The 144,179-nt window shown below is 36.2% G+C and overlaps 9 protein-coding genes and 1 long non-coding RNA gene across 10 annotated transcripts in view; 6 read left to right on the plus strand and 4 right to left on the minus strand.

Moving 5' to 3' along the window:
- Positions 1-1,974: 1,974 nt before the first annotated feature.
- Positions 1,975-2,608, plus strand: LOC107188134. The gene is made up of 3 exons (XM_015576385.1): positions 1,975-2,026; positions 2,113-2,247; positions 2,315-2,608. Exons 1-3 carry the CDS (start codon positions 1,975-1,977, stop codon positions 2,593-2,595), a joined length of 468 nt encoding a protein of 155 aa, XP_015431871.1. The 3' UTR covers positions 2,596-2,608.
- A 1,309-nt stretch (positions 2,609-3,917) lies between these two features.
- LOC107188139 (protein lethal(2)essential for life-like) lies at positions 3,918-4,747 on the minus strand. Its single transcript, XM_015576390.1, has one exon. It carries the CDS (start codon positions 4,534-4,536, stop codon positions 4,000-4,002), a length of 537 nt encoding a protein of 178 aa, XP_015431876.1. The 5' UTR covers positions 4,537-4,747; the 3' UTR covers positions 3,918-3,999.
- Positions 4,748-5,769: 1,022 nt separating this feature from the next.
- Positions 5,770-6,723, plus strand: LOC107188137 (protein lethal(2)essential for life-like). The gene has a single exon (XM_015576388.1). It carries the CDS (start codon positions 5,869-5,871, stop codon positions 6,460-6,462), a length of 594 nt encoding a protein of 197 aa, XP_015431874.1. The 5' UTR covers positions 5,770-5,868; the 3' UTR covers positions 6,463-6,723.
- A 1,189-nt stretch (positions 6,724-7,912) lies between these two features.
- LOC107188138 (protein lethal(2)essential for life-like) lies at positions 7,913-8,908 on the minus strand. Its single transcript, XM_015576389.1, has 2 exons — positions 8,512-8,908; positions 7,913-8,326 (listed from the first exon to the last, which is right to left on the minus strand). Exons 1-2 carry the CDS (start codon positions 8,834-8,836, stop codon positions 8,085-8,087), a joined length of 567 nt encoding a protein of 188 aa, XP_015431875.1. The 5' UTR covers positions 8,837-8,908; the 3' UTR covers positions 7,913-8,084.
- Positions 8,909-13,411: 4,503 nt separating this feature from the next.
- On the plus strand, positions 13,412-14,047 carry LOC107188085 (protein lethal(2)essential for life-like). The gene is given in 1 exon segment (XM_015576329.1): positions 13,412-14,047. A coding segment is annotated over 1 exon segment (636 nt).
- A 1,631-nt stretch (positions 14,048-15,678) lies between these two features.
- On the plus strand, positions 15,679-18,874 carry LOC107188086 (protein lethal(2)essential for life-like). The gene is made up of 2 exons (XM_015576331.1): positions 15,679-16,151; positions 18,727-18,874. Exons 1-2 carry the CDS (start codon positions 15,679-15,681, stop codon positions 18,872-18,874), a joined length of 621 nt encoding a protein of 206 aa, XP_015431817.1.
- Positions 18,814-19,642, plus strand: LOC107188089 (protein lethal(2)essential for life-like). Its single transcript, XM_015576334.1, has one exon. The coding sequence runs from the start codon at positions 18,916-18,918 to the stop codon at positions 19,525-19,527; it is 612 nt and encodes a 203-aa protein (XP_015431820.1). The 5' UTR covers positions 18,814-18,915; the 3' UTR covers positions 19,528-19,642.
- A 1,344-nt stretch (positions 19,643-20,986) lies between these two features.
- Positions 20,987-71,059, minus strand: LOC107188087 (thyroid receptor-interacting protein 11-like). The gene is made up of 11 exons (XM_015576332.1): positions 70,983-71,059; positions 30,960-31,127; positions 29,195-29,302; positions 28,221-28,644; positions 25,051-27,879; positions 24,649-24,752; positions 24,460-24,559; positions 21,790-21,871; positions 21,494-21,683; positions 21,309-21,404; positions 20,987-21,233 (listed from the first exon to the last, which is right to left on the minus strand). Exons 3-11 carry the CDS (start codon positions 29,225-29,227, stop codon positions 21,081-21,083), a joined length of 4,011 nt encoding a protein of 1,336 aa, XP_015431818.1. The 5' UTR covers positions 29,228-29,302; positions 30,960-31,127; positions 70,983-71,059; the 3' UTR covers positions 20,987-21,080.
- Positions 71,060-88,232: 17,173 nt separating this feature from the next.
- Positions 88,233-92,619, minus strand: LOC107188140. Its single transcript, XR_001516218.1, has 3 exons — positions 92,519-92,619; positions 92,221-92,300; positions 88,233-88,307 (listed from the first exon to the last, which is right to left on the minus strand). It is a non-coding gene; the product is annotated as an uncharacterized LOC107188140 (long non-coding RNA).
- Positions 92,620-109,912: 17,293 nt separating this feature from the next.
- Positions 109,913-144,179, plus strand: part of LOC107188101 (band 4.1-like protein 4) — a 91,990-nt gene continuing 57,723 nt past the window's right edge. The window contains exon 1 of the mRNA XM_015576348.1: positions 109,913-110,026. Coding sequence (XP_015431834.1) covers positions 109,913-110,026 — 114 coding nt within the window. The remainder of the gene's footprint in view (positions 110,027-144,179) is intronic.

Below are 144,179 nucleotides of genomic sequence, written 5' to 3' on the forward strand. Positions count from 1 at the left end.
TTTTTACTTGTTTAGCGCCCTATTGTGGCTGCTATTTTTTACTTGTTTAGCGCCCTATTGTGGCTGCTATTTTTTACTTGTTTAGCGCCCTATTGTGGCTGCTATTTTTTACTTGTTTAGCGCCCTATTGTGGCTGCTGTTTTTCTATTTTTGTTGTTATTGTACTGAATTATTATTATTAATTATTGTGCACCAAGTGTTTACATTGAAAATACTGTCGATTAGAATATTTATGTTACTAAACAAAATGTTCTATTTTTAATAATTCTATAAATGTTCGTTACAATTTGTAATACACATTAAAAAATCTATGCATCGACAATGATGATAGATTTGATTAATTATTGACACGTAAAAATTAAAATAAATTTGTAATTAGAGTCCTTAGAAGTGACTATTCGTTGTTAGAGTTGGTGATATATCAATTCTTGAATCGTTATACGTAATTTGCAAAAGCCATTGATATCAAAATAGTGTACATTTGTGTAAATTTTTGGAATGCTGCGAAAATCAAAGTTTTCTCGGGACTGTTGCTGAATGTGATACTAATGAAAAGCTTGCAACTGAAAAAATATGCAAATGCAATTCGATCCTTCATATTGATAGCAAATTTTCAACTAGAGTCGCTCTCAAATTGCTGATACTATCTCTGTACGAAAACAATTTAAATTTCGATACAATAAAATACGATTGTTTCTTGATTTGTACTTTGACACACGGAAAGGTATAGTCATCAGTTAGTCGATAAAAGTTAATTGTATAAAAAGTTAGTGTGTTTATATTCTCCAAAATTTATTCTTGTTTGATTTTTGCACAGAGACGTATTGAATTTTAAATTCAGTCGTTTAACAATTTTTTTAGTTAATTCATTTTTTTATGTTTTGTATACACGATAGAAATGTCTGACACTTTCTTATCCTTTATCTCTACTAACCCCTTCTTTTTCAGCTTTTAATCCAAGGGATCACTTTTTGTTTCAAGTTATTTGCAGAAATTTTGTAGACTGAATCTCTGTTTGCCAGAATGAAGAGTCAACAATCTCAAGAAATTTGATATTATGTTTCTAATCGTTTTAGTTTCTGTTTCAGGAATCCTCGTGGGACCAAATTTTAAATTATTGAATTGAAATGTTGATAAAAACGTATTGTTATATTCTTCTATTCTTATTGTACGTTATATATGTATGTTCTCTTCAATTTCTGTTTCAGAAAGAATCCTAGGATCGAATTAATGCTCGCTAAATTATTCTCAATTATTAACTGTCCACTGATATGATATCATTCACTGAGTTTCTCTTTCAGGAATCATTCTAGAATTAATCTACAAGTTTATCTGAATGAATTATTTATAATCTGTAAAACGTTTTGTTATGATCCTCCCAGTTTCTCATCACCCGAGGATTGTCATGGAGCCGAACGGGTTTAAAAAATAACTGCGTTATTTGAACAATAGTTTCCATGAGAATGGCCAGGTTATCAGTCAGGGGGAAGCAATGCAATTTTTTTCCGTCCAGGGGGGGGGGGGCAACTGCCCCTCCTGGCTACGTCCATGTTAGTTTTAGTTTCTGCGTTGTGTTTAGTTTAAGTTGTTGAGTGTGGCTATATTTCTGTTCAAATTTTCAACTTGTCGAGGGATACGTTGGAGCGAAGAGCGTTCCTAGTGATCAATTAACGGACTCTCAATTATTGGGCTTCTACTGTAATTCACGAATTCACCGTTCTCATAACGTAGAGGACAGCAAAAAATCTCTGACTGTTTGCACGATCGGTATTTTAGAACATGAGACACAAAGTCCCATAAGATGATAAGTCTATTTTCTATCTCGTCTGTGGTATTAGTCTCGCGTCATCCATGTAGCACGAGAAGTGTTTTTAATTGTGTTATTGCATTTTCAAATTACTGTCATCATAATATACTTATCAGGTTAATTTATCATTAAGTATATTTAAATTTAGCATCTTTTGATAAGTGAAAATGTATAAATCAGTTTTTGTTGTTTTCTTCTTAAGTTTATTTATTAACAAAGGTATAACAACAAATTAAGTTACCATTAGTTATGTACAGGGTGTGGTTAATGTCAGTTTTTCTTTATAACACGTTTAATATTTACAGGAGACAGTTTATACTGTTACAGATGTAACAGTAATCATCCTGGGTGTGGCACACCTTTAAATTGGTTATGGTATTGGGGAGAAACTTGTCCAGAATATGATGATAAATGTGTAAAAATTATTGAAAGAAAAGGAGGTATGCAGTATATTGTATGTACATGTTATGTATATTTACCTTAATTTAATTGTTTTGCACATTTCAGCTGAAACAATTATAACACGGGAATGTTTGAGCTCTGTTCGTAGCTTTAGAACAGATATTCCAGCTGATCGGTATGAAGGTTGTCGACCTGCTGCTAAAGATTTTAACTTAGGACATTATGTAAACAATTCCATTCATCAATTAGATATTCATCGAGATTACTATGATGAAGTAACATGGTGTTTTTGTTACTTCGATCATAGATGTAACAGTGCTACTACAGTTACTGTTTCAACAATATTAATGCTTGTAGGTATTGCAGTACAACAATTTACTACCTAAAATTTTTAAACATCACACGAACTCCAAAATATTTGTGTATGTTTGTGCAGATCTTTTCTTTATTGAATTAATTGTTGAAAATTAAATTCAAATCAAATTTTTTTATTCTACTACTGTTTGTAATAATTAATACAGTTGTATATAGTGTAAATAAGTCCTTCAGGCACAAACCATCTTACTGCACAAAATCAGAAATTAGTATAGAATATGAATAACACTCTCACACATAATAATCTTTTTGTGTGATAGAAATGTTGTAGTAATAATAGTCCACAAAAATAGTATTTAAGTTCCAAAAATAATACTATGGAAATTGGATAAGAACAAGGAATTTATACATAACCATAGTACAATAAGGATAAGACATAATTATGACTTATACTTAACATTCATTCCGTCCGAAAATACCTATTGTAATGACGATACAAGAAAGATTGTATTTTTTATATGAGAAAATAATGTAATTTTGTTAGGATGTTTTCACTTACTAAATGTCAATGTAGTTAAGTGTTTGTAAGAGGGTGAATGAAAATAGTGTTGTTAGACTTTATAATGACAAGATAAAGGAATAATTATAATTACAAAATGAATTGTTTGCGATCTAATGTACATTTAATTTTGGCAATTACTTTTTTAATCACCCTCTACTATTTTACTTGTACAATCTACGGACACAAATAATTGTCACTGATTTAGCGTATCGAACTGCCGTCCATTGTTAAAAAAACCAAATTGTTTTAAAATTTATATTAAGTATTAAACATTAATTTTTATATTTTTTATCATATATTTGTAATCTTTAATAGTCACATTAAACTTTTTATAAATATACCATACTCTTTTTTCAGTATATCTGAAAGTTACATAGGTTGTTTTTTAAAATTGTACTAAATGAATTTTCCTTAAAGTCATATTTATTAAACTTATATTTCTTGTGACCTGATGACTAAACAATAAAAGTTAAAGAATCCTATGTCTGTTGTCTTAAAGTAATTATATTTTGTACTTTAGGAAGAAGGGTGGCAAATAATTATTTATAATAATACAAAGACAGTATCTTTTGTTACAAAACTGGGTATTACAAATTCATCTTAAATAGTACAATGTTTAATAAACATAAAGTCATACTTTTACAATTTTAACTGAACTTCATGATATACATCATCTTTGAAAATATGTTGTAACAGTATTTTTATACTTCATTCTAGAGGAACCATGAGGACTTAAATAAAAATAAATTATATTTTCAATAGAAAGTAAATGATTAAAGATTCTTTACAATAATTATATGTTGAATGGAGGATGAAGTGTTGACTATGAAGTCAGAAGACATCTTATCGTTACAATACTATTTCAATCAGTCTCTTCTTAAGCTGCTTTCACAGTTTTCTCTGGACTCCTTTGTTATATCTGATTCTTCTGAGGTGAAGCTTCCTTCTGCTTTTCTATAGAATCTATATCATTTCTTAACGCAGGTTTTCCTGTAGATTCAATCTGTATGATCCTTTCATTTTTTGATTTTGGATCTGTTTCCTTTCTTGGTGCTATAATGGTCAAAACTCCATGCCTCGAGATCCAGCCATGTTCATCTTGCTTTTCCTCGTGCTTTCCCTCAACAATTACATTCTTTCCAGACACTTTAACAGTCACTTCTTCTGGAGCAAACTGTTGAACATCCAAAGTTACCTGAAATTTGTTCTTATCAGATTGCACCGTAGATGATCCACGTGATTTACGATCAATACTCTTTTCATAAGGCTGGTATCTGTAAAGACCACGACGGCGAGGTCTCAGAACTAACATTTCAGAATCATAGGGGACCAATGCGGAAATTGGCAAGTCTTCAGGACCCAAAGGCAGTCCAAAATCTTGGGCGAAAAGACGATGAGGCTTTTCCAGATCTTCCCACCAACTGGAGAACAACGTCGGGATCAGAGACATTATGTCTTTCTTCTTTATTTAAGTTCCGGTAACAAAATACGAAGTTTCAGTTAAGGTACATAGGTTTTGGTAATGGTTCCTTTCTTCTATTTTCTTAAAACGGTTATCCCCTCTTTTTGTCTCTTCAAATGCTCTATCTGTCTTAATTTCTTCAAAACACAGACACAAATTTGTGTCTTTTGAATCCGTTCGCAATGACCGTCAACGACTGTTTCAGACTGTTCATACGAATGTATTCGTTATGCCCCTTATATAATGAGGGCACTAGTGGTCTAGCAATATGGAGAATTTTCCGGAAGCCGTACGTTCCAGAAAGTAAATAAAGACTGAATTTACACTCAGTGCGTTAGCGTTAGATTACAAATGTTTAATGAAAAAAAATTATCAACTATTACTCTGTTGTATCAATAATCAAAATCGCACTAATATTCAAGAACATGAAGAAGCAGGTAGACACGTCATTTCGAATTTTCGCGCACTTTGTACACAGTATGTATGTATATACATGGAAATTTTGCATAAAATTCAATTCACTTGATTTTTTTCCCTGTAAGAACCGTAAATTACGCAAAAGAAAGTATTTTTCATTACGAAATAAGTACACAATTGTCCTTTGCTGAAACTTTTTTAAAAGACATTACATATTATAATATATAATGTTTAACATGAAGTATATTTCTAATCATTTATTTTAATTGCAGTTTTTGCTTTCTTGTTTAAACCAACACTAATACTTTGGTATTTTTTATTTTACTTTGTAATGAATGAATATTTGTTTTTATGTGTTAATTTTAAGAAACTGTTTAAATTCAATGTTACAAAATTTTAATATAACAACGATAATAATATTAACAACAATAGGCGGTTCATTGTATTCGTCTCAACAAACACTATCATAATATAAATAAAACAAATACAGGGTTCCATTTAAAAAAATTAACTTGACTTTGATATCTCCCCCACTATTACACTTATAGAAAAATTATTTATACCACGTAATGTCCCCCTTTGTACCAAACAACTTTTGTACGAACATTTTTTTGATAACTTTAATCCTTCGTGAGATATTCCACCGTTTCCAGTTAAACGAAACACCCTATATATGTATACTTACGTATAGAGAACGTACTCGATTGTCGCACGTTCGCGAAATCTCGAGAAACGACGCGACCTGCGCGAGCGCATACATAAAAGCAGCCGGAGCGCTGACGTTCGCCAGTGTTTACGTAGCAACCAAACTGCGAAGTTCACGAGCAAACTTTCGGTGCCTCGTCAAACGAGATCTTTATACTTATCTTTTGCTGTATCGTTATCAAATCGAATAACTGCAAAATGTCTGCGATACCGTTGCTGTTCTCCGACTGGTGGGAGGATTTGGACCACCCGCACCGTCTTCTGGACCAAAACTTCGGTTTGGGCCTCTATCCTGATCAATTGCTAATGCAATGTCCGTTGCGTCTACCAAGCCGAAGGGGCGGTTCCTACGTCAGACCATGGACCGAGTTAGTTCGTTCTGGGGAGGAGGCGGCAGGTTCCTCGACCGTCGAGGCGGACAAGGACAAGTTCCAGGTGGTGCTCGACGTACAGCAATTCGAGCCGAACGAGATCGACGTTAAAGTCGTCGACAGATTCGTCGTCGTTACGGCGAAACACGAAGAGAAACGGGACGAACATGGCTGGGTATCCCGACAGTTCATGAGAAAGTACCTGATTCCTGAGCAATGTGATATCGACCAAGTCTCGTCCAAGCTGTCTTTGGACGGTCTACTTACTATCAACGCACCGAGGAAGGCTCAGCCGAAAGCGGAGAACGAGAGGGTAATCAAGATCACGTTCACCGGCAAACCGGCGATCCAGGGCAGAGCACAACAAACGAAGCAGGAGAAGCAACAGGGCGAGAAGGAGAATAAGGAAGAGAAGAAGTGAAGATATTTCCTCGCCAATATCTGCCAGTATATTAATATTCCTAATGGTTCCTTCATATTCCTATTCGTTATAGTCGTTATTCATCGTTATCTACGATTAAATTCGTATTATAGCATTTTCTCATTGTCACAAAATCCATGCATTTCAATATTAAAGTAAAACATACATATTGTTTATCATAAATATCGTATTTTCGTTTGAAATATTTGTTGGAATAAAATCTGTGTTCCAATATATTATGTGTACCTACTCATTATATGTTATAGTGAGATTATATTTTTTGTTTCTTGTAATTTTTTTACGTGATTAATAAAATTAAGAGTATTCTAATTTTGTCCAAATTTTATTATTTGTGCGCCCTACCCAAAAAACATTCACGGATAACACTAGTTCTTAAGTAGTATATGTACATACAAGAGTTGCAATTATAATTTTAGTTATGATTTTGTTATGGTACAAATTGTCAAATGTTATTTTTTATTGTTAGTATCCCAATTGTGCTATTTATTTTTTTTTATGTTTCAAGTATATCCGATTTAACGTATGTATGTAGGTATTTAGTTTTACGTTGGAAATAAAAAAACTATTCTTTGTATCGTAGTTATGTTATGTAACTGATGGTTGCACGTACAACAAAATTGCTTCATTTTGTAATTAGAGTCGGAAGATAATTGTATTTGTAGCGTTGGATTGTCAAATAGTATCCGTAATTGCTTATTACTTGGCAAAGTCATTACTGTACACCTATCGTGAACAGTTATTTGTAATTCACAGAAATCTACGATCTACCGTGTACAACTGTATAGGTTATATGCGAATCTTAACCTTTAGAAATGTAAAATATCCATGTTTTCACCAATTATTACTTAACAATAATGTAATCAATTATAACATGTTGTGTTTACGATCGTATAACGAATACAATATAATATTTATATCAATCGTTTACCACCATATTAATGTGTCATTTCTATGTAATACAAAATTTAATATGTAAGATAGTTCAATAATTAATAACTTCATCTTCTTAAAGGGGTATCTACTGTAGCCGGTCAAAAAAATCGATTTTCTTTTCCTGGCATTTTCTCATAGTTTGGGGTCTTGAAAATCTGTTCCAGAAGCAGTTTAGGGAAATTCATAAAACAATTTGTTTCGTGGTGGTCTACTTTCATGGGTTGTAGAGCCTTCTTTATTTCATATTTTCAACCAAATAACATTTTTATTTATAGCTTAAGGTATAATAAATATACAAGAGAAAGGTTCAGCATAAAAATCTTTAAGTTTTTAAAAAAATTCCTGAAGAAACTTAAAAAAAAATCGCATGTCACAGTAGAAAACCTCCCTTAAGGGACTACGAAGATGCGATTGAAAACAATTTTGTATCGGTGAGAAAGTAGTATAATTTTCAAAAAAGGGTGTTCGCAATAGTAATAAAAAAGTATTTTCATAATCCATTGTACTTCCGTTTTATTCGTACGAATTTATCACGGAGTTCCGCTTCCTTGAAAGTACAAAACGACGTACATATAAATACAACTCATACATAGTGCGAGGAACGTAAAGGTACCTTACAAAATATGTACTAGACACGTACAAATATACATAGAAAAACAGGGAACTTTTTACTGAGATTGTTTTGCTTTCTGGGTTTCTTCTGCTGGTTTACCAGTGTGCTCTATTTTAATCGTTTTTTCTTGCTTGGCTTCAAGTGTTTCTGGCCGTCTCGGTGCCGTTATGGTTAGAATACCATCCGAAGACAAAACACTCGATGCTTTTTCGGGATCACATTGATCCGGTACTAAATACTTTCTAATAAAATGCCTAGAGATTACTCCGTGATCATCTTCCTTTTCTTCGTGTTTTCCTGCGGATACGAAAACAATTCGTTCATCGGATGTGAAAATATTGGCACTCGGAGAACACATTTTATCAACATTCAATGACAATAAATTTAAAGATGGTTAAAATGAATTATGGTAAATTGTTTTTGATTCTTGTTCGAAACAAGATCAACAGAAGACAAACAGAAATCGAAAACAGGTTACTCACCCTCAACAACAATGAAATTGTCGACAACTTTTACATTTACTTCTTCTGGTTTGAATTGTTGTATATCAAGGACAACGCGGAACTTGTCCTTGTCATCTTTGATGATCGACCATCCACTTTCTTCCTCTTCTTCGAATCGATCCCACCATGGTCGGTAATAATTGTATGGCAGAAATCTGGACGGTGATCTATCGAAAAATGATGGGGGAAAATCTTGCGGATTTAATCCTTTACCAAACCGTTGATCGAGTAATCGATGTGAACGTTCCAACGTCTCCCACCAATGGGAGAACAATTTTGGAATTACTGTCATTCTCGACCTCATTGTTCAAGTGATTTGTTGTCCCACACACGTATGTTAACACAACGCGGCTACGGTGTTGATAGGTTGTCTGTCGTTTCTATACTGACGACGCACGCTTGCAACGCAGTTGTACTTATACTGTCTGTTATATATGTATATATATGTATATATATACGGCATTGTGTTCAGTCTGCCTGCGGTTGATGGGGCGCAGTCGAGTTTTCTCGTGAAGATTCTCGAATCGTCTTCGAGATTTTTCTTGAAATTTCGTCTAAGTTCAGATTAACCGTATATTTTAAAGTCTATTATTGTATGGATATAAAGGTTGTAATTGCTGTGCATCATTTTTCTATAGTAACTTAGTGTATTTTATCGCGATGTCTAGTGACATTAGACTTTTAAATTGGATATGATATGACATTGCATATTTTACTTCAAATACATTTAGAGAAGTAACAATAATGTAAATGTAAATACATATTCTATTTAAATTAGCGAATATTGCATTATATGATCTTATTTTCATAAATTATTATATCCATGTAGTTTTCTGTTGGAAAATATTTTGATTAAGTTGTATCGACCGATAGTTAAAAGACCGATAGTTAAATCTAGTTTTTCTTATATTCTCTTGTCATTTCAATTTTCAATAGGAATTAAATGTTCAGAGTGGATATACTAACTGTATTCTAATTTTCCAATCAAAAACATATTTTTTTATTATTTGATTGGAACATACAACTATGTATACGTAAATATAAGTTACACCTTTAATCGCGATATTTTGGTCACATCAGTGATAAATTTACCTGGATGTTTTTTGTAGCACATTACTGTATATTTCAAAACGTTCATTGTACATTCGTGTTGTCTTGTAGCACGTTTGTATGTACCTGAAAACATATTTTATACCGTTACAACTGAAAATATACGTTCAATGCTGTTGCGCCATTCGTATCGACCGATGAAGGTTACGAGAACGAAGATTACGCGTAGTCTCCAAAATGAGACTCTCGTTCAATCCCTAGTGTTCTTTCTGTCATTAACAAAAACTTTGACATTCAACCCACAATAGGATATCTCATAAAGTTTTCTGTTCAGCAAAACATACGGTACAACTTAAGACCATCAATTGTGCGAAACATTATCTTCAATAGTAACACTTTTATTTGCTTGACTCGTTGAATTCTTCAATTATCCATTTATATATCATATTTAATTATTAGGTTTCATATTTTCTTCTTAGAATTAATTAAGAAGGTAAACAATTCCCAGAAACACGATTTAGTACGTATGTATATTACAGTTAATTAACGAGCCCGAATGCAAACAAAGGCAATTAAGATTTATCTTCTCGGTTAGATACAAATATGTATGTATTTGGTACCTTGAAAAGTCGATTATTATTTTATGCGTAGTATTTCGAAGCAAAAGTGCGTATTAACTCAAATATCAGCCACGTAGGCAAGAAATGAATAAATGGTAAGGATCAAGTGGTCGGCTGATATTGAGAATGTATTTTACCAAAGAGTATTTTATTAACAAAAATTAACAAAGACAAAATTAGAAAAACTATTTCGAAAACATTTTTTCGTACGAGACTTCTTTTTCAAGATAACCAATTATCAAAATTCAGACTGACGTTGAGTTGTAGAATCAGAATGCACTGAACCAGACGCGTTGGCCAAATCCCATTCAATTGCACGCGTATCCAGCAGATTTTCAAATTCGATTTTCTCGAAAACGAAGCATCGTAGGAAAAAATGTTATTCTACATTTTCGACTTATTTATCTATGTAGAATCACATTCTTTCGGGTTGTACCACCATTTCGACAAGACCCTGTATATTAAAAGGAAAGGTACAGTTAGTCACAAAAGTATTCGGCCACGTCAGGCATTAACTGAATTTTGCGTGGAATTGTAACTAGGTATGCAAAGTAAAACCTATTTTTAATGAACATTTATTGTAGACTACACCAATACGTATTCATTAAAATTAGGGTAGTTATGCAGTTTCGCGGCTTTTCTCAATTTTAGCTATAAATATTTCGGAAACTAATCCTAATCGGTGTTAACATATACAGGAAAAAGGCGTTCAAAATATTGAGTTCTATGACTATAAGTTGAAGGAAACGGGACACCCTGTATATATAACTGATAGAAAACTCAACATGAATAAAATAAAAGGTATACAATACACACGTACGTATAGCACGGCGAATTGTTGAATCTAAATACATTCTGATTACGTCGTAGCTGTGTACGAACCCCACGGACTCAGGATAAAAAGGTTACCGCAAGGTTACGACGTATTTCGGCGTTAATCGATCTTTCTCTGCCATGGCTTTGTCTGCTTTATTCTACGACGCAGCATCCCAGCCGAGGGTAGTTGTTTCACGTGTTACGCTAAACCTTTCCAGATAGCACATAACGCCTAATGACGCCTTAAAGACGGCTTCTAGGCGTTATAGACATAAAATAGCTGTAAAATGGACGTCTTCGAGGCGTCATGTGTTATCTGGGTTAATTGTTGCATTACGAAAAATTTGGAATAGTAAGTCAAAAGTAAATTTTGTAAGTAGACTGAATAGAGATATTGGTATACACATCGTAAGAGATAAGCTTCGTATTATCCACGCGATTATCATTGAAAAAATATTCGCCTACGATATGCGAGAAAAAAAAAAGTGATCATGAGTTACAGTTGACTTCGGAGCGTATAATAGTCTTATGAATCTGTTTTGTTGCACTATAGGTACATACTATTATTTTGTTTACGTGTTTACGTGACGCGTTATAAAAACTACAATTAAAAGTGTTATTCTTATACTAAGCAGTGTTTTTTCACATTTAAAAATATTTATTTTATCTGGAAGATGTAAAAATAGTTTATACCCAATTATGTATTTCGGGATTTCCATTATTGTCTTACGACAGACATTTTATTTAAAAGAGAAAATTTTATTAATCAGATTTGATAAAATTACTTAAATGTATCACAACTTTATTCATTTACGTTTCTGTTATGAACGAGGTTTTATCTTATGTAAAGTGTCATCTGTTTTGGAGCGATCAACGCGGAACTAAAAATAACACGTCGATATATTAAATGCTGTATTTAACGGGCAATACTTTTTATACACCAGCAATAAAGTGTAAAAAATTTCGGTTAAGTTGATGCGACATGTGTAAATATGTATATTACCTAATCTAAATGTGAAATGACTAAATAAGACACAATTGCGAAACGAAGGATTGATTTGCTCTGTTCTGAAAAATATCTAGAATTTTCGTATCTTTCCAAGAGAGAATTTTGATAAAATATTTCGATTGATCGTTGCAGGAAACCGAAAGTACTTACTTGAGTGTTGTAACAGATAATTCTTTTAAACTTGTTATAAGATGCTATAGAATATGGAATACTTGTAATTTTTCAATAAAATATTATGTATGTATGTTGTACATGAGATTTAAAATAGTACGAAATTTTGACGAAAGAATGATTAAATTTTAGTATATCAGGTTCTCCCTTTAATTTTTACTCTTTATACACTTTTAAAATGTAAATATGAAACAATAGCTCAATCAAGCTATTAACGGAGAAAAATAAGATAGAAATAATTATATTTATAATTACATATTTTTCACGTTAATTTCACAATGTTCATAACAATATCGTTTAATAATACTATTCTAGCAATTTTAGAAATCCCGGGAAAACAAATCGCTCTTTTTAAAAAACTTGTAGAGGAAAATTCAATTTGAAAATTATTGTAACATTCAACGAAGCGATTAAAATATTTATTTATGTATCTTATTATAGAGATCGAAGTAATGGTAACGGTAGAATTATCTCGAAACATCAGTTTTCGGTGACAGAAATTCTGTTGCATCATTTCTGAACGTTTCTTAAACATTCATTGAAGCGCATTCAGTAAGAATATGGAATTTGTATAATAATAAAGTTACAAAAATACAGAATATCAAAACAATGTTTGAAAAAAGATGTTAATCTCACGACGATTGGATAAACAAGAGTAAATAATGAAATTACAATTAACCCATCTAAGAAACAAAAACATATAAAAATCTGACTAAAATCTACATAAATAGGAAGGTACATATATTTTGTCGTCGATACGCAACGGAGAAAATTCTAGAAATGTACGTTCCGCACGCATCGATAACCTGACGTGTCGCAAACGGGGGCAACCGTGAGAAGGTAAACACGTACCGGGACTCGCAATCGGTCTGAAATAATTTCCATATACACCGCGAACAAAATAACGAACGTTTAATTACGCGCATTCAATTGGTTATCAATCATTAAAACGACGGATGACATTTATCATCCGTAGCCCTGGAAACTATTCGAAACTTCAGAATACAACGAACGTACCACCACACACAAACCTGCCCCATATAAATAGTAGACGTCGAAGACGAAAAAACACCAGTTGCATTTCAGACATCGGAGGCATCGAACAACAAAGTTGTACGATTCGACCGTGTGTGTATCGCATCCGAACACGCGAATAAACGTAATACACGAGTACTGAACGAAGTGTTTACCATCGAAACCGGATCATCGACCAATGATGTCGCTGTTACCGTTACTGTTCTCCGCATGGTGGGCGGAATTGGACCGACCCCACCGTTTGATGGATCAAAATTTCGGACTGGGTCTGACTCCTGAACAACTGTTACTTCCCAGCATCGTGGATACATCCTTCCCGTTCAGTAATCGAGGGGCGCTTGATTTCTATTATAGAACGATGAATGACTTGATGCGCCGCGGCGAAAGTGGTACCTAGACTATAACCGCGGACAAGGACATGTTCAAGGTTATCCTGGACGTGCAACAGTTTCAACCGGACGAGATCAATGTGAAACTCGTGGATCGCTTCGTCATTGTGGAGGCGAAACACGAGGAGAAGAGGGATGTACACGGTCTGATCTCGAGACAGTTCGTGACGAAGTATTTGTTACCCGAACAAGTGGACGAGAACCAGCTGTCGTCGAACATTTCCTCCGATGGTATTCTGACGATCATGGCACCGGTGAAGACAAAAAAGGAAGAACCGAACGAGCGAACTGTTAAGATCGAAATGACTGGTAAACCTGCTATTCGTGACACTGTGGGTACAACGACAACGATCACTGCAGGTATGCCCGAAAAAATTACGAACCCTGTACAAACGACACAGGAGCAGAAGAAACCCGAGGAATAAGACCTTGATAGTTTGTTCCTATGTACTGACACATGGACGGTTACGTTTGAATTAATTGTATAGATTTTTTTTCCGTATTTAATGTGCCATTTTGAACGTTGTGTGTGAAGATATTGTATAAGTTAGTGTTCTATTTTGTACTGTTGAATAAAAAAATTTGTGTTACATAAATTAAGTACCAATTTTTTTACCTCGTTTTACCTACTTTCTTTTGCGTAATCGAGAAATATGTAAAGATAAAATGCTTAAAATAGATTCCCCCCGAAGTTTAATGGGAAACGAATATGATAGAAAAAATGGTAAAACTAACGATTTCGTTTTTTTTAACTGGGAAAACAGGAACGCTGTATTTTTACTGAGAAATACTTAAATATTACACATATATTCAAAGTATTTTAAGAATTTTACAGAAAGATATATTTTTTATTAGCAGATTTTTCTTAGAAAATTTTTTTTAGAAAATATTACTGCGGTTACATTTCCTATAAATACTACAATCATATATAATTTACAGTTAATTGATTCATTTAGTCGTATGTTTTGGTTCAATATCCTAATTACATACACATCGACAGAGAAGTACAGGCAAGAGCCATAGACAATAATAAAAAATAAAAAAATGTCTATGGCAAGAGAGAGAGTTACCATAGAAACTGTTCGTGACGCAAACGCAGCACATGTATACTACGAAATGGAAATCAATAAGGGTACTGAAATTTGTATTTCATTGATTGGATGTTGCTTCGATATTGATAAATACTGAAAAAGGAAATGGAGATTTTATTAAAAATGGGCTATAATGTAGTTCACGTGGAATTAGGGGAGTTCTCGAGTTTCGAATTTGTTTAAGATATGCAGGTCTTTCAATATTGCGATTTTTGCCCATTTTCGTAAGAATGGATTGTACTTATGAATTTATATCTCGGAAACTATTTATCGTATTCGGTTGATTTTGAACTTTTTTGTTTTAATCGAGAAGGATCAGCCTTCCTGAATAAATTTTGTTCAGGTCGAAAACTCATTTCTGCAATACTGAAAATTATAAACAAATTTTTATTTTGCAAATTTTGGCTCGAGGTCGCGATTTTAAAAATCCGACAAAAATACTACCGTATTCGTTGAAATGTTTTCCATAAAATAAGCCTATCGGTACGGTGGTACGGTTTTTGTTCCTCCATCTGTGTTCGAGAATTGTTTAGTATACGTTTAATTAAAGATTCTTATAGGCGTCAAAGTATAACCTCTTTTTTTGTTCATATACGTTAAGACGTTTATTTCCCAGTTGAGAATATAGTCCGAATGAAATGTATTTTAATTGAAATGGATATCCATGAATCTGTGTGTATATTAACTACAATAAATCAATATACAGCAGACTTCCGATCATCCGGCCTCGCTTTAACTAGTCTTCGCTTTAATCGGCCATATTTTTGTGGACATGAAAAATATAGATATCGCATTAATAAACAAAATTAAATTAAGAAGTAGAAAAAGATTACCGATTTTTTTTCTGTAAAAAAATAATATATCAAATATTTTTTATATGTATGCATGTGTAAGTATATAGTAAACATTATAGATATACGTTAATTTTTCTTCAATAACTACCTAGAAATGATAAGTGATACAAAATGTGTGATGAAAATTTGGATCGACCCCACAGTCTCTGGGACCAACATTTTGGTACTTCCATAGATCCGGATGATGTTCTGTCCGATCTGGACTCGATTTCGACAGACCTGATTATGTATCGGCCGATTGTGCGGAACAAGCGACGGTATCATCCATTTTGGAAAAGCGTAGTTAGGAAAGGACGTGGTGCGTCCACGGTGCACGCCAACAAGAACAAATTAGAAGTCACCTTAGACGTGTCGCAACTCGCGCCGGAAGAGATTAACGTTAAAGTGGTGGACAAAAATGTTATTGTTGAAGCGAAGCACGACGAGAAAGAGGACGAATACGGTTGGGTGTCCAGACAATTCGTCAGGAAATACATCGTGCCGTCGCAATGCGATATCAGTCGAGTTGAATCACGTTTGTCCAGCGATGATATCTTGACTATCTCGGCAGCCAGAAAGGAACCGTTGAACACCGAAGTATGTATGTATGTATAATAAAAATAAGTAAATGAAAAAGTAGTGAAAATACAATACACGGGGAATCCAGCTTTAACTAATAGCGAAGAGCAAGTCAATGGTACGCCGGAACCCCAAAAAGATCAACAACCACAACGTGGACAGCAACATCAGCGTGCAAGAAAAGGAACTAAGAGCACATAAATTATTTGTTACATCCTTATCCGTTTCATTCTGTACTATCATATCTCATTCTTTATGTACTTTTATATTGTAAACATACTTCACGATATCACTAGTATTATGTACAAATGCTGTAAATTTTGCACTATTGTTGTTCTTTAAAAAATAAATTTTTACACGTTAAATAGAGTTAAAAACTAAATTAGAATTAAAATTTAAATATGGTTTATTTATTAATCTATCCCTATTCCAATTCTTCACACTCGGTTCTTCTGCTATTTAATTTTTAGTAATAATTAATATACAAAACGGTTAAAACATAGTTACGTGTGATTTATGAAAACAGATTATAAAACGATTTTTTTTACTAGTTTGTTAGCTATATTTTGTTACATTTCATTAATAAAGTGTTACCAATTCCTGTTACTGTCCTGTACTAGGTCATTTCCTGTTACTGTGTATATTTGTAGAAATATATTCGGTAATTATGCAGTTTAGTGGTTTTTGTCAATTTTAGCTATTTCGAAAACAAAAAATCAAGCGGGGGCGGTCGAAAATGTAATGTAGTTTTGTCATCTTTGCTTAAAAAAGCGTGGCAAATTATTCGGAATCGTACACTCAACACCGATTTCAATGACCTTTGGATATGCTATAGAACTCTTTCTTGTACATGTTGGTACTGATTGGGCTTAGTATCCGAGATATTTATAGCTAATACTGGGAAAAGTTGCTAAACTGCATAATTACCATGTATTCTTCTTAGGGAAAGAAGTTATTTTTGTCATAGCATAATTTATCCTGTTTGAGAATACGCCAAATTGTGATTCATAAGAAATGTCTAGAAGTCTCGAGAGTGTATCGACCTGTATGATAAACAGACGGTGTGGACTGCAGCCAAGACGTGCATGCTAACAGTTTAGGAAGCACCTAGAATGTCCTAGAACTAGAACGATCGATTTTAGACTGTTGCCTTTCTATGTGTAACAGGTTTAATTTCAACTCCAGTAGTTCTGCTTTAAGGAATAGTAAATCCATACTGATCATTGTCTACGTGACAAGTAGGTTAGTGAAAGGAAGGTGAAGGTCGATGACAACCGACTGTGCATTTAACAAATTTAATTGAGAAGTTACATGTGTAGGAACAAGATTAATAGCTTAAATTAAAAAATAGAATTTTTTATGCAGTTATTAACACATAAGAAGTACTAGTCCTGTTATTTGAAAGTGTAATGAATTGTCTAGCAGACAATAAGATGTGCTGAAGATCATGTACACTTCTACGCTAGACATTACACAGATATTTATATTAAAATCATACACGTATCTAGAGATTTTGTATTATGCAATCTCTGAAATTGATTATGTAAATTTTTAAATTTTATTTTTAGTACTATTAAATCATTTTATATTGTACCAAGTCCAGAAAGTTCTCGAATATTCGACTAATGCAAAATATTATCTTTAAATGATTCATCATTTCAATTATTTGCCGATTATTTTGCCACTTGTGTATTGCAAAATATGACCCGTGTATCGATGTATGTATTATGTATTACCATAAAAAGTAGTTTCTTTCTATAAGTTAACACTTGTACTTTACATACATCGCTTTTGTTAAGTTGCATAGTCGGTGTCTCGCTAACATGAGGTCATAAAAACAGTCATACGTGAATGTATACATGTTTTGATTGCCGAAACAGCGAATCCTCAACTGCGCGTCTGAATTTGATCAAATGTTTCATTTACGTTTCAATAAAGATATATAACGAAATATAATATTTTTGAAAAAAATTACAGGACACTTCAAAAAACAATAAATGTTCCAGTTGTTCTTTAAATGATGTATTTTTATAATGAGAACCGTTGATAATTCAAATTATTAGAAAAAATTCCAACTGGTTAAGTTAATTTAAAGACGATCACGTCACATCTTTTAAATTTTCAAACTAAAATTTCAAAAATTAATTATTTTCGAAATTTCATAGTTACACTTCGTATGCAAGTACGTACATAACGTGATACACGTACAATACATTTTCGGCGAATAATACGATTTTTGACATGTGATTTGTGAAAGACGTAAGTAGTGAAGTATCTAGAATCTAGATAGTATATTTTCAATAGGAACAACGATGTATGGGTCAGATTAGATATACATCACAGCAAATAACAATAGTAATAATTTTATGCACCATGTATTCGTACATCGCACGGTGTGTTACAGTTGCGTAGTATGTACAACGTTCTGTTTATTTACCATATGTATAATTTATATAAACAATCATTATTATATGAACAATCCTTTATTAAACCAGAAATATACGTTTATGTTAAGAGCATTTTCAAATGATTTGTCTACCTAAATATATTCTCTGTGAGTAATAAGACGCAGAACATTCCCGAAAATGTATTGACATTCAGAATGTTCTGGATCCCACCACCGACTACCAGTAGCGCTCCTATAAATACGAGGGTTGCAGATGCGCAACAACAGTCTACTGAGAGCAAGCGACCAAGAAACATCGAAGTAAAGAGTGTTAAGAGCAAGTACCAGAATCACAAGTACTAAATACATTGTTTACGAGAACAGTAACAAGTGATTGAGTGAAAATGTCTCTGATACCTATGTTGTTCTCCAACTGGTGGGAGGATTTGGATCATCCGCACCGACTCTTCGATCAGAACTTCGGTCGGGGCTTGCATCCTGAACAATTATTGAGCCCAAGTCGTATCGAACAATATGAACATCTTTGGCCCCCTATTATGGACAGAAGAGTGACGGCAAGAGACCCTTCACTTCTGTACTACAGACCTTGGCGTAAACTTCTGCATAAAGAAGGAGGTACATCCACCGTCCAGGCGGATAAGAATAAATTTCACGTGGTCTTGGACATTCCGCAGTTTAAGCCGGAGGAAATTAACGTTAAAGTCGTTGACAAATGCGTAATTGTCGAGGGCAAACACGAAGAGAAAAAGGACGAACACGGATGGATTTCACGCCAGTTCACCAGGAAATATCTGATACCTGAGCAATGTGACATCGAGCAAGTATCATCTAGTCTATCTTCCGATGGTGTACTCAGTATCACCGCACCTAGGAAGCATCAACCAAAGGTCCAGGCTGAGAGAACGATTACCATCGAACACACCGGTAAGCCGGCAATAAAAAAGGCCCCGGAGGAGCAGAAAGAAAAAGAAGAAGAGAAGAAAGAAGAAAAGTAAACCATTGTTCTTGAACATTATCAATTGTAATTGATAATACTTTGTGTTCCTATTTCACACTGTTTTAAATTTTGTCATTTTTCTATGAGTATTTTTTAAATAAATGTTTAAAAACATAAAACTTCATTGTATTCTTTCCTTTCAATTAGATATATATATAGTATTAGAATAATTTGGAAAATAGTTTGATTTTTCGAAGTACTGGAAGATACATTGCAACTTTTTTTTACGTAATAATTTTTTAAATTGTGATATTTTGAGTTTTATTGTACACTAAATTTTGTTTGAAACATTAAAAATTATGACGGTCAGTATTCGTAATATGTGTACAGTACAGTAAAAATGCAGTAATAAAAGGATACTAGTGGTACAACCGGGTAGGGATTGATTTAGTTTGTGAAGAAATTAATTTGAACTGTAAGTAAACAGAAACGGAATGCAATGAATAAACGTGCCAGCGAAGTCTTAATTCAATTGCACGCGCATCCAGCAGATTTTCAAAGTCGATTTCCTCGAAAACGAAATCTGAAATAAAGTTTTTAATGTGTATCTTCGATTTATTTTTTCATGTAGAATCACCTCCTATCTCGTTGTACCACCAATTAAATGACACCCTGTATACTATACATTTAAATGGAAATACTTATAGTGATGTATGATATATCCTTGGTCCATCTTCTCCGAAGTTAACATTATAAAATCATAGTTTAATGTAAAGATGCAATGCCTTGTTTGAAAATAGTTAAAATCTATAGACTAAATGAATAAAATTGGAATTTCTATGGAAAATTATAATCAATTCAAAAAAAATCATTACATATTTATTGCTAGTCCACCACATCATGCTTACTTTTAGTACATTGTTTTATATACATTTGATGCAATATTGAAATAAAACTTTTATCTTGCAGAGTATTATAACATTTAACACTATAAGAATATAAATACAATTTTCATGTAACGCATATAAATTTTTAAATTATACTTATTATATTTCTGATACTGTTTTAACTTGTTCTGCAGTTAGAAAGAATATATTGTAATATATCGCACGAAATATAGATGAAAAGATTTAATACTGTAAATATGTTATTTACTATTTCATTCGTTGTATATCTGATTAGATTTCTCATGTTAACATTTTTGATAAAACAGTGCTGTTATGAACTATTTTTCAAATTGACAACAATTTCCTTTCAAGACTGCTACGGATTACTATTTTACAACATATTTACGGTAATTTATATTAATTATTGTCAGCAAGAAAAACTGAATTTCTGAACAATCATTAAAAGTTCCATTATGAGCACCATAACATATTAAAATAAAATATTCATTCATTGAGATTTACATACACAAGGGTATTAAGAAGTTGAGTTTAAGGCTACATATTGTGTAGTAATTAGTCGAGTAATTACAAATAAATCTCCAGTGTTCTAATTCTTTCGTTTGTCCTTGAATGAAATTCAGTAAATAAATGTAATTTTTTAAACATTGCTTCCAACTGTAGTCTAAAAATTTACAAAGCATATAATATACTGAAAGTTTTAATATCAGCTGTCCTTCAGCACTTCTTTTAAGATAGAACCTGTATTTCTAGCTGGAACGAAGTCTGGGAATGTTGGAAGATTTACATTAGATAGCAACAAAGTGGATTGTGTTGATGATGTCGAATGCTGTCTACTATGACCAGGTCTTGGCAATGACTGTAAAAAGAAATGCAATATAATTTTGAAATCGGATGGCTTATATGTAACATATGTATAAATATATATTCATACCGATGTTTGTATAGGTAGTGCAGGTAACTGTGGCTTAGGTTTTGATTCACTTTCTAAAAATCTCACAAATGCAGCCGATAAGGATGCTTCTTGATCCTGAAAAACAAACGTATATACATTAATAATAGTTTACTAGATTTTAAAATTGTGAGGTACTCAAATATTTATTAACAAGTAAAAGTTACCTTGTTAGGAACATTAGAACCACTACTTAAACGCGAAAACCAAGTATTATGAGTGGCTGCGGTATTCAAACGAGCTCTATCTTTCTCCACTTCATCGAAATCCAAAATTGTTGAAAATACTCTAAGTACCGAAGACTTGTCTGCTGCTGATGATGTTAGGTAACCCAATAGAAGGTTTTTAATGAGAGTTCTGAAAATAGTTGTTTTTTATATTAATGATAATGCATATACGATTTAAATTTTTGTTTATGATAAAAGCTACATTATAATTGAATCATAAAAACTAATTTACTAACTTATCAACTTTTCCCTCTCCACTTTGTTTTGCTTCTTCTATTCTTTGATCTGCAGTATTTACAAGATTCGTCAATCGGTCCACTATAAATATATAGTAAAAAAACATGAAGAAAATAATAACAAATATAAAGAATAATAAATAATGTATAACGGTAAGCTTTTTGAGATTATAAATTTAGCAATGTGCCTGAAAACATAGTTTTTAAATATTAATTATTCACTGTTCAAGGAATATTTTAGTATGTTGGATGATTCTTTTCTATACATGTGCATTCCAGCGTTGTAAGGTTCGCAGATTTGTAGGCTGAAAAGACATGAGCGTAAGTATAACACAAGTACTGGTTCTTTGAATATCACACCAGTACCTGATGTAATACTCACACCCGTGTCTTAATTGCTCATGCTGCATTCTTCATTCATCATGCCGTACTAGCAAACTAACTTTCACACATGCCACTAGAAGTAAGAAAGCTATATTAATATTGTAATAAGTACTTTAGTATGTTACAATATAATAATATAATTAGTGTGTTACAATAATATAAAATACTGCACTAAAATTCAATAGTTCTCTTATTATGATTGTAATAAGTTCATTACATCTGAAATTAAAAATTTATTTTATAAATTAATATAATTTTATTTCGAATGATTACAGCGAGTATAAAATGTGAAATGCATAACTCAGGAAAGTAATGTTTCTTAAATTTGATGGTAGACTGTTACAAAAATGAAATAAATGAGGGATTAGTGAATATATTACGTAAAATAGAATTAGATAAAGATAAAAATATGCATTATTAATCGGAAAATGAAATTTTTTTTATGAAATGCTTTCATCTTTGTAGGGTAATGGTAACGGGTGGGAAACCCCACGAGGTAATATGAGCTTTTACAATTTACACGCTCACAGTTACCGCATGAGATTACCCACTCCAACGCTACCAAATTATATGTGTGATTTTATAGATATTATTTTCTTATATCATGTGTAACGTCTTATCTTAGTTTACGTTGTATTAAATATTTTGATTTATCAGTGAAATATTTATAAACCCTTAGTATTTACATTATTCTGATATGTATGATAAATATTATGTAAATATATAGTTCACTTATATCTCATTTTTACAAACTTATAGGTCAAATGATTGCAAATACAATCAACATGATTGTACAATTGAGTGACAGGTGATTATACATATATGTAAGTTCACAACTTAAGCATATGATTTCATAATATTACAATCTCATGGTAACTAGTATTATTTTGAAGGATTAAGTGCTGAGGTCATGATATTATCTGACGCATCATTCTTACATTGTATGTGCATTAATAATACAATTTCATATATGCAGAATCAATGTGCAAAAGTGTAAAAATAACATAGAAATACTTAATAGCACATATAAATAAAATGTTACTAGATATTAAATTGGAAAGTGGTTTTACATAGATACAGAGTAATATACAATTAAATTTGTTTATCCCTAATTTTTTATGAGTGATCAGGAATGTTTATTCAGAAAATATGGGAGGAGATAGTACCAGCACCAGTGGCAATGCATGAGCCAACGAAGATGTGATTTAGTGTGCTAAGGCGACGGTCCAGTTCGTAGCCGGATACCAGCAAGAATCCTGGGTTATTCTCAAAATCCCAGAATTACCAGCTGATATTTGACTACGTCACCGGAGTTTCTATGTGTTTGCTTTTGCAGATTAGTCACAGATCACACTCAAACCAATAATTATAGAGTGGGTTTCAACCATTTTACCAGTGCAGAAATTATAATTAGAGTGTGTGATGTTTTGCAAGTTGAACTATAGCAAGCTGTAAGAGCATCAGATTCTTCTGCACAATTTTATTGTATGTGTATTCTTAGTAAATATCATTACGAATGTATGTTACATGTACATTTTTTTCATTATTTATGGCATAATACCAGTACTGTTGCAGTGCCCGTGTGAATATACGTACAAGTCAATGGTCATAAAATATATTGTTTTCAATTCAGGTCATATATAATATGCGTTATATTGCACCAGAAAACTTAATTTTATGTATCTCTAAATAATGTCCATAAAAAATCTTTTTTACGAGAATAATCCACTTCTAAATACAATTTACGAAAAACATATTTCATGTATTTTCAAATATAAAAATATAGCTGATAAATTAATACAATACACTAAAATAAAATAAGGACTTATTCTCAGTATAATAGGATTTCATACCTAATATCACCAACGAAATTACGCAGTCAAGTTCAATAAATAAGCAATATTAAGCATTGTTCTAGTCAGAAAGATAAGTTATTTTAAATACTTTAATTTAATTTTACAAAATAATTTAATTTTACACAAAAACACCGAATATATGTAACCACACCAAATAAGCACATATACATATTATTTACTTACGTTTAGCAACAGTTCTCGCATTTGATTTTTGTCTTACGTATTTAAAAACAGACTAAGTAAATCCTCTGTGACAGTTCCAGCGAATGTTTAAGCGCTAACTTATTTGCAATTATATTAAAATCCCATGACACTGTTTTTGGCCAATAAGGTTTAATTGTGAAAAAATGTTAACCATGCGAGATGTAAAAGGGGCACGATGCAGGCAGAAAAAAACGTAAAATTATATAATAATTATAAATTTGGATACCTTCTTCATTCAGTTGATCAATACGTTCTGTTTTTTTATCGAGCTGCTCGCTTAATCTGGATGCTGCTTGTAAGCACTCTTTAGCTTCAGCTAATTGCTCCTGTTAATAGGTATTAAAAATGACACTGAATTAATAATTCGACAAATATATTTTGCTCTGTGATAAGTATATAATTATTATATAGATACCTTAAGATTGGCAACGTCGTTGGTTAATTCTTTTTGTTTCTTATATGATTCGTTTAACTTAGCTTGAAGTCTCTCCGTTGCTGATCTAATATCTTTCTCTTTATCTAAAATAACAGACATGTGTCACTAATTTCATTTAAAATTTCTATTGTTTTATTATTCTATTTTTGTTCATTTATATATTATTTTATTTATCATTAATTGTTCTAATCTTATCTAAGTCCATAAGCCAGGAATTATAATATTCCTATTATAAACATCAGTTTGAGATTGTTTCAATATATTCAATAAGGAGGAAAACAAGTGTTTCAATTGCTTCATTCGTCGACAAATTTTGTCGATAGTCAGTTACTACAACAATTATTCCTACAAACGTTAATATTATAAATGTTGAATGTATACCTCGTTGAAACTGTTCTAAGACGATTTGCAAGTTAGTTAGAGATGCAGCCTGCGATAGAATTTTGTCTTCAGCACTAAACAGTTTGTTCTGTATATCATCCCTTTGTTGAACGATCAGGGCCATTTGTTGTTGCAACGTCTCCACTTGTTGATTCGCCCGGATACTAGCGGACGTGTACGCGGTCGAACTGTTCTTCATTTTTTCTTCAGCTTGCTGTAACATTGCTTCCAATTCCTTTCGTGCCTCTTCAACGATCAAAGCTTCTTCTGTGTAACTGGATTCAACTTCAACTAAATGCGTCCGTAAACGTTCCAATTCTCTTGCAGCGTTTGCCTCCTTGTTCTGACTTTCGTTAAGTTGATGCTGCATCATCCTGTTGTTTGATTGTTCCTGAATCAACGCTGCCTCCAACGCGTTGCATTTCTCATTAAGAATCGCAGTTTCTGCCAACAGTTTGGAATGTTCCACGATACCGCAGGTTTCGTTGCTGTTCGATTCCTCGACGTTCTTCAGACGTTGCTGGACCACCTGCAATTCGTTCTTTGTCCACAACAGTTCCGCGTCCTTCTCCGACAATATAGATAAATTGGTCGTCTGTTCTGCTATCAAGCTTTGAATTTGCGTGACTTTCTCGTTCAAGAGATGGGTCAACCTCTGAATTTCTGCGTGATACTGCAGACTTTCATTGTGTTTTATGGTAACATGCTTTACAAGCTCGTCTCTTTCGTTCTTCATAGTTGCAAATTCGTTCGACATCTCTGCATTGTTTTCGGCAAGATCAACCGATGCTTTCAGACTATTAATCTCTTCATCTTTTTCTTTGATCAGATGAGATAAGCTTTCTATTGTTTGCTTCCCCATGTCGGCGGATTCTGTGTTACTCTCGACGGTAATTTGTAACTTTTTCTGTGCTTCAATTATTTCAGTCTTCAATCTGTCGTTATCATTTTTCAGAATCTCGTTCTCATTTATATGATTAGACAATTCTCGTGTTTGCATCTGCAAAGTTACCACTTCTTGTTCCAATTGTTTACACTTATCCCGGATGGTTTGATTTAAAGTTCTTAAACTGTTGTTTTCTTCCATCAGTTTAGAGCAATTTCCTTGCAAGCTTATTAATTCCATCTCTTTTAAACGTAATGCTTCCATGTCGATTATTAATTTGTTGTACTCATTTTGCACGGAACTGAGGTTTTCGATAGTTGATCTGGACAGTTCCAATTCGTTCTTTAGTTCTGCTTGTTTTCTTATTTCATTCTGGAGGTTTGTATTTTCCAATTGAAGCTCTTCGACTTTCATACTCAGACAAGAGAATTCATTCTCTATTCTCATGTATCTTTCTTCAGACTCTCGTAATCGTTCGGTAATTTCACTCAATTGTTTCTCTTTGGTCGCAACTCCATCCTTCAATTCGGCCTGTTCTTGCTCGAGCAATGTTTTCTCCGTGTTTACCAAGTCTAGTTTATCGTTCGATTCGTCCTGAATAGCAGCCAATTGTTCCAAGAGGGAACTTTTCTCCTTCATGAAGTTCTCGTTCTCCTGATTCAATTTCGCTATGTGACTTTCCTTCAGATTTATTTGACTGAACGCATCGTCCAGTTCTTTCCTCATATTCCGGATATCATACTCTAAATCGTCCCTCTCGCTGGTGGCTTTGCTGAGCTGCTCTTCGAGATTATTCAACACGTCGTCGTTCTCTTTCTCCAAAGCGATTTCTCGCCACTTCGATATCTCCGTTTCCAGTTCATTGTACTTGTGCAACAGCTCCTCGTTCTCGTTTTCTACTACGTTTTTGGCTTCTCGCAGAAGCGTCAGATTGCTCTCCAACTGTTTCGTATTAAACGTCGACGTCTTTAGTTCTTGTTTCACGTTCTGCAGTTCGAGCTTCAGCTCCTCGATAAATTCGATATTCTCGTCCAAGCCTTTACACTTTTCCAACGACATTCTGAGCTGTTCTTGCGTCTCCCTGTCCGTGTTTTCCAGCGTGTCGATCTTCTTCCGTAGCTCGTCGTTCTCGTCCAGAGTGGCGTGCAGCCTGCGATTCAGACTCTCCGTCCCGCTGTCGGTCTCTTCGATACACTCCGGGATGTCCTCTAATTTCGTTACTTTTTTACTCCTGGCTCCTAAATATCCTTGATTATTCTCCAATCGTGCGCTCTCGTTCAAACCGGCTCCGCCTAATTTCGCGTTTTCCTTTCGCAGCGCCGCGTTCTCCGTCTGAAGATGTTTCACCTCCTCGTTCAACGACTCCGTTTCCGATTCCAGCGAGGCGACACGTTCCTCGCTCGCCTCCGGTATGGACGGTAAATTCAATTTTAAATCCTGAATGTCTAGCAACAGCGAGTCGATGTGCGTTTGCATATCGTCGCACTCGATTTGTAAATTGTTCTTCACTTCTTCGGCCTCTTTTAGCTCCCGATTCATCTCCGCCACCTTCTTTTCCAACACATCCTTCTTCCATTTCGCGTCGACGTATTGCCTCGCGACAGTCTCGAATAACGACGCTCCTTGTTCCGGTTCTACAGGACAGTTCTTTAGAATATCGTTCAATTTGACGGTCAGCTCGTCGATCGTGTTTTCGGGGGTTTCTTTCTCGTCAATTTTCGAATCATCTGTTTGAACGACGCTATCTACATTCCCTGAGTGGACAGTTTGGGAGGAATGGGATGCTGTTTCGATTTCGACGCGCGCAGTGGACTTCGTTAGCGTACTTTCCAAGTGGGCAACCTTATCCTGGGCCTGGTTATAGTCTACGTAGAGTTGTTCGTAAGCGTTTTGAAGGCGCTGATGCTTTTTCTCGATTTCTTCCTTCAGGGACAACAGTTTCTCTAGGACACAAACACGTTTCACGTTACATATTTATACTACCGTATCAGTTTTAAACAATCTTTTTTTCAATGTTATACTATCTTTATCAGTGGTTCTGTTAGGTTGAATAAATTTTAATCAATTTATCGAACGTTTTCCGATGTCTCTATCGTCATTGTAAGATTGCAATATACTATAAATGGATAAACTTCTGATAAGTAATATTTTTTCGTTGTGAAACTACAAAAAAAATACAAATGCAGCGTTACTTGTTGAATTTTCTTGAGACGTTTAAAAAATAAAGAAACATTTTAGTACATTATAAAATGTGAAAATGGTTCGATGAACCGATCACACTTACGAATCGATTCCTCGTGTTGCTGATCCAATTCTTCGACGTTCGTAGACAGTCTTTTGTTTTCTTCCTTAAGATCCTCGATCTTTTTGTACAATTCCGACTCTTTGTTACTCGAGGCCTCGATAATGCCGTCGTGACGTTTCTCGTGTTCCGAATTCACATCGAAGCCAGACTTCACCGCGACAGGCTCGTGGGCAACAGTGTCCTCCGGTCTTTTGAACTTTTCATCGAAGTCCAACTTCTCTTGTCTGTCGGTCTCGCTGTTATGCCTTTCGTTCTCGGTTTCCAGCGCTCTCAACGCAGCCCGTACTAAATCCAGCTTCTCCAGTGAGTTCAATTTCGACAAAACCGTACGGAAATCGTTGACCAATGCCGTTTCGTCCGGTGTGTTCCATATACGTCTTGTGTTCCTCTCGGCTTCTCGAGACTAATCGAACAAATTAAACGATTACAATTTCTCATGAATACAATTTCAATGAGAAGCTTATATCCAAAACCACCTTAATATTAATTAGCATACATCATATATGCATAGGATTTTAAAGATACAGGAAGTATTACTTAAGAACCCTGACACGCTTTGTATCCGTTTGCATAAGAGGGACTAATATGATGTACAAACATAGATTCCTGTTCAGACATAAGACGAAATAACTGAAATAATAAGCGTTAGGTTTTTTTTTTCGTTTTGGCAATAAGTAGGAACGAGATGGACAGAAATGAGAGTTGTATTTTTAAGTAGCTGAAAATGAGAGTAGCTCTTCCAAGTAGAACCGAACAGTGATCAAGAAATTTCCAACGTTTGTACACAAATGTCTTTTTGTTTGAAGACTTCAATGTATTTGCTGTATTTATTTAACTTTCGGGATTTGAATATATGCAGTCTGTAACAGTTTTTTAGCCTCTCAATATAAAAGTATTTGTAAATATTTTTGTTTCCCTTCGTTTTAATTAAATATCTTTTTTCGCTGCCTTACCTTTTCTTCCATTTGTATTATACGATTCACCATATCTTGCTTGGCTCGCAGAAATTCAGCTTTCTGATGTCCGTCAGTCAGCTCATCCTTTAAGGCGGCATTGTTCACCTACGTACAATAAGACCGTGAAAATTTTGTTCCATCAGAAAGCATACGAAATTCTATAGTTCGTTCGTATCCTTCCACGGCTTCGAAGGATAATAATTGCAAGTCGATCGAACTGCATGCGTGCACGTTTTGCATCGTCCAATGGGATGGCAGTGATACAATATTGATTAATGATAACGCGTAATGACATATGTCATCACGTGCATGTATGCGTGAAACGGCCGGCGGCGCACGGTTAAAATTAAACGCAATTATATCAAAACAATTACAACCGTAATTATGTCTTTTATGTTCAGTGGGACATAGGAGTCAACGTGATTATTAAGTACGCACGGGACAAAAAAGAAAGAAACCGTTGCGTAAAGTGGTAAGCAATCTCGTAACTTTTATCATTTATTTAGTAATGTGATCAGAGGGGGATTGTCCCTGCAAAAGAATACATAGTTACACGATAAACAAGCGTATGGTTTCGCTGCGTGATTATTATTGTGTAGTAAGCTGTTAGAGTTGGCCAACGAAGTGACTTAAAAAAAAAAAAAATGGCATTGTAAGGGATAGCATACGTCACCGGTTCTCCATAAAGTGGATAATCTTCTAAGTAAAGAAAAGTTTGTTAAAAGCAGATAGGTAGAATATCCTGTAATTGGTATTATAATCCAAAATAGGGTGGTCCTACGTGAAACAGTACAACGAAAATGTTGGATAGCAATTTTCAATTTTGTAACGTAAGGTCTTGGTTCGCGAAAGGATCAGGTTTGACAATTCGTTGTACGATGCTTTTCAATATGCATGGAATAGTGTCTGAATATTATTCGATATTTCCACTTATAAGAAACACTGATTATGGTTGCGGTATGGAGGTATTGTGTGTATTCCATCGACCTTATTACCTTGTAATTATCACATCAGATAAAATTATTGTAGAATATAAATAATACCGTATCACAGATAGTGATTGCAAGTGTTGCTACAAATAGAAATAATCGGTAATAGACAGACACGTGAGATAAATCACGTTCAAATGTTTATGTAGATATAAATGTTGTTATACAGTTTTTTTATTTATGTTCGCATCTGAATTGACTTGCCTTTTAATTGTTTGTATGTCACAAATATTACAATATAGATACATAATACAGTAATGTCTCAATGAGTGCGACGAATATCGGGTGCGCTTCGGAGCATTCGTGGCAAGGCGAAAAGGTTTTCAGCCCCTTATAAATCTGCTTCTTGCACGTAGCCGAGCCTCTGATTAATTTTTGTTTACTCCGTTTTAATTGGTTCCAGAAGGGGAGACCCCCAGTGATGGGAACAACGTGGTTGCTGGTGTCGTATTCATCGAGGAATCACTGTACATAGTATGCGTACATCGATAGCACCAATGTTTTCTATGACGTTCGATTACGTTGCCATTTTCTCTTTCTCGTATTTTAACCAATTTTATTTTGACTGCCATTTCGAGTTTATAATTATTAAAATTACAATTTTCTTTGTCTTTAAAGAGAGGGTTACTTTTATGTTCATTACAATTATCTAATATCAATATAATTTTTTGATGGCATTGATTTTTTTTAGATGATATATTACTTTAGATATTTACGAGCAATTTTCACGTTACACTTATGGAGTGTAAACAAAACAAAACGTAATACAGTACCTTCTGAACGCATTTCAATTCGGTTTCTAAGTCACGTATCCTCACGGTGGCTTGTGCCAACTGTTCTTGCAGCTGACGCGCGTGATTCTGATTTTTCGAATTACGATTCTTCGTGGACACTGAATCCCAGAAAAATACTTCGTCGTCGTCATCCTGATTGCTGCCATTCTGTAACAAAAAGTAGTCACAATGTGTAGTGTTTCGATAAAAAGGAACCTGTTACTTTTTAACATAAAAAGGTCAACAAATAACAATTGTCCTTATACTGACGGTGTGTATTGTATAAATACATAAACGCGTATGTAGTTATCCATGAAAGTAAAAATACATTGGGCGTAACAATGACTCCATACTTTTCGAGGATGGGATCTATCGTACATATTTAGGGAATAGAATCCTGGGATCCTGTGATCCTGACTGTTTTTTGGTTTCCAAAAATCCCGAGATTTTATGTAGATAACTAATCCCAGGGATTTCAGGATTTAAAAAAAAAGGGAATTACTTTATAAACGACTCAAAAATATAAAAATAAAAAGAACATATACACATAAACATTTCACAATAATAAGGACAATAATAATGATCTTATTATTTAATTATCATTAAAGGAATTACACAAGTTACATTCGAATTAACATTACTATTCGCATGATCATTTTTATTATTATTGTCCTTATTATTATGAATCGACTATGTTTTTTTATTCTGTTTATTTTCATATTTCTCAGTTGTTTATAAAATAATTTACATTTTTCAAGAATCTCAAAATTCGTGGGATTAGTTATATCAAATCTCGGGATTTTTGGAATCCAGAAAACAACCGTGATCGCGAGATCTTGGGATTGCATTCCCTAATCCCATCGACCAGTTCATCTCACCACCAAAAGTGTCAACAAATATTATCCACCGATCGAAAATCCGTGGATAAGCTGCTGGGTATGTCTTTATTGACAATAGTTACTAGCATCTTTTAACAGGAACTCGTGAAATGATCCCGCGGCTATATTTAGATCGGCATCGATTCGGTAGCGGAGTTCTCTGTTTCCATGGGCACGTGAATCGTGCCACGTTGTGTTCCTTCGAGGCCTCCTGGCTTAGCTGAGGCAGGATGCGAGCAACGAGCAACCGTATGATTACTAACTTAGTATTGTTATGCACGTTTACATAAGAGTCTTGTGTTGTCGACGATGCACCTACTATGGCGTTTGTTCGACCGCACGTCACCGGCGAAAAGGAAGAAAAAAAAAGGGGAAAAAAATAAAAGTAGGGACGTTCGGTGGAAGATAGGTGGGGGGCAAACGCACATCACTTATGCAATCGAAATTACAGCTGCTCGCGGGGTCTTCGAGGAGGAGAAAGAAAATCGTATTGAAGGCACGCCGCGGCATATTCGGTTTTCAAATTGCCCTCCCACCCCTCCCCTTCCCGCAGCCCGTGTGTGTGTCCGATTGGAAAGGATGTCAAGATTTTACGGTGAATTGAGACCTTATAAAAGCCTTGTCATTTCATAGGAATTACCTGGATTATGTAACAAGCGCGCGAGCGGACTCTCTCACGTGTTCCATGCGTATTTGCACGTTGTTTTTATCTGTTCAAAGGCCGCTCGAGTTGCAACGAGTACCGGCTTTGTCGGGACAATGCGATCCGTCGCGTCGATTCCGTGCGCCGAGGTAATTTCGTACTGAAACTGGAGGAGAGGGAACGGTTAAAAATGTAATTACGGTGGGATCCCCCCACCCCCCGTATAACACGGGTTTATTGTATAACATGGATTGGTATGACACGACGGACAGATTGTGGCGATATGTCGTGTAGCATGGTGAAATAAGACTACTATAACACGGTAGATAAGTGTACATTTTCACGTTCTAATTGAAACTACAGTGAATCCTCGATGAGTGTTCGAAGGTCTCCAATGGCAGTGACAAGAAGAGGTTCCCAGGTGTAACGCTGTCTTTTTGACGAGGTTTAGCACAGTGATAGAACTTGGAATTCTGAGGTCAATATATTTGTTCGAGCTGCGTGCATCTTTTTGAAACAACATTCAAAGTCCATGATCAAAGATTCTACAGTCGCGTATTATCTCCAAAATGACATTTTCATTCGACTTTTTTAATTATTTTTAGAATAGTCCAGCGTGGAAGAAGGGAGTAAGAACCCCATTTGTTTCGAAAACATGGAAACATTGAATGTGTTCGGGTCACTAGAGAAATAGCTTCGTCTCTGTCAATCGATTCTATGGTCCCTGCATTATCATAATTCTGTACAAATTATTCAATGAGCCGTTGTTGTAGTCACGTAGCACCCCGACAAAAGACTACAAAACGCTTTTTAATCTACCATAAGCTTCCTCCGCCCGGGGCGAGGTGAGGGAGATTCACCTTTCGACCGGGCTTTATGCTGTCCAAAGTTCTTTCATCTAAAAGTCAATTCACAGAATATTTCCCGTTTTGACCCGCATAATGTCAGCACCGGCGACAACCTTACAGCTGCGCCCTGACAATGGTGCACTCTTCAACGCTCGGATTCCGTGTATCGTGTCATTGATCGCGCGGTAGGAATGCTTTCGAAATTATGTAAAAATTCGTGTAACGTTCGAAAGCCAGTGAATAGACGTCGAAATTGAATAACAAATTAGGAAGAATAATTGTGTCGATTTGAATCCACTCTTTGGAAAAATTATGCGTTAAAATAATTAACCCTCATCCGTCCTCTTGTATCGATTTGACATATTTTTCTCCTAACAAATGATGCTATTCTATTATGTGTGGATAAATTCAACCGAGATGACTGTTATTTTAAAGAATTCGCAAACTTAACTATTCGTTGTATTCATTTTTTTTACCACTGTTTACACAGAGGAACAAATTAAATTTGGAAAATGAGGTACGGATGAGGGTTAACTAAACAATGTACTCCAATTAAATAGGATACATCTAAACGTATGCATTTCGTTTAAACTAATCGAAATATACGAAATTCTCCTGATCACTAAAATTACAATGCAATAGTGATTTTAGGTCATTTAGGTAAGTATCTGAAATAAATTAACTAATAGTATCTGAAACACGATAGAATATATCTGAGTATCTGAAAACCATCAATAACGAATTGTAATGAGCTAATATTCCTATTTTCAATAATTAATTATTACAGTAAATTGTTTTTAAATACAGAAGCTATACACTATCGAAGATATACGCAGTTATCTTTTCTAAGATGTCGAAAGAATTCTATAAAAATGTTAATGCTTCGAATATTTACATCCTATTTTGGGTCACTTGCGACCCCACAGTGTCACATACGCTCAAAAAATGCAACAGTATCGTACCACAGTTAAGTATCTATAAAATATTTGCATGAGCATCCGTAGCATAGTAATGTACAGAGTGTTCCCGCTTAAAACAGGCCACATAAATATCTTGTCTATCTGTGATTATACTAGAAATATTTTTTACGTAATTTAAATGGTTTCAAGAGACGAATCAGATGGCGGCAAAAATTGTTTATGAGTGTCTTTTTGTAACGTTATTTTCAAGGTCACCCATGTTTTTTTACGTAAATGCATATAATTTTTCTTGCTGGATGTTATCACATTATTATGCATTTATCCATGTATAATAGTATGACCTTGAAATGACTTTGGACGTTAAAAATTTTAAACTTATAAAAAATTTTAAATTCACTTTTTATAATTTTTCCACCATCTGACGCGACTCGCGAAACCATTTTAATTACGTTAAAAATATTTCTCGTATGATCCCAGATAGGGAAGATATTTAGGTGGCTATTGTTTTAAACGGAACACCCTGTAAATTTCGGGTCTCGGATTAAATCTGTCGAAGTATTTCGAACTTCTCTCCGATTTTCGTGTGTCCTCCGAAAAACGAAATTATCGAGGATCGGGTCAAAAGATCACTTTATCTCGGCCAGAATCGATCCGAGTATACGTCGAACGCATAAAGCGCGTGCATCGATTAGCATATTGACGGTGTGCACGGATATCGGTTCGAAAGCTTTTTCGGTATCGGTCGCATATCTGAGAGGTATTCCAAGTGGATGATATGCAACGGGGCGACACTCGAGTCGCTTAGCACATCCATCAAGGGATTGACTTTCCGTTCATTTGTCTCTTTCAAGCTGTCAAAATAAAAAAATGACGGAGACATTAGGAATTCGATCCCGTGTCGGTTTTGTGTGTTTCAAGCTTCTGCAAATTTCATCAGACGACCAAGAGTCATATTGGGCCCTTTTTGACGAGCCTTGATATTTTCAAGGTTTCATTTTGTGCAGCTCGAATTTGCAGAGAGCGTCCCACAAATTTATTGACGCGTCGTATTGTATGTATCCTTTGTAGATTCGTGACTTTGAATCTACGGAATCTTGACGTACGATTTATAATATTGAGTGTAGTATATGGAAAAGTAATTACTGAACAATTGCTGCGGTATCATCCCCTCGAAGTAATCCTCTATTTTTTTGTAACTTTTTTTATGTTTCTGGTAAAAATTGAATCGCTCGTCAATAAAATAAAGTAAAATCATCGTATGTACTACCGTAAATATGAAGGTCATTACTTCTGGATACGTTTTATCCACTTTCTGCATTTTTTTGGTATCTTGTACAAACATTTTTTTCACAAAATCAGGAACCGATAGTCAGTTTGAGAATATTTAAAACATGTTTTAAAATATATTTTTTATCAACAATGTATTTGCTCACGATAAATAACGAATTAGTAGTGACAATAATATTTTCTAATATTTGGATGTCATTTAAAGAAGTTTTGTACTGCCGATCGGCAAGAAATATTTCAGATATTGTTATAAAGTAGACATCTACTATAGTAGACAGAGACAGGTAGCGGGTTAATAGATACACGAACAAAATAAATAAATTTATTCACTTGATTGAAGTACCAAAATTTTGAGTCTGATTTGATATAAGATCAAAGGTATTTTTTACTAATAACCATTTAAACTTGTACGAAGTGCTTTTGTCATTTTAACTTCTAGATTGCGTTAAAAATAACGAATTCCGATTCTTCAGAAAAGATACCTAAACATTTTAATTCTAAAAGATAATAGAAGTAGTACTACATGAATCCCTTTTGATCTGTTAGCTTGCCCTAACAGCGTTTCCTCGCTGCTATTTAATTAAAATTCAGATTTCGGTGGATTCGTTACTCCTGAATAAATATCGGATCCGTTAATCAAATAAGACGAATGGAAATTAAATATTTAAAGGGAGACGACAAGACGCAAAACACGGAGATAGGTAATTCGATAAAAATATTTCGTACCGAGGAAGGCAAGCATGCGGGCGTCTTTCGTGGCCCAAAAGGGGGGTAATTCTAATGAATATGAAAAGAACGGGGACCTCCTCCGTTAGGTCAGGTCAAGGAATAATATATCGGTTGACTTGCATACGGACAAGCGACAAGAGTTTCTTCCTTTTCTACATTACGACCTGCTTATACGTTTTGCTTCACCTTGAACATCGGCGTTTCGTACAAGAATGGTCCCCGTGCGGTAATTTTTCACGTTTTTACAACCTCTGACACGGTGTGTAATCAAAATCTTTACACCTTTTTAAATCTGCTAGTTCTACTGTAGAGATATTGCAATAATATTGCATTCAAGAAAATCTTATTCTATGATAAGAAAGAATATTTTTTGTGTTTTATATTACATTACATTCTGTGTATCACGCACACTTGCTATTTTTAAATGTAATTCTGTTCGAAATTAATTAAATCTGGCTATAAACAAATATTCGGTTTAGTCATAAATAATTTATGTTCCTCTTTTTAATGCTGCTTCCCTTGAGGACTATTTATGGATCTGCTATGTATTCTGTGCAATTATTTAACTTCACTATTATCGTCTAACTTCAGAATACATATTTACTATTATTATCCTTTAGCACGTTGACTGCTATGATAGTCACTGGTGATCGACGACATTAAATCGCACGATAAACTTCCAACTTTTAAACAGTAACATTCGCAATCTTTTAAATACAATTAGTGACAGATTATGTACGTCGATTTGTTAATCAATATTTATTTTGTATGTCCATGATCTGTGATATAATTTATTCCTAACTCAATCGAATAACATTGAGATACAATCAATTAACACTAGAGCTACTAAAGCAATTAAAATGATAGGTCAGTACACTTTCATAACGGTGATTGAAATATTACAACAAATATTTACTGAGTTCTTTTACAATTTCTATTCCAATATAAAAGTAATGAAATTAACCAATTTATAAATTTGCATATTTTCAAAAATTTGTCATGTTTATTGATCCGATAAAGATGGATATACCTTTATCATCGGTAATTCTAGTGTTAATAGTTTCCGCAACATGTCTTGTTAACCTTGTCTGATTCCGTATCTAAAACGTAAAAATTCTGTTTTATTATAGTGTTAATGTCAAACATGAAATAATCGTATTGTTGTGTAATCGAATTTGAAGTATCTACTCTTTCGAGTAGATCAATGTTTACAGCATATTAACACTTTATTGACCAGTGATTTATTAATAGGCTTTCAAATTTCAGTGTGTGTAGATAAGAAACCTATTAATATTACCTTTAGATCAGGGTTACAGAAAAAATTATTACGTTATTTTATTAAAATTTTTGTTATTTTCCATGAATGTAATTTATGACTGTGATTGAACTGTTTAATAATAGTCCATTGGCTGTTGATCGCTGGATCTACTGAACCTATTAAATAGCAATCGGTAGATAATGTGTTAACACAAACGTGCAGATGGGGCTCGTTCCGAAACGGAAGGGATTAATTCCACGGTTTTTCGATGCTGTGCAAGCAGCTTAACATCGATTCGACAGTTCGCTCTTCGTCGCAATCTCGGTCGATCTGTTCGTTAACACCTTCTTTTCATTATGGTAAATTTGACGTCCCTTCCCATTTGCATGTATTTACATGAGCCACAGAAATACACAGTTTCCAACAGGGGCCCGTGTTTGTTTGGCTTTTCGCGGCAAATTAGAGTCGTTCGAAACGAACTATGTACTGACGACTTTCCGGATCTTGATCCCTTCAAGAATTATTGTGGCATCGAGCAGAATATTTGTATAGGGCCTGTGGATATCGTGTTAATACGTCCGATCCACAAACTTGGTGCTGCACATGGAATGTAAGTCCTCATTTGAATTTTAAATGATACTTTGAGATGAATTAGGAACGGCAATTATTCGACTGGCGGATGTGTGTACAGATTCACACTTATTTAAAAAATTTAGTACATATTCTGTTCCTTTATTGTGTGTCTTATTAGGTGAAAAACAGGATTCGAAACTGTATCGAACTTCCTTAAATCTTTAATTTATACAAACCCTAAATTTATTTAAATCTACAGTCTCGTAATTAACGAGTAGGAATCGAATTCACTTCTTCGCTGCACACGATTTTGACATATTTATGTTGCACAGTTTATAAGCGATTTATTATCAAGGTCATAGGTATATTTATTGTACGGCAGTATTCGTACAAATTTTATAAACTGGAAGATTTATTTCCGTAAAACAGTAGCTGCATGTAATTCGCTAAAATGATTTACGTTCGCGCGTGTCATTGCAATAATGAAAGCGAAGGAAATGAATGTGTTATACCGATACGATCTCACGACACTTGCTACGCTTTACACGTGAAATTATACAAGGCACATACATGGAAAGAGTTCTGAGTGAGCGAGATTGCGATTCGATCGAGTCGCAACCATTGTTTAACCCCCATCACAAGATATCAGATCAGACGGGCTGGTCTCGAGTGAAAACGATTACAGTGTACCATATCATCAACAATTATGTTGTAAGAAAACAATTTATTCTCCTTAGAACAATTATAAAAAGATGCAAAATATTACGTAAATAAGTTCTCTTGCATAGTACTTTAAAACGACTAAAACTGAAATATCGTTTTTTAACGCAGAATAATTAAATGTCAAAGTATTTAAAAACTCGAAATTTCTTAAATTTCTATACTGAGGATACAGTAATATTATAATATTCGTTAAATATTTTATAACAGATTGTAATAGATTCATTGAAAAATGCTGAACGAATAATTGGCGTAAAAAGCGGTGGTCTACGCGACACCTGAAAACACGTTTTTTCATTACATTATGGCTGGTCGAAGTAATAATTTTTCGATCCTATCAAACTGTGTACACTGTTGACGCAATAACGATAACGGTTCTCTGTTTTCCAGCGATGCGTTGAGGTGGTCGATATTTGTTTACTCTATATATTACGGAAAAATGAATACTATCTGTCGTGCCGGTCTTCGGAACGGATCAAGACGGTCACATTGATGTAGATTTATAGACGTGCATGCTCGTAAGGACACAGCGAACAGTGTAAATAAAACAAAGTCGTAGAAACAAACAATAGCTGACTAAACTAGACCACCGATGAATCAGTCAGAATGTTGTAGAATTACAAGTTGAAACCGTTATCGATAGTATATACAGGTGCTTCTCTTTGTTGAACTAATTTCTTTCGTATCTTTTGTACAGTTTTTGCACTACAAATTCAACTTTTTGCAAATCAAATTCAACCTGTTGCAATTTACTAAATAAAAAGTAAATGAAAAAATATTTCTAAAAATGTACTCAAAATAAAAATTTCAAACCACCGCTTATCGCAATTATCCGCCCAACAATCAACATTCTAGTTGTCATTGTGATAAGTCGCGTACGTGATTTATTTTTAGTCGGAAAATTCGCACGCTATCGTTAATTTAAAAATTAAGGGTTGTCATCCCCAGCCTGTCATACGTTGTCTCTCGTAGAAAGCTCTATTGAACCATGTAAAAGAAATCATAATCCCATTTTTAAGAGTAAAACAAAAAATATCTGATAATATTTTTGACTAGATACATTGCATATTCAATGTCATTGCTATTTCGAGGCCGTGAAACGGAGTTTCTCGAAATTGCATCATCTTCCAAGTCGTGCTGATACGGCTAGATAATGAGACCCTGATAATCAGCGCACGGAAATGAATGCGTTATCGTGATATAATTTCGCGAAACTTGTTGCACGCAAACTTAAAATAAGATTCGCGAGACAATTCTATGCTGCGTTGCACAATCGCTTGCTACGAGGTTGTGATTCAGAGAGACAGAAGTTTTCATCCAACACTCAAGATAATGGAGGTTTGCTACGATGTTCATTGAACCGTCGTGTGTCCTTCAAAGGGTCGTGTGATCACGATGTTGATGATCGAACTGTTAATGATGATCGATCATTAACAGCCCGATTAATTACTTACTAATGACCTTCCATTATGTTTTGTTGGTATGCATACATTTAAATATTAGACCAACGAAATACTAATATTTACAAATTAGTTCGACACATTTAATCAATTTGTCGTACAATTTCCAACTGGTCATTGCTAAATTAAGGATATTCATTCAAATTCATATGTTCGTAGATTAATTTATAAAATACAATTGATCTAAAGACAGAGTACTTTATTAAAGTTTTTACTCTGTTTCGATTGAAACAGTTGTATCCACTGTAATTGCATAAAATCTGCAATCTTAGTCGTCAGCCATGTTAAGACCCTTTCCGAATTTTAATAAATAAACAGAGATTCACTTGCGCATCAATTGTACAAAAGAAAAATAATAATGAAGCATTTAAACGCTGAAAAGACTTGTTTGTATAAAAAGACGATTGATTATTAATAATAAAACTGTCCAGTGTGCCGTATTTTTAATTTGTAAAATGTACATGATGAAGCCGCAGAAAGTACTGTTATTTTATTGCAGCTGAGATAAGACAAAATATTACTCTGGATAAAGTGATAAGGAATGAATGAATTACATCATTTGGCGGATGTCGATTAGGATGCGTTCTCATTGCAATCACGTCCTCTTTTCAGCATTTTCGTGTCCAGTTTGAAAACGCTTGAAGAAGTTCGCGAAGCTTACAGATTCATTAGACAGTTTTAATACGTAATTTAATTAATAGATCGAATGAATGGTAGTTTATGCAAATAATATCGAAACAGTAATATAATATTTCATCGTGACAAATTTTGTATAAAATCATTCATATAAAATGTAACATTTTTTTTTGAAAATAATAAATTTTATATTGGTACATACTAACTAATGTCATAATAACGTCTATTTACAAAACAATTGAAATTTTATCACGTGGAAGAAGCAAAACTTACTTTAATCATACGTAAAACACACCTCAGACACGATTCCAGGAATCGAGTAATCAAGTTTATACTGCCATTTATAGTCAAATTACACTATCTGGATTCCATTTTAGAATGACCCTTCGAGCGTTTCAATTAAGCTACGGATTTTATGCATTTACATGGTATACCTACGTGCAATTTACAAAATGTAAAAGTTGTCAAAATCTCTATTTCATTTTCGATCTAATAAAATCATTGCCATGGAAACTTAATTGTTATTTTCGTAAATTAGCCCTTAAAAATGTTACATAATTTGGAGGAGTATTCACCTTTTAATCGGAATTAATTGTTTTGCTTCGAAAGGAGACAGCTTATTTCGCTTCACTTTTTAAATTACAAGAAGAAATGCAACGGCTTGTACATTTACTATCACCGTAAACACACTTCGTGACGAGGCGTTCGTGGACTATTAGATGGATATTGATCACTGCGCTCAAAGCGAATCGCATACGGCAGGGACACGTGTATTCGAACTAATCCCATGAATAATCGTTTCGCTGTCACGTAAGACTAAATTTAACGCACCATTTTCACCCTTTCTTATTACATTCCCCATTTTAAACACTTAAATAATTCCCTTAATAAGAGAAAACGATGTTCAATAGAAGAAAATTCATTCGTTGGCATAAAGCAGTAAAATTAGAAGCTCGTACGATCTTACTTTATTCACAGCAACAGAACATGATTTTAGTCGTAATTAAGTCATTGATAGTTGACAACGTACAATTACATTACAGAAGGTTGCAGAAAATTTTGCATATCGTAACGTTGGCTGTCAGTGAATTATCATAAACATACTCGTAAAATGGATATTTTTCATATTTACACTTACAATTAGTTGATAGTTGTTTTAATGCTCCCATAAGAAACGTATTCCTAAATCAAACATTTTCTACTATTTTTTGCATTGAATTAGTAAGCATTATTCAATAAAGTAAAAGATATGTAATTGCAAGGAACATTGTTGACAACGACGTTAATATAACTACGGATTTTCCATTCAAGAAGAAGGTCACCAATGACCATTATAGTGACTTTGCTGAATCATTAGGTGTGTAATAATTGTTGTAATAACTGTTCTTTTTCCACTGAATAAAATCTGTGCATGTAAGTGAATATCTATCCAGCGAGAAGCTGCATAGATGGGTGCTGGGTTGCTGGTGGTTCCATGAATATCCATTCCTAACAAGAACACGATTGCCTGCCACATTTTATCGAAGTGACACGGTGGAACCGTACGCTACAGGTAAAACGGTGCTGATAGCAACCGTGGGAAAGGAAGCTCCTATCAATGACGGTGCAATGAACTGTTCTACAGGATATTTTAATAACGTTCTCTTATCAATTTCCGATTCGAATCAAGAAAATAGAAAGGAAATGAAAGATAAAGATTGTAGGATTTTGCCTAAGTGCAATATAAGTTAATCAGATTACCCCTGTTACTCAATATAAGCATGAAGATAAATATTTAGTGGATTTCTAGCCTATATAACTATGAGACATACAATAAAGGACAATAGGTACATATATTTTTTTTCAATAAAATTCTTAAGGTAAGAAGAAACTTTCTGCTTTTACCGTTGTCGTTAAGAATTTTATACAATAAAGATTCGCAGTATGTATAATGATACAATACCGGAAATATTTATCGTATCACTAAAATTTATGTATGTAGTACGTACAACTTTCATAGCAATATGATCGATGAAGTGATTCGTGTCCATATTTACTCCGGCCAAAACAGTGACTTTTACATTTCTGCAATGAAAATTTGTTGGAATTAATTTTCCTAGTCTAGTAATAATTAAGAGTCAGAAAGGTATAAGTAATAACGGGTTTAATATACAAGTGAAAGGTAAAACAAGTAACACGTAAAAGCAGTAGTTTGACTAAACAAAGTTTTAACTAACAATTTTTGTATGAACTGTAAATTCATTTATATTATATTACATATTTCAATCTCACTTTTGCAAATAAATTTTTCTAGAAGAATTCATTCATCTCTCAAGTATTTTAATAAAAATCTTACCATTTACGACACCTGTGACGAACAACTGTTGCGTGAGTCAACCAACCCTAACGCGGGTCTGGTTGTCACATGTTACATTATCCTAATTACCACCAAGCCAACAGGTATTTACACTGATATTACAACATTAGTATTTTTTTAAAATCACAATTACCTACTTTTTCTATTACTACGAAGAAAATCAGAGAGAAAAGAAATTGTCAATTAAAAAACGTGACAACTATCCCCGGTCTTCCTTACAAGCAAGCGTATGCAGTGTTTCGAATATTTTCGAGTCAAGTCGACGAGTAACACCGTCCCGGGGCGGTTGAACTGACGTCAAGTGTAAGCAGATGCTACTCGATATTCTAACACGGGCTATGTCAACATAGACAGTAATAAAATTTCCATTACAACCGTCCGTATGCGTCCACGTGCTTTGTTTTAATCGCGCGGAACTCCGTTGCGTTGCTTGGCGCGCGCGCATAAAATTCAATTCGACGTTGTGTCGCGACAATCCAAGCCCGATAAGAATCGAACAGTTATGGAAACAATTCGTTGGACGTGTGCAGACACGAGGATGGAAACATATTATGCTACTAATAGACGGTGAAGCATCTTGAAATTGCTTTTCTCAGTTTTATACGGCGCGTAAATGCGGTATTACATGGGACTTAAATAGTTATTAAATTACACGTAGGTACGTTAAATAGTTATTAAATCGTGAATACAGTTACGTTGTAATAAACAGCAGCCACGGGGGGCACTATTTGTGAAAGAACGATTCCGACGATAGTAGAAACGTCTAAGACTTATCTTTCAGTGCAGTTTTATGTGAAGAACGGTACCGACTTGTGAGTAGAATGTGTATCATTTAATCAGTTTGCATTTGTATTATGTTGTTAACGCCTTAGGAACTCAGTAAATTTTAGGAATGCATTAATTTTATACTAATAACACATATTCTTGTACATTATTATATAAATGTTTATAATATGGTATCGAAAACTCATTTCAGAAAGCAATTCTATTTTTTATTATTATGTATTTAGCAATACAAAGTAACACGTTAGTGGTGCAAAAGGGAATGTTATATTTTCGTCGAACATAATGTGTACCTTAAGGGGTTAAAAATATATTTTTTATGTGCGTATTTGTGAAACTTTCTGTACTTAGAAAAATGCGAGACGAAAATTGAATTCAATTGAAACTGAAGAAAATCGCGTTAATTTTGAACAGTTTTGTATTCAACACACGAAGTACAGAGGGTGATCAAATTATTATGAACAGATGGAGAAAGTACATATTTTATGTTTTCGGTGTTATTATGACTTCAATAATAATGAAGGATACCCTTTTTTTGTCTTCTTAACATATAGATAAACAATTTAACTATATTTTGGTACGTTCAGTAGTCAGTGTACAGTAAGACGTATATTTGTACAATAACAAGCTACAAAATTGTGCTACCGTTGATAATTCTTTTGTAGATTGTTGGTTTCCTTGATTACTATTTATTCTAATACTATTAAATTATATTGTAACAAAAACAAAATTGAAAGTATGCCGAGAAGAATTCAGTCAATTATAGAGGCGACGTGACAAAATATTGATACATACATATATTTTTTGAGATTTGGATAAAAAAATCAAATGAGTGGTAATTTCGAAGTGAACATAATAATTTGATGACCCACTGTGTAAGAAGTCTCCATTATATGATTCATGTTGGTTTGATATTTTAGTTCTCTAATGTAATAATTATGCGAATGAAATGAATTTTTGAATATCATTTCGATTTTATGGAAAGACTTTCCATGGTGCGTTTTGACCGCTTTTCTTTTTTATCTGTCCGTCAAACTTTAGAAATTTAGCGACGAGACCGCCGCACCGATTGGCTCCGATTTACACTAGCTCCGTTACGTCATTCCTCACCTGATTGACAAATAAAAATGACGAGTTGTCAGGGATCATAGTTCGATTCCTCGAATGGCCGTCTCCGGTGTGCGTCTACCTTTCTAAAATGGCCGTTTCATCATCGTGCGATTCAACGCGCGTAACCCTTGCGAACCCTATTTTATTTCCCGCATAATCGTTTCAAGTCGCGCTCCCTTCTGATATCGCTGGGGTCAAGTGTATTCAGACTTGTTGGTTTCGTAACTTAAACACCTTTGTCATTCAATTTTTCTGATTTCATTCGGTCGAATTGATCGCTAAACAAATTCTCCGATTTCTTAAGTTCATCATTCCTTATATACATACATATATATCTTTATATAAATCCAATATTTCATTAGCTGAATTTTCCTAATGTTATATATGCACTATTTTTAATTTTATAAAATTGATTTACCAAACGTTTTCAGAACTCTGATTCTAATGTACCTACTCACCCACAGAATTTTTAAATTTTATAATTATAATCATTCATTAGCTGAATTTTCCTGAGTTTATATATGGACTATTTTTTATTTTATAAACTTGATTTACTAACAGTTTCTAGTATCTTATCTTTAGCTTTGTTTAGATTTTAATGTAATTTTTCCAAAAACTTTTCAATCTTGCAAAGATTTGTTATTTTTGTGGAAATGTTTGCGAGTAATCAGCAGGCTGAAATACCTGCAGTCAACGAAAGGAAAGCAGTACACGAAGCACGGTAGTTATAAATGAAACTAACTGAAAACTAATTTGGACGATCAATTAATAATTATCTGTTGCGGTAGTGATCGGAGTAAAAGGCAGGTCGTGGTCAGCAATCGCCATCATTGATTGCTGTAGAGGGGCAATTATCTCTCGCCTAAGATTAGAGCACGATGAAATGTGTGTATTGCTTGAAATACACTTTGTTCGAAGGCATTAAAAGGCAATTGTAACGAAACTGCAATACATTCCATAAATTTCTTTCAAATTTAAGGAGTTCTAAAATTCAACTGACCTTCTATGTTTTCACAGATCGTCTATTTTATTCCTTTCTTCAATACTGTTCAACATTTTGATCCCCACATCACTCATTTACGAGTGACACATTCTTTTGACCCGAGGTCGAAAGTAATTTTTCTCGGTAAAAATTTAAATAAAATAGATCTGGTCAAGACGTGTTAAATTCGCGAAGACTGACAATAATAAATTTTGACTTATACAGTTCCCGCATCACTAAAAGAAGAATATTATCTTCGTGGTAATTTTATAAGGATCTGTCTAGTACCTGATGAAGTTGTTAACTTTTGTAGAAGTTGAACAAAATTAGACTGTTTTCTAGTCATCAGTATTCAGGCTTTAAACTACACTGACAGTTAACAAACAATTCTTTTCCTCTTAAAAGATTATTAATATTAAAGTAATTTTTACAAAAGTAATCGCTAAAACAATCGCACATATGATACACATGAATATTGATAAATTAATAATCTTCGTAAAATATTACTAGTATACAAATTATAAATTAGGAAAATCTTTGTGTGTAAGAGGGTAGAACATCGATCCATCCTGCGTTAAAGTGTCTACTGTATATTCGAGCACCAATCTCGAAGTTACTTCATTTCGACTCAAAGATTCGTCTGCATAAGTGAAACGGTGTGACCGATTGTAGTTGGGAATTATGTCGCATGTAAAAAAAGAATGAAAGGGAATTGCCAAGCAACAGGCGGACAAGTAATGAAGGAGGTCACGATAAGAAACGGGCAACCAAAGGTTCTCCGTTCCCTCCACCTAGATACGTCACTCCAGGTATCAGGAATAACGAACGTTCGAGCATTCAGCCGCCTCGGTGCATTGTTCACACCGCAAATATTAGCCGTAGTCTCGAGTGCCCCACGGATATTTCTACCCGTCCCGTTGTGCTAGTCCCCGTGTAAATTTACCGTAAAAACCACTTTTTCTGTTTCGAACGTAGCTCAAGGAACTGCACCATCGCTTCATGAATCGAGCCCTTGAAAGCATTAGCAGTCAATAGATACAGTGACTTACACATTCGTTCACATACTTTTGAAATAACAATTAAGTGTAGAAATTTTTATGCAATTTTTATTTTCATATTCCCATTATCTATACTTTTATCGACCTTTTGTTATAAATTTTTCCTAATTTTAAAATTGAGTTCCGATTTATGTAGGTACGTCATTTGGTCATACAGAAATTATAGCTTTCCGTGAACAAACGCGTGAGTCACTGTATGCTTTGAGATACTTAGAGATTTAGAAAAAGTTTGGAAAAAACCTCTCCCCACGCCCCTGGATTGATATACTCATATGAGTAGGTATGTACGGATATATTGATTCTACTCAGTATAATGATTATGTGTGATTCTTCAATTTTTAATATGTATGATGACGTCATCATTGAGTATCATAACTGAGTATACTAAGTGTATTTGAATAGTTAACATTATATTGATGTAGGTCAATGTTAACTCATATTGAGATGATATACTCAACATCTTCTGTTAAGGTATTAGTGAAACTAGAAATACTATAGGAATTATGCATAAAATAGAATAAAGTTAGAAAATCGTTTTTCACGTCCTGTGTCACAAGTACCAGAAAAAAGTATTAAAAAGAACGAATTATAAATATTTTTAATAAATGGAGGCAGATGTTGCAGTTAGAAGAGAATGGTAACACAGAACCGTAAAACGTATTATAAAACAGTCTATAAATGTGCTTTTTGTATTTTTTTTTGCCATATCTCCAATATCGTCGTTTTCCAATAAAGCTTCAATTTCGATGGTGTGCTGTACATTTGTAGAGTATATTCGATTGATGGCGGAAAGAGAATTGTTCACATAAGAGTTATTTGATTCAGACAGGGAAATATAATATTGGACTTGAATTTTCTCTGAGAATATTGCTCGCAGAGATTACCTCCATTTCTAAATGGTATCGTTCAATAATTTCGATTTATCGCGTGCTAGATATTTTCAAGTTCGATGAACCCGTACGCAGAATATTTCTGGACCGTTAGTATGAAGCTTCTTACCATCTCGAAAGTTCTTAATTAATTTATTTACTATATAACCAGGTAACATATAAAAAAATCATTCAGTATCTTCATAAGTGTATTATTAAATAGAATTATTTTCGAAACGTAAAATATTTATTTGTTTGAAAAAATACGTAACTACCCCTCGACACGAAATTCTTGTAAACCTTATTGGCGAGTACAGTTGCCACGCATATTCAGACAATTACTACTGCGGGATCGTGAAAAATCGTGAAAAACTTTCCCTGTATCGCAAGGATACGATGAAAGGGAATAGAAAGTTTAAGTGTTCGATGCATTATTCAAGCGGAGAGCGGTAACTCGGTGCAAATTGCAAATATTGTCCTTTGACCGATTACAAATGCATGCAAAAATACTGTATTACCGTGTGGGCTCAAGGAGAGTGTTTTGTCTATTCCCGAAGCCGATTACATACATAGTTCGAGTATCAATACAAAATCCCCGGTGTGGCTCGTAAAAACCGTGAAATCGTGCAAATTGAAAGGACAAGCGTAAAACGCATTGCGAAACAAGAAGCATTTATGTGCGTGCAATGCGGGTTGACGCTATTGTGCTGAAAAACAGAAGGATCGTGTGTTAATATGCAACAGGAAAGTTAAAAGGGGAATCGTTACAAAATTAATTAGATTCTCCTAATACATGTATAGGATGAACCACGAATCATGATCAGTAGAGGTCACTCTGTTATTAGCAGTCCGATTGAAAATGTTTTTATCAGGTATAGCATGGTTTCAAGAGAGCTTTAACGTGATTATAGCAAATTTCTTGTCAACTCTTTTTTTTTATGATTTTACAAGGTCACCTTCAATTTTTTGCAAATACACCTATAATTTTTTGACGCCTAACACAAGTTATGTTATGGTACTTACCGAATTCGTCTTGAAATCCTCTAACAGATAGGCGTAAATAATTATAGGTGTATTTGCAAAAAATTGAAGATGACCTTGAAAAATCATAAAAAAAAAAGAGTGGACAAAAAATTTGCTATAATCAGATTAAAACTCTCTTGAAACCATGCTATACCTGATCAAAACATTTTCGATCAGACTGCTAATAACAGAGTAATCTCTACTGATCACGATTCGTGGTTCACCCTGTATGTATTCAACAGACAGTAACTCCTTATTTACAGAGTTTTGTAACAAAATTACGAAGATAATATTTGCTAAAAAATGATCATTGTGAAAATCGATATTACCGTCGTGAAATCATAGCTAACGGTTTTAGTTGTTATATTGAGCTTTTCCTTGATACAGAAACTGTAGTATGTGCAAAAATATTCAAGGATTACAAAGGAATTCGCGTGGCTTTATAAATAGTTCACTTAATCATTCCACACAGTGAAAGATGTTTTTCATGTTATTCAGCGCCGTGCAACGTACATACATCGTATACTGTACATTTGCGTTAGTCACCAAGGTAAGATTCTTCTGTATAAAAATGTACTTTGATATACATGATAAATATAAATTGTACGACCTTTCGAGACATGAAGTCTGTTATTTCCTGTGACAACAACTCGTGGTTTCGAATTGATCTAAATACCAAAAAAAAGTTCCCACAAGAGAACATTTATAAAAGTAGATGAATATACAACAGTTGGTTACTAATTAAGACGAAGTTTCCAAGCTTTTTCTTTACTCACAAGGGAAGTTTGGTAAACCACAAAATTACGACTTTTTTTAAACTTTGCAAGCTTGTAGGTGACACCAACAGAAATATTAGGCAATTTTTTTGCTATTTGTTGGTTTTTCAAGGTGCAAACATTCCTTAAAGGTTAATTTGTGTTTTCACATTTTCTCTTATATCTTGAAAATTATAGTAGAAATAAAATGGTTCGAATGAAAATTTCACGGCTATTTAAGCTCTATAAAACTGTATAATAAAATCTTGAACAAATTGTTATTTAAATAAACAATTATATAACAGTATTAGTATACAGATTTATAGAGCATAAAAAGCCATCAAATTGTTATCTAAAGCAATTTGCCTATAACCGCTGTAATTTTCCAGACATGCAGGAAAATATGATAAATATTAAACAGACCAATACTTTTCTTTTTTTATTTATTTATCGAGGGAATACTTGAATTTCTCAACTGAAAACGTGGAGATCTACTTCACATCAGTGAAACTACAAATTCTTCCTGACAAAAGTTACACATTAACCTTCACAAGAATTTAACGCACTTTTGAAATGAGTGTCGCATTGGTGCAACGCCGGGATCTGAAGGGTTATTAACCCTCATCCGTACCACATTGTCCAAACTTAATTTGTTCCTCGGTGTGAAATTGACATATTGGTAAAAAATGAATATAATGACGAGATAAATAATGAAATTTGCAAATACTTTAAAACAAAAGTCTTGGAGCCTCAGGTAAAAATTTACACGTACATGACAGAATAAAATCAATGCTTAGAAGAAAAATGTGTGAAATTGACAGAAGGGACAGATGAGGGTTAATTAAATTTTCTACACACGATTTTTTACACGTTACATATTTATTAAGTGAAATAAATGAATTACCAATATTAGGGACACTGGCAGTAATTGGGACATTTATCCTATCCAAGAAAATTCTTCAGCACTCAAACGGTAAAAAATGTTCGTTCGTCCTCGTGGTTGCGAGACGCACACCCCCCTTATCATCGCCAGGAACGCGCTGAATGTTAACTTCTGAGTATCTAACACGAGACGACACGGTAATATCCTCCGGTATCGCGAGAGGGGAAACGAAGACGCCTCGACGTACTCGGAAATGGCACGGAGGTGGAAGAAAACGAAGAACAGGAAGAATGGCGACGATGGGAAACGACGGGTTTCTCGTCCCGAGCACACTTGTCGCTTTGCTGACTAATCGCCTCGAACGAATCGTCTTCTGGCAAACCGATCGGGATCGTGTGTCCTCAATGAAAACCGTGGCTCAGCTTCTGTTCGCGAAATTTAAGAGTCGAAATCACTCTCGCGAGCGAAGGGAAGGGGGTCGTGCGAGATTGTTGAAATTGGAGGACGTCCGTGAAAAATTGGGAACTTCGACACTCGTCGGTGTGCTGACCCGCGCAGAAATATTGCTGGTCTGTCGTTGATAGATTTCTGGCAATTCTATCTGTCCTATAACTGCATCTTTCAACTGCAGAGAAGTGAATACATATTTCTTTCTGAGGAGTATAATATTTTCGTGTATAGCTAGCCTTCGTTTAACATAAGTTTTGTATGACACGTAGATTATCCGATTAGTTGGTAGAAAATTCTGCAGAAAAGGTCGAAGCTCTTCGTTTAAGGAAATAGAAACTGGAGAAGGCTAGATTTGTCATCGGGCGATGTTTGTTGCAGAAACATACTTTTAACGAATAATTCACGGGTTAGAATGTGTTAAATAAAATTGGGGTTTTTTTTTTGAAAAATTTTCTGGTTTCAGAATATTTTTTTGCATTCTTTATAGTCGCGTCAACCTGTAGGATTATTAGCGACGACGATTGCATTTAAATTAAGATACTATAATTTTTGGTAAAGTTTCGTTTGTTTTAAACAAGCTAGCAACTGTAGTATTTTTTTGAGAAGTAATTCTTTTCCCCGGAAGAGTGTTTCGGCGTTAAAGGGTTAAAAATAAGTAACAACAAATTTTGAATAGGTTGGTTTCATATCGATATTTTCAACTTCAAAATAACAAGATACAAAATATATATATGTATATATATATCAGTCTCATAATTTTGAAATGACTGGCCGTTAAAGGGTTAAAAACGATACATGTCTTTCCACTCAATTTCGACAACTTCTTCAAATGATCCACGTATATACTTCGTTACACGACGAATCCTCTGTTGACGTTCGTCAGACTCGCGGAAAAAGTGCATTAGTCATTCGACACGTGCTATTGTGTTCCACGTCACGTAAAGCGAACGGAAAAATCTCACATATGTATCGTGCAAAGTCGCATAGATGTTTATTAAAAAGAAGTCTGGGCAAGGCTGGAGAGCTCCGAGAAGTCTTGGTCGCGTGATGCACAGGAGCAAAGATGGATAAATTGAATTTACTAAATTCATTATCTAGATAAAGAGTTTCGAATATCGAATAAGAGATAAAGGAAAATACTTCGCCATATTTCGAGTTCGATGCAATGCTTAAAAGTTAGAAAGCTGAAGTGTTTGATCCACAAATTCTTGTATCTTGACATTAAAACTACCAGTGTTGAATGCACACTAAATTAAACTGCATAGTACAGTAAAATACATAGTGTCATATGAAATGTATAGTAAATCAAAAGTCAACGTAAATTCCACCAAAGGCACTATCACAATTTCAGTAATCGTAAAATAAGAAATCTGTCGACAATTATCTGTCCACCTTGTATGTATATACATATATGTGCACTATAATAACAAATATATATAAAAAAAAGACAATTTTCCAAACCAATACAAACGAATATGAAATTCCTTTTCAAAAATCTTTCTCCAGGGAGAAGTTATTAATTTTTATAATTTTTTCTATATCCATCGAACACTGTGTGTCGGCTCCGATCGGAGCCATTCGTCAACGTTTGGCTCTTGTCGATGACTCCGATCGGAGCGATAGGTTATATTGTTTTCTTTTCAATCAGTACTAAACTAGTTAACTGGAGTGTTTATTCTGTAAGTATACTAGTAGAAAAGAAGTCGGTGTGTCTAATTACACAGCTATTTATAAAAGTCATATAATTAACCCTATTCATACTGGCAACGAACGTGATAATTCATGGAAATTTAAATCTTTCTTATGAAATAATATTTCTTCTTGAATAAGTAGGTGAGAAGGATACTTGGCAAACAATTATTTAATCTCATTAAATGTTTAAAGGTTAGAATGACGCTCTTGTATACTGCTGTTGTTTTACGATGTATTATTCGAATAAAATTCCGACAAACTCTGCCCAGGAGAGAGACACCAGAAAGTGGTTTCATCGGGTCTCCGAGGAGAGTGTCCCTCCCTATTTCTTTCGTAATTTCTTGGTAAATAATACCGCCGAAAATACACACACACACACAGAGAGAGAGAGAGAGAGAGAGAGAGAGAGAGAGAGAGAGAGAGAGACTGGTATGTGTGAAAGACCTTAACGAAACTCTGCTTCCATTTCATGGAATTCCTGAAACCTTAAACAATGAACAGGATGCCACGGAAATTCACACCGAGCTTCAGCCTGAACTCGATAAAAAGGTAACGAATGCCCCTTCCGCTCGGGTAAGAGGGCACACGCCCTGGTTCTTCGTGAATTTTCTGAGTCACTTGGCAATGGTACTCGAAGCTTTCGAAGAATGGTGTGTACGTACACTGATAAGATTTTGTGGTTTTATCGGTGGAATGTCGCCGTGTGGACAAAATTCGGGATTATGGGTCTGAAGCAAGAGTAACCAAACACTGATCGTTAGCCGCCATTACTTGTAGGGACCACTATGGGACCATTGTTATAAAGTAGGTTGTGGATCTTTATGCAAATTCAGAGTTTCATAGATTAATTTACTGAACTGAAATTATGTCCGAGATTTGTTTCATTTATGAAAGATTTTGTTAGGTTCAGCGTAAAGTAAAATTTATAGTAAATCATTACGAAAATTTTTACTGCATTGTGTTTTGCATATTCATATTTACGATAAATTCATAAAATCCACAGTCTAGGTTTTAATGGTTATGTTTCTGATAGTTGCAGATGTAGAACAAGATATTTTTGTTAACTTTTAGAATGTAACCTCGTTATTTACACTGGTTTTTATTGAAAATTTTGTGGGTATATATATTTTTACGCTACATGTGTGGTTTTATTAGAACCTAGCTACTGCGTTATGCAGGCCTTGTCTCTATTTCATTCCTTTTTAAAATACACAGTGATTTCAGTATAGAAATAATGCTACCACGAGGGATATCGGCTTTAAGTTATATTATGATTTTTTAAAAGTATTTACGTAAACATTAGATACTTTGTTGACATTGAAATATTGAAAAATTGACCACTATTTATAGGAGAAAACTAGTTCTCTTTCGAAAACGAGTAAAAAATATATTATTTCTTGTATCTGTGTAAGTAGATTAGAAATCATATGAATAAATACATGGAGAACTTTTTTTTATTAAATATTGGACTAATCAATTATATGTTTTCGAATTCGAATTAAAAAAAACATGACTCGTCACATACGAAAGCTTAGTAAAATAAAAATACTTTGGAGTATTAAAAATTCTTTTATTACTTCGTCTACGTTACGAGTTCGAAATATTTGCAGAAAAATAAGAATGCAAGAAATAAATTGTAAAAACATGAAAATAAAATTGTCGATTAAAACGGTGCTCGAAGTCATTGCATGCTTCGATCAACATTTGTTGCAACACATGCTTCAAATTATTAACATGACTGGAAAAAAGCTCGATCTGAATGTTAATTTCCCACGTTCGAAATAGAAAACTATCTGTTTTATTTGTATGCACATACATATCTCCATGAGGTCTCATGTCCGATTGGCCCGAGCGTGATGAATGCTTAAGCACGAAAGGAAAGAGAGAATGGAAAAAACGGTATTTTCACTTTCATGAAGTTTGTCAGCGTGACGTACTTGCGACTTCAGGAACAGCCGTTTGTTAAAGTTCGCGCGTCAAAAAAAAAAAAAACGCATCTGAATGCAGGTTATCGATGCAACAGCCGTTCCATGACTTGCAATGCCTGTGACGAACGTCTCACCGGTTGTTCTTGATCTTTGGTCAACGTCACTGTGCCAAAAAAAGACCTGTACTCTTCCTATGAATGGAAAAGTAAATGGTACAAGGTGATGCTGTGAAAGTGCAGAACAAGAATATCGGTGTTAGAAACAACAACGGTGGCTTCGTTGGAAAAAAGTTCTTCCTTACGAAAACAAATGCAGATTTCTAAGACTTTTCAACTATTTTCTCACAGGATGACAATCCAACGATACATATTATAATAAAATTGTTTGAGTTTCGAACAATCTTTCTGTAAAATATGCATTTCACTTGATTTTCCTAACGTTGGAATGGTGAAATAATTTTTGGAAAATAATAGCAGATTTTAGCGTTTAACGTTTAATTAAACACTTAGTTTTAAATTGGTGTTAGTAATAATTTTAAGTATTTATTTAAAATGTTTAAATGTGGTAAAAACTATTTGAGTGCTGCAGAAATTTCATCTTTTATTCTGTAAGTAGATCAAAAGCAAAATTCTAGTCTTTTCTTTATTATTACTATGAAATTTCAAGGTGTTTTTAGTAGTGGTTTAGAGCACTGAACAAACAGAGGTAATTTAATGTATAATATATTCCTATAATTGAAGCCTATCATTTTTTACAGGTAACAAGTATGAAGTGCAAAGACTAGTAATGGTAATTCTCTATGTTCTTAATAAATCATGCAGAGTTTACGATATTATTAATCATATCCTTTGCAAAAACAAGGGAAGGGTATTAAAAATGAGTTGCGCCGAAGGTTGCCAAAGTGCACGGTGAGTTTGCATCTCGTGAGAAGCTATAATACACTATTACGCCACCGCGATGGCGTGTAATTAACCACGGTCAGAAATCAGTTGAAATTTCGTAATAAGACCCGTGGAGACGAACATTGGCTGCTCTAGTGGTTGTTTCGGCAAAGAAAAATTCAATTGTGCCTCGACCATTGGCGCAACGACCTTTGTTGTAAGTAATAATTGTCGAAAGTATGAGGGACGAGTGATAACTAAATGTTTATGCAAATATAGAATTTTATGTATTAATATCTTGAAATTGAACAGAAAGAAAAATTGATTTGCGTTGGTAAAAGTTCGAATAGGTTCGAAATAAAAAGAAGACCTAAATAAATTTTCTGAAAGTTTTTACTATACTATATATTAGACATTCGGATATTTTAAATGCAAAAAAAATAAGTACTTCTCTTGGTCTCAAAATTGATGATTTTTAGGTAAATTGTATGCAATGATCTCCCTTTTATTAAGCTTTTTTAAATTGTTTTCACGCACACGTCCTTATACAGGGTGGCCCACAAGTCACTTTTGCATTTAAAGGTTTAGTAACTCCATTTAACACAAAAATGTATTAAAAAAATTTTATACAAAAATTCTCTTTCCATCAAATAATACTACTCTAAACTAGAGAAACTTCTTTTGTTAGAGATTTATAAGCCTTGAGAAAGTTGCATCATATTTTGTTTTAGTCGAACCTACATGTATCTACGGTACAGTAAATATAATACAAATACGTTAGAGAATAAAATATTAATACAAATAAACCTAGGCCATATTAAACAAATATAAACCATAAATGAACTACATTTTTAGCTTCGATTGCACTTTCAGAACGCTTACCTTGGAAGTAGTTTTAATCCCAAGATTCCACCGATTTTCAGTCATTCTTAACCCTTAACCCGCTCACTGACTTCACCACTATCTAGGACACAAATTTTATCAATGGATTACTAATACTATATAACATGTTTTACCATATTTCTGATATTTGTAACCCATTGATGAAGTGGATGTCCTGTATAGCGAACAAAAACAATGAACAAATTAACTACAGACGACACGTTTTAGAGATAAATAATTCGACAATAATTCCTTTGAAATATTTTTACTAACCAACTGAATGCTATTTTTCGTTTCAGTTTCGGAAATAGCGTGCCACTTACTGTCAATTGGAGGTACTCAAACGCTCTAGAACTCCCAAAAACTCTTCCCCAGGTGCAGAGAATGAAAGAAAAATTCACATTCGTCTCCGAGATAGTTGGTTTGTAGTCAAGGGTTAATCGACACAAAGAAACAACGCTCTGAATATGGTCGCACCGTATTATCTAAATATCTCCGTTGAATATTTGAAACGAAGGGAATGAAGAATTCAGTAGAATCGATACTGTCTTATAATGAACCCACGCGAGTTCTCTTGCGATATGTATACAGTAAGAGTTAAAAGTGAGTATACACTTTGAAAGTATGAGATTCGTGCATATTTTTTTGTCTCAATTTAGAATCTAATATTTCGCACAAATGCTCTATTACATTGAAATCTGGTGACTGTGGAGGTGGACTTAACCGATTGAAAATGTTTTCTAGCAAATACTCATCAATCACCTTTACTGTATATTTTAGGTCACGATTTCACTAAAAAGACCGCTTGAATGCACTTGCAGCTGAATTTGGTTTTAAAATATTTAAATATCCAAATCTATCCATAGCGTACTATGGATAGAAAATAATTTTTTGACACTACAAGTTGCCATGCTGCCCCAAACCAGAGGTGGGCACAATTTTATTCGAATAATAGATAGTGAAAAACTGCAGTATCTAATGGCATCATTCTGAGTTGTTGGAGACACAACTGAACAGTTAATGAGGTTAAATAATTGTTTGTCAAATGTCGGCTCATTCAAAAAGAAGTATTATTTTATTATAAAAATGCAAATTTCCACGTTTAAACGATTAAAAATGACGACGTAGATTTTATCTTGAATTCGTTACACGAAACTCTTTATCTAGATAATGAATTTTCCCATCTCTGCCCCAAACCATATAATAATACATTGACCATGTTTAACGATATCTACAAAATGTTTTCGTTATAGCTCCGAATTTCTTTTTCTCGAATTTGTTTGGTTGCCCATTCGTTCGAAAAATGTTGCGAAAATCATCCAACTGTATTACTGCCATGATTTTACAATAATAGTAGGATGTTACAGAAGTATTACACGAACCTCACCTTTGTAAGGTGCATACAATAAATCCTCGATGAGTGTTCAAGGGTTTCTCAGCACTGAACATTAAATATTTCATAAACTAATTGCCACACGCAGTTCAAACAAATATCATTGACTTCAGGATTTCAAGCTCTACATCTCATTGTGCTGAACCTCATTAAAAAGTCAGCGTTACGCATTAGGACCTCTTCTTGTCAGTGCCAAGGAGCCTTCGAACACTCATCGAGGATCTACTGTACACAGTTTGGACTCTCGCTGTATACAATTTCGTCCGTAAAAAGGTCAGCCTGTCTTTTCTTCTATTGTCCAACCGTTTCACCATTATCAATTTCATGCACTCGCAAGTACGCGTCGAGTGAATAATGCTTTTCAAGGCCGCGAAACTCTTAGACCCATATCTGGAGGTTTCGTAGATAACGATTATCGTCCGCGGCTGAATTTTTAATTTTTCGTAGCGGTTTAGATAACCGTCGTCGATCGCATAACCGCTAATAAATGTGCATGAGGAATATGTGTCACCGTTACTGACGAGTTTCGCAATCATCCTCATTATCGGCGAGAGGAAGAGGAGGGGGGGTAGGGGAAGGGGAAGAGGATAGAGTGTTTTAGACCGCGTTACCGTTAATGGCCGCGGAGGACGATTGTTTGCGCGGCGCCGATGCCTCGCCGTTCAGACTGGACGAAAACGCGTGTACAATCCGTGAATCTGTTCCCTGCACCGTGGATTTTTGCAAGAATTTCTTTTTTTCGTCGACTCCAGCTTATCCCTTAAAATTCTCCGAGTTATTCTGTTTCCGTTAGAGAATCCTCTCCCCGTTGACACGGAATTTATGATGTTTTCTCATTGAATATTGAAATTGGAACGATAATGGACTTGGAAGGCTGGCTGTTTTGCAATGCATGCGTAGCATTGACACGAGGTTCGGTTACGTAAAAGTGAGCCGACCGTAGAAGAAAATGTGCAGTTTAAAGCGGCCGAAGTTTTCTTCTCGGGACTATCCGTCGGGGACCAGAGTAAAAATTCTGAGGTGGGTACAACGGTGCCGGTGGTAAAAACCACGGTTTAGTTTTATTCCGAATTTCTTCTCGGGGTGGCTATGTTCGTTGGAAATTCCGAAGCAAGGTTTTATACAGAAGGACAGTGTGGAATAATAATTATACATTGTTCTAGATAGTCGGGGGAACTGAGTTATTTTAAGACCTGGGTATAACTGTTCTTCGCTCGAAACTGTTAATGTTTCGTAATGATAGTACGCAATTATAGTTGCAATTGTATAAGAGAGTATTATGTTACATAATGTAGTACCTACTGAAAAAACTTATTAATTCGCTTCGATAAGATTAAGCCAATTATACTGATATATAACGAACCTCATTCAAAGAACTTCGAGAAGTTAACGACTATTAAGATATGTTAGACGTACCGCTGAATAATTCACTAGTTTTCCTACTTTTGACACTTGCTTCTAAAAAACTCGCACACATACACGCACACTATCCTTTAATAACATTCATCATTTTCCAACACCCCAAGGTCATTTTTTTTTATCAAGAATAAAAACAGAACGAAGTATTCAATTTGAACTATATTTACATTTGACGAAGGAAATTTGTACAGTATATACTCACTGATATTGCTTATTTATCCATTTTATACCCTTCCCTGGAAAGGTGGAAATCTTATTACAAGACTGCGAGTTTTATGAATTTATAGCCTGTAGGGGGTCTGTGAAATGTAGTAAACGACAAAACCTACATCAAATACGAGTTTATTATTTTATTCTGAACCCAATCAGATACCTAAGAGAAGAATTAATTGCCTACATTGGCGCTCGTTTTTATGAATTTTGCATAAAAATTAAAAATACAAAAATTCATGCAAGAAAACATCGAAATAGACAAGCATCTCTTTAAGTAAGTATTGAACATAAATAGAATATTCTAAAAACATTCATGGGGTTCCTCGTATCCCACCACATTGGTTAATACGAAATAGTCGAACGAGTCGTAAGGATACGTAACGCGTAACGCCGATCTGACATTATGAATAGTGAAACTTTTATAACGTACACGTTACCCAATAGCGTAACCAGGTAAAAGAAAATAATACGTATATATTGCGGTACTTTCGCCGATATCAATTATACATAGTCGCCGATCGATCTCTGCCTATCCATAAGCGAATCAGGCCGCGCATTACACGGTGTCCGGGGAGGGCTAAAAATCATCGCGCAGATGAGGCCGCGTTGCGGTTCGCGGTGCCGTTGGTAATTTCATTCTCTGTTCCGCTACCGTGAAATTGTAACGCGGCCGCCGCCGTCCGATTTGATTCGCGATTGCCGGGACAAATGCCTCTGTCGCGTCGCGGTTCGAAAACGATAGTTTAATGCACCCGTTGACCAAGCAACGAGGCCTGTCCCGGGCACGTTTAGCGAGCTTCTCACAACTTCACGAGAACGCTATTCTTGATAATTAAGGGGTTATGCTAGTGTAACGGTTTCAGAAAATCGGATTTTTTCTTTTTTGCAATTTGAAACAATTTTTTGAGGAAGAGGAACGTGTATTATATGGCCCGGAATAGGTGATTAGCTGTAAGTATGAAATATTTCTCTCTTTATGCTCTAAAATAGTACTTGAAACTTTGATCGCGTTTTTCTCGAAGCTAGTTTTTCTTAATCTAAAAAATTTAAATTTAAAAACTAATTGATCGATTTAGTTCAAACTTGGCATATCTGTTCGTCAGATGCGTCATTCTAGCCCGTGCCACGAGTTTTTCGATATATTAAAAATTTCAAATTGCGACCCACGATCTTTTGCATTAGATACTATCAAAACCTTCCAAGGCTTAAGGTCTAGTAATCACATCCATAAAATACTTCACAATAATACGGTTAAAGATGTCAGAGAGAAGTCCCGCGAAAATTCTGATACCGATTCGAATAAAAAATCCTTTACAGAAGGATTAGTTTCGAAATCTTCAGAAATATTTTCCACTAATTTTAGATATGGAAAAGTGGCTTTAAATGGGCCAGCTCGAGTCTCGACGCGGCTTAACGATTATTCCCCTGGCACCACCAGGAAGTCTGAAATAATTGCCGCCACCGTTTCACTAGTTTCGCTCGTGCCGTGGTTCCGGAGCGATTTCCACTTCGCGTTGGAATTTTCTTCTCGAAACCGTTTTACCGCCGTCGATCGATCCGGTTAATTCGCCGGGACGGACAAACGTCTGATTGTAATTTCTTATGCTGGATAAATAGACGCGGGGATTTTAAGCGCGTACACGTTCGTTTAATGCAAGCCGGAGAGCAGTGCGGCCTGTAATCGTTGTAGACGAATTCGATTAACCGGGACGAATTATTGTTGTCGAGCGACGGGAACGGAACGGAATCGTGGTTCCGATAAAAATTTCTTTGACTGGCATTAACGCGTGCACGCCATTTTGCTTAAACAAACGCCCGTGTTGCCTACGCTCGATTCGCTTCCACCGTTTTGTTTGTACGATCTTTTTTTAAATTTCAAGGTAGACACGTTTGTTTATTAGACTGCCGCTTAGTTTACAATCACGACAAATTATGTTCTCTGACTATATCTTTAAAATTTGCATTTGTTATTCGCGTCGCATGATCTTAAGAAACCTGGTATCGTATTGAAAATTATTACCTGTTTCTTTTGTTTTGGTTGTATTTAATTTATACGTGACAATATTGTGTATTATAATTGCGAATCTATTTTTAATTGCATGGTTTTATAAATTATGTCGTAATGGAAGATGAATTAACATTTATTTGTTCTCTGTCTGGTGGTGGCTATTTTGGGAATTTCTTGTAAACGTATGCAGTTGTATATTATTAGAGTATAAAGATGGTTGTAAGTTAGTAATAGAGACAAATAGAGTAAGTGTTTGAAAATATAATATATTAATATTACATTTAAAGAATCTAGTAATTGTTTTTGTGTTTAAGTGGACCCTACATCTTACGACACACCTCGTATTTCAGAACCCCTAAAATCCACGATCTAATAGTAATGTAATAATTTCTATTCGTACAATCTTCCAGTACTTATTTTACTATTGTTTTTACTAGATAGTTTTATACTATATATTATAGATATGATATAATTTTTAGTATTATATTTATCTTCAATTTACCTATTCTATTTGTTAATTACATAAATTAGGGTAAAAATCGTGACTCGAATAATTGGTAACACATACGAACGAATCCTTTGTGTCACAGATGCTCAGCATTACTGTTAAGTACAACGCTCGTTTGATCTTCCTCCGAGATTACATTCACATAATGACATACGGTGCTCGACTCTGATGGCACGATCGTCAGCACCTCAAAACAAATAACCGCCACGACTTCTTCCAGCCCCTGTTTCGTTTTTTTTCTTTTCGGGAGAAAATCTCCTCGGTGTTAATTTACTCGAGTTTACAGCATTCCGCGCGTTGCGCCTTTCAATTCACGCCTAACTTGTAAGTTTCTCTCCGGCTCTGCGTTCCCCGGCAGGCAACGAGCATCGAAAACGCTGGAGAACACGTTTTCCATTGTGTATATTTGCTCTCCTCGTGCGTTACGCGCGTTTCAGTGTGCGAGTATCATTAAATCATTAATTCAATTTAATCGAATCGGATTAACGCCGGAATTTCATCCGACGAAACAGGAATACGAGAGTTTCCTTCTGTGAGTTTCTTTTCCTCTATTTCATTCGTGGAATGATTCTGTTAATTTTCTTCCTTGAAACGACACGAAATGATTTATTCTTATATGACGTGTGAATTATGTGAATATAGTGCAATGATCGAATCTGATGGGATAAAATTTCATTGTAGTCATTTCTGTATCGAGTATTCTATATCGGTAATATCGAGAAAAATTAAGATTCATTTCCTTCACCTATTATTGTGTGTAATTAATGCATTTTTTCATTAACTTGCATTCAGATTTTATAAGAAAACAATTTACTTTGATAAACGCAGGGAATTTTGAAAGATTCTAAAGTTCTATATACAGTATAATGTCTGGATGAGTGCAGGTCTCGATTCACGGCAAGGCGGAAAAGTTTTCAAGCCCTCATAAATTTGTTTTTTATCCGAAGCAGAGCCCCTCCTTAACTTCTGCTTACTCCGTTTTCACCGATTCCAGAAGAGTACCACCCCCCCCCCCTACCCCCAGTGGTGGGAATAACGGTGTTGCTCGTGTCGCATTCATCCAGGTATCACTGTAATAATTATATCCTGTGAAGTTATAAATCTTGTTGTTACATTCTACCTAATAGTAAGTAAAGATGGAAATAAGAATTAATTTTATAACGATAAATCAAACGTTATTCGTCATTAGTAGAATATAGATGTTAATGCAGGTATAGACTTCCAAGGACGAACTTACAGAAACAAAAATTTGTTTAGTATGTATTAAAGGTTCTATCAGGTTCCAAATAAAATAAAACCTTACCTGGATTAATTAAACTTTTCGCTACGCAGTCTTTTGCACAATCGTGTATACTATAAATGCATAAATTCCGCAGTTCATTTATTACATTGTAAATTACATGCACCTGTGGTACAAGTGAGTGCGTAAAACACGGTGTAATAACAAGAAAATAATTTAATGTTGTCTGTATTTTCCATGTAACCCACTTATATTTTCAACCAAGATTATAAATTTTTATTCGCTTGTCACTCTTGGTAAACAGATCCATAAAAGTGTCATTTTCCCATAAATAAATTCTCACAAATTCTCTAAAGGATAGGAGACTTTTGCATCGAACCGTGGCCATTTCCTTCGTTGTTTTCGTTCGTCGATTTTCATTTTAGGTAAAAACCTTTTTCGGTTTATTGAACAACGCAAAAAATACGCTGAATTTCGCGCTTATCTATCGTTATACTTCAAATCAGTGTGGATCTTGGATCCTCGTAACGTTTGCTACGGTCTGCAACTGCTGACCGGTAACATGACAATCACGTGATGCTTCTATTGCGCAACTGGATCGCTGGACGGAGACCTTGATTACGTTTGCACCTCCGCGGATACCTTTATTTCTTTTTTAGCGTTGAGTAATGTAAAATACTTTTACGCTATACGCGACGATCGCTTGTACTTTTTTTCTTTTTGCGTAGAGAAAAGGTTAAAACAACAGAATCACTTAATTTTAATAACACCCCTGTTTACTGATACAAATAAATATTTTTCATTCATGTAAAAGAATATGAAAGTATTTCGAAAGATTATTGAAATTGAAAGTGGAGTCGTGTAGAAGTATTTTGACATTATCTGGTACAAATACTTACACGTTTTTCATTCATTTTTACGTAGAAGAATACGAGAATATTTCGAATTTTTGAAAATTGGAAATGGAGTTGTATACAATCTTAATTTCAATTTTCATTTATTTATATGCTGAAGAATGTTGGAATATTTAGAAACATTAATTGGAAATTATAAAATGGGATCGAATAAGAAATCAAAGAATTGGCATTAAACAGTATATTCTTGCAAAGAATATTTTGCAGGCATTGTAGATTTTTTAATGAAGAATGAGAAACAAATTCTGTAACTCGTGAAATTCTTGCGGTTGCAAGTTGTTTCATCTGTCTCTCAGTGAATATGTAGATTTAATTCTTTTTAAGCACTGAACGTGTTTCTTTGTTTAGAAATATTACTTATTTTATTTTCCTTACATGTAATAGACGAAGTTTGCTTTTAATGGTTATTTAATTCCATTTGAATTGAAATGACCTAATTGTTGTTTAAAGAACAAGGACCGCGTTATATACTCGAAGAAACTAGTGGAAATTAACGAAAAGGTTCAACGAGAGAGCGCTTATAATAAGACGGAATATTTCCTTTATTTAGTGACCACGAGTGAAAATTATTTCACGGTTTAAAAAGGACTTTTCTATCGTAGAATAAAAGAGGAACGGCAGTTAGTCTTGAAACTCTCGTATATCGCATATGTAGCTATGTCTGCAAATAGAAACCTTGATTGCGTCTGCACCTTTGTGAATATTTTTATTGCCGATTCATCATGTAACGACGTGAAGTTCTCTTTCGTATAAAACAAACGTTCATTTCCTTTCATTTCGTTCGGTAAAGTATTTTTCCCATTTTGATCCTTTGACTTCTTTGACCCATATTATTCGCATTTTGCACTTTCATCTCTGTGACAAAAAATGATAAAGTAATTCTTATACTGTCCCTGGGAAGCTAATAAAAGACCTTGCTATACTGCCAAAACGATTTCTTAAAGTTGTAAATTTCATACCCGTATGTATATAATAATTAATACGTTCAATTGAACAAACATAAATACAGAAAAAATAAATAAAAAACCGTTACAATGGAGAACGTAAAATGGATGAAACGATTTCCAAATGTCTCGTTGTGTAGCCAGATGAGCAAAATTTGGTTTCATTCGTTCCTTTATAAACATTAATTTATTTTTTCATTGTAAAATCATACAAATTATGTTTTTTTTGAAAATAGCTTGTGTATCTTTTAGGGAAAAAGTATTTACCAATAAGAACATTTCGACCGTTGTCGAAACTTTGATCCCCCTTCACCTGCAGCTTTAATAAACAGAATAGTTTCACGTTACTCGAAGATCTTTCTGGTAAAATCATTTCGCCAGAAATTCTTTTCTCGTTCCTTCCGATATCTCTTAAAGGATGATACTTTAATCTACCAGCCGAACAACAACTGAACTTTGATTAACTCTGTATAGTTTCAATAATAAACATAGTTTGACGAAGTGCGAAGACTTGCAGTAGAAGAGAATAAGATATGAAAAGTTTCAATACCAGATACTAGAAAAGTAAAGCTCGGCAATCCTTGGTGCTTAATTCGGTCTCAGAGTTTTACTGGATTCAATTTCGATTGAGATATTCATAATAAAAGCAGTTGTTGTTACAAAATTGAAAAATCGAGTTGGTGCAGATTCAAAACAGTATAATATAGCATGTATTTATTTTAGTTATTTTTACTACTTGTCTTTACAGGTTCTATGTTTATATTAATTTTCATGTTTCACCTAAACCACTAAGAGGTTCATATACCTTTCCTTAGAGTTAAATTTCGAACTCAATCATCTAGAAAATGACGCGAATTACAACAAAAACTTTATTCAATATTTTAACTATTTTTCTTGCATAAACCCATAATTTATTTTTCTGCTGGTACAATCATTTATAGGACACCCTGTATATTTTTACACAGGATACACTGTATATTTTTATGCATTTATGTCATACACAATTGTCTATAACTAATTTTTACACCGTAGTAAATTTTAATTAGGTTTTTATGTTATTTGCAACTTGACAAATCCCATTATAAACAAATTTTTCTTTAATTCCAGTTTCCCATTAGTCCACCAAAGTCTATATTTGCATAAACATCCGCAGTCCATTCATTATGCAAATCGAGATCCAATCAATCAAACATTTGTGACATTGCCAGTAAGTTTTCTTAATCAATCAAATTTTTGACATTGCTAGTAATTTTCTACCAGAAAATTATTAACAAATTCATATCATATATTCTTAAATAGCACGTACAAAGCGAGCAATACATTTACTCTATTGTATCTACTTTTCATGTACTCTCAATTTTCTTTTCTCACAGAAAGATTCTACTCAAAGTCACTGGACAGTAAAAATCTCGTCAAATACATTCTTATATTTTAACCCTTGTCTAGGCAACCGAGTATCCGCGTACCCAGGTACTCATTTCTAAATTTCCTTTCACAATTTTTTATGTTCTCGTTTAAAACAGCACTTGGTATATTATAGGAAGGGCAAACTAAGAGTTTCGGAAAAGTATGGAAGTAAAATTACATATGTTTATCTAATCTCTCAGAATAGTAGAATAACCGTGAATATTTTGGTTGCCCATACAAGGGTTAAATAGATATGGAATTGAAAAAAGAAAACTGAAATTACAAAAAAGAAACCGGAAGTTTTCATCCATTTTCTTGAATTCTGAAAATAAGAATCCAATTCTTAATTGAATCAACGACAAACATGATTTTTCTATTGGTCGGTAAAAGTGTAGCGTAACCGTTTGAAACGATAGGCAATATACAACGTGTCGCGTGAAACTGCATATTACCAAGGATCTAGAACTACCGACTGTAAGGTTAAAGTACAAGGATCGATTTAATTAGCTGCAAGTAACGCACGCGTGTTCTCCGTCAATCCGTTTCATAATTAAGACATTTTTTTTTCTACCGTTCAAGGCACAAGTGTGATTCGTGTACGAGAATCGAGACGCGATCGATATTACTTCGCTTTCTTTTTTCATTCTCTTTTGCATAACACGTCGCGTTACCCGTGTTTTTAGTGTATTTAGATCGAATATCGATTAGGGCACACGAAATAGGGGTTCTATTTCGGGGCGTTGCATTCATAATTTTTCATTCCAATTTCTTTTAACTTTCTTTTCATTGCGTGTGATAACGGAAACGCTAGAGGTATCGTCGCGATAAAATGCTCTATCGTTCTGATTAAAATAATGTCACGACTATATAAAACACTTGATAAATTAGGCAGCGCGTTAATCTATCGATCGAGCGATACGCCGTCATTAGCCACACCGTTATAGGACGCACCTGCGATAGAAAATCCAGAAGCAATCACAGACTTTCTGTATATTTTATTCGAAACATAGATTAAGCGTGCTTCTCCTTAATAAAAGGAAAATTATTTCTACTCGAAGGAAAATTATCTTTCAAAGAATATTGAAAATCATACCGAATTGTTCGAGGGGGAAGGAAGTGTGCGTTCGAAGTTTTGTGAATTTGATGTTCGAAATCTCAAAAACTGACAGTTTATATTGCAAGGAAAATACAACGTTTTCATAAGAGTATCATTATGCCTCGGTTATGACTGTACTTGCGAATTTTATCAAGCGGGAGAACGTTAATTATATTATAACGAAAGTGACTTCAACGAACGTCGCAGGTATACCGACACGGTTAATCGTTCGACCGTGTTTGTCAAGTAATCGCAGGTAAATTCGTCCTTCGCGTATTATCTCTGCTGATAGCGTGCCTGCATTTTACAGTATAACAAATGCGTCTTTGTTTGCTTTTCTATTCGACGTTTTCTAAATAATTTATTCCTTTTAAAATAATTTGTTTTTCTTGTATTACAAAGTACTTTGCGTTTGTTTGCTTTTTTTCTCGCATTCAAAGGTTATTGACGACGATAATGTTCAGTTGCATTACACTTGTCAGTACGTAGTTCTGTTTCTTTGAGGATTTGGAGCAGTCGCCGTATTTATTTTACGCTCAGAGAAGTTCTTTTTCCACGTGTTTGTGTTTGTTTTTCTCGAATCAAATTATTAGATACAAAGTTCACCTAAATTGTTATTTTGAAATCCTAGATACATGTGTTTTTAAACTTATTTATAGTCAGTTATATCTGTATTCATCTACACAGTAATTCCAGAAAAACATTTTATAAGACTGTCACTAATATAGACTGACTAGGCTTCAGTGAAACGTACATGTCTAACTCTGTTTCGTGATAACACGAAACCACAAACTGTAATAATTGGACAAGTTTATTTGTCCTTATCCGTCATAGTAACCGGAACTGCATCCGCAATTTATTTATTCAGAGGTTTAGTGTAGATTTCTTACAAAATACCGCTGGATTCCTTACGTTCAGTTTACGGAATACAAAAATAATTTTATATCTAAGGTCTCGAAAGGAAGGAATTGGAAACTATTTTCGTTGTCGAAAATATATCTGAGTATTTGCTGTTTGTGATTAGATTTCTATTTCAGTGAATTCTTATCTTTATATCAATCTTACGAAAAGCTATTGCTATAAGTAGACTGTAAGTGTATGCAAATTTCCATTGTTATCCATGAACTATCGAAAATCACGGATAAGTAAATCTTGAGTTTTTTAATCACTAGTTCTATTAGATTAAAAATAAGGAATTATTTCGTTAAACATTTTTGTAACTTTCATTTTATTGCATTTTGTACTTTCGAATACGGTATAAATGCATACACAGTCGCATCCTTGTTATAAATAATAAATATTATACTACTAAAGAATATTATCGTAAAACAATATCTGTGCATAAATGTCGATAAATAATCTTACTATTCATGATTTATACATAGAGTGACGTGTATATTCCTAAGATAAAATTGAGTTAACAAACAACTAAACTCATAATCCGTGTCTAAGTAACAATAAATCCAAGTGTCCTGAATATTTTTAAAGCTATCATTTATTCACTATATCCCACTAGGATTATGGGGGCTTAATCCACTCTATAACACATTCTACCGCAAGCAACATCGTAAAGTCTAGTTCGAATTTCTCACAGATACTGTAATCCGTCATTTTGACGGATTCGGTAGTTCTAGTGTTAATTTTGTAAATGCAGAAAAGTGGGCGAAAGTTCTGCGACGACACGAACGTGGATCGTCGGATTAATGACCATCTATCGGTCGCGAGACACTAGTACCACCTACATAGGTACCTACAACGTATAATTCAATTACGCGAGCGGACGGGCGGGCGTTTACAGGAAATCATTTTTGTTTGCCCGAGCAAACGTTCATATTTCGAAACGCATTTACGGAAAATCATTTCGCCGGTCTGTTTGCCCATGGACTCGTGTAATCCCGTTCGTAATGTTTGCGTGGCGAAGCGGTCGAGCGCGCGGGTCCGTCCTCCTCGCTTGGGAGAGATCCTGTTCCTCTCAGGATCGAAATAACGCGGCAAAAGGTACCGCAAAAAAATCGTGAAAGCGATTTTTCGGGAATGTCGTTCGTCCGAATCCGACGGCGGACCACGTGAAAAATGTCGTCAAAAGCCAGGCCCCGATTTGCATTCGTGTAAATAGCGCGTCTCGCCTTGTTCGCCGCGGTTCTTTCCGTCGAAGGACTCCTCCATCTTTACCTCGAAACTATGCACACCCGCCATATTGACCGTCTCGGTTCCTCGTCGCGAAAAGATAAAAAGTTTCCGTACACGGCATTTGTTTATCGTGCACAAATATCTGTAGCTATGCTTGAAAATAAATTCCTGATACAGTAATGTCTCGATGAGTGCGACGTGCTTGGGTCCACTTCGGAGTATTCATGTCAAGGCGGAAAAGTTTTCAGCCCCTCAGAAATTTGTTTTTCGCCCGAAGCCGATCGTCTGTTTACTGTGTTTTGATTGGTTCCACGGGAGGACTCCCCCAAGGGTGGGAATACCGCGGTTGCTTGTGTCGCATTCATCGAGAAATCACTGTAGTTCGTTCGAATCGAGACGAGAGCTCGACGAGTTCGCAATTACCACGGAGAGATTCCATCCCGTGTGACGGCGCTGGTATGGGGGTGAAGTGAAATTGTGCTCTCCCTGGAAACTTGTTGCTCCCGCCACGAACTTTCCTATCCCCGTTAATTTCTATCGCAGAGGGCGGGCTAACTCGATTCCCAGTATTAAAGGAATTATCAGCAACGTTTCAGCGTCGTGACGACGACACAGAGAATTCCTTCAAGGCATCGAGACACTGTCCCCCAATGGGGAAAGGGGGGTAGGATGGAAACGTAATACACTGCAAGCTCCGCGATATCGACTCCCGTCCGGCGTATCGCGCGTGCATTAAACGCGACAGAATCAACGACACGTAACATTGTAATACGAGTCCGGCCGTTTGTTACAAATATTACACAGCACGGTACGGTTTCGTCGACGTGTCGCGATCCCTTGGGTCTCTAATCGTCGCAAACCATATATACAATATCCCCCCTGGTAACGCAGTGTTCTACGTGTGCGCGTACGACGATGCACACGGATCTCTGGGTCGCGAATCCCCGGGCATTACTGTCGCAAATCCTTTGGGTTTGAACCGCCCCGATAGAAACAATATACACCTCCCCCTCCTCCAAGTATTCCACTCGATCCCCCAATAGCTTTGTACTCACTTTGAACAGCTTAAAGTTAATAGTGACGGTGCCACCCTAACTCAGGGTGGTATCTACGGTTAAATATTATAAAAATATACGGGGTTTCTTACTTGATTGAGCTGATGATGTTTCTCGATAGTTCTTCCAGGAAAATGATCTCTTTAGCGGATAACACACGAAACCTCCATAGAGGCAGCAGCCGACACAACACCCTGTGCTGAGGTGGTTGCGCCGACGGTGTCCCAGTGGAAACTAAAGCGGACGTTTTACGTGCTGGTAGGCCCGGGCCACGTTCACCGTCCGACCATCGAGGAGCGACTGTGCGTTCGCCGCTACTCCACCTCCTACCGCCTACCTAGCAACCCTCGGCCGGGGCGGAGAGGAGGGCCACACACGCACGCACCAAGAGGCCCGAGAGCTTCTACGGACGACGCTGTCGCCGCTGCTGGCTATACGTGACACACAACCGCCGAACGGACGCAGAGGCAGATATCAAAGATACACTATACGTGTGCACGGTGACCCGTGTAGATATTCTACGCTACGGGCAAGTAGGGCCTTGCTTTGTCTGTGTGTGCGTGTTACCTGGGCATGGACGCACCGGTTGAAGATGCGTATACATACAGGCGGCGGTGTGTAAACGAAAAACGTGTACAATCGCACAGGGGAGGGGGGGGGGGGAAAGAAACGTAGATAGGAGAAGCGAATGGGCGCGAGTGAACCCTAGGTTCAAGGGGGTTGCTCGGTTTCACAGGTTCGAAGAGGTCCAAAGTTTTTTTTCTTGTAATTTATTTTTTATGCATTTATTCCAGGGGTCGAAATAAATGGTTGTTTTTCGTTTTTAAATAAATTTTGTTCGAACTTAATGTGTTTCGTTTTAAGAAAATATTTATTCCTGTGGAATTTGTATGGAAAGAAATGTTGCCCTTAGAAACTTCTTTCTTAAGTGTTTTTATGGAATAGATATACCAATACGTAATTCACTATTGTTCCAATTCTTCACAACAATGCATTTTAGATTCAGAATATCTTTTCAACCTTCTGTGTGGTCTGGCAGATGATGATAGGAGGAAATAACGAATATTGTTATGATAGCATAGGTAGTTGAATTACTTATTGGTAAGCATACTACACAAGCAAATGATTCCAAAAGATATAGTGAAAAATGTTTATTGTGAAAGATGTATCAAACCAGACTTCCTACCAGCTGTTTTATAAACTAGGATGTCGAAATAGATTCTAAGTCGATCACTAGGGTGCAGTAGATCCTGTAGGCTTTCAATTTCTTTATGTAATAAGCCAGATAAAAGGAAACACCTGTATGTGCTTATGGGAATTGGAGAGGTAAGGATCGGACAGGATTAATTGATAGGGGAATTTACAGAGGCGACTATGGTTACGGTATAGAGTACTGGAGGTGAATGCGCGAATGTGACAAGCAATTAATCAGAGAGGGATGGTACACAGAAGGAAACTGAGATGCAAGATGGTCATGTGGAAATAAGACGTGCGGGGGCGAGTTAGATTTGAAAATTTAATACTTTTACTGCCACATCATTCACATACATATAGCCCATATAGGTGACGCAATTTTTGGTTCACTATAAAAAATTAATCTTTATGGTAATATCCATAAAAACTAATAAAATGTTGAATTGTACTCCTCGAAATAAACTTCGTTTCACCCAAGAAGTCGAGCTTCTGCTTAGCTTCTGTTTACTGTGTTTTGATTGGTTCCACAGGGGGACTTTCCCAATGATGGGAATAACGCCGTTGCTCGTGTTCCATTCATCGAGGGATCACTGTACTTATTAGTAGACTAGAGATTAGGTAGATAGGGCCCCGTGAAATACAATAAAGGACAAAACTTCTATCAGACGCAACGAGTTTCCTGTTACATTCTTACCCCAATAAGACACTCAAGGGAAGAAGGGAATTCCAACTTTTGTTCTTTTTACGAATTATTTTATAAAATGTGATTTTATATAAAAATCCGCAGTCTACTAATGAATTCTATTATTTATTATTACTAAATCTGACTGGTCAGAAACAAAACTTCAATCAACTATCAAACTGTTGAACTAATGAATGATAAATGTCAAATTCTTGAGTTATTGAACTAATCTACTCGAATTTCTGTAAGCTTCTCCAATACTAACGTTTCTTAGGTAATTATTCTGAAGAATTTTATATGTCATAATCTGAAAACGTATATTTAAAATAAATTACCATGTAACGTTCAGCCGTTGTTAAACTCAGGGTATAATGTAGAAGATATCGACTGTTCCCATTACGTTTTATTGCGTGGAGTTGATCAATTTGGTTTCTAAAGGGGCACATCTCCAAGCCGACAAGTTCTTTTTGAAAACAGACCTATTTTCCTATATGCATAAGTCTGCTCTCTATTCAGACTTGAGAGTACTCGGGGAGGGAATCGAATGACTTTGTTTCGGAGGATGGATGCATCGATATCGGTGCATTAATGCATCCAGCGGCGTATTTAGCCAGTGTATAGAGCACGTCTGCCGCGCAGCTCTATTAGACGAGTTACCGATGACAAACGCAAGTGCACCCGGCCGATGGACGACGGGTATAACACATACATCGTTGTCACAGACAGCAGACGCGTTCGAGTACACGCACAGTAATAGGTGAACTGGTTCTCTGTGTGTGCATGTGATGATCACGCAAATTCAATAAAGCTGCACCCTGTTAGTGTTCAGTCTGGACTAGGTGCTAGAAAAGGATTCAGGATTTAAGCGACACGTGATAGTACCCTTTAACCTTCAGACTGCGAGTATTTTTTTGATAAAATAAGTGATCTTTTTGACCAAAAAATTATGTATATACAGGGTGAACCACGAATCGTGATCAGTAGAGATTACTCTGTTATTAGCAGTCCGATTGAAAATGTTTTTATCAGGTATAGCATGGTTTCAAAAGAGCTTTAATGTGATTACAGCAAATTTTTTGTCAACTGTTTTTTTTTCAAATACACCTATCATTTTTTTACGCCTATTTGTTAAAGGATTTCAAGACGAATTCGGTAAGTATCATAACATAACTTTTACCTTAATTTAAGCGATGTTCAAAATGGTGTCCGTCAGCTGCAATGCACTCGCGTAGACGGCGATTAAAAGAATAAATTTGCTATAATCACGTTAAAGCTCTCTTGAAACCATGCTATACCTGATAAAAACATTTTCGATCGGACTGCTAATAACAGAGTAATCTCTACTGATTATGATTCGTGGTTCACCCTGTATACATATATATAATTATTGAGATTATACGTGAAATATAATAATTAGAATCGAGAAAAAATATGGATATGAGTAAAAGTGGTATAAATATATGTAGGTAGCATAGTACGAGGGCGCACTAAAATGTGCATATTATGCTCGGTCAAATTGCGCAAGTCCGGTGCAGTTTGCGTCTATGTCAGCGGAAAAAAATACGAATGCAGATAATGCTCGAAAGCCTAGCGTGATGTTTGATGCCGTATATTTTTTTTTTCCTTTCGTTAACCAGGTATACCCGATGCTGCAACGCTTCTTTGTGTCGTGTGTTCTACGTGAATGTCGCGAGTATAGGACCGAGAAGGTTGCCGTAATCGCCCACTTTTTGCAATATTTTATAATCTCCGAGGTTTCAAGGTACGTTTCGATGTATTCAATGATCACTGGTCATTCGACATGAATGCAATGTTTGAACATTTATTATAGTGAATTTCTATCACCCTGAACTAAAATGGAGAGACACATCTTTTAAGCTGCAAAATTATTTAAACGCTAAAGCATTTGTATTTTTTGGATTAATTATTTTATGTTTTAGTAGAAATAAATATCGACCTCATGAATTGTAAACTATTAGTTAGTGTCAAAAAAAGTATTTGTACACCGGTAAATTTTATTATCGATTGACAGTTTACTCAAGTTTTCGGTTAATCTGGTCTCTGGTGTGACGGCTGGAAAACTGAAGAATCTTTAGGAATTTTTTGGTTCATTGATTTATATCAGAATAATACAAAAAAATGTATTCACTATTTTTCAATAGTTTTTTTTCCAATTTTTGTTGAAAATACGAAAATTGCAACATAAAAAAATAATTGTGGTTTGGGAGATAAGCCAGTGATGTGCAGAATAACAAGTGAAAATTTGAGGAAGATCGATCACATATTTTTTTTCTTTTTACTTCTGCAGCTTGAAAAAATGACGTTTCGAGAAAACGCGTTTAAAGTTTAATGTACTCAATATTCGTAACAGTACTGATACACAACTAAACGGTGATGTCAGCTGCATACATGATATCGATACGAGATACATCTGAATGTATTTACTTTTGAATAACACATAAATTAAAACTAAAGCATCCACCTTTTCAAAGTGTCACATCAGAATGACCCGTTAAAAATTATTTCCGCCAGTCTGTACCTCAATAAAAAGCTAAATTGTTCTAGTATAATTGGCAATAAACAATTTCTACTACAGTATTACAATGAGAATAGCATTGTCAATTGGTAATAAGATTTGTATGAATATTCTTTCGTCTCACTGTATACAAATATACTTTATTGTAAGTTTGTTTTGACAAAATAATGTATTCGAGGGCGATGGCGGTCGGGACAATTAAAATTCAATGGGATCGTGTTTGACGACTTCTTAAACAGCGACAGCATTCAAATGTTGCATACTTGTCACAAACTTCCGCGTGACAATAGGGTTTCGTTTTCCTCGACATTTACATAATAATGCGCAGTAAAGGGAGCCCCGAAAATAAATTAGATCTCGATGAATTATGAATTTGCTTACAATATTGGTGACAGAACGACAAGAATTTAAGTATAAGTGTCTTGGATACTGAATTAATTACGTATTGTGAAAATAGAGGAACACGTCGACAAACAAAATTGGTCGGTTCCACGAGTATTTACTAGATGTAATATTGAAAACAATATTATACAACGTTGTAATTTTCCCTCTGTTGTACTTTTTTCAATAAAAAATCAGCAGTGAAAGGACTAAATCAATCGTAATAAAATTGAACTTAAAATTATAGGAATAAAGTTGCTTAGAATGAATGTTATTTACTTTTTGCAATATAATTAATAAGTGAAATGGTTAAATCTGTTACAATATTACAACACTTCTGGTCCAGATGTAGGCAATCAACATTTTATAAAACGATCTTTTTTTTGTTTTGTTTACACTTTAACTGCTAGAACTACAATTGTAAAATTTTGACAGAATTAAATTGTTATATGTAACAACATGAAAATTGTATGATCCAACAATTGTTACAGTTTTTAGTCTCCCAACTTTTTGATCAGACCTTACTACACAATCGGCGTGAACACAAAGTCAATCAAAATAGGTTCCCCCGATGAACGTGTTAACGAAAGTCAGACATTTTTGATGATCGAGTAGGCGACGGCATTTAGGTCCAGACAGACCACGATATCTGTCTGTTTTTGGATGTATTTTCGAACGAATTTCTTTAGAATACACTATTATAAAATGGTAATCTAAACAACTGTACGCTTCAATTAGCTTCTGTGAACTGGAATGGTGCGTGAACTTTCTGAAACTTTTGGTAAAAATGGACCCAGACACCGTTGCGGAGGGTTGAAAAATCACCAAGTTCAAAAGAGTACGGTCCCACGGAATCGAGAATCACATTCGTTCCCGAGTATATACGCGAAGATTCTGAAAATGAAGTTTCCAGTGGAGGGAGGGGAGGGGTGTGTGTGTGTGTGACGAAGATTCATTTCGTAGCCGGCGTACACCGGAGCAAAACGCACAGTGAGTTCAGACGAGAAACATCGCGGACACGGTCATGAATAATGTAATTAGGCTAGGCTGCCGCCTTTTCCGTTGGGACACGTTTGCGTACGAATGTACAACGCGTCGCTGTTAACGACAGGACATTTTTATCAGGCCCCCATGCGAACTGGTGCTGCGGGCGCAGCTGAAGGAAACCAGAGTGGAAAAGGCACATTACCGGCGACATTATGGTAATCGCAGGATCGCCCTCCTCGGCCTCTTTCACTCACCCACCCGACCCCCCTTTCCCTCTGTTTTTCGTGGGCCCAGCTACCAGAAGTTTCTTTCTTTTTTATTTTCGGCGGAAGAGCACTGTTTGACGGTAGCCGGGTTTCGTGAACTGGAAACCAACGTTGTATACAGGGCGTTGATAAAAATGTGGGACACTTTCTACAAAGGGTGGATTGTACCACGGGTCATTCGTACCCTAGAAGGGTTTTTGAAAAATTTTGAAATTGTTGATTTTACTTCATAAAACTTAATATACTTAATCAAAATTATAACTGTTGAACTAATAAACTGATCAAAACGAGCTTTGTGGGTGCTCACGGTGGATACATAAGTGTACTTGAAACTTCAATTAATTTTCACATGGGTAAATTTGAAGTTACGATATTTTTTTAAATTTGGCCATAAAGAAGACAAATAGGATTATACCTTGATTTTTTTTTTCAAATTTTTCGATAGGGCTCTGTTATTATAAAATTGAATTTCTTTAACCCTTTAATGCTCAGTGTTGCACCGATGCAACACTCATTCTAAAAGTGCTTGAAATTGAGTTGCCAATTAATATATAACTTTTGTCAGCAAGGATCCAGAATTTGACTGATGTGAAGTAGATCTCCACGCTTTCAGGTAAGAAATTCAAGAATTCCTTCCAAAAAAAAAAAATGAAAAGAAATAGAAAAAATTTGACTTTTAAATAACAAGAAAAAACATAAATTTGAAATAACGATTCAAAGGTCCGGGTGTTAAAGGATTAAAATAATTCCAAAATAAATAGTTAAAAAATATTTCTTTTTAACTGAAATAATTTTTAGTAGGTACTCTTATGCTTCTACCCACAAACGTCATTCTGATCAGTTTCGTAGTCAAAGAGTTATAGTTTATGGAAAAGAGATTGACACTATATTTCAAACAGCTGTAAAATGAACAATTTTTAAAGTTTCCGAGAATCCTTTGAAATACAGTTATACATCATTAAAGACTATACGTATCCGATTTTCAACAAAATCTGAAATGTTACTCCAAAAAGTATTCAACTTCGCGTGGAATGACCCACACGGAAAACTATGATGAGAATAAAAAATGACCAAGTTGCGTTCCAGGCTTCGTGCTCTTGTGCTCTATATTTACAGGAAATATAGGCTGCAGAAAAACAACGAATTGATAAATGGTGTCTTAAAGTACAGTTTCCAGATGACAGGAATCCGAAACGTTTAAGAATAATTAAAGAGACCCTATGTAGTTGGTAATTTTGATGTTAAAATAGTACTTTGTCAAATATTCCCTTTGCTTAATAATACACCATAAAAGCGTTGATATATTGGAAACAATTGTTAAGTAATCGATTCATCATAGTAACGCCATATGTCCTTATAAATCGCCTTTCTAATTCCTTTTTTATAGTCATTGTTTTGAATCTCGTGGTTCTTGTTGGCCTTATAAACTCCATAACGCATTGAATAAAAAAAATGGAAAAATCGGAGTGCCGTTCGCTAAGTTCTTCTTTCACAATAAAAATAAGAAAATATGGATTTCAATGTTTGCCCACTTATGTTAGTTTATTCGTTCGCTTGGAAGGTCAGATAAATGTGCTACTATGTTATTTACATGATAAGATGCAGTCGATGCAATGTCGCAAAACATTGAATAACGATAAAAATATAAACGATCCATTTGACTTGCTGATACAAGAAGGTCTTCGAGTATTATACAATATCGGTTCAAAACGAGAATGTGTGTTTCTTCAGGTAGAAATTGGAATATTATTTATACTTGTTTGGTGTAGGTACATGTTATTTAAATCATTTGCAGATCGTAAAGAAATGTTTTATTGAATCGGAGGTTAAGCGGAAGAAGAAGCTTTCAAGCTTAACGAATAGCAAAACGTGTTTGTAACACTTCTGTACTGACCTTTCGACGATATTATTACTCGGACGATGAGTGTAGCAGCGACACGTAGCAGAATGGACGCTCTCTCAACCTACATTTATAGCCGTTCGCGGGGGGTAGTCATAGCCACTATCACCCCCGGGGACTAAGCACCCCTGATACTCGATCTATCATGTCACGATGCGTTATCGGAAGGGAATGAAACAGTAATAATTACGTATACCAAAAATCATTGATATAAATGCTCCATCGCGGTAAAACTATTAATCGAAATTTTTTTTATGAATTTATACATTTCTAATTAAAGTAACGTGTCTTCTTTGACTAATCTTAATGGAAGACGTAATCCACACTGTTTCCGTAGAAGCGTTCCGTGAAAAATATGGTAATTAAATCTAAAAATATAGACATACCAAAATAAAAGGGAAAGAAAATATTTCATCGTTTTTAATCGTTTAAACGTGGAAATTCCAATTTTTATAATAAAATAATACTTTTTCTTGAATGAGTCGATACTTGGCAACAATTATTTAATCACATTAATTGTTTCAAGCTCAGAATGACGCTTTTAAATATTGCAGTTTTTTCCTATGTATTATTCGAATAATTATGTGCCCAACTCTGTTACCATCGCGACAGTGGTTTGAAATCATAAAAATGTAATGAAACTTGGAAAATTAAAATTCAATAATCAATGGTTTCTTGTTATAGATATTTTTTAAATATGACAGTTAAAAATTAATTACTAAGCAATATTATAATTCAGAAATTTGACGTTTTATCGGTGTTAACAACACTTAATTTGCCTTAGATATTATAATATTGCTGCATGATGTTGCAAATGCGGAGAAAGTTATGCACCAACACTGTCACTTTTTTTTTACACACTTAGCTCCACTAATTTTGAGTGATTATAATACAATTTCTTAAAAATGTTACACTTTGGAGTTTATGTCATAATTTTATAATTTCAAATCACTGTGTGCACTCTCATATCTTGTCTTTAGGATCCTATAATAATCTTCCGCGATCATTTTGGTTCATTCAACTATTTCATTTTGTACCCTTTTCGTAAAACACCGCTATCGATTGATTCCGAGTTCGCCAAAGCAGGTGTACGATATCTACGATACGAACCGAGGCTTCGTATCTTTCGTCGAAGCATCGATTTAATAAAATCAATCATCGCCGCTTGAAATCGAATGTCACGATTTTTTATTTACGGGGAGTGTGACCCACGGTACGATTTTTGCAAAGGTATTCTGGAACAAGGTTAGTTATCGAACACAGTTGGAAAAAGCGTGTTCGCTAAATATAAATTTAACAGGCATTGTGGAATAGCAATTAACGTGGCGTTACTGAGGTCATATTTAACTTCTACGATAAAGTATATGTATCGTGGTCAACAAACTATGGCGACAACGCTGTTAACACTTTCATTGCCACTATTGCCGTATGGTTACATATTCTAAATTACGAAATAAAATATTAGTCTCATGTATTTTTTTATATCTGTGAGTATATAATAGTTTCTTCTAGAATTATTGTACAGATGGTATGGCACAAATTTGAATGTGCATTTAAAAGCTTATTGGTAACATTGATACAAAATACAATAGAAACTCACAACACTCAATTTTCTTTCAAATATTTCAATAGGGTTTATTCTTCAAAGGTATGAAAAAATAAATTTTATTGTGTAGAATAACATTGTCATGAGAATTATTAAAGAAACTGTGATAAAAGTAAAAAAGTAAAAATGTTCTTGTGAATCATTTATATGTCATGTAATATACACAAAAGTATAACAAAATATTATTTTGGTAATTTTTAAATAATTTAGAAATGAAAAGGTTCAAATAGTAGAGGAATGTACGCACATCTGGAAAGTAATATTTCGACAGAAAAGTTCGTATCACATATTAAATAAATGCTTCTGCCAATTTTATACTTTAATTGGTTCAAGAGTCTAGAATCTAGAAGTTCTGTTAAAGTACTTGCACAAGAAGTTTTATCATTAAAATGATTCTGCGACTGGAGGTTTCGTATTTAATCCTCTAGTGTTGAGATGGAGTATCAGAGACTCCGCTGATTTCTTTTTCTCCTCTTTTCTGTAGTTTTATCAGTATAACTTAAACCAAGGAACTTATTATTAAACATTTTCGTGACAGTAGGAAGTTACATTCATGAAAAATAGCATGAATTCCAATGGAATAACGTAGCAATTTCTTCTTTAACCCTGATCTAAGGGTAAATTAATAGACATTTTATCTATAAGCAGTGAAATTTAAATGTCTATTAATGGGTAATATGCCAGTAAAGAGGCAATGCTGATGTTTCGACAAGAACCTTGGCTACAAATATTGAAAAAGTTGCAAAACCGGACCACATCGGTCGCAAATTGGACGAATTCTAAATGGTAGTTGATAAGCGTTGCATTCCCGCAATTTTCGATGCATTAACCGCGATGAGTCTCAAGGATATCGGCGTTAAAAACGATCGCAATTAAGCAGTGGCCATCGTTGACGAGGAATGAGTCACGACGATGAATTTCGTCTTGCTCGCTACAATTCGTTTCCACGATGGAAGTGGAAACGTTGCGAAGCTTTAACACCTGATTAGTTATTAAAAGCCGAGGTGCCGGAGGTCACCGGCCACATCCGGTGCTCACCTTCCTAAAGGCAGCACAATGTCTTTGGATCGGCCGTGTCGGAGCTGCGCGTGTTTCTTGTCACGAACGTGAATTCTTATTTGAAATAAAAAGAAAAACTTAACATATATAAACAACAGGAAGAAGAAGCTTAGTGGATTAAATGGATTATTAATAAATAGATAATACAGTTCTCCAGTCACGAAGATATATGTATATTTATACTTCCGAGATTTCTACTTCCCGTGGTAATATTTTTCCTATTTTTAGCGACTTCTATATTTGATCAAGGTTTATATATATATATATATATATTTACTTCTTCAACTTATCTGTATAATTTCAAAATAGGTGTCGAAGTTAGCAAGGCTGAATGAATTTCACGTAGATAAAGAAACAAACAAGAAATACAGTTTTTTTTTACAATACGTAACCATTGGATGTATATTTGCATTGGGTAACTTATTAAACTTATACTTTCATAATCAATTACGAAAGAATTTCTGTTCTATGCAAGCAAATATACGTACCTGCAGAAAGATATAACGCTATGTATAATTTTTATATTGGGTTCGGAAATTTTGTAGCGTTTTTGAAGGCAGAGTTAAGAAGATTTATTTAAATTGTTTACTACTTCATTTTTTCACAATTTCTTTCCATTTTTCAATTAATTTCATTGTACCAGTTATATATAACTCGTGGATACGACGAAATCTAATTAATTTAGTAGAAGTAGTGTCATTTTTTTACAAGTTTAGTAGAATGTAATGAAAATGGATTTTGTGCTTGTTCATACATTACGTCAGTATTTCTTATATTATCTTGCTGCAAATATGTAGTGCTTATGCTTGCTATATACTTTCTTTTGTTCCATCAAATTCTTACTTAATTGCTTATATTGAAAAATTTCTGCAATTCAGCAGCCAAATAGATATGGGATCCATAAATAGTTAAACAAAGTGTCAATTCTCTTGGTCTCTATTTATAAAACGAAGTTTCGTACCGGAAAAGTGATTCTTCTAATATTCGACAATTCCTTTATCTGAACATTCATGTTTCCCAATTAGTTCGGATACAGGTGGCCCTATTCTATTTTGAGTAATAATTGCTATTACCCAAGGATATCGCTTCAATATGTCTTTGTATTTATAAATACATTAACATCCAATTTCTATTGATAACAATACATCTTGTTATGTCAACATTCTGTTATTGGAACCATTATGTGCCCCAATTAGTGAATAAAAAGGAGGTTCTACTATGACTATAATAGGAAGAAAGGCAAAAGCAGAGGAAGCTTCTTGTGTCCTCGAATAGCATTCATGGTGATAGCTAAGAGTGAGAGAGAAAGAGAGACAGAAAGAGAGGTGGAGAGAGGTTGGACCAATCCTTTGTTGGCCCAAGATATGAAATAAAGTGCGAGGCTATGGTTATCGGCTTATCTGACATTCCTAGTGAACGTTCCTATCACGGTAAACGATGCAACATCGAAGTGGCCTTTCCACCTTATTTTTGTCGCGATGTCGCCGATTCGCACGGAGATTCACATGAATACGACGATTTCTTTTTCGTCCACGTTCCCATGGACGAGGGTTCAGGTAATGTTTCATTTAAATTTAAGATAATATTGTTTATACCAAAAGAAATGTAATCCAAAATTAAACAAGTTAAATAAATGTGTTACGTTAGGTGAATACCTCTATGGTTTTTGTGCATGTTATCTAAATTATGTTGGGATGTTATTTTTATATTAATCCAGGACATATAATGGCTTTTGTTGAACCTTCGTACAATAAAAGATTCAGTTATATTTAGATTTTTTACTATTGAAATGTTTTAAAGTAATTTGACACCAATATTTTACATATATTACAGTTCAGTGAGAAGTAAGTGTTTCAATTGGATTTCTATTTCGGATCAATTTCATTCAAGGAATAGTAATGCAAGAATTTCATGAGAACTGCACAAGGATTAATGTGTCTGTGTATTGTTTATCATCAATGAAGACTTTAGAAAAGTTTAATCACTAGGAAAAACGGCAAGACTTTTCATTAAATCCAATTAATAGTTACTGTAGCAGTATGAAGTTACTATTAAACGTAATACACAAGATAAGAAGAAGATTTATTTAAACTTTTGCATAGAATATTGTCACGTTTATGAGAATAATTCTACTCCACGATCTCTTTTATCGTCAGAATTATTTGTTGATTCCGGGGCATGCTACAATTTCCCAGTCAATATATTTATGGAATCTTGGAAGTCCTGAATTCTATGAATTTTTCTGCAGCTTTTATATTGTATATCGTGACGGAGGAAATACCGACGAAGATATACATCTGGAGGCTATGAGAGACATTTATACTTGCAATATCGTGTAAAATGTTTAAATTCATTACCTTTAAAAGTAAAATTCGTCTATAATAAATTGTTGAATATATAAAATATTATACCCGCATTATTATAGACTTGATCGAATGATACTAAATTAAATCAGTGTATTCTATTGTAGGGAAGCAACAAATTTAACACACATTCTTTCAGATCAAGATTTATATTTATTTACTTATTTTAACATTTAGTATTGAATTTATTAGACATGTTAAATTTCACGAATAGAAGTCGTGTTAATTTTCACCATTTTCTTTTTAAAATTTCTTCGTTGCTTAGATTATTATAATTTATAATACTGTACCATATCTTTTGCATTACTATTAACGAACAGGTTTCACTTATTTGTTTGTTCACCCGTGAGGGAAGTTACGTATGGTTTAACCCAATATTAATTTCTCACCTCTGACGATATTTACGAGACTTAACAGTCAGTGTATACAACTGAATGGTTTATTAAAGAATGACAAATATTAGACCATCCCATAATTGAAGTGGTTATTGTGATACGTATGTTAATAATAAGAAACAACTTTTAGCCAGTAATTCATGATCAATGTATTTTCAATTTTTGCGATGACTCTTCGATAGTTATCGACTTTCGCTCAGTAATAACCTGTGAAATGTCTACATGTTAATTATACAGGGCTTCTCGACACGAGAGCCCTCGTCAGAACCTGCTCGAAATTTCTTGAACCTTCCTCAGCACTGATTTACTCTAACACCTCACCATACATCTGGAATATGTTTTTCGCTGCTGGCAGTCGTGTTAATTCCTTTGTCACACTCATATAGCGTGACATATCAACTATGTCCCTTCGTCACGTCCATTTTAAACGTTCGTAATAACCTGACCATTTGGCCTATCCCCGTGATTTTTTCACGCAATATCGTCTGAAGGTATCTGTTTCATATGTACCACAATAGAATTCAATTTATCTGAACTCATTGGGAGACAAAACAGATTCACTGACTCAGTATCTATGACTTTTCGTTCGAATAACCGAAGCTCACGTTCAGATAAGTGGATTCAATCATACATTTTCTCGTTCTTCACCTCACAATAATGTTTCAAATCATATAATTGTGGAAGTAAATTTGCGACAAAAAATAATTTCACAACTTTTAGTGAATCTAAGCTTACAAAGCATCATGTGTTTTGTAAATGCATTGATCTACTCTTTGCATTCTAGCTGTTGCAGATGTTCACATAAATGGAGTGACGTTTGGCAGTAGTTCTGACAATATGTATGAGCTCAGCAGGAGTTCAGTAAATCGGGGGAACAATAACTAAAATTCCGTGCCAATCAATGCAGTTCTACTGTAACTTAGACATCGAGCAAATAAATGACGAACACGTTGAATTATATTATCCGAAATTCAAGTCTAGAAACGCGGACTCCACCAATGAAGTGAGCTAATATTAATTCTATAATTAATTATCCCTTGCCATACGATTTCTTTTGCGGCTTCACTTTGAAATATTTCTTTATCGTTAATACTTTCTTAGATACAAGGGAATTCTATTCTTATGGTAAATGTTACATTTATTCGAAACCTTGAATGTTAATACCAGCGGAACAGCATTTCATGCCGACCCAAAGGAAACGAATAATATACATGTTTACTAAATTCAATGTGAAATCGTTATCATATGTCTGACTCGATGTTGTAAGGCAAGGGGTTAAGAACACGAAACTTACAGGAAAGCAGTAGCGTCGGAACAGGCAGCCTCTTCCATTCCAGCTTGCACACGGGTGTAAACGCTTGCGTCACTTTCGAAACTTAATAATGCACCGTGGCAAGCAATTTAATGACACCCGATCGTGGATTATTCCCGCGATGACCTAACAATGAGTTATCGGTCTCTCGAAACGTTAACGGAGTAAAAGTTTCGCGTCGGCCGAGAGGGTGGTGCGTGTGTGGTTTATGGATCGTGCGACCGCAACCAATTCTTAAGGTGTTGTGTGCTTCTTGTTGGACCCTTTTCCTTCTTACATTATTCTTTTTCTCCTCACTTTTACGAAGCGTGCGCGACGTGTTGTACGCGTTGTTTCTGCATACGTGGTCGTCATAAAGTTCAGGGAACCCTATTCGCTTGCGAACACCAAGCGGGACGTAATGCACGGCTAACAGTCGCGTGAAAAATACAGGGGGGATTGTGTTACTATTGCAACCCGTTTTTTATTTGTTGGATAAGGAAAGTGGTCTTGAGATATTTGAATTTCAGGGAATAATAGTTTATCAAAATCATTATTGGAAAATAAAAAGGAAAGTTGGAAGTAATGTTAAAGTTTATGGAAAGACGTATATGACACTTACGAAACAAGAATTACGATTGGACCACGGATATTTATGCAAATACAGACATAACATTGCGTGGCATAACTATAAAACCACCCTATAATTTTCAATTCTTTTGTACTGTGAATAAAATAAAAACGAACCGAGTATGCCGTGTTTGAAATCGTGTTCAGAAATAATGTTTCTCTACAAAAGGATAGATTATATTCCCTAGAAAAAAGTGGCTCGTTTTTATTTCAACCACAGTACATAAGGATTGAAAATTTTAGGGTGGTTTTATAGTTATGACACACAGTGTATATTGTCTAATTTGGAATAGGTGAAATGAAACAGGAATTTAAGTATTGCATTAAGAGTTCTATATAAAATCTCATAAAACTGTATCAAACTTGTATACATACACTGCATTTGAAACGATTCTAAATGCTATAAATGCATAAAATTCGCGGACTGGTTGTGACAATAAAGGTGTTGACTGTAATTAATTTGTTTGCTAAATATTATTTACTATTAGATCGTGGATATTTATGTACATTATAAATTTTCATAAATCAAGTTACAGGAACTGGAACGACATAATAAAAAGTTATTTATATCTTCCTCAGGATTCCTAGGTTCTCACTGCTGTCCAAGTTGAACTAATGTCATTGGATTTTATTGAACTTCGTATTATGTTAAATATTCAGACAATTATGCATGTTATAAATATACGAGTATAGTATATGTATACTAGAGGTGGTGTACATATTACTCGACTGTTGATATTATGTATTAATAACATATATGTATAATTGAACGTCTGATAAAGTTTAGTCAAGTTTTTACATTACCAGGATTCAGACAGGACTCTAAATGGAATAATAAATGAGTTTCAGTTTCATTCCAGTTTTTGTAAATTAGTTCATAAAAAACTGTATGTTCACATAAATATCTCCGGTGTAGTCGTAAGTATTTATACATTCATAGTAAATGCAACTGGGTAAAGCGTAACTAAAATGCCAACTGGAAATAAATTTCTGTAATTCTAGTTGATTAAAATCTGGATTCGCATAAATATTCCCATTAATGCTATTTATTTTTTTTTGTGAATGTAAATGGTTATGAAGCATAAATGTAAACTCGAGTACCTAAACTTTCCACAGATTTTACTTTTCCGTCCGTCTAGTGAAATCACTAGTGAAAGAAATAAGTTTCTGTAAATATAGTGTATGAAAATTTGAATACGCGTAAACATACATATTATTACTTAATATTATCTTTTGTGAATCTAAGTGCTTATGGAGCACAAATGCAAAGTCGAGTACCTGAATGTTACCACGGATTATACTTTTCCGTTCGCCTAATGGAATCACCAGTGACAGAAACAAGTTTCTGTACAGATAGTTTATAAAAATCTGAATTCGCGTAAATATGCACAGTATTTTTATTATTTTCTTTCGCCAACGTATGTAGGTGCTTATGAAGCTTAACAACATCACCGCCTCATGTTTCAGTTTACTAACCCACGAGGCGGGAGATTATTTTTGAGTGCGAGAAGCGTTTGTAAGTCAATATACTTGACGCAATTTTAAGAGTTGTATTCTACCAACGACACACACACACACTGTTGTGTGGAAGTGTTAGAGCAGCAAGTAGATCGGGGAGGGAGAATGTTTAGTAGATTTGTATGTGCATCATCAGCTACTACCCAGCAGATATTATGTACCTATGTACGCGACGCAAAGGGTATACGAAAGTGAATCGAATCCGAGCGATTCATTGCATCGGAGTGTATGGATCCTTTTCATCGAATATTCCTTGTAAGTTAGTGGTTTTTTTTTTTGTAGAAAGCGGCGTTCACGCTTTATCGCGTGCCACTTTTTTTTCTGGTTGTGTCGAAAAACGGGCGTGCACGCTGCCAATTGTAAGTCATGAATAGGGATAAGACTTCCGTCATTGGTAGCCGGCTTTGAATATTTAAGTTTGGATAAAGAACAGGTATTTTTCTTTTTCGTGGGCTTTTGTTATTTTTATATTTATGTCGAGCACCGTACGAGCTACCGTCGCGAAAACTGAAATTGTATACCTAGTCGACTTACCGAATCCTTTGGTTTCGAGTTCGGTTCAAAGACAGTCTTCTGGAGCTCCCAATTCTGCCGACGCAGGTGCGAAATCTGTGAACGGTAAAAGATATTTACTTGCTAAAGATAACGTGAGAAGTTTTTTTAAATTTTTATTCGTTTCTACGTATTTTGACATCTGTTGAACATTAAGTTAACCATTGCAGTGAATAATGTTTGGTGAAAAGTTGCTAGGGGGTGCTTCATTTCCATCGATCAAGGGGACACTTTTTTATTGTCAATCCAAGTCCTAACTGAAAAGGAAGCTTTTCTGGAATTTATTTTAATTTTTCGTTTTTGGTCGTATTTGGTTCTTCAGGGTGAAACCACCCATTAAATGTTAATGTGATTTTTTCTATTTGCCTGTATATCTTGAAAACTACAGTAGATATGAAGAAAATGTTAGAAAGAACATTTAAACGGCTTTTTGTTTTCTATAAAACTGTGTAATGAAATTGTTAACAATTTGTTTATTTATTTATTTATTCATTTCAACGAGAAATATTTAATAGTGTCATCGCATACACTTATAGAGCATAAGAAGCCATTAAATTTTCATTGTAACAGTTTTTTGATATCTACTATAGTTTTCAAGATACATACATATACAGGAAAACAGGGAAAGATAAATTAACTTTTGAGGGGTGGTTTCACCATAAAGAAAAGAATAATAGCAAAAATGAAAACTGCCCGACGTTTTCATTTTTTTATTCTAAAAGAATCAGAATTTTCAGGGCAGGTACCTAAGTTCCCTTGTCAGTAAGGAAAAATTTTTTAATAGGGATGAAAGCTTCAAGGTCTCTCGAAACTTCTAAACGTTCCGTATCGCTTTCGATAGTTTGCAGTGTTGAAAAAAAGGTCTTGGAACTCGGCGATCTTGTTGAAAGAGGAACAAAAAAATCGGTATCATGTACTACAGGGAATGGAAAAAAAAACGGAAAAAGGACCGTTGACATGGGGAACGCGGTAATCACGCTACGGACTTAAATATTGGTAACCATAATCAGAAGGAAGTCCGGTGGTACGCTGTGAGCACAGGGACTGTACGATGCGCGTTTCTGTTTGCGTTCCTTATCTCAGGTTTGCGCTGCGATAACCGCCCTTCCCCTTCTCCAAACGTTATAGCACCTATGCCACACCAATCTAGCACCGTCGCTGGGAGCAACGGAGGCGCAGCGATTCGAATCGTTTTAAAATTTACTCTCGATAATTTCGAACTGAACTACGGTTTAATATTTCCATCGTTGCCCGGAGTTCTTCGAAGTCTGCACGCCTGTACCGCTATTGATCGAGGTAAAATTCTAAGTAGTTAGGAAGAGTTCGAATTTTAACTTTGGTCTGGATAGTCTGAGAATACAGAAATGTGAAAATGTGTCGAGATCGAGTAAAAGGTTAAAATGTGTGGAGAAAATTGCGGTTCATCGTAACAAATATGTCCGGGGATTAATTTTACGTTTCGATCCTTCATTTTTAATATTGAATTTAGTAAGTGAAATGTAAGTTGGTACAATCAATTACATAAATATCCGAATGGTGTACTGAATTATTGAAGTTTCACATCGAGTCATAGATATTTATAATTAATCAAAGATCATATTCAAAGATCAGTTATGGAGATTAATAGTTAATTGGAGTTAGTGTCTAATATCAAAATATTTCAGGTGTTACTACCGGAAGTTGTGATATTAAGTTGATAAAATGTAAGTATTTTAAGAGTTCTTCGGGTCATTAATTGCGTTGGATAATTATCTTCTTAATTACAGAGTTCACTGTATCCATAAATACAACGTCGTAAGTAATTGCAACAAATATTCGCACGGAATAAAGTGACATGTATTTATTCATTTCAGATTCTCACGGTTTATAACATTTTCAACGTAGTCAATAGTCTTGGAGGAAGCTTTTACAAAAATGTAACAGTAAATATTTTTAAACTTTATACAGATTTCGAAATTTGTACCACTAACGATTATGTCGCTAATAAAAATTATTCAAGTATCATTACTACAATATAAAGAATACACTAGATAAAACCCATGTGAATTTTATAATAAAATTGTATTGCTTCAAATAAATTCCAATTCCATTAAATAAACATAAAGAAAGGATTCGGAAGAAATGCAAAGCGATTGGTGTTCGCAATTGCATTCGATCAAAGACGTCTACTATACGTACGATTTATATTCAGGGAACGTGACGCGGATATCGAACGTTAATATCGGAAAACGGTATTACGATTGCAGCAGGTTGATAACAAGATTAACAGATGGTCCAGACTTCCGACTATTCCATTCGAGTGAAGCACAAGTACATATCGGTCTGTTGCAGTAATTGTATAATTTAATTGCAAAGTTGTAGATTTTTAAGCTGTTCAGAGTAATTAAATAACTGCCCAATTAAAAGTAATAACCAATATTTCAAAAATTTGTCAGGACCCGCAAAATCGAGTATCTATTTAATGAAAACTGCATGATATTAAACTTCTAATACTTATAATAAATTACAGCTATATAGATAGTGACTATTCATTAAAGAATCAATTTCAATTTTTTTTTTAAAAAGAAAACTGTAAATGTATATGCAGCTTGAGAATCAAGATGGTAATTCTGTTTCAAGGAAATCTTCTTTCCTTATTATGTTATCGTATGTATTATTAATATTTATATTGTTCCGCTTTACATACAGAGGCTTCAACGTCAAAAAAGTAAATGGTTATGATTCAGACATCTCTTTACCCTATCAGTGATATCTTCTTGTTAGTTTTGATTTATTGACCTTCCATTAATAGAAGATTGTACCATACTGAATTAATTTCGATATACATATTTTGTTCAAACTTAGAATTCGTGATACTATTTCGATGCAGTATTTCCATCAAATTATATATTCCTAGATCTTCACCAGTCACACCTCTCTGCGCTAAAAGTCAATGAGGATCCCGTGTATTAACATTGTAACGTTACATGCATTTCTAAAGGAGGCAGGGATGGGCACACGAGCATTGTTAACATAGACCAAAGGCCTTGATATTGTTATCTATCGGTTCCTAGAACAACAGAGGGCATGGGTCCTGTGGTTTACCACAAAAGCACGAACAAACGTGGTGTACGCTTTCGGTCTCTTATACTTCCACAAATTGTCCGCGATAACAAACCGGAACGACGTGACCGTGCAGACTTCAATGATCCCCCTTCCTATAGGTACCCCAACCCCACCAACCGGACTATTTTTGCACGGTGGAACGATTGCAAGTTCGAAGGTCGTTCCGACCAGTAATATTTTATGAAAGAAATACGACAATTGCGGGCAAAGTACGATATTTATAGAGTATTTCATAAATGGACCTTTAATGAGAACGAGGGCACAGTATGCTCGTTTGAAGAGTCGCGAAAAAGCAAACTGTACCATTTTTACCGAAGATATAGAGATTATGTCTTTTTCTAAAGTATAATTTATGTAAAATATAAACGTAAACAATTTATTCACAACGGTTACGAGTCACACACCTTTCGTGTATCGAAGGATAACCTCGTATCGCTCCTTACTGAGGGTTGAAAGGATTCGGGGTTGGTTTCATGTGAGATAAGGTAAACGTGTTTACATTACACTCAATCCCGTTTATTACGGAAAGCAGCATCTGTTAAAATAATTTCTAACCGGCGGGGTAACTATCTTTATCAAAGCGGCGACATCTGCGTGAGTGTCAAGGATTTGCAATAAAGTCGATAACGAATTATAGAACCGTTATTACACATTAAATGATGTAATCTAAGAATATCATTTATTTTTTAGAGCAGACAAAAAGAAATAACGTGTACAAAATTGCGTTTAACAGATTATAATAATAAATAGATTTCTAATAATCTTTGGAATTTGTGATTTTTTTAACGATAAAAGATTACTGTAGATAATAATAGATAGCTACTAATTACCTACGATATTTTTCGGAAATTAAAGTAATACTTACTTCAGCGTCTTTCGAGTTGAGTAATTCTTGAAGTTCGACACACCTTTTGTTCGCTTCATTTAATGCTGTAGATCGTTCGTCTGTGTACAAAAGAAAATTGAATTTAAATTATTTACAAATTATTTCAATAAAAACTTTGAGCGTGTATTTTGAGGTTTCGAATTTCCCGCCACTTTAGCGCGCCTCAATCGGTACAACAGACCCTTATATTGACAGTCGTCAGTAACCTCTCATGTTACTCGAAAACAAGCAGTAATTCGCGACAATTAATTCACGAGCCAGAGAAGATCATGCATACCTATTGTTTCTACAATGCCCTCCGACAAAACTTCCTTCGTAAAGGTTGTTATCTGGCCCTTTAAATTCGACAAGCTAGGCAGCTTGTCACCGAACCACGCCATTTTACACGTCGACACTTATCGTTGAATGTATTTTGGAGACCGTACTTGAACACACTTTTTAAACGTTACGAGCACTGCATATTTCGATAAATCTATACACGTCAGCGGCATAAAAGTATCAAAACATGAAGTAACAGGAACCACCACGTAGTAATCTTCACAAAATACACAAGTTTAGTAAAGCATGGTTGACAACACTACATAAAAAATTACTAGACTTCGTGGGATTTTTACCGAAGAATAGTTGGCGCGGAATATTAGTATTTCTTAATAATTTTTATCTTAAGAAATTGTTCCCAATTTGCTCCCTCGGAATCTAAAATTGCTCCCATGGCAACTATTATATTTAATGAAATATTTGCAAATGAAAAAGCAAAAATTTCTTGTCTGCAAAATAGATAGTAAATGGACTTTTTACACACATATTATGGTACCAAAAAATTGCTCCTGATCTCTTTTATAATATTCAATAGTCAGATATTTTAATAACAACTTATTAACAAGGAGTAATTGAAATAATGTTGTTGCATACAGGATAGGTATGACGTCATCAGTAGGCGCTCGTTTATTGCAAGTTATTTCATTGTAAGCTATTTTTTTGTAGCATAGGAACACCCTTCGCTCAAACGTATATTCTATTATTTGTTGCAATCACTAACCCGTGCTTTTCTACACTTTTATACATAAATAAGATGACTAAGCAAATTTAGTTATTACTCATTTTGTATGGTACAATTTTATTCACGCTATTGAATACATTGTTTTCAATAAAGAAGAATAAATGAAACTACTGTTTAATCATACATACATTATGAAAAATGGTCCAGTAACTTTGTGTGCTCAATATCTTCGAAAATCACCGAAGGAACCATGATCGCAAATTCTTCTGTTCGTTCGCTGAAAAGTAAACGTATTAGAAAGAGGTTTTGTGTTCAATTCCTGCAAGACCTATTATTTTTTTTTCGAGTACAAGAAAGTAATAACGATTAATATTGCTATTATAAACACGCTAATATTATTATTTAAATTTAATTGAAATACATTATTTTTCCATTGTTAATACAATAATTTAACAGTGACAACAAAGTTATCAGTGGAGGAGACCCGGCACGGATTAGGAAGAGAGGGCCCCAATACGGAGGCATGCCGCGAAACGGCCGCGCAAGCACAGACACTGGTCTATGCGAGAAAAAGAAGCTAAAATAATAAATACTCGGTATACATTACAATTATTTTACAATGGGTTTGCAGTCATTCGCTCGAAATGTAGTTGATTATAACTGAAAATATCTAAAAATATTGAAAGATTTTATTAAAACAATATTATATACACTTCGCTTTCTGTAGTGAAATATACGGGTGGAACGCGACACCGTATGTATTCCGTCCTGGGCGTGCTGGACGACAGAGTGGGGTGCATGCACGTGTGTGAGAAATACGTGTGAGCGAAGGGCGTTCCCATGTTACAATAAAAGGGCCTGTAATAAACGATCGCCTACTGTAAAATTATTTTAGGTCAATGGTACGTTATTAACCGAGATCTTTGTAACTACGGAATGTACTGCGTGAGGGCAGCACCGTTCAAATATAATTTTAGCTCCGCAATGAAGTGCAGTTTAGAATAGTTTAGACGTGGAGGCAGCAGGTCAGTAAAAGATTGTTTATTATTAACGAAAACCATTATTATTCTTTCCTACGTAACACGGGTATCACATTTAATGTTTGTGTTGTTGAAAGTAGTTAGTATGTAGATTCTTGCTTGCCGCAGAGTTTTAGATCTTAGAATTATGTTGTGTTGTCCTCAGAAAGAGGGTTATGAATTAAAAACATTCCCAATCATTCATAGTAACCATTTATTTATTAAAAAACTGTATCTGCGCTATGAAAAGAGGCAAGCAAGTATTGTAATAAACGTAATTTCCACAAAGTCTCAACCCGGCGCGAGAATTTGTAACAGTTGAAGCCTCGTAGATGAAGATTCGTAAAAGCCGGTGCCGTTTGAAAGCGCCACGGTGCTTCGCGGAAACACGCACCCGCAACACCTGTTTTAAATGGAACGCTTGTCGCGTCAATTTACTTCTTTTCTCGAAGCAAATAAATTGCTCGGTTTTCCTATCTTCCCCACCGTGACTTCTAATTCGTGAATAAAAAACCTTTTGAAACCTGAGCGTGGTTGGTGTGTCATTCAGAAAAGTGGCTTAATGCGTTCAACGAATAACGATTCAAAAAGGGTCCACAGCCATTCTGGTCCTTTTAATCCTGTCGCGCGTTCCTTTTATTTTTAGGAACTCAAGTTGATTGCACGGACATTATGGGACATCACCTTTTTGTCGGACTTTTTTTCTCTCTGATGTGTACCAAAGTGTATTAGGAAGAATGGTGAGCACGAGGCCGAGATCCTCAGCGGAGGAAGGTGAGTAGCGGTTGAGAGAGGGACAGACGCTTTGCTATGCTGCGCTTACATGCCAGCTCCGTAGCTTTTGTTTGTGGCGCCTCGCACCAAAAGGGTGCAACGTAAATTAATAACTTTTTTAATTATTTGTTATTATTAATATCGTCTTACAGACGTGTGTGGCAATTTTTATGAAAGACTTTCATTGCCATTCTCTTGTCAAACATGATTTCTCATTATCATTATTTCATCATACGATGCAGTATTTTAAAAAAATATTTGTTTATATACACTGTACTCTCTTCTTTAGTATCGTTTGTATTAATATTATATTAGATACTTTTATGCATCACGGTTGTTACTTGTACTAATTATTTTATATATTATAAAATGGTGAATGCCCATAATTATGATATGATTTTAAAAAACCGTAATTATTTAACTTAATTCTTCTTAATTACTCAAGACGAATATGAAATTTTACATTACAGTATTCTCTGTGTCATTTTCAGTATATTCTTATACTTTTAAACGGTATAAGGAAAAGACTTTCTCGATTATAATTTGAAAAATGTACCGCACGACAAAGAGAATGCAAAGAAATTCTACACAATACTTCCATATCGACTTAGAACCCTTTCATCGTTCTTTTCAGCCTCTACATTACAAGCGTTCTCCGAAAACCGCCACGTTTCCCGTCAAGAATTCCTCGCCGAAATTTATGCGTTTCCGTGAATGGCAGTGAGGACGGCCCGTCACCGAGGGCAGTCCAGGGATAATCGCAACGCGACTCGGGAACCGAGCAACAATCGCGTTGCTGAAAATGTTTTTTCGGTGGTCGCGTGACGCGGCGCAATTTCGCCCGGGGCCACGGTCCCAAAGGTGGAGTGGGGTGGGAGAGAATGAAGAAGGCCCTCGGGGTCGAGGTACGTCACTGTCTCCCGCGCTATCACGATTAACAGAGTGAACAACACGAGACGTCCCGGTCGCGAGAGGGAGACGGAGAGCCCGCTGTGGCGAAGGAAAGGTGAAGGAAAGGAAAGGAAGGCGCGCAAGGTAAAGGCATATCTTGAATCCTTCGGTTGACTCGGCTCAGTCTGATCCGAGCCAAGCCACTGCCCTGATCCGGTGTGCGCGCCTCGCTCGCTCGCTCGCCTCGCCTCGCCTCGTCGCGGTTCGTTCGATCCTCTCTCCGTCTCCTCCTCTTCTGCTTTGCTCCTGACACGTTCCGTTCCTCCGGTCTAATCCAGCCGGTGTCATCGATCGCCGATCTTCCGACTTCCTTCCTCCGCGCTCGCTCTCTCCCTGCGCGCGGTCAGTTCAAGTCGGCGGCGGCGGCGGCAGCGGCGGCGAGTATCCCGTCCACCGTCGTACCTGTCCGCCGCGTTTTCGGCCCTGTGCTAAGAGGGGAGGGGGGGGAGGGGACAGACGAAAATCCACCACCTGACATGTCACAGTGCACGCATCAGCCTCGTGCCGTCGACTGCTGCCGGTTCACGCGCGTCCAGTGAGAGAGTCAAACGGGAAACGGGCCCTGCTCTCTTCGTTCGTTCTGTTTCGCACCGGTTTAGACAGACAGTACACATACACACATACACACACACGCACACATACACACCAGAGTCTCCTTTGGTTGTATTCTGTATCGCGTGTTCGTGGAAACCGGGGAATTTCTGTGGATCCCACCGACACCGGAAGTGTGATGACCCTTCCGACGAGACGTGCATCAACGACGAGCGCGACGACAGCGGATCTTCGATCTGGGATCTAAGTTTCGCGGTCAAGGTGCGTTACCACATTCATATTACTGCTACATACCAGGTATTTGTTAATGGCCTTTAATTTTTCTATGTGTATGTCTCTTGGTGTTCATTGACATTCTATTGTGTTTCATTGATACATTTGTGTATATGGTTTCTGGAATTGTTTCGTTTTCGAGATAAACGACGAACGATTTTATTCATGGAAGGACAGGGTTATTATCCTTGATTTCGTTGCGTTTACGGTGCCTCTTTGTTTCGCCGATGGGGAGGGAGGGAGAGAGTGATTGATAGACGCGCGGAACGAGAAAAATTTATCGTCGGTATTAATTCGATGCCTCTCCTTTAGTGCCCGATCGGGCCGAATGCTTAATGCGGGACGAGAGCGTACTCTCGGATGTATTGTATTCCGAAACGCATCGTCGACGTCGTGTTTTCTTCCCCGATGGTGCTTCTGAAAACGTCTCGGGATAAATGAAACATTTTTTTCCTCCCCCCTACCACCATCCCCCTTCCATCGTTTCTTTATGGTAGACAATGGGCTATTAGCTGTAAGCACCAATTACGGAGCTGTACGCCGCGCTTCTTTCCACGGATAAGTTGTGCACGCGAATAAAGCCAGGGGGGCCGAGGAGAGTCGCGTCTTCCCGTCGACGGCTCGCGGGGGATGCGATAGACGAAACCGGAAAAGGGAAAAATCAAAGAAGCCAAAGGGAGCTCCGTTCGTTTTCCTTTACGAAAGATTCGACCGCACAAAAGTCGGTTAATTAGAGGACGTCTTTGGAATGCTGTCTTCCCGAGTCGTGACTTCGAGGGGGCCCCCATTTTGAAAGTTTAACTTCGCGTAAAGTTTCGAGAAAAATTCACCGATTTTCCGCTAGGTTGTTCATCATCGTGGTACACAACCGCGGAGAGCGTTGATAGAAGGTTCTCTTGACCGTAACCGCAGATTCCGAAGGTAAAAGCGAAGGAATCCAGGACACTGTCGTTGTAATTTTCCGGAGGAAGTCGAACTTCCGTGACCGGGTTGATTGTGTTAGTTTTCTTCTTCCGTTTAACTGTTTTATGAAGCATTTTAACAGGATATAAAGTGGTTTTGTAAGTGACGTAACTTCTTTATACTGTTGCCTCGTGTTCGGGTAGAATCATTGAGAAGCTTGTACAGTGTGAATTTTATTCGGAGCTGTTGATTAGAAAGAGTGACTTTTACGTTATGATAACATTAAATCACATATGTATGTGCCGGTGATTATGAAAGTGGCATAAGTCAATTAAATATTTTGCAAATGTCATATTATTGCAACGAAAATCGATATAACACGAAATAAGTGATATATGTTCAATTTTTGTAGATTATTAACTTAAGTAACTTTCATAATCACCGATACATACGATACGGGGTGCTGAAAACAGTGTGCGCATTAAAGCAACAGATTTTATGGCATCCATGGTACTTTCAAGACGTAAGTAACCTTCTACAATTAAAAAATTTATTTCGAATAAAATTTACGATTAACGATCATCCATTACATTTTCTTCGTAATTAATAATCTGCTCCTATGTGGATGACAGAATAATAGAATTTTCGATATTGGTTTCATTCTTGACAGTTGCAGCGAAAGTTCTTTATGACTCGAGATCTAGCGTATGGTAGTTTAAGTATCGGTCCATAAATCGATACGAACTGATGGGACCACCTAGTAGACGTAACCTGTATGTATCATCTATTGTCGGCGGTCCTCCGAGCTCCTCGGATTCAGATCTTTTGTTTGGAATGGATCAGTGGCCTTGAGTTATGGTCGAATAGCAAACAGTCGCGTTAATTGATGCGGCGCATTCCTACGCAATTAATTCCGCAGCATGGGTTAACCGTGGCAATTCGCTAAGCACCGTCGGTGTTTCTATTATCCCGCGAGAGATTCGGGGATTCTGGATGCGAAACCAGTTCCAACCGATGCATCAACTTGTCCCGCGGTCACATCGAGTTCAATGGCACTCCCGTCAGTTCGGCACATTGAACAGAGATTTTTCAAACGACACGAGGACAAAAGGTGTACTTGGACTCTTGACCTTCTGCCGGCGAGACTTGCGACGGGTGTCTATCCCTTGAAAACGGACCTGTACGTGACGGGAAACAATTACGACCGTGACTACGTGAAAACGATAGATGCCCGACGTGTGTGTGACTCCGATTTTTTTCTATACGTGTCAGGAAAAGTTAAACAAACGAATAGTGAGTTCTGATACCTTGGCCTATGTTTACCGATGATCGAATAATATTAAGCATTAGGAGAAGCCTACCCAATTACATACGAGGACTTTTATTATTCACAGATGACAAAAAAAATTCGTTGAGTATACGTTTAGCTCTTGTTAGTAGTCAGCTATTGTCAGTAATAGTTTATTGTTCAGTAATCGAGCAGAGGTACTTAATGATCAAATAAATTTGTTTGACTGTATGCATGCGAAAATATTTTGGAGCGAGCAGATTTCCACGACATATATTTTTCAATGACATAAATTAATTTGTCTCTGTGGATAAAGTGAAAATATTTTATTTGAAGAAACGTTTAACAGTTAAATTGTAGTTAGTTTAACAGTTAAATTAGTTTCTTCCATGTTTACAATTGTTCTAATTTTTTAGCCTTTTTATAATAGGTAGAATAGATATAACAAAGCAGAACTCGCGAGAAAATCCGTTTATGCAGGAGAGATAAGCGCTACCAGTCAGCCCTAGAAAACAATCGATCATAAAAGATTTATCTGTTGAATGGAATCTTCGAAAGTAGAAAGAAAGCTTTAGGAATCGAATATTTATGAACAGACTGTGGATCTTTATGGAATATCAATTCTTCAAGATTTATTCAAGGAACTAGAAACATACAGAAACTTCTTTTACTGCAGCAGCGGTTCCATCAATCCTCGTATAAAACGAAAACCGCACTAAAATTGATTAAACTGCTCACTATATTGAATTTCAAACAATGAAGTACGCTATACATGCGTAAAATCTGCAGTCTACTTATGAACGATAGTTTTCTACCAATAAGACTTTCAGAAAACAAACATCAGAACTTTCTAATTCCTTATAAATAAAAAAATAGAATACATTTTTTAAGTAATTTTGGAAAAGAAATTAAGAAACCGTATCCTCCGTTTTCACGTAACCAACAAATGATGGCTAGCTCCGGATATAATTTTTAACGATCGCGTATCCTTACATACATTACAGTAATAATATACATTTGACAGATCAATCTTTGCATATATTGCATTGATTACACAGGTAACAATACTTACATTTAATATACAACAAGCATCGATGAAATTAAATGGTCTCGGTAATGATATTTACAGCGGGAAGAAAACTGATTATAATATCTAATTCGCTTTACGTGCACGCAACTTGCAATTGTTTCTGGGCTCAGGCAGTCATGTTATAATCTGTTATTTATTTATCTACATGGCTCAGTAATGAAGGTACTGAAATGACCGAGACTACCCGCCTTTCCCCTATCAGAGAACTCTTAACCCTACGGTGCAAGAATCTGACGTTCATCAGATTTACATCTCGTGGGTGAAAAAGACCCACAGCAACTTACACAGTATAATACAAATTTTTATATTCATAAATCAGCACTACTGTAAAAATACAGATAATATTACTATGAAGACTTACTAACAATTTTTTTTACAGGTATAAATTGTATGTCCCCTTAATATCGAATTTTTACAGTTGACACAAACTCTATCACATTTTCTGTCATTTTTGGTTGGGCACATAAAGTAACAATTTTTTTGTTGGAATTTTGGTGGGCATATGTTCTTTCTATGGTACATCGATGAATTTTCTAGTACCTTTCACAACACTTCTTTGCAAATGAATATTTCTCGATCTCAATTTCATATATGGCATAATAACCTGCGTAAAGAATTCTTTAAAAAATAGTCTTCTTCGGTCATTTCTTTCTTCCTAATAATCAGACTTTTCCTTCATAAATAAAATAAGAGCTCTTAATACAGCTACATCCATTATGTTACTCTAAACTACTCGTCGACAATAGTGCAGCTAACATACAGAGTGTGTTTCTTTTTTAGTTAATTGTGAGTTATCTAATCATAACATTTTGGATATGTTCAGTCTACTCGAAATCCAATTACTATAAATTAAGCTAGGATATCTAAGAATGTCAAATAATAAACATTAGTGTCCACCGGATGTGTAAACCAAATCTGTACAGGGCTATGTGTGCACATTCAATTGCTGGGTATAAAACACCCACCATATGAAAATGGCGATAAAATTTGAATTGCCACTTTTTCTTCTTAATTATTCTGTTATTCCTCTTAAGAGGTCATTATTACATACATGAATTCCTAGGTAATGAATATACAAAGTCACATGCAAATATTCCATTATACAAGAAACAAATCTAAGAATAAATATTCAAGTGGGTATAAAATACCCGCGTTATGCATCCTAAGGTTAAACAAAACACGATACAGTTATTTTCTACAGTTCAGCCATTTCTCAGGGTCTTCAAATTCCACTGACAAATTCGTGTCCCACCAAATGAAGACCACAGTCCCAGCCCCGAGTTCACCGCCGATCGGTTTCGATACCGAGTCCCGTCGTCGCACGCAGCCCCGCGCGTTGCAAAGCGAATAAAATAATTCATCAGACAGCGTGACAGCGGCGAGCGCGTCGGCTAATGAATAAAACGTGAACACGTTCACAAAACCGCGACGATCGCCGCGGCGGGACCGCGAACGAGGGACCATCGGGGATCATCAGAAGCCGCCTGGTGACTCTCGTTCGCCTGCCAGAACCTGGAAGGCTAAACCAAGCACGAGCGTTCGGTATTCAAAGCTTCCCTCGAGAATGCAAAGCACGAGCCATTAATTTTCTTAGCGATTCGTCGAGCGTAGAGACATTCTTTTCATGGTTGATATATTGCGCGATGCCCCGGCCAACCGTTTATATACGTTAGATTTTTATTTGAGTCCGGCTCCGCGCGGCGGATGGAAGCACTCCTACCAGCTTCGCGTCTCCTCTGGTCGCACCACGTCGAATGAAACGAAACACATGGTCCACGAATCGGGAAACATTAACTTTTAGAATTTAACTGTTAGAACCGGAAATTTCTTCGTAAAAGCAAATTTTGGCAAAAAATTTTTGTATGCATATGCAGGAAGAACTACTATCTAAAATAACTCGTTACCTATTGATTGTATCAGAAAACGTTTCAATGAATTATGTAGCATTTTGATGTAATGAATTACATAGCATTTTAATATAATTTCATTTTTGTTATTTTTGATTTGAGACATCAAAGTGACCTTGACTTTTTCAAGGCCAATGCATCTTTTTTTTTAATACCACGTTGGTGTTGATGCAAGAACGAATTTAACGACCTATAGCATGATGGTATTAAAAAAAGATGCATTGATCTTGAAAAAACTCAAGGTCACCTTGTTACCTAAGAAGAAAGATATAAAAAAATCAATTTGTATCCGCCTGATGCGTCCGTTAAAATGCTACAGAATTCATTAAAACGTTTTTTGTTACAACTAATAAGTAAAGAGTTATTTTAGATATACATAGTTCTTATTGACTCATCCTGTATATGTATAACATACTGCACAGAATTTCGAGTTTTGTCAACGTTCCAAAAACGGATACTTTCGGTGGGAATGGTAATGAAATTGAAAAATATATTACTTTTTACAGTTCATCTTCTAAACAATTATCTCTGTTACCTTACTTTATGACTTACGCTGATTGGCTTCTGAGCGCTCCATATATCAAAGCGTTCGCGTCAGAAACAATCGAATGCTCAAAGGTACATATGCCCCAGCGTTGCTTCACAATTGTCAAGATTTTATACATATATTTGCGTCTTTATTGAAGCATATTTATAGACTAGTAAATAATATTTAAAAAAATGCTGCCCTTCCATTTAAAAAAACGAAAGATAAGATTCATATCCCCGATAAATGCAGGTAAACAAACTTTGATTTACAAAAGTTCTGGACACATAAATCATAGTTCAACTTCTAACACAATTTTTTGGAATATTAAGGATATTTCTGAAATTTTTTGGTGATATTTACGTCGGACACCCTGTATATAACATACGTACTACTCTGAATTTCAAGTTTCGTCAATATTTCAAAAGGGGCATACTCTTGGCAGTCGAAAGGTTAAAATTGCAAATCGCGTCGATTGAAATACACCCTCGATCCATCGGGTCGGGATCGTTGAAACGGACCGTAATTTCGTTCGGGGTCTTAATGAGTTAAAATCGCGACGACCCACCAGAACGGGAAAAGAAAGTCCTTCACCTTCGTCCGATGATTTACTCTCGCCTATATGTATACCGATGCATTTATCAAGCACGCTGGTGAATCCTTCTCTGCGCCCGCGTACGGCGAGCTCCTTCGCTACCTTCGGCTTTTTAATCAGTCCCTTCGTTCGGGCCGTGTATCTCACCCTCACCCCCCGGTATACACAAATAGCGACACGTTATAAATAGCTTGCGATAACGCGATCCTCGCGAAACGCGATATACCGTACGAATGATCGAGGTGCAATGATAATTTACAGTTTGCCCCGCGTCATTGGGTGGATGGCCTTGGCCTGGACAGCCGCGATTATTGGGGGTGGAATACACGGGAATTGTCTGGGGATACATAAGGCTTCGTTTGGGCTCATTGCTTCGCTGTTGAATAGGATTTTTTTGCAGGTATCTTTTATACCACTCTATGATTATCTCGGTAAGGATGGTTTTTAAATAGGATTATCTTGATCCTTCGTTCGTAGAGTTGGAGTAAGTGGAAATAGATTACCTTTCTCTAATTAACGCAATGGACCGTGACAAGGATGCTCACAGCGATACCGAAAGCTGATCTTCAGAAATCTTATCTATACATTAGATGACCGTGTCCAGGAGTTGTATTAATACCGAAAGAATATACATACGTAACTCATGTACATATATGTTTACAAACTTGTTTTAAACACACAGAAAAAATTTAGTATGTTTATGGCTCATTTATACAGAAAGTTAATTTGAAAAAGAAACCATTCGGAGGTACCTAAAAATTACTTCTTATTTTCTTAAATGAATTTACATTGTTTAGTATCCGAATGCGCATAATAATCATCGTTATATTAAATAAATTCAGTATGTTACAACAATTTGTAAACATGCACTATTTTCAAATGAATAATTAAAAAAGTTCATTTTACCCCAAGGCTCACTTTGCCCCGGTCTGCCCTACATATCGGTTTCACAGCTTCCTGCTAATGACAAGTAGTTACGAACATCATTCCTACAGCCCACTTATGCCAACTTCTCAACGAAGAATCCGCTCGCAATAGTTGGAAAGCATAGATTCATTATCCCCGCGCATATGGTCTCCACTACGAATCCAGACAGTACACTCTTCGCGCATCTGTCACTCCCATTCAGCAACCGGCGAACTTGTTACTCATCCTCTAATACATATCGATTTCGCTCGTTGGTAGCTTTCCTCGGTTAATCAGTTTTTATGCCGGCTGGCATGGATGATGCACAGCCAACAGGTCTCCAAGAAAGCATTTTAAGTGGCTTAGTCGCGTCTGTACACGTGCTCAGCACACGTACATATGTACGTGTTACGTTAACCACTAATGAACTGTACACGCATCTATGTATACTCTCGCTTATAAGGGTCAGAACACTTATCGAATATGCAATGAATGTTATAAGGCATTACGAAATTACTGGACGTTTAAGGGGACTAGGCAGTCAGATTTGGTAAAAATGTATGTAACTTTTCTTTGGAAATTAATTCACATGGAAATGAATACAAATTGTGACTAGTAACTAAACTTTAAAAATAAATATTTTTGTATATTATGTATACATACAGAGTGTCTCACGTAACATTTGCCACGATTTTTCAAGCACCTTCGGTGACCTGACGAAAAAGTATATCAGCTTTTAATCGGCTACGCGTTACAAAAAAAATTTCAGAACATTTGTTTGGATGAAAAGTCAAATGGCATTACATACTTTTGACTTTATAGTATCGTAGCTCATGTCAAGAGTTTTATCAATTTTACCAATCTAATTTGAATGATTAATATTTTAAACTATTTCAAAATACTTAAATGGAGAAGAAATGTACAAATAAGTGGAAGAAACAAAAATTTGTTTCCTTACTGTAAAAGAAATTTAATTTTTGTTTTAATTTTTAAGAAAAAATTGGAAAGTTCGTCGAACAAACCAAAGGAAAACACACGACGTTGACACACATAGCAGACATGCGTAGAAGATACTACCAAATGCATTGAAATCTAAGTTTGCATAATTTGATCTTAATTTTCAGTTTTATTTGATCGTTAACATATCCTTTTTTTCGTGCCATCACAATTTCCGTAAAAAAATCTAGAACCACCTAATTTTTTATGAAAATACCATTTTTTGTAACTAAATAAGAAGTGATTAACTTCTCAATATCAACTACAGTTCCGTAAGGCTTGTGTTAAAAATAAATTCCTGTAACAATTTTTCTTTAATAATTTTATCGTTGGTCTTGCGATGTTTGAGTAGCAATCGAAAATTGAAGCTTTTAAGAATGTTCTGTCAAACTCCTAACTAAATTTATAATTATTAAAAATTTGCGGAAGCCACTTTAAATGAATATTGTGTAAGGTATATTAAAGCTCGATGGACATCGCTTATGCTACTATGAACTAATAAAACTGGCCTAAAATACATCATTTCTATTCGAAAATTGCATTTTCTTTATACAGACCAGGTGTCCTAATACTTATGACCGGTAGTGTATGTAACGTATGTACGTCGAATAGGCCAGGCAAATCGTATTCGAGATGTTACGACGGAACTACGAGTTAACGGTACAAATCGAATGGCGCGCGAGGCTGTTTAGGATTTTTCAGGTGGTAACAGGAAGCATCGTGGGCTCGGAGGCAGCGTTTGGAAATAAATTCGTGGCCCTCTCGATTAGCAAATCAACCAAGACCGTTCGAGCCTGTCCAGGGGGCACCGGTCGATCGTAAAATAAAATCTCCGGATCCGTCGATGATCCACACAGCTCTTTCGACTCGCTAGGCTTCTGAGCACGGGTCCACGTCGTTCGGTTTGTAAAACGTAACGAGCCTCGCTCATTGGCTGCCGTGAAACATCACGTTTATTCCCGTTACACCTGTGTTTATCGTTGTTTTCTCTTTCTCTTTCCTTCTCTCGCCTCGTTTATTTGTGGGGCCTCGAATGTGTCTTAAAGAGGGAATTAAGCGAGGAACAGCCCCGTGCGCTCGCGCGGATTTCACGTTGTTGATGCTGTTTGTTCGCTGGAACTTGTTATGTAAATAATGCTCATAGTACGGTAATTATGAGCGGTTAGGGGCGTGCATAAATTTGCCCGATACGCTTGAAACAAACGCGTCGATGGCCCGTGGAATTTTCGGGGCTTGTAAACGGGGTATAAATTCACCCGGGGGAGGGTAATTGGTGTCGAGGTTTAGCGCCATGCATACATGCATCCATCTCTCCTCGGTAGCGTACATCTTAATTTTGCGTTAACGTTACGCACGACGCATTAGTAACTTTATCAACACTTAAAACTCGTCGTGCTCTTTATTAATAGAACGGGGGAGGGGGGGGGGGGGCCTGGGTTTTTTTTTTAGCCGTGACGCTTAGTATCCGATGTAAACTATTAATCAACAACGTCTAGTGCGTTTGAGATTGATTAACTTTTTACGACTAGTGTGTTGTCATTGGTTGTTCGTGATGGCTCTTTTATCGTTGCATTCGTATGTTTTAATGTATATTATTATGTTGTTGCTCGTGTGGAGTTGGTGGGTTCTATGTCGTATAGTCGATCAGGTCTTCAGGAATGATAATAACCTGTTAAGATCATCGATTAATCGTTAGATTGCGAATATTTATGCAAGTTTAGACATTTTATTACCTATACTGGGAAGTCTTAATATGTTAATTGCGGATGTTTGTGCAACTTCACGGTCTTGGATGTTTTATTTCTTGTACGAGAACTTTTAATATCTTAATAATAACACGTGAATAGTCGTTGAACTGTATTACTTTATTACTGTTAGGTGTACCAATAAATAGTTCACTATGGTAAGGGTGCAATAGAATTTAAATTCGGAATACCTGTCTCATGTCTTGTTCTGTCGAAATGACATAGGATGTTGGCGGTAATTAACAAATGTGAATAAAGTAGCATAAACTTGTGAGTTCTTTACAAGAAAACGTAGAATTTTATAAACAGTCGTGGGTTATTTACTGGTATACCTACACCTTAAACGTGTAAACAACCGCTATCTACTAATTATACAGGGTGTCCTAGAATAGTTGTAAATCCATGAAAGGGGGGATTCCTGGGGTGATTTGAAACAATTTTTTTCTTAGCGAAAATGTTTTCCGAGGCATTGTTAACGAGATATCAACGAAAAACCCAGGCCAATCAGAGGGCGAGTCTGCCAGCTGAGCTCCTGCGCTAACGTTGGCTATGCGCTACCACAGGAATCACCCCTTTCAAGGACTTACACCTATTTCGGGACACCCTGTACATTAATTTATTTTTTAAAGAAGGATTATTATGCAATTTTTATTATCTTTCTAAATTTTTATATATAATATCCAACGTATTTAAATTTTATATCTACTATTTATGTATTTCCCATTTCTTCAGAACGAATTATTTCGAAATTTGAAGTAATTTTATCCGAAGTGATACAAACGTGACGATAAATGAGCAGATCAGGGTCAAATAAAAGTTTAACCATCAATTATTGAAAAAGTCGTCCGTGAATTGGGTAACGATTAAAAAGTGCCTACACGAACTCGAGCGTAGCCAATCGTCCTACTGTTCCGCGCGACTTCGTCGACGACAGTCTACGAGATCTAGATAATTCACCTTCGTTTCGTGTCCTCCTTTTCCTCCTCGTGCAACCGTGTCCTCCTAGTCTCTTCCTGTTCGTCTTCTTGTGGAGAAGTCGACTCTATTAGTCGCGGAAACGTGTCCCGTTCGCGGATCCCAGTGGACGACACGACGATAGATATCCGTCTGATTAACGATCAGATCGAACAGTATCCTCCTGCTGACTGATTAACGAGCAAGTTTTCTTTTCGGAACGGTTCTGTTCATCGGGGTCGAGTCGTTAGCCCCTGCACAGTGGTGTTGTGTCGGTCGTTTTGCGATTCGTCGACGATGTTTCATTATTCTATTTCCCCCGCGGACGAGTAATTCCCCCGTTCAATGGCATTAGTTAATTTGGTCATTTGTCCGGGTATTGTGCGGGGACCGTTTTTAATTGATTTCGTTGAACGTCATAAACGTTCAGTCCGAGTTCGAGGAACCAACGGCAATTTTTAATTCTGTTTCATTCACTCCTCGAGTTAATCGTCCACAGGACAATGCAATTCTATCGGAAGCTGGATTTCATTCGTTAAACTTCTGTACACAAAAGAGTGAAACGGTCTAGAAATGGAATTTATATTGACATTTCACGGTGGGTAGAGCAATGCATTGTACGCTACAATACAGAATGCCGTTTTATAAAACATGTGCGTTAAACGATAAAAAAATAGTACAAAATCAGTTTTAGCTCATTGATACCGAATTCATTTTTTTTCAACCGATTTCTAAATGGATATTCGATTATCACTAGATATCATGAAAAAAATTGTCTGTAGATTGGTGAATTTTCGTCGGGATTAATGGGTTAAGTACCTTGAGAAAGTAAAACTTGACGGTTGTACCTACGAGCAATTGACCTTCTGATTCCAAAATTATTTAAAAATTATTAAAGAAATATTTTGTTGTATTTTTATGTACATTACATGACATATGAATGATTCAAAAGAGCATTTTAATATTTTGAAACCGTCTAATACCGTTTTTCATTCGTTGCCATTTGCAACTTTTTTACTTTCAAAATAGTAATAATTCTCATTATTATGTCATTATACATAATAAAATCCAGTTTCTCTTACCTTGGAGCAAGAAACCCTCTTGAACTATTTGAAATTAGAGTTTTGTAAATTTCTATTGTACTTGTAACAATGTTCAATACCTGAATTACGTCAAATTACGTCAGATGAAATAACCTGAATTACTTTCCATACAAGACTAGCAGAAATTATTATATACTCACAAATGTGAAAAAATACATGATACTACTATTTTATTTCGTGATTTAAATTACGTAGCCATAGGGCAACAATGAGAACGAAAGGATTAATAGTACCACGAGACTGGTACGTTGTGTGTGTCAATGTTATTTAAATGAAACGAAAGAATCTTGTCTTTCTACACATTATATAAAAATTGTAATGAACAGATGACAAATGTCAAATTCAATATTGTAATGTGTAGCACTTCTACATTTACTTTTAACACATCGTCTTTTCAAGGATTAAAAATTTCGAACAATCTAACAATTCTCCAGTTGTGTTCCTAAAAATGACTAAGAAAGATTTCAACCGTAGTCATAAATTATAAACTGAAACAACAGAGTTTCTAATTCTTCTATAATAAATGATATTAATCCTTTGCACTTGTGTTGTATCACCGTACAAACTCAACTAACAAATAAAATTTTAATTTTTGTAAATATTATAAATTATCATTATGAAAACAATACTTCAACGTTTCAGAATGGACACAACAAAGATATCTTGAGGTTTCTTGTCATTTCTAATAAAAAAAAGTCCTGGAGTGCAGAGAGTCATCCGTCAAAATAAATAAATCGAAATAATAGATCAAATTTTTCGAAATGGTCCCATCAAATAATAAAAGGCAACGAGAAAATATTATACGCGACGTGCGGTGCGATTCGTTTATTTTTTACGGCGGAAAGAAATGGCTTCTCCGAGGCATATAAGGGTTAACCGTCCCGCAGCTTTCATCTTTCCTTTCCTCCGTAAAGAACCTGCGCGCGCGCGTGTGTGTGAAGCTCGTCGGTATGTACGGACACGCACGTTGACAGTTTGATCGGATTACAGCGTCCTCCTCATCTTTCAGGATGACCGAAACCGATGAGCGGATGAACGAGTAAAACTAGGAAGGAATCACAAGGGAAACGAGGGCTGCCGTGGAAAGAGATGGTGGTAGAGTGGCTCTGTCCTGGACTTCGGCCAGCCGGAAGCCGTAGGCCTCGTCTTCTTCACTGCAAGGTGATACTTCTCGACGAGCACGAACTGCTGCAGGATGTCTTGGTGAGTTTTTGATCAACTTTGCTTTTTATCGTTCGGACGAAAAGACGTGTTTGGTAATGTTCTTTTGTTTCTAATGTTCTTAACCCTCTGAAGTGGAGAGGGAGAGAGAGAGGGTCTGTCCGTCTTGTCTGCTTATACTTTTGTATGCAATTCGACGTCACAAAAATGGCAAAAAAAAGTTTAGTAATTAAGTTAAAAAATTGGAATTTTGGTCAGCTTTCTAAGTAACATACTTCACAGTGGCAAAAATGTTTTCCCTGTTGAAGGGGTTAATGAATGGTATAGTTAACTCTTCACTAGTGAACTGTGGGGTCTGATGTACTTCATGAAATTTTTTAACTAGAGAGAATCAAATACCCTTACACGCAGGTACCCTCGTAAGCAAACTCGGCTTCAGCTAGAGGAAAAAGTGACGTGGAAGTAAAGTCTCCTACCACTTAGTAAATGTATTTCAAGTACTGAAATAAATGTTAAACCGAATGTTAATTTGGCATAAATTTCAGTAACTCCCAAAACTAAATGGTAGGAGGCTCTTCGCCAACCTCACCTTTTTCCCTAGTAACTTACAATTACGCGAGGAATAACATTTACTTTTTGAAAAATCTTTTGATGTTTGATTGAATCTTGCATAAATTCCAAACGGATTTCACGAAAAGGGGAATAGTTACGTTCAATTTTTCGATTGGAAATGGCCTATTGTTATAGAAAATTGCAGATTATAATTTCGTCCTTGTGAGAAACGGTCGGAGCGCATAAATAGTTCGAAAGCACTTTTATCTACCATAAAGTTATTGTTAAGGGTATATAGGAACGAACGTGCTCGCGACACAAGTTCGCCCACATTCCCTGCCCACCTTTTATATCCTTGATTTCTATTGCCAGAAAAGGCCTAAGCGTGGGCGTACGAAATTTCCGTGTGCTGTTACTAGGTCGTGTGCAAAAGGACGAAATCAATTTCACGTAAGAATATCTTAACAGCTGCGTTGAACCACGTGTGGAACAATGGCAGGAGAACACGATCACTGTTATAACGAAAATAATGCATTCGCTGTATGTTTTTCGGAATAAGAAATTAATGGAAAAACTTTTATTACAACATCTCTATTTCCGCATAATGTATCGATATTATTTTATACTATTATTCAGTTTCGAAACGTTGCGCAAAAGAAGAGAATTAAAAAAATATTACTAAACGTTAAAAGTGAATTTTAAGTACGGTACAGATCCACGGTACGTACCCGTGTACATGCAGTAATGTGTATTCCATACAAATGGTGAATCATTTTCACGGGCCCTTACTTTACCCGTCACTTAAGACCTCCATTACCAAAAGTGGACGACGCTCGTCTATTTTAGAATGATTATCGGTTCACGGGGTAATTTCGCGCAGACGCGTCACGTAATGAGCATCCTGTTAATTGCTTTTGCTCGTAGATATTGCATTTTTCCTTTCATAATGGTCTATCTGCTACAAATAGTCGCTTTCGGCACAATTCACTTGAAGTATCCGATAGTTTTGTTGTCAAAACCGTTGTTGTTCAAATATATAAAAAAATGAAACTTGCAGGTAATTTATACCGTTTGAAAATTCGCTTAAATTATTTCGAAAAAATACTTACTACAATCAGAAAACTTACAATATTTGATTTATTTATGTAATTATAATAAATCAGATTATGATTCAGTTCACTTGGAAACAAGTTCAATTCGTTTATGAAGCAATACTACTTGTTCTAACATGGATTCGATTCTACAATAAGAAGTGCTTATTATTTCTTATTTTGCATTTGATTGTTTGACTTTATTTACGTAACTTGTCAATATGTCACATGCTTTGTCCTAGGTGTACCAATAAGTAACTCATTTTCTTTTTTAACTCTTTTCCAATTGTGAAACGACATATTTTAAGTTAAAAATATCTTCTCCACCCTTCGCTGTGAGATAAATGGTGTAGAATTTTCGAAATTCATTATGAACATAAATGAAACAGTACAGATCCTTGATCGTAATAGAAACGTCGTGACAGAATACATCAGTTCATTATTTACACATGTATTCTAAAATATGGACGTAGTTCCAAAAAGGTCCACTTTTCGATTTTGATGAAACTAGGTAAAATTGTCACCAAATGAACATACCTATGTAAAACGCTAAAAAATCTTCTGCATATGTTCATTTCAGACAATTGTACCAAGTTTCTATACAAATAAATAATACTATAAAGATTAATCCCAACATATATTCACATACAATACAACATAGTAAAACTCTCCATATTCAAGAATTGAAGATTCCATCGCATAATTTAATGACGCCGATCATCGGCTACCAACCACGCGAACGTGTCGAATTCCAAATAAAAACCAAATATTTACCAGCCGATATCCTCGATCGGTATCCCGAACAAACTAGCAAAAAACACGCGGCTAACAATTATGTAAATCGATCGTGTCGGAAGTTTCGAAGAAAAAGAAAAAACGAAGACCAAGGGGGTAACCGTATTAGCCATTATCCCCTAGGCCTCCAAGGACACATCGGCTACAGACTTTCACAAAAAACCGACGATCTTCGAACTCACCGTCCTGGTCCCGTGCCGTTCAGCCCATAAAACACCACGTTCCTATACACGTATACATATTGCATATGTCATTGTCCGCGGTGAATGGCGATCGGGCCCTTGCGCGCGCTAGTGCTCGCGAAGCATGCCTGTACCGCGACTAATTTCGCGCACAAATCATCGTCCGAAATTTAATGCCCCCGACCTACTATAACGTTACAGGCGCCCGCGCGGCAAGAACGGGGGAGGCCCACCTCCGCTTAATGTACGGTCGTCTGGCCGAGGTATTGCACGCTTCACCGTGTCGCCGCGTCATGCTAAAAACGCTTGGCCACGGCTTGGCCACTGTCGTGTGCGTGTGTGGTATGCGTGTTGCACGTATATTCCATGGTTGAACAATGGCGGTCCGGCGATGATCGGCAGTGTTCCGGGGAATAGCGATCGGAGAGTATACAGGGTGTTAAGAAAGATGTGGGAGACTTTTACAAGGTGAATTTGACATTGTAAAGCTAACGGGGGAACGTACCGAACCTGTACTGGTCGATTTTAATGGAACTTACGTGGGAGATAGTTCTTGAAAAAATATTAGACATATATTTTTTTTATTGGTCATCGTTCATGTTGACTATAGATTTTGGAATACTGTAAACGCTTTATGAGTGTTTGAAACTCGAGAACGCTTGGAAACTTTCACGGTGGATCGAGAATCGTATCAACACCTCACAAATCTATTTTTTGTCCGAAAATTCAGCCTCGGTAAGAAAAGCAGGGGGGGGGTAGTAATTATGCACTTGACAGGTTCCATGGCATCCCCACTCCCTAGTGGTGGGGATGAAGTAGAAACTCTCACGAGGAACTTTCTATCCAACTCTCATGGAGCCTTTACTGTATCTCGGAAAAATTTGAATTTTTTGTTTAATTTTCTTACTTGACTAAATTTATCATTCAAAAACACACCATTTAAAGGAAAATAAGTTTTTTCTATTCCCTCTAGTTTCCGAGATATTCTAAAATATCTATTTTCATCCCTCGACTTTGGGGGCTGTTATCAACCCCTTAATATGGATGATAGTCGATACAAGAAAAAACATGTCAAATATTTTTTCGAGAACTATCTTCAATATAAGTTTCATTAAAATCGGTGTGTGTGGGTTCTGTATGTTCCCTTGTAAGTGTTACACGTAGAATGCATCCTGTGAATATGTCCCACATATTTTTTAACATCCTGTATACGGCTACCTTCTCTCTCGTGCGTGCCCCGCACGACCACCACCGGTGTCCGGAGGTATAGAAAATCTGAAATTACCGATCGTAATTGCGCGCCGACGTGGGCATTAATGAAAGCCCAGTGGGCAGTTGGGATCGGTTCTTTTCGTTCGTATATATGCGAGCGAGGACTGGGCCGGCTCGATCGATCGAATGCCCGACAGAGCTCCGTGGGCCATTTTATATTCGGTGGCGAATTAACGGGCATTAATGGCGCGTGGGAGAGCGACAGATCGATCTCTTCTCCTCACCGAAGGTTTTATAATTTTAATGACGCACCGCGAGTCGCTGCTTAATTGCCATCAGGATCACGGCAAAGTACCTACGTCGCTAATCGACGGTTCTCCGTGTTCCGTTGATGTCTGCGTCAGGGATGAAGGTAGGACGTGAACGCTGGTCTGACGGTCGGTCCTTTTCATTTATTTCCTGAGCACCAGTGAAATATTCATGGTTAATCTCGCGGAACGAGTGTCTTTGCCACTGCCTTTATGATGCACGAACTAACGACGCCGCCTGCCCCCTGGCTTGATCGGTTACGCGCGCTGGAAAATTTCGCTTTGCGTCGGTTTTGAGCGTGGATGGGATTGTACAGCACGATTTAAAACTTGTGGTCGTGACCATAGAAGTGAATTTTGCGTACAATGTTATTGGTGAAAGGAGTTTACGGAAATCGTCGCTCTAGTTCTTAATTGTTCTATCCCTACTAGTTTCTGAACAGGGAACTGAGTTTCAAGTTTAATATTATAGAAGCAGGAAAGTAGTGAAATAATCAAACACATTATAATATCATCTATGGAATAGCTATGTATCACAATATTTAACAAAATTTTATCTTATTATCCACGTACGTATTTCTAATTGTTGTTAGTATTTGGAGATACAGCAATTGAGAAAAAACAACTTTCACAGTTGCGGAGTTAGGACTTAGACGAATATTTGTTATTTTCTAGGTTGAATTTTCTTGATATTATGGTGAATTTGTATTCTCTCGGCCAATGAGATGCACGTAGATTGATTAAGTAAATTTTTTTTGAAAAATGGAGTTAGAGAAGTTAAGAACTTGTGCGACGAAATATGTGTTCTTAACCTTTACATTACAGACGACTTGTCTCTTGCGACGAGTCTGAACTTTTCTTTGAATATTGCTCACCTTCGTGGAGAATTTTCGAAGCTCTAGCGTTTGAGTACATTCAGTTGTTGTATATACTTACACCTTCAGTAAATGGTATACTGTCTTTCATAACGATAACGAAAAATAATCTTCAGTCGTTTACTATTACGCGGTATATGTTTGTATCGATTTGGTATTGCTTCAAAATTGATACCATGTACCTAAAATTTTGAATTGTTCGAATATCATCGATATGTGTGGGTATCAGCCCAATCTCTAATGACGAATAATTTGATACAAATCGAATATCTGTAAAATGCCAAGTACTTTTGTAACTTAAGAAAAACAGATTCATGGTGTCAAGACTCGAATCTGAATCCGAGTGATGGCCCCAATTAGTATTTTCATTAGCAGAAAACGTGAATGATTTCTTGGTACTGTAATATCGCCTCTCGCGTGGGTACTCGAAAGTTGAATTGTTATTTGTCCTTCGAATGATTTAGGGCCTGGATGGTATAATACTGGGCGTAGATATTGCAGCACGTAACGCACAAAGGTTTGCTCCAATAATAAGAGAGGTAGCCTTCGTTGCCCGAAGATATTGCCTCTTGTGAAACTCATTCATATGCTCCAATCTATATCAGATATATGCCGGCCGATTTACATTCAAAAGGACACCCTTTCACCCGCGTATCCCCGTAAACCATCCGTGGAGGGCCTCCTTCTCCTCTCTCTCTGCTACTGGCATATTTTCGACGATGGTATCACGCGATGCTAGAGCAAGGCTACCAACTTACGCGGTACCGAGCCGAGCCGAGACTCGCGAACACTTTTGAAAATCGCTTCATAGGCCTTCGATCGTGTTTCTCATCCACGACTATTATTAGGCTCACGCGAAACGTTCGCGGATCTTTTTCATCACGACAAGTGGAGCCGGTTGTTAACTCGCTACTGATTGACGTTTGACGGGGGTAAAGCTGGCCTCACAATAGACCGTCTGATGACGCTGACGGGAGACACCGTCGCTGCGAGATACGACGATGAATATATACTGTGTTCTGCTTAGGCTGATTTTGATGAAATTAGACAGGTGTTTTTTTGCGAATTAGAGATCTCTTCGGATGTGATCGAGCATTGAAATCACGTGTATGGGTGCCATTTTGACTATTAAAGAGGTATATTTCTAATATTCTTATCTGGGTTTGACTTTCGAATGGTAAGGTGGGTTTTAAGGTCGTATTTTGGTAAAGTAGGGTCGGATCCGACCCGAGCTCTTTTTTCCTATCGTCAGACATGTAAAAAAATGTTATTACCTTGAATTTGTAGTTTTGTTTATTTATATAATAAGGAATAATCATTGAGTTGTATAACATATAATAATATACGTGTACTAAATAATAGTTTAGTAAATAATAAAAAATATTTTAAATGTGAGTAATAGAAAAATAATAAAAAACAGAGTGGGGACAGCACAAGAAGAATTATAACTTGGGTCGGATTCGACCCAGACCTTACGATTAGAGGTTTAAGCAGGTACAAGAGGATGTGACTTTTGAGTTGTAATACTCTCAAAGCAGAGGTGGGTAAATTCTTTATCTAGATAAAGAGTTTCGAATAATGAATAGAATATAAAGAAAAGTATTTCGCCTTTTTGAATTAATTAAACGTGGAAATTCCAATTTTTATAATGAAATAATATTGCTTCTTGAATGAGTAAACACTTGGCAGACAATTAATCTCAAAAGTTATGTAAATGTCAGGATTACTATATTAGATACTACTGCTTTTTTTTAACTATGTATTATTTAAATAAAATTGCGTCCAATTCTGTTTTAAAGAGGGCTTGATATATGCATAGGATGTTTTTAAAACAGGTACTAAAAATCATAAAGAATGTGTTGTAGTCATTTCAGTGATAGAAACTGTCACATGATCAAGTAAAACGCAATAATGTTACTAATTGTTATTTAATACGGGTACTATAATAGTTATCTGCCACTTGAGTATAACTATCTATATGAACCTATCACTTTCGGTGGAATATAAATCACATTTATGTTTCTTAGAATTTACACCAACATTACCATTGATTTATGGTCTTCACGAGCTATAATTTATTTGAAGGTGAGGTATTTATGTGTTTTGCCTTCTAAAACATTTATTTATTACCCAAATTGTACAAGATGTATTTCCATAGTTTCTTGTTCTACGAATATTAAGAAATATAGTTCAAAAGTTCTCGATTCAATGTTGTATGCGTTTTCGTACAACCTAGTCAATTATCTCAAATTTTTACAGTGCTCTAATGCCGTTGATGAAACAGTTCACATAAAACAAAAGATCGTATAGTATTGCAAATGTATATTTAATTAGATAGACATTATAAGAAACTTTCAGTACGATCACCATTTTCTCTCTTACGCAGAGGTCAGTTAACCATAAAATTGACCGACGCATCCGTTGCGATACGTTTGCAGTAACACATCCACTCGTAGCTATTGCAATTCCACAGTCCCCATTCATCGCTGTAGATAATGAGTATAAAACCACAGAGCATCACGGGGATTGCGAAATGTGCAGCAGCACTATCATGCCAGAACCATCCTGGCCTTATTCCCAATTTAATTTATCATAACGTTTATTTGATTAACTATTCGTTTTCAAATGCTTTCAATAGAACATTGTTGACTTCATTTGCTAAATTATCATCCTTAACCATTAACATAATGAGGTCCCTCAGGGACTCAATTCATATTTTGTTATGTCATTCAGTAACTGTTAAAAATATGTTGTTGGTCATTTTTCTGTGTATCTTATTATCAATTCCTATATTTAAACACTGATTTTAAAGAAATCTGTTGAAATAATTTTTGGAAAAAATTAAAAACCTGTAAGGGGGTCGCTATGATACCTCAAGAATAAACCTGGTCCAATACGTGCTGCCACAAATGCAAATACAATTTCAGACGTAATTGATCTGTTTATTGCTAATAAAATCTTTGATGTCATTTGCAAATCCACAAATGCTGAAGGCTCCCCTGTAATTTAGAAATGGAATGCAAAGTATGTTTCAACAGAATTCAAAATTTGACAAATTGTAGACCACTAGTACCACACTAATACGCCTGTAGTATTTTCGTTAGCTTCAATGAAAACATAGTTATAACAAAAAAAACAATATAAAACAAACTTGGCATTATGTTGACCCAGCTTGGTAATGAACGTCAATCGGGGTTAACCCTTTAACGTCCACACCCTTAAATCGTTATTTTAAAATTATGAAATTGACATACAGGTGTATCTTGTTATTTCGAAGTCAACTATTTCTCTTCTTCTTTCCCTTATTCTTGGAGGGAATACTTGAATTTCTCAACAGAAAACGTGACGATCTACTTCATATCAGTGAATCTACGGATCCTTGCTGACAAAAGTTAGACGTTAACCTGTGACAGAATTTGACGCACGTTTAAAATGAGTGCTGCACCGGTGCAACGCTGGGACTTAAAACGTTAAAAATATCATCCTTTTCCTGAACACCCTGTATATTCTCATAATTCTTATTACATTCGAGAGAAAACGATACTAAAAATTCCATAAACTCTACCTCGTATAATCAGTATTATACCTATTTCCAATAAAAGTTTTCACCTCTTTCATATAACGTATATCGGAACTGGTTCTCGTCGATACTGTCATCGGCGGACAGTTGTCGCGCTCTGTTGAATGTGAATCGACCTTAATCCTGATCCCTCCGTGTTCCGTCCTTTGTGAAATGTAAAACACGGTGTAGCTCGCGGCTCCCGCGCCGTCATACACACACACACACCCACACACACACATACAGAACCGAGGTCATTAAGTCCAAGACACCTCGCGCACGTAAATACCCTATTATTCATCGTAGCAAGTCCTGTCTATCAAATGTTCGTCCAGGTATCTCTCTTCGTGGCTTGTAAATTATCCCCGGCCGCTGGGGCGACTCCCTTTAACTGGATGTCGTGAACGTAACATTAAACCTGGAAACGTTATTAGGCATCACTCAGCGGCTCGTGATCACCGACCGAACAATTTGTAATAACAGCCAGGCTCTCGAGCTGTGGATAGATTTATCTGCTACCTTCGAGCCGGTTCACAGTACGGCCGCCAATGGATAAAAGTGAAAAAAAATTGTTTAATATTGATCCGATAATATGTTTGAACTATGTTCTAATGCCTAAATGGCCATGTTTATCACCCTACTATTCAACAAAATTCAAGGGGGTAGTTACAAGTGTTTTCTGCAAGCAAATATTGAGGTACTCAAATAGTACACTAATTTAGAACTGTGTGTTTCCGTAGCCGCATTTTGAGTCGAATAATATATAATGCAAAGCAGCAGTATCTAAGATCATCATACTTATTTTTAAACAATTATTGAGATTAAGTAATTATCTGCCAAGTGTTTACTCGGTCAAGAAGTTATATCGTTCTGTTATGAACATTCTGATTTGCATGTTTAATCGATTAAAAATAGCGAAATACTTTTCTTTATCTTTTATTCGTTATTCGAAACTTTTTATCCAAATAATGAATTTGTCGATCTCTGATTCCATGTGTCTCACTTTAAGACCATTTCTTCTAAAGAAAAATAAAGTAAATGTTAGGACCTTTTAACCAATGCAGTGAAAAGTTTATTAAATGATATTTGAGAGGCATTTCACTTGTATATACTTAAAAATGTTAACCTGGAGAGATCAATCTCAATGCTAGAAAAATTATACAAAGGAAATATATCACTTTTGTCTATAAAATACGAATTGTCATTTGTAGTCTTTAAAGTCGGCTAATTATTGTACCGCATACGCATATGTTCTGAAATTGATAGTGTAGTGATCAAACGCGCCCAGCATCGACATTCCTCAAAGATTGGTTCGTAATGTAAACGGAACAACACGATCGTGGTACAAATGAACCTTCCCGCAGTCGATCAACCTTAATCGAGAAAGTTTCTATGGCAGTGTTCGTTAATGACAAATAAGAAGCACGAAACACGCTAATGTAGTCGCGGATGTAGTTAGAACGAAGTGTTGCTCACGATCCGGAAGTAGTATATTACACAGCGGTGCGTTACGATGCAATTAAGTGAACCAGAAAAAAAAAGTATGTCTGCCTACGCGGTTCATCATTCACTTGCCTAAAGACTGACTCCTGACTTCTCGTCCTTGGTTACGCGAGAGATCTACGTCGGGTAATGTCGGGGGTTAATTAACTTCTCTTTCTGTGCAGTTCAGAGTGTGAGGTCACGGACAGTTATCGATACTTCTTTAGATATACAGAGTGACTCACAAGTTCCTATAGGATATTGAACTCTCTTGGTGCGGTTCTACTTACACGCTATCGCCTCGACTTTAAATTGTACAATTCAGAGAAATTGGTAACGAAATGCGTAAGAAAAGGTGAAAAATATAAATCGATGACGATAACATAATAATTTTTATTTGAACAACTCTTTGGCACATCGTAAAGATTATAACATATTAGATAAATAATTAATTTTGTATAATATGCATTGAGAGTAATCTTGAATTTGTTTTTAAGTTTCTCAGAATAATATTTACTTTCGATTGTATATTTTATCAAAATATTTTACATTTCTCCAATAGGTGAGATAAAGGACCCAAAATTCGTCCACCCCCTCAAGGTTTTTTGGTTGTTGTTTGAAAACTAGTTTACATTATAGTCTGACGAAAATTGTATGCTCACTTCGAAACGTTATTTACGAAATCCTATTATTACTTCCTCATGAACATTCATACAAGCAAAATGAAAAATAGAAATGCAAAAAGATTCATTTTCCACTATTCAAAAAAAGTGTTCCCAACTTCGCTTCTCCTCTCTTTTAGTGTTTAATCTGCTATCAGTGAGTCGAAACAAATTTTTAAATATTTAGTGTAGACCAATTAAAAACAGTGGACTATTAAGAAGCTGTTCACTGACATTTCTCGTTTTTCCCCTGTTACCCTCCCACCGTATTACGCCAGGGCACAAAAGCCTCAAATGTCTGCTTTATCCAATCGTCTTTGCTTTCCAACCCTACACTTACCATCACTCTTCATTTTTCCGATCGAGCGTTACACATTCCCAGAAGCATATCCACCCCTTTTAAATTACCCCGTACGATCACGAAAAAGACATACACATCGCCCAACGACCCCAACTATATGTCTTCCCTTCGGAGTAAACCATCTTCACGCAACATTTCAACCTTCTTCTCGTTCCCCAAAACGCTTGCGCAACCACTCGCAAACGGAGGACCCCCCTTCGCGCAGAGCAGCACGCAAACGGAAGGACCTTATGATCATCTTCGCAAATTAATCCCTTCAGACCAGCTGAATGGTACACGGAGGATTTTGTTCCACGGTTTCAGGGCGAAAGGGTATCGCGGCTCAGGTAGCCAGTTCGGGCTTTAAATCGTCTGTTCGAAGATCGATATTCAACGTGAGCCAGTCAGAGGAGGAGGGGCTACCTCTTCGGATCATCCTAAAGGTTGATCAGGCCGCGGCTTCGCGAAACTCCTCTAATTAATTCCAATTACGAGCGGCCCGCAGCTCGATGGTTCGTGCTCGCTATCTATTAGGAAGGCGTCCTACCTTGCAGGGGCCTGGCGGATCCCAGGAGAACGATTATTTCTAGGATCCGGTTGGTCGGGACGGTGGAAAACGGCGCGGCGCGATCCACACGATCCTTGAACCGCAGGCTTAATGCTCGAAAACGCACGGACGGCCGGCGACGACGCCGCGATAATTGCCGCCGAGGTACGCTTCTTTCATTTATATCGTACGCGAACCGGGACGCGCGGTTTCATTGAACTCGCGCCGCGACTTCTAGCCTCCACGCGAGCTAACTGACGGGCAAACGCCTCGTGTCCTACTTCTCGACGTCGCGCAGTGAGCCAGGAGACCCGAAAAAGTGATCAAAATCAATAAAGGCATCTAATCTTTTTCAAACATGATCCCTATGCGGTTGTGGGATCGTTGACATTGAATCTGATGTCAAGAATTGTAAATTCAAAATGGGAGATCTAATATACAGGGTGTAACAAAAATGTTACAATAATACCGCGCTGCGATTGGTAGCCAACGTTATCGAGGCAACTCGCTTGGCAGCTTCGCGCTCTGATTGGTCGGGGTTTATCGTTAATATCTCGTTAACAAAGCTTCGGATCAGGGCCATTCCTGGCGGGGGTGTAGAAGGTACCCTCGCACCTGGGCGGCCGCAGATCGTTTATTATATGTAAAACTTGGACTAGTAAGAATGATAATCAATACTTTTTTTATGATTCTGAAAATTTTAGATAAACAGAAATCATTCAAATTAATTTTATATCTAATCTTTGTAACACTACTTGTATACAAAAATAAACTATCTTTATGGACATTCCAAAGTAGCACAAGATATTTAGCCATATTTAGTGGATTAAATTCGTGTAGGTAATTAATGGTCCCTATTTATCAACCATAACATCATTATTACAAATATTATGCGTTAGTTTCGTACTCACATATGGAAAAAAAAATTTATTTTCATCAAAACCGTTCATTTTTTAAGGATCTTCCATTTTAACAAAATAAAAATTAAAAAATATTTTTTATTTTCATAAAATGAATCAAAGATCCTTAAAAAATGAATGGTTTTATTAAAAAAAAAAATATATATAAAGACACTACATATTAAATTCTTAATTGAATAATATTAAATTAATAAAGGCGGCGATACTGTTTTCGCACCCGGGCGGCCAACAACCCAGGATCGGCCCTGCCACGGATAACAATTTTGCTGTCATTTTTCTATCATTGTTCTAAATTTCATTCAAAAAGTCAGCGTTACACCTGAAGACCTCTTCTTGTTAGTGCCGAGGACCCTTCGAAGACTTATCGAGGATTTACTGTACGGAGGAATTTAAAATCAATTTTATGAACGTCTGGGAAAGTTATTTTTATTATTTATCTCCAGTTATTACACTGTGCTCCGTCTTCTCGTTCCCGCGGATATTTAAAATGTTGCGTAACGCGACCGGATGGGACGGAGGGATTCGCGCTCGATCACTTTATCCGCGGCGAAGAAATATTTTAGTGCCTTCGTTGGTGATTACCGGGACGATAACCGATCGTGCGACCGGTGTACGTGGCGGAACGATCGCTGATTAGCTGGGGACGACACCGGGACCGGGTAACTGTGGGAATACGACAGACGCCCGTTATCGGGATGAAATGTCGTATGATATCCGTAAAACAGGAATTAAATATCGTATACACTATGTCCGTTTTAAGTGTATACACACTATTATTTCTCTAATTATTGAAAATGCAAAAAGTGTTTCATGTGAAGGTTACTTGATTTTATGGAATAAACGTAATAGAATATTTGAATTTTTTTTTTAATCGTTACTAACAGAAATTTTAATAATAATGTAATTTTTTTAAATGGAACTATATATTTTCATTATTGTCACGTTATTAAGCAGTTTAAGAAGAATTCAACGGCATATTTGGAAGGTCTGTTTGAGCAATAATATCAAAACAATTTTATTGCTGTCTCATAGATTGTAGATCATACGTTATGACAGAAAACACTAATCGACCTTGACAAATGATTATTCAAATAGAATTTTCCAATATGTTGTCGAGTTCGTTTTGAAATACTTAATAACATACAAAAATAAAAATATGTACTTCCATTTCAAAAAAGGACATTGTTCTTAAAATCCTTGTAAATAATAATTTTTAAAAAATTCAAAAATTCCGTTAAGTTTGCTTCCTAAAATCAAACAACTTTTATATGAAATATTTTTTCGCATTTTCAATAGTTACAGAAGTAATGGCGTGTATATATTTAAATCGGATATGCTGGGGAGTCCAGAAGTCGTGGTGGATAGCGGGAATTGTTTGCGATGCATGTGAGACGATAGAAATTCAAATCTCTGTCATTAGTGAGAATTTTCTTGTACGAGTGATACGTCTTGTGGGCTGATTAGAATTGCGAATGAAATGGAATTGAACATCTTTTGGGATAACATCTCGATTGTTTAGGAGGTTTCAATGATCTTATTTACACAACACTGTAATTATCTGATCTTATCGTGGTCATTAATGCTGTCTTCATCTGAACGTATGTATTATTCTGTGAATTGAATTGAATTGAAACTTTTGAATCACAAACTGAACAAAGTTACGGTACGAGTTCATTGGAGGTTCTAGCTTGAATGTTTGAATAATTAGGTAAAAGATCGAATATAAAAAATAATTGATAAACTTTCGAAAAACTTTTTTTCTTGAACTGTCCCTAACCAACTATGAAGCATTATACTATTCGCCATAACTTCCTGCTTACGTATGTAGTCGCGTTTTTGATGCTCAAATTGCATTTTCATTTTGCGACATTAATTTTTAAATACCAAGTACATACAATTACCCGTTTTAGTTTGTTTCTATGCAAATCAGTTATGTTTTTGTTACCTAAAATAAAGTGCCAGTATTAGGGACACTGATAGCAATTGGGACATTTACCCTAGTAATTCCTACGATAGTTTAGTAACCTAGGGTTAAACAAAACGGAATCTTTTCGTTAGCCCCGCGTATGCAACGAGTCACGTAGCCATTTGTACGTGGTAAATTGCAATGTCAAAGGTAGAACGGTTCTCGTTGCTTTTGTTTTTCTTGCGAGCTAAACCACGAGAACACCGTGGCTAGACACCGCGTTATAATTTAAACAGATTAACAATATTTTCTTTCCCAGCTCGGGTCTCGTTCTGTGCGTTGCTCCGGGTATCCCCTGTGTCCGGGGGCTACGTCAGCGGTGGGTTATGGGTGGCGGTGCGCACGGAATAAGGGGCGTGTGGTATCGTGGGGGTACCCGGTGCACCGTCTCTCAACCTCTGCTCTGTTATTAGGCGATATACCAAAATTGGCGGGGCCCACTTCCCCAGAGGGCAACTCCCCCGTCCACCCGTGCACACTAATTCACGCGGCTTTTAACTCCGTCTTCGTTCTCCAATCGGTGGTGAAGAAGAAGAAGAAGAAGAAGAAGAAGAAGAAGCAGCAGCCCCTCTCGGCGTTTGTTCTCCGTCTCGAATGGCCCAAGCGGACCCCATGGACGCGGACACACGTGTGCGTTCCCCCCTCCCTAACGTATATACGTTCTCTCTCGAGGTCCACCGTCAAACATTAAGAACGGGGAAATTATTGCCTAGAGAGGGAATCGCCGTCTACGGGGGCCCCGTGGGCCGATTAACCGGCGACCGTGAAAACTTTCGGAATGCTCCACGAAGGTGATCCCTGGAATGCCTCCACCTCATCTTCCTCTCTCCCCCCCCCTGGGGCTGTTCGAATGAAACGCTCGCGATCTGAAAGGGTAATCTTGTTACTCGAACGGCGAATTTTTGGGGAAATAAAGCATCCCGTGGCTGGGCAAGAAACTCCGTGAGTAATAGGGGGACATGTTCTGCATTTTTTTTTTGTTTTTGGTTTCTTTTTATTTTTAGGGTTGAAATGCTCCTTCCTCGAGGAAGCCTAATAACGGGGATGTTCGCGGAAGGAATTTCAATCGATCGGAGAGAAGCATTCGAGCGGGCGCGTTTTGACGCTTATTGTCGATGTTTCGAGGGGTTTCGACTTAATCTACTTGAGTCACGAGTTGATTTTGAACGGCTGGTGTTACTGCGACGGCACTCGAGGTCGACTCTACAATTAATTGTTGTTGTTTGTTTGTCGAGGTGAAGTAAATACGAGCGAGGCAAAGAGATTGAAAGTTACTTGAATTGATTTTGTATGTTTAACCCTTTAAGGCCTGGAATTACATTACCGTTATTTTTTTACCGCAATTTTTATTCTAGATACTTGAAAACTGTCTACGTATGGTTTTTTTTAGTTTTTATTTGCATTTTTTTTATTCAAATAGTTCAATATGGTGACAGTAAATGTTGGCACCATTTGATAACATTTTAGGGAACTTCAAAGAAGTACCAAATATGTACGTACTAAGAAGTCTTAGTCGGGTTCTAAGCATATTGGCTCGTGGCAGCATTTTACTTGTATTGTAAGTGGTACGACAAAGTACCTTCAGGACATAAAGGGTTAAAGTGTTGGTAGTACATACGTACATATGATCGGGTTGCTAGAAGAGCAACAGATCACAAAAATCGTTAATTTTGAGATAGTTGCAGAAATTAACTCTGAAAGTGATGAGATTTAATCTAAAAATTAAATGAGAATCAATTTAATAAATAACGCCTGTAATAATCTATTCAACGTATCAGATATAAAAGTTATCAGGATTGTTATATGAATTGCTTACTATTGAAAATTAACAATAGGAATCTTCGAATTAGGTGATGAAAAAAGGCACCCAATTATCAAATTTTGTTTAATATAAACAAAATCATCTGGGATTATCAAATAATTGTGTACATTACCATTTTATTAACCCCTCTAAAAATTTTGAACACGTTATTAATCATTTGTATTATATGTATATACACAACAGGTTTGGGAATTATTCAAATAAATGATTTGAAGAATAATCATTACAATAATATATTATTTTATCTGGTTACATTTTATTTGAAATAATCATGTGTTAGTTTATTTGAACATACAAATAATGTTTCTCTAAATTATTTCGTTATTTGGAATTTATTTGAAATAATATTTCATTTTACTTTTTCATTTTATCGAATACTTTTTCAAATGAAATCTCAAATACTCTCTAATTTTATCATGTCAACATCATCAATTGGGTCTAAAATACAGATTAAAGTCTCGATATTTAAGAGTTTGCCATTTAATTGATCTGAATCATGCAATTCGTATCACGATATCACGGGAGGAATATGGATTTGGGTAATAGAGTAAACCGTTACTGATTAATGTGTGTATTGGACACATGTAGCGGGAATATGCGGGAGTTCTAATTTATACCATTCAACGACGCGTCGCTCTCAGGGTGGGAGGTACGACTAATTTGAACAATACAGGGGATAAATACATTATATTATGCGTTACATTGAGTTTCATGAATATTTCATTACTCGTGTGTGTGTATTTGAGTCGGCTGGATACTCCGAGCGTGAAGTGTTCGTAAGAGCGAGCATCCCATTGTGTTTTTTATACGGTTTCGTAGGGATTTTATCGCTCTTTTCTCACATTCATTTGCGAATACTACGGATATTTATGGAACTTAGAGGGCAATAGCACCTTGGCTCACGTAACAAAACGTAATATTTTCCTCCTCGAACTACGCACCATGAAGTCGTTAATTAAACAACACTCAACGTATGATTCATATGGCTCGATTGTGATCAATCGTGAGATTTATTACACGTACAGACTTTTTACTGTTCACTGCAAAATTATTAAGAACCAATTATGAAGGTATGTTAATAAGGTAAGGTTTAATCACAATTTCGAAGAAAATTTTCTACTTTTCCTTCTGTAAATTTATGTCAAAGGGGTATCTTCATATATATTTTAGGATCAAAGGATCAATATTTTTATGTTTGAATTTCTTCCATTTATTTCGTCAGTCTTCATACTCATAAGTATTAAAAAAAAAGTTTCTTCAAAAGGAGATTAAAATTATTTCATATTTTTCCCTTCAAAGCATAATTTCAATCCGCAAACATCATCTTTTTCTTTCAAACTGAAACATCTACAAAATACGACGCTATACTCGACAGGTGCAATATTTTCGTTCGAATATGCACTACGAGGACGACCATTGATTAGTGTATTTAGTCACCAATGGACAAAAGTAAAAAAAAGTTGTTGTTTAATATCAATTCGATAATATGTTTGAATTATGTTCTAATGTCTAAATAATAATATTTATCAACATAAGATTAAAAAAATTCAATAAGGGATTAGTTACAAACGTTTTGTGTAAGCAAATATTGAGGTAACCAAATAGTACACTAATTTAAATGGTAAGCTATTTTAGTTAAAATATTTACTAAAATATTACTATGACACTTGTGGACAAAGTATGTCTAATTCTAGTGAATCTTCATAAGTTTTTATAACACGTACATAACTTCAACAGCAAAACAAAAAATGGCGTAAAAATGGTAACGTTTCATTTGCGATACCCCTGTACAAATCTCGGATGTGGATCCCTCCATCCACGAAGACTAACTTTCTCTCCGTTCGTGTCTGCGCCTACTAAACCGTTTCCTTGCTTTCGTGCGCTCCACCTTCCGCGCGCCTTCAAATTATTTCCGTCACGAACAACCCGAACGTCGCGAGCGCGCGCGATCTTCGTTCAACCAGGGCCAAACGATTTCCTCGACGGGATAATTGCGAATTATGGAAAGCAGAATTCCCGAAATTCGCCAAACAATCGTAATCAACCTGTTCTTAGGTCTGTTGTTTCGCGGCGTTGTTTATACCGTAGTTCTCGTCGTAAGAGTTTTCCCCACAGAAAATCAAGTTCCAGAGAAAGAGATAAACGGGGGGAAAACTGCGTGATGAACAAACTCGACGTTATTTGCTTAGTTGAAAAGGGGTACATACCACAATACTATAAATTTACACGACAATTACTCTTAGGAATAATATGTTCTCAGTAAATTCAACATTAACTGGTAGTTATTTTAGTTGGTAATCGCAGTAGATGGTAAATAGCAATTAGTGTAAAATCTTAACTTGAAACTTCATATTATATGACACGTTCTTTAACAATATAATAATGTTTGTTCTTCACATCTCAAATATGCCCTTTTTCCACTGAACTCCTCAATTATCAACCTCCCCTCCCATTCCTGTTCGTTTTCGTCGGGTGAGGGTCAATAAGGGAACGGAATTCGTGTACGCGGAAGTTCGCTGACAGAAACGGGGAAGAGCGACGACTACGATGACTTTCTTCAGGGAAATAATTTAATCAGTCCGCGATTCGAGTTCAATTCGACTGCGTTAATCCGCCAGCCAGGAGGCGAAAGTCATTGAGGAATCGTGTTTCAGCAGAAAACGGAAGTTCGGAGCGGGGTATGCGAGTCTAACGGAGTGGGGGATGATACGAGTCGCGAATTAGAGACAATAGAAATCGTCTCATTGCCCAGGAATCGCGACGTTGCTCCTCCCGAACTTTGGGAAACGATTTTCATCCGTCCTTTTCCTGTTTTCACGGGTGACGTCTGAAACGACGATTCTCCCGATAAAAGTTTTTCCTCTACGGTGAAATTGAAACCAGTCTAATTATACCCGTAGATCGCTGGTTCTCGTCTCTCTTTCAATCTGATCCCCCATCCTCTACCCCTTGCTAGACCCCAACCGGTCGATCTCCTCCCTCTCCTTTCGACTGTTCTCATCCACCCCCTGCCTCCTTTCACTATATTAAATTCACTGTTTTCGGACGAATTTGTCCCAGGACGAAGTCGTTAAAAATTCCCTCGTTATGCTTCGTCGTCCCAGACTATTATATTATACACGCCGGGCAAAGTTTAAAGTTGAATCACTTGATCGAGAGATACTTGTGAAACGGAGCTTTGGGTTCATTTGGTGTGGGCAGGGGGGGGGGATTTTTTCTGCGTTTGTGTTTTTTTTCAGAGGTTTTGTAAAGGGAACGCGCAGCAGGGCCTTTCAATGGTTGAAACACGGGGTTTCAATGGGACTGTATTAAATGAACGTTTGCGCGGCGGAATATTACGATGGGGGCCCCCCTGCGTATTTGTGGAAAAAGCGATTCGAACAGCAATCCACTGTATTCTCCGTGTAAAAAACGGTATGATTGGCGTTTCCTTGACCGACCTCTCTGTTTTCTTTAGCGAGCGACCGCGGTTCGTTTAGCGGTTCACTCGTGTGCAGTCACTGCGTGTTTTCGTGGTGTGCATTTTCGCGAACTTCGGTAATGGATAGTAAGTTGTTTATTGAATTGAACGGTGTTGATTAAGGTGTTTCGTTGGAAATAATTATAACGTGAATTCATCCCTTTTGATATCTGAACAGTGTCGTGAGGTGTGTATTCGCTTTTGACGGAAATTATATGGTAATGGTGAATAAAGGTTTACACAGTGAATGTATGCAACAGGGTATAATGATAAAATAACTGAGATAAATAATTTTTTGGATTTAAATAAGCTTAAATAACTTTAAGTAAGTTTTCGATATATGTAGATCTGTAATATTCCTGTTTCTTTAAATAGATCTAAATTGTTTGGTTTTGTGTAAACCATGAATTCAAGCTAGAATGTGGTGTGTTTATTCCAATATATGAGGGGCCCCAGATATTAAAACGAATCTACTGCTCCATCCATTTTCTACAGTGTGTTGAGCAATGATAGGTTCGATCATAAATGTGGTCGTAACTCATGAACAAATGTATCAATCAAACATGTGTTAACGTCCGAAAACTGAATACGCGTATGATGGAAATTAGTATTTAAAAGGCATATTAATTTTGATGATATATATTGTTTTTGGACATTAACACATTACTTAACCACTTTTTTAATAAGCAAACCTATTATTTATTAACGGTCAAAAATCGGCTAAGTTTAGACAAAATTTCTAATTCTAATTTGACGAGATTTCTTTAACCCTTTATCACCCAGTGTGATGTATACCTCACATCTAGAAGATCATATTTCCAGGGGGTTTACAGTGAAAACACAGATTAGGTGCATGTATTGGAGCCAATCCCAAAAACTTCTCTGAATATTATACTTTATCCACATCTTACATTTCCTTTTTTTAAATAATCTGGGGTATGTGATAGTGTACTAGCAATGTTGAAATTTCAACCTGTACAAACGCACGGTTAACAATAAATAAAAAAAAGTAAAACAAATTAGTCGGTTTAATATCGAAATTTTCGTCTTCAAAATAACAAGATACAACATACATATCAATCTCACAATTGTGAAATAACGATTTAAGGTTCTGGGCGTGGATTAAATACTGTTTAACATAAAAATTTCCTAGTATAAGTGCCTAATACCCCGAAAATTTCACATGGACTGACACATTTAATTAAATTTTCAATAAACCTTAGCCGACGTACGCGATTTTAATACTTTCAACGGCTCGAACATTCGAAATACTCTCCAGATATTAAAACGAATCCTCCAGCTCCGCCAGTTTTCCGTCGTTCTTTCCGCATCATTCATCCCTCCAAGTGTATCATGACACCTGTCGACACGAGGCTTCGTACCGATCGATCTCGATCCTACCTCACGACTTTCCAATCAATTTACGAGCCCCCCGACCAGTGCCTACTCATCCCAAGACATCGTACGACAACCTGTACATATACCCAGCTAGTATAGTAAAGATATGTCGCTGAAACAGCAAACTACTGTCGCACAGAGGTGAAAAACGCTAGACGGGCCACATCCTGTTTCTATCTTCATCTCCGTTATCGCTTCTTCTAGCCTCTCGCCGTTTATTAATAGAGTCTCCAGGGAGAGAAAGAGAGAGCGAGAAAGAGATAGAGAAAGAACAGGAGGAGAGACTGATTACAAAGTCCCTGTGCGTGTAACTCCGAGCGCGTCACCGTGATTTCATCAATTTCAATTACCGGCGACGTCGTCGTCGGTTAGCCACGTTGCATTCCGCGTCGCGTGGTGCCCTGGAACGGTCGTGATTCCACGACGAGGGGAACAAGAAGAAGAAGAAGAAGAAGAAGAAGAAGAAGAAGAAGAAGAAGAAGAGGAACACGAGGAATCCGAGGCGTAGGCAAAAGGAGCAAAAACTTTGGAGCGTGAGGAACGGGAGGTAGGAAAAGGAGGGGCGGGGGAAGGCTGAGGGGCAACGTTAGGGCTGAGAAAAGGGTAGCGCGATATCACGGATTATTAGAGCCGGAACGGCGGAGAGTCGTTCGGTTAGTAACCACGATACTTATAGGCACTATTTCTCGCCATCGATATACCGGTACCAGCCCCGGGTATCTTCCCGGTTTTATATCGCCTGGTCATAGAACCAGTCTTGCGTAACCGAACAGCCTCGAAGAATGGCCATGCGTCAAGATAATGCGACCGGATAAACGTAACCCTTTCCGGTTAGACCAGATATCGGAGCAGATACGCGCGCGTTCGTATGATTGCGATTTGCCCGATCCCCCTACGGTTTCATGGAATCTGCATATTATTTATCGCGGCAAGCTGAAGTCGCGGTGCGTTAACCGGAGACGATCGGTTCACTCGCGGTTTACTCCGTCGTACTCGCGGGGGAATCACACGCCTATAAGTCGTGGGGTTTTCCTCGCTAGAATATTCGCGGTATCGATGTTTTGCACAGGGGAACTCTCTGGGGTTGTGGAGTGACTTGAAGTCGATCTGTGGGAATTTTATACGTGTTACAGTAAAAACGTTAATTCCGTGAATGTACACACTTCTTAGTCTATACATGCACTTACTAATCTGGTTAATAAATGTATTTATCTCTTTAAGGTTAGGTGGGTTAAAAACTGTCCCACCTTTTGCTTACCTTTTTATGCATGGTGGGATACATTTTAACCCACCTCGAAATGTTGAAGTTACTCATAGTTATACAGTTTAATATTTTATTTTTATATAATTTTGTTTATTTTAAAAAAAATTCTGTGCAACTGGGGTTTTTATTTTCTTTATAATCGTGTGCCTCAAAGAGTTGTAAGGAACGAAATTTCGTACTGTACTGTTTTGTAGGAATTTTTTGTATACATTTATACTTCTGAGTTAGTAAAAGAATGCAGAAACAAAAATGCATTAACTTCAATAAAGACTTTCGATAGCATTTGTTCGATAGCAAAAGCTGATTTAATTTTTCTCTTTACTACTACTAAAAATGACTAAAAACTGTAAAGAAACAGATTGATGGAATATACAATTATCGTATAATATTGCAGACAGAATCTTTATTTGCTCCATTTCATTTTTTTTTTGTTATCCTAGATTGCTATCCAGAAATAATAGGATACAGGATGTTGAGCAGAAAGCATCGAAAGCTTTTAACGGTAGAGGAGCGTGTCGGGGACGGTTGGCTCTTATCGTCTCCATTCAATTCACTTTCAGTTTCGGTTTAGTCTTATCTGAGATATAAATTTCTTTGCGGGGTGGATAACATTGATAGGGTATTGTGTGAAAGCAAGAAAAGCCGGTCGCAAATCCAGGCTCAGTATATCTAGGTTTATGTCACATATTCGGAGGGGATTGTGCTCAGGCTTACATAAATTCTCTAAATGAACACTCATGCAGATTGTGTGACGCACTATATATCGAGCAATATTTCCTTGGAGGTTCATTATATGTATTTTCTAATGTAATTCTGTCGAGACACTGTTTCGATATTTACGACTTCCTGAAGAAAGCTGGAGTAACTTTATTGGTCACAATAAATGTCTTGTATTTTAAAAACAAGTTACCAGTTAGGTTATTTATTGTGTTGAAATATTCTTTCATAAATTTATTTTTGATAATTTTTTTTTTTTAGCAACGTGGTATTAAAAAATGATGCATTTACCTTAAAAAAATTCAAGGTCACCTGGATATCTCAAAGAAAATAAGATATAAAGAAATCAAATTGTATTCATTCAATGCGTCGAGAAAAACGTTTTCTGATAGAACTAATAGATAACGAGTTATTTTAGATAGTACTTCTTATGTACCCACCCAGTAAGCATAAAATCTTCAGAATAGAACAAATCTTTTACACTGTGTTCACAATATTTCCAAACTTGTATTGTCCCCGAAGAAATTTCGTATGCTTGTTACAACAATTTCCAATCCTCCGAAGGCCACCGCCGTCCAATTATCCTCCACGACATCTCCCTACAATTTACGTCGACGCGTTCTGGCATCCGTAGATGGCGAGCCTTCAACGAGACCTGATTAGAACAGCTCGTTGCCGCGTCCACTTCGCGGGGCCAAAGGAGGTACCAGTGGAGGTGAACAAGGATTGAAAAGAAGAAGAAGAAGTCCAATGGGGAGGCTTCTAAAGGGGTTTCCTCTCGCGATCAGTTCCTCGAAATTTGTTTTGCTACGCCTTTCGTGTGCCCTCTTCGGCCCGTTCAGCCAATTACCACGGATAATCCTCATTACATAAATTCGCTGGGAGGGCGTAATCCGTAAAGAGTTTCCTCGAGCCACGGATTGTTCACGGCAGCAGTTTTCTCATCCAGATCGCCATACTGAGTTGCAAAAAGAGAAATAAAAACGGGATAGCATGCGACTTCTAGGGTAAACGAAGAGAAAAACCGGTCGGAAATTTTCTGCTTTGTTGCCTCAGGGATCGTTCTTTGTTTTTCACCTGGAAAAGGGGAGAGGACAAGGACATCATTTGGCTCGGATTGTTTTTATAACAAGCCCCGGGAATATTTTCTTCCCTTTGTTTCTACTCCCCCGGATCGTCAACCAGTCTCTGACACTCCCCCTGATGGTCCTTTCTTCGACTACGTTTTATTGATTATTCAGATTGTGATTCGTTATGAATAAAGATCACATCCGAGTAAGCCCCGCAATTTAGCGTTCATGCTCGAGCGTTTGAAAAGTTTCACGATCTCGTTCTCGATTCTTCCGTGAACGGAAGTTCCGTCGTTAACGAAAATGTTCTTCTTTTAGTCACGCTTGGACAGCGGGGAGTTGTTTGACGGGTGTGATAAAATCTTTTTTGTGTTTCGCGCTTGGAAGTTTTTTCAGGTCGGTCGTCATTATTGCTTTTCGTTGCTTGTAATGTACGTAAATATAAGTCCAATGTTCGGAGTATATGCTGTCAAGGGAAGTTATACACAAATATTAAACTATTTTTGACAAAATCGTACTTGGGAATTATGGAAATCGACCTCCTAGGAAATGAAATAAGCATCAGAAGCCCAGAAAATTCAGTATGAGGCAGAAAAATGGTGACAGACTTTGTCATAAGCAGCAAATAACTTTCTTTTTATAATTTCTTTCTTTTTTACATGTAAATGAATGTAATGAAATAACTGGAAAAGAAACAGAAAACACCAACTGAGGTGCCCAGTTCACTGGACTAGTGGTGCAGAAAATCCTGAAAGGTTGAACGATGAACAGCATGGACACTCTGATCCAGATAAACAAGAACTCTATATTAATGTTTTGTTTGCTCCACTTTCAGTTATTTTATTTACGTGAAGCCAAGAAAATCTAAAAAGTCAAAAATAAATTATGAAACGTTTGTATCTATTTTCAGAGCTGCTTATTAGGGACTTTGACGCCAATTTACTGATCGATACTGAATTTTTCGGACGAGTGATACTTATTTCAGTTTTTATGAGATCGAGCCCTATAATTCCCAACCATTATTTTTCCGAAATTAATTTACCATTTGGGTATCTTCCCTTGTAATAGGTTCACGGTATAAAAGTTACACATGTAAAATGTAAGCTTACAAAAATTTTTGCTTGAAGCTCGTTGTGATAAAAGATACGTACATTTGGAGAAAATAATATGGTGTGACTCGCGTTGACATTGATGCACAAGCCACGAAAGGAAAGTTTTGACAACACGGCGTGTGCACTATCAAACGAATGGACCTGCCTTATGAATAGTTCTTTTTGTTCGTTCCGATGAAAGATTGTCGTCAAGATGAAAACGAATACCCGAGCAGAGGAAACGTTGAATCGTGCCACGAAGTATTATCACCGTCACTTGTTGTGGTTCCCTTGTGCTCTTTGATATCTTTGAGATCACCACCGTTCTCTGAAGGTGCCGAATGACAGTCGCGAGACACACTTTTAACACGACGAATTTCTCGCACGGTTTTTTCGGTTTTCTCGCTTCGTGGTGGGTTTTACAGTCGTGCTTTTTTAATTCTGAAATTTTCCGCCCCTCTTGACTGTTCGCAATTTCATATGCGTAGGAGAGAATGGGTAAGTTTGGGTCAGTTTTCAATTAATTTATAGTAGTGATTTAAAGTGAAAGAGAAACGCGCTTTAAATCTGAAGAATTATAATCAGTAAGGTCTTACCATCGATGTTGCACCATGATTCCATTCTATTATTCCAAAGGAGTCTTTAAAAATATAATAGTTCTGAAACTAGTCATTTGGCTCGTACGTCCCTTAGGGGGAGAGGTTTGGGTCAGATAATGGGAATAAATGGGTCATTGAATTTTTGTATTGTTTTCGCAGTAAATATAGAAAAATTTTATACATGTATATAAAAGTAATGAAATAAATAAATGAAATAAAGACTCTGAAGGAATAACATAATAAACATAAATTAAAGATTCTGATGGAATAACATAACATATGTACATAAAGATATAGAAAAGTATTAATTAAATTTTTAATGTAAAAAATAGTAGTGAAATCGTTTCATTAAAAAGAAAATGGGGATGTTTGAATAATTATATGAAAAAATGTACGTTTATTTTGAAATGAATACTTTATTAGTATCTTTACATTTTCAAATATTACAGAAAATAATAAAATAATTCATGTAATGCTGGCTTTTTAATGAAGTTTAGCACAGTGATAGAGCCTGGAATGCTAAAGCCAATGATATTCGTTTCAGCCGCATATGGCCATTAGTTTACGAAATATTTAATGTTCAGTGCAAGTATGCTTTCGAACACTCATCGAGGATTTACTGTAACATTAGATAGATGGATACCGCATCGTTTAAAATCCACACGAATTTTTTCCGACACCAAATATCTAACTACGACCTACATTCTGCATTCAACCAAAGACTTGTGTCCACAAACTTTCCCATCAACACAATCAATAGATTACCACGATCAGTTTCGACCCAATAGCTCAGAAGCATCTGATCCAAACAATATTCGCCGACGCGGAACAATAAACTAGCTTGAACAGCGAGGCCTGACTGTCATATCCGAAGGCAATTAAATCGCCTAATAACAGTTACGGTCAGTTGACCAGTAATCCGTTCTGTTCTCTCCACCAAGGACCGCCCCTCCTTGGTCCGCCGCTCGTTTTCTTCACGAGGGCAAGAAGAGGCAACGATCAGCGCTTTTTTCTCGGTTTATTGCCGGCCCAGCGAGATCCCTCCCGGCGAACTGTAACAGTAAGGTAAGGTCAATTATCGCGGCGGTAGAATTATCCCCGTAGCCCGGGTAACCCGGTACTACAATGAATGTCTTCTTCATTGCCTTCGCTGAGGCCAGGGTGGGGAGTACGGGGGGGAGGGGGGAGGTGGGGCGACTGGACCCAGCTCGTGAAGCGGCACTATCGCGGTTTCGAGGGCCCGCCCGGCGGCGGCACCGTTTTACGGGGCCTTGTTCAGCACCATCGCCTGCCGCAGAAACAGCCGATTTGGAAGCCCCCAGGCTGGAGAACGCTGAGATCCGTGTTTACGGTGGTGTTCCGATTCCCACGACAAAACCCTAGCGCGCCCCTGGGGGGGCCTGAAATGTAGCGGCGTGGCTTGAGGGAGCGGGAACCCAGCCGGAAGACAGAAAGAGAGGGCGGTATGCCTAAATAAACGGTTTGCCTGCACTCTCTGTGTATATGAAAAATGAAAGAAATGATCGAAGTGACCGGAGGAGAAGAGCTCGAGGAGCGAAAGAAAAAAGGGAGACTGGTCCGAGAGACAGAGAGAGGTCTTTCGGAGCACGCAACCTAAAGATGATTACCTACCTCCTGAACCTATGCCCAGGTCCATTCGGCCTCGGGCCACGAGAAAGATGGGAAGTGGGGTAACCCCCTTCTTCTTCTTCTTCGTGGTCAAGTTCTTCTCTGTTTCAACCACGTCCGTTCCTCTTTCTTCGTTGTTGCCCGTTTCTACACTTTTATTACACCCCGTGTCTGTTGCGCGGTTCAAGTTCAATCTCTGGTCGCGTTTTTCTAGGGGCCCCCATGACGCAGCAGCCTTTTAAGTGCTTATCATGTATCCCCCCCCCCCCCCCCAGATCTCCATGTGGACGCGATGTTGGGTTGCACGTATGTATGTATTAATCGCTGTAACACGACTGACTCCGCTCGGTGGCTATAATACAGGGGAAAATGAGAGATCAAGTACCTATGGGAAGTTTTTGTTTTTCCCTCGAGCGGCTTCAGAAGCTCGATTTGCCTGCGGAGTGTCCAGTCGCGTGACGGAACTTCGCGGAATTCGTTGTCGTTGTGGTCGTGGTGCCTGGGGAACCTTCAACGGGATGGGAAAATCAAGGGTCCAGCGTGGGTAATTTTATTATTTTTTCCCGAGGTTCTATTTATCGGCCCCGTCATGTTTAGAGACTTGGTTCGTATACGTTTAATTACCACGTTCTAGAACTTACATTTACGCATGATGTTAACTACATAGTACTTACTTCGTTATCGGGTGCTGTAACCGGAAGGTCGTAATTATACATATAAGATAAGCATTTCAGTTTGCATCGTTTCTTTTACGTTTTCTTGTTGGTATCAGTTTTCAATTCGATTTTACGCTTTTAATTTACGTTTCACTCGGAGATATCACATTTGTTGTTATACCGCCCTACAACAAATTACGTATATTAGTTTCTTTCTTTTTATGTGGCCTTGTTCGTTTCAGTTTTCAATGCAATTCCATATATTATATTTCAGTGTGACTCAGAGGTATCATTTTTGTTGTTGTATTATCGATTATAAGTTATTGTGTACATATAGTAGAGGCTGAAAAAGTGACCACTTTTCCAATTCTTTATATTATTATTATTTTGTAACATTAACCTAAACCCTTAATATACTGGATTTTATACAGCTTTTAATTTTCTATCAAAATATATATTAAATTCATACTGAAGTTTTAAGTTGATATTAAAAAGTAATAGAAATGAAACAAATTGAGAAAATGGTAACTTTATGGTACGCTACTATGTTTTTAACAAAGTAAGTAGTAATGGTACATACATAGTAGTACAAAGTCAGTAGTGATGATAAATACTTTTTACGGTTATTAAAACTTGTCTTTGAAAGATAGCTGCTTTCAGCAAGATAAACGTAATCTTGATGTATACGGGTTTCATTACATTTAGTGCAGCCTCTTTCGGTTCACTTTTACACTTCCTTATAACATCAAAAAGCGAGAACGGGGAAAAGAATTTTTCTTTATCCATCGAGACTACTTCTTCTTCCTTTTATTGCGTTATAACTCTGGCTTATCTATGCTTTTCAATCATCCTTCCTGTAACAGCGTGCAAACTTGTTTCTTTTTCGTACCACGTGTATTTCTTCTATTTTATCTACAAAGTGCTCACGAGTCTTATTCAGGGGTAGAATGATACATGTATGTGTCCATTCGAAGCTCCTTGCCATCAGTGAAATAACTTCCTGTAATAAAAAGATCTCTATATTTCTACTCCAAGAGGCCTCTCTCTTTGAACATTTAAACGATCGTGTGTATTCTACACCCATAAATTTTATCATGCAAATGAGAAATAATTAGGAAATTAGAAATTTAAAAATCTATTAAATAATCCTCTAAATGTTGTATTAATCATGATATCTATGGGCTTGATAATTGTTCGCGTAAACAAACAACTGAATAACTATTACTGTTTGAACACAGAAAATGTTGAAAGCTGAAAATTTGCATTTTTTCTCAAAATTAAATTTCTCGAAAACTGAAGATGCTGACGACAAACCGCTTACAAACTCGTATTTAGGGTACAAAAATCTATAAGAAGCAACTATTAAATGTTAAAAGTCCAGATCGCTGTTGCAAAGTCTAGTTGAATTGGTCCATATTACCAATCCCAGCAAAGTAACCAATTTAATCAGAAATCCACAATGCACCCCTTAAAAAACACCATTCCGTTCCTCACCAATCAGTGCGTACACCTCAGGCTATTTCTCCCTACGATCAGCCACGACAACCTTGGCAAGATCAATGCCTCGACATTCGCGCGGTTTTCGATGAAAAATTGGATACAGCTTAAAGTATCGTCCAATTTTCGGTCCGACCAAGGGTGAAGGGGGAAGGGGTGCGGTACGGATCAGGTAACGAATCACTCGAGGCGAGAATAGTTATTGCCTTGGCCAGCGGCTACGCACGCATGTGTTACCCTGGGCCCCAACAATGCCCCGTGAAACGACGAGAAACCGAGTGTGTAGGGCCGGGCGCACGCGTATGCAAAAGGAAATCGCCAGGCGGAGCAAAGAACCGGACAGAAAGAACGAGAAAATAGGTGAAAGAAAAGGATCGAGCCAGCTGCTGGGTCGGTGAAGTCGCCGGTGCAGAATCGCGGGCGACCGGCGTTGTTGTTTGTTTTTCTTCATTCCTTACCTCATCCCCTTCCCTCCCCTCACTGGGTTCCGCGGTCTTCCAGCGAGTTCAGCCAACGATGCATTTTCCCCGTTGAAAGCCTATGGGCGCCGCCGCGAGGCTGTTGCAGGTGAAATGTTGTGCCGGCGCGCGTATCTTTTGTGCCGGTGGATGGGGAGGGGGGACTCGGGTTGTGTTGCCGATGCTTGGTTGTTCGCCACGGTAGCTCTCTTGCAGCCTTCAGTCAGCCCTGCGCGACTTCCTCGAAGAGCAGAATTTTCTTTCCCAGGGAGTTTCGATTTCCCCGGGCTTGGGAGGGATATTCCGACGCTCGTTCTCATTTCGTTCCATCCATTAGCTTTCCGCTTCTAACTACACAGCCAGCACCCCCTTTATACCTCACTTTCATCCTCTGGAATGGGTACGAGCTTTCGAAGTTACACAATAGCCCTCCCTCGATGCTTCCGTTGCAGATACTGCCTGGAACTTCCGAAACCGTTCCAACGTTATTTCTGATCGTCTACGGGGATGGAAACCTCGTTGTTCCAGGTGAACGTCGGTGGCGGTACGAATTTGATAGCTAGTGTTTATCGAGGATCAACGTCTAGACCGGGGATGTGGCAATCTGAAGCTTGGGTTGAAATAAAAGTTGTTTAGATTTTGCAGAAATGTATGCTGGTATGAATGGTAAATATTTATTTTGGCGTTTAGTTAGTAATGTATTCCACCATTCTGTTTTTAACCTTCAAACTGGTGAAGTTCATCATTCTGTTTTTAATCTTGAAATTGGTGAAATGTCGTTGCAATGACTACTACACGCGTCGAAAGTACAGTAAATCATCATTTTCGAAAGCTCCTTGACATTGACAAGGAGATCCCTAGGTGTAATGCTGACTTTTTAATGAGGTTTAGCACAGTGATAGGGTTTGGAATTCTGAAGCTAATGACATTTGTTTCAGCGGCTTGTGGCCATTAGTCGCTTCAGAAACACTATCTGAAAATTTCAAATCGATATTCGAAGAATTTACGAAGATACAGTGCAATTTGATTACATTCGAAGTCAAACTTTAAACGCGTTTTTCATGAAACGACATTTTTCTAACTGGCAGGTATGAGAACTGTCAATTTTCATTCAATCGATTTGAAATTTTTACAGGATTCTTAAAACAAGATTACCTTCAGTTGTACGTACAGATTTTATGATAATTAAAATTTTTTAAATACACTGGAAAAACTGTCCATGTTTTTACGGATTTTCGAATCTTTGTTATCTAGAATGCGCGTGAATCTCATATAGTTTATAAAAAATGTTATACCTTTGATTTCTTCAGAGCTGTTGTTCCAAAGTTACACATCTCGTCAACGACCTATATTTTTTTGTGAGGGTTCTAGAATATAAATCATATATTAAAATATCTTCTTTTTTAAATCTCCTAAAATATTGTACTATAACTAGGTAATAAAAGTTTTACGTGAAAACTGTATATTAGTTATGAAAAAAATTCTTAAAAAAAGCTTATTTCCTGGCCGTCACAGTGGTGTTGCCCATTAAGGGTCTGGGCGCTTCAAATGTCAATAAGGCTACGAACTTTCCGAACAAACCAATGCCATTTGTCCTTGTTAAATGTACCGCATTAATCCGAATTACTACTGGAGTTGTCAATACTGAAAAGTACTTGTAACTTGTCCGAATGATATCGTAGGTACTAGGTTTCATCGTACTCGAACAAGTCGAGGAACACCCAGTTGAAACTTCATCATTGATGGGAACGTAGTAAAAATGCTGACACGGGGAACAAGAACTACCGACGCGTCGCGTATACACATAATCACGCCGATACCGGGAACCTATCGAAGCGTTACTTCCACCTAAGGGGGCCTCCTCTCCTGGTGCACCGTTCCGAGCCATCCCACGAAGCATAAATAGTAAACGTACACGACGTTTCACGTCAAGCCTAGGCGGCCGCGGCTTAGAAAAAGTGACAAATGGCCCGACGAAGTACTGTCCTTGCAGGCCCGTCGAAACCTTCTTATACCACGGGCATATTAAGTACGGGAGTACGTGTATTCCACGGGACGTCTACGAAACTATTTATAGACGACACACCGACTCCGATAGAAATGCCTGGCGAAGAATTTCTCTCTTCGATTCTCTTTTTTTTTTCTTCTTCGGTGTCAGATAACGAACCGGGTAAACGGAGAATGATTAAACAGGTGAAATGTGTCGGTTTCCTCGAAACTGATACCGTGAGATGTTGAGGTGAAACGCCGTATAATTTACCTTGTATTAGTTGTAGAAAGTGAGTGAATACGAACTATTATCTGAAATAAGTCGTTTCCAATTGGTTGTATAAAAAAAAAAGCGTTTTAAATGAATTATGTTGCGTTTGAAGAGACTCCTCGGAAGGATGCAATTTTTATATATTTTATATTTTCTAAGATACCGAGGTGACCTTGAGATTTTTCAAGGTCAATGAATTTTTTTCTTTACGTTGGATTGTAGTGTATTGTAATAAGTGATACAATTACACTACATATTTTGTCTGATTGTGAAGTTCAAGGTCAACTCAAGGTCACCTTATTTAGGTCGTTGAATTTGTCTTTTTATTCGACTACAACGCAGCATTAAACAAGAATTAATTTACCATAAAAAATCTTAAGCTTACCTTGGTATCTCAGAAAATATGCGAGGCAAAAAAATCGAATTGTATCCATCTGATAAGTTCTTTCAAATGTAACATAATTCGTTTAAAATGTTTTTTGAAACAATCAATGAATATCGAGTTATTTTAGATAATAGTTCTTCTATTGACTCAGCCTCTATATCAGGGGCGGCCTGCTCTATATCGTAGTGTGTAAGCCCACAATTCTGTATGCAATTATAAATTCTAGTTGCGAGATAACACTGTTGTGTATGACGCAAGAGTGTTTTAAAACAATCATCTGACCGTGAAAGGACTATATTTCGGTTTAACCCTCTGAAGGTGGAGTGTTTTTTGATACTATGTCTGTTTGGACCACCATGTGTCATTCATTCTAAATGCATTATTAAAAAAATATCTTTGCGAATTAGCTTTCTTCACATTTGAATTAATATCAACAGTTACTAAATTAAAGTAGTTATCTGAAACTCTTGAGTTAGATGATGAAATTTTTTAATATTCGGTTAAATGACCCAACCATCGTCGGCGGAGGATTAAAAGTGTACAGATCAATGAGAACACGTAAACTTATTAAAGATTACGACCTTTTAAAATTATTTTCTTTGTAATTTCGGAATATTTAAAAGAAAAACTAAATTACTTAACTAAAGAGAACAAAGATTCAGAAATTGTGGTATATACATGTTAATTATAATTGTCGTTATAATTTTACATTAAATTACGTGACGTTTTTTTTTGGAGAAAATCTATCTCGTTACGTTCGGAACTCTGCTGCTGGAAAGATGCGGCGATGTCTGTCTTGTGTTCACTGTTTCTACTTGCGATATACATTTATGAAGGTGTGATGTTATTTCTTTGCTATCAGATTGTATTCCTTTCCATTAGCTTCTAATCAATTATCTAAAGAAATAAATAATATTTCAGATAGTGAATTCTGTTAGGTACGTTGCAATTTTTTTGTCAATATTGTGTTTTGCACATTCATATTTGAGAGAAATGCATAACATCCACAGTCTACACATTAACTTCCTTATTGCTCAGTACAATCTTAAAATCTTGTAAAATATTTTCTATCACAATTGTATCATAATCGTTTTGATTGTAATTATGATTTGGATTTTATAATTAGATTACATTTTGCCCAACTCTGGTACCATATACATATGGAATATTTTTTTTTAACAGTCTTTATATACAGGGTGTAACAAAAATGTTGGAGGACCCGGCAATGGGAGACTCAACAGGTGATTTGAAACAAGTTTTTCTATAGCAAAAATATTAACCGAGGCTTTGTTAACAACCTTGTCCCGCGGTAGCGTTGACTACGCGCTGCGATTGGTAGCCAAATATACATACAGGGTGTGCTGGAAATCGTAGTGCAACCGGGCAGGGGGTAATTCT

The sequence above is a fragment of the Dufourea novaeangliae genome, unplaced genomic scaffold, assembly GCF_001272555.1.
Source record: "Dufourea novaeangliae isolate 0120121106 unplaced genomic scaffold, ASM127255v1 scaffold115, whole genome shotgun sequence".
Classification (NCBI taxonomy): domain Eukaryota; kingdom Metazoa; phylum Arthropoda; class Insecta; order Hymenoptera; family Halictidae; genus Dufourea; species Dufourea novaeangliae.

What these genes read in the sequence shown, in the direction of transcription:
- LOC107188139 (XM_015576390.1), bottom strand. Translation starts at nt 4,536, where the DNA reads ATGTCTCTGATCCCGACGTTGTTCTCCAGTTGGTGGGAAGATCTGGAA.
- LOC107188137 (XM_015576388.1), top strand. Translation starts at nt 5,869, where the DNA reads ATGTCTGCGATACCGTTGCTGTTCTCCGACTGGTGGGAGGATTTGGAC.
- LOC107188138 (XM_015576389.1), bottom strand. Translation starts at nt 8,836, where the DNA reads ATGAGGTCGAGAATGACAGTAATTCCAAAATTGTTCTCCCATTGGTGG. An exon ending in CAATTTCATTGTTGTTGAGG is followed by an intron (nt 8,327 to 8,511) that starts GTGAGTAACCTG and finishes TCGTATCCGCAG; the next exon opens with GAAAACACGAAGAAAAGGAA.
- LOC107188086 (XM_015576331.1), top strand. Translation starts at nt 15,679, where the DNA reads ATGTGTGATGAAAATTTGGATCGACCCCACAGTCTCTGGGACCAACAT. An exon ending in TTGAACACCGAAGTATGTAT is followed by an intron (nt 16,152 to 18,726) that starts GTATGTATAATA and finishes ATTGACATTCAG; the next exon opens with AATGTTCTGGATCCCACCAC.
- LOC107188089 (XM_015576334.1), top strand. Translation starts at nt 18,916, where the DNA reads ATGTCTCTGATACCTATGTTGTTCTCCAACTGGTGGGAGGATTTGGAT.
- LOC107188134 (XM_015576385.1), top strand. Translation starts at nt 1,975, where the DNA reads ATGTATAAATCAGTTTTTGTTGTTTTCTTCTTAAGTTTATTTATTAAC. An exon ending in AAGTTTATTTATTAACAAAG is followed by an intron (nt 2,027 to 2,112) that starts GTATAACAACAA and finishes TAATATTTACAG; the next exon opens with GAGACAGTTTATACTGTTAC. An exon ending in AATTATTGAAAGAAAAGGAG is followed by an intron (nt 2,248 to 2,314) that starts GTATGCAGTATA and finishes TGCACATTTCAG; the next exon opens with CTGAAACAATTATAACACGG.
- LOC107188087 (XM_015576332.1), bottom strand. Translation starts at nt 29,227, where the DNA reads ATGGTGAATCGTATAATACAAATGGAAGAAAAG. An exon ending in TGATCAACTGAATGAAGAAG is followed by an intron (nt 21,872 to 24,459) that starts GTATCCAAATTT and finishes ATATATTTATAG; the next exon opens with TGGACCGATTGACGAATCTT. An exon ending in GGAGAGGGAAAAGTTGATAA is followed by an intron (nt 21,684 to 21,789) that starts GTTAGTAAATTA and finishes AACTATTTTCAG; the next exon opens with AACTCTCATTAAAAACCTTC.